We start from the raw sequence: 144,179 nt of genomic DNA, 5'->3' as shown, positions 1-144,179 counted from the left end.
GCGCCCGACCGTCTTGGTGAACCGTCTAGGTCGCGAGAAGCCGCGTCGTCGGTGCACGAAGAAACCGAGTGCCTCGGCCGAAATTCAGGAATTTTGGAGGAGATCGCGCGTCCACGTTGACGTCCACGCTCAATGGAACGCGCGAATAAACGCGTTGATGGTAGCGTTGGACGTTGTTGACGTTGGAAATCAGCAATTGACCTTTCCGGGATGCCCCGAAGATTTCGCACGTCATCAGTATACAAGAATCGACGTTTGTAATCTAATTGGTGGAATAGAGAAGAAATACATCGAAGTGTATCATATGATGAAGAAGGATCTGAATTGAAAACGGGAGAAACGCAATGCTGAAGAGTATTTTAGAATATTAGATACCCGATACACAGATATTAGAATAATCGTTTAAAATTATCCGAGACATATCATGACAGCGGGAGTCAACGTAAATTTCATCCACACGTCATCTCTCGCAAATAGGGTATTTTACAGTGTAGATTTCATTCTGCGCGCTCCATTCAAATGTTTTTATACGGATCCATTAAACGCTGTCTGAGAAAAAGGACTATAAAGTATCACGGGAAGAAAATTGCTGTATGAGAGTATCGGCTGAGGATCAGCAAGAATGTGCAAAGTATAAAAGTTAAGAGGTGAGAGGAGTTGGGTCATCATGTTGATATCTTAAGAACACTCTTCTGACTCTAATGGAGGAATCCGCTCGTGTCGGCTGGGTCATTCCGCGGCGATGCGGCGGATTCCAAGAATAACGGAACGTGAAACTTATTAAGGCGGTGGGCTGCGCCTTGAAGAGTCTCTTCGACATTAGCAGGTTTCGTCCAGGAATCACGATGTGACTGATCGTCACCTGTAAGTGCCCTGCGGCTCGATCGCGTCACCATATCACGTTTGTCGTCTTTTAACGGATGTCCGTGAGAAGCTAATGCAACGACTGCCAGCTGACACTTTAAGGTGCGACATTATTTATTCGGAATTTCTTTAGAAAACTCACAGTGTAATGGACATTGGGCATACGATTCAACGATGGAACTAAGAAAGCAAACGGTCTTCTTATTGATATCTTCGGATAATTTTTACAAGTGTGGTTTGATAGATTGATAAAAATTACTGGTCGTATTTCGAAACTTGTGAGACGCAAGAACCTGAAAGACCGACCCGTTAGGAATCGGCATGAGCAACGGCGAAGGCGTGGTGACGGGCCCAGGTTCCGGTAGTGATCGTTTATGCGAGGACGTCGACATGGCTACTCCGACGTCAGCGTCTTCGAATCTGAAACCGCGAAGTGGTAAAATTAGCTTTAGCGTCGACGCCTTGCTGAGCGGCACGAAGAAGAGTGCCATCAGCAGCGGTACCTTCGCGTCTAGGCGAGAAAACGATGACAGGATGGATGCTGAAAAGAATCTCGAGATGGAGGTGAGGTATCGAGAGCTTCTGATAGAGCAGCAGAGACTTCAGAGCAGAGAATTACTCGCCAGATTGAGTCCTCACGGTCTCGCTAGCTTTGGCAATCATCATCATCATCATCATCATCATCATCATCACTCGAACAGACTCGAGCAAGACCACCCGCCTGCTCGACAGGAGATGCAACTCACGGTGAAGGATTTCTCTAGGACAAGCCACGACAAGTCATCTTCGCCTATCAGGATAGACCAGGAGACGCCAAGAGATCGACTGACGACCAATTCGCCGAGCGAGATCGGCGAAACGGTGCTCCAACGAGAACAAGAGCGTATTCAGGAGGAGGACGAAAGGATCGACAGGATCACCAATCCGAGATCCGTGTCGCCCGCGAGCAGACGAGAGATCCTCGACGATCGTAGCGATTCCGAGGCGAATCGATCCCTGGAAGGAGACCGTACGACGGATCATCTGGATCTCGAGGACCATGAGATAAGGAGCGTCGGCCAGTCCGAGGATTTAAACGTAATGGACTCGGATTGCGAGCTGGAGAGGGACCTGGAGACCAGTCAGGAGAAGGAGGAGAAGTCTAGCCCGGTAGTGCCTCAGCCGATTCATCCAGGAGTGCAAAGGCCGTCGCAGGGCCCGCCGTATCTCGCCGGAGCACCCGGCGCTCCCGGCTGGAACCCTGCGGGATTTCCGCATTCTCTGGCGGGGTTCGCGTGGCTGCCCCCACCCCCGCATCCACACAATCCTCATGGACATCTTTACACGCCGCACGGTGGACCTACCAGCCCGAACGGTAAGACAAACACGAACCATCCCCGTGCTCAAAGCCGACTGTTATATTTTAAAATGTATGAAATTTCACATTAGGTATTAATAAATGAACATAAAATTTATATTCTTCCGTCAGCACATTGATATTTTATGATTTATATCACTAAATACTACATCAAGTAAAAATCTCGTAATAGATATGGATAATGTGCTGAAATTATTGTCTTTCAATTTAATATCGTATATTCAATCTCGTAATAATTGTTAATGGAAGATAATTCCCCGAAGACACGTCGTGTCTCGTATCTCTTGAACAAGAAGTTTATATTTAGACAAGAATAGCCTCGCTGCATTTGTTTTCTAGCTTGCGATTCTGCCGGATACAATGTCGGCAATCAGATGGAAAACGCAAACGCTTAATGCGACCGTTAATGCATAACACGCAGACTCATAACGCTCTGCATTAGTACCGTGGATCACGCGAGTAGGCGGGCATTATCGGTCTTACGTGCCAAAGAATTCGCTCCGCACTCCGGTTTACCTTCATCGCGATTGAAGCTTAAAGCTAAGGCCTTAAAACTACCATCACGATCGACACGATATCTTTGGGCTGACGATTTCTTCTTCGAGCGGAAAGATTTAACGGGCATAACGAGACTAATGATATACCTTAAATGTGATGCAAATTCAAAAGATAAATATTTATAATTCGACGAATACATATCATGTTTAAATTTATCAGCAGCCATTAACTGAAGACATAACATAACATGGATATTCGTGCCAATATCAATTCAGTCCGCAGTTTAAATCGTTGATTAAAATGATTTGTTGCGTTCTTCGACATATAATCCTGTATTCCACAATCTTCAACTATCTTAATCGTATGACCTCAGGATAGGACTTGTACTACTGATTTTGTGCTATTAATTTAAGTGAATGATCGAATGCGCGTGGCAGCTATAATTTCAAAATTATCAGGTTTCCTCGTGAACCAATAAATAATGGAATAAACTTTTTTTCGACGGAAATATTGGAAATGCTAATTTATTATGATTCATTTATAAAATTAAATTTATTAATAGTTTTTAATAGAATTCTTTTGTGATTAGTAATTAATTAATTAAGAAATTTTTGCGTTCCTTTTTTCATACAAAATTGATTTTATCTTACCTTTTTTGCCTTTTTAAATCGAATTTTAATGCTTTTTAATTTGCCTTTTTAACGTTATTCAGTAAAATCTGTGGACATAAAATGATTATGGGTGCAACATTAGCCGTTAGTTTTAAGAATTGTTCGCATCGTTCACTGCGAATGTATTTTGCTTACCCGCGTAATCAAATAAATTTTCCCGTAATTTTCCTCCTACTGAACTTCCGGATAGAGTTACAACTCGACTGTTTTGCAAATCTTCCGAATCTATCCCACATACCGTCAACGCGGAACTCGATTTCATGTTACGGTCTGCGATCGGTTCCCTGAAATGCGTGCGATCGGCACGTCGGGTTTGATCGTCGTATATCTAGGCTATTGGGACACACTATCGGCATTTACAAAGCGACGACTAGCGATTTTCCATCGCCTCTGGTGTGACGGAAGCGACGTGAGTGTCCGCGGCATGTGACGCGAACGAAAAATCGGATAAAACTCGACGTAATTGCCTAATGAGGAAGGAGAAACCCGCGTAAGAGAGAGCAAGCGTGCAGCGCGAGATTCTCGGGACAGGTACAAAAGTGATCAGCCATATAACGATACAGATCTTGTTCCATGACCGGTGGCGGATATATGGATTGTAATTGGCTAATAAATCGAGAAGGAAAGCCGTGGCGGCTCGCAACTCGCGATAATTAGACGTCGCTACTGCTTGGGAACACTTTGCTGATAAATAATTTACGATGACTTAAACGAGAGAATTAGTTGCGATTTATTAATTACCGACCGCGCGCTCCCGCTCGCTCTCTCTTATCTCGCGCGATTAGCAATTACTTGAAGAAAATTCGCTGTAAACAAGATACGAATTGAAAAGATATATACTTTGTTTGACTAAGTAATATCTATATTTAACGCAAAACATGACGAAACGTGTTTCATTTGGAACGTCGGGAGTTTCGCGATCGAAATGGGATTATCGATTGCGACGAGGCAGCGCACGTTATTAATTGCCCATTATTAATTCTTCCACAATTCGTGGTCACCAACATTTGTCTAAGCGAGTGGAAGATTCCTCTAATGGAGAAAGACGATGAAGTGCCAAGACTCGTGTTGCCGTGTGAGCAAAGAACTTTGTGAACATTACTACATCGAGTCCATTCCTAATGGACAATTAAAGTAATACCTCATTAAGGTGTAGCCGACACCTCACGCGCAATGGGCTAATCGTACATCGTAGCCTTTCTCCGAGGTACTCTCCGCCTCGAGTGCCCGAGTACTCGCGAGGCTGCAAAAGGACGAGAGTGCTCCTCTCGTACCTGGCCTCGCTATTCGCGCGCGTCAACTTTTATGCTCGCCGAGAGTCCCGTAATGGTTTTAAAGATTTCTTTCTCGGAAATGGCGTGAGTTCCTCGTTACGCGCGGATATTATTTTGCTCGCAGGAACTTTCGAGATTTGCGACGTTATTTACTGTTAAGGACATTTAACGAAGGGCTCGTCTTTGAACAATGAATCGTGATCGTTTTACGTGATCATCTTTGGAAAACGCTCTCTATCGTGATAGAATTTTTTGCAGTACAATTGTGGATAGTAATTGCACTTTTTTTTTCTCCATATTTGCGCAAACAATAACATCAATTTTGCGACAAGTGGCAACGGGTAATTAGAGACTCTCGGAGAAATTTACGCAAGCAACTAGCATTCCTTATTTCGCAAATACGCATACAATTGAACAATTAACTTAAGTTCGGAAAAGCGAGAATACTAGAACACGCAAGCGCATAAAACTCATATAAACGTAAAAGAGCAAGTTACCCGCTACATGTATTGCCTTATCTTTTAAAGTGGCATAATTGAAAGTAACGCTTATAACACTTGATGTAAAATAAAGCATGAATGGTAACCGGAGAACGAGAGAATATTGGAAAGACACGCGATCCCGCAACTAATGGGAACGCATAAAAGCCGGCTGCGTGCCGACTACATGGACCCCTATATCTCACGAAGTGGCATAACTGAATGAGACACATTTACTTCATTTGTGTCAACCGTAATAAAATCCGGCTCAAAATATAACGCCCGATGTAAAAGTGGTATTGACGGCAAATGAAAGAGGACAACGGGAGAATACAATAGCGAAAATTGATTGAGAACGCGTAAGAGCAACTGCGCGCTTATTTTCCATATCTCATTTCCCACATTGTTTACATTGCCGACGACAGAAAACGTAAAGACGTGAAGAAAGACGCGAGGACGCGATGATCGGCCCGCGCGCCAACCGGCATCGCGAGCAGTTCGACGTGATAGAGTCATAAAGAACTCACGACATCCATAATGCATTCAAGAGACGCCCGGTAAAAACCGCTCTCGTTAAAGTGGCCTGTTAAGTTTGGTGTAGCGCATTCAGCTTCCTGTGTCGCTCGGCGGAGCTTTTTGCGAACGATAACGACAAACCATTCGCCCCCTCGGCCCGCCCCGCGTTCTTCTTACGATTTGTCTTCCTCTTTTTCTTTCCGCTATTGGTGCGCGACACCAATTATACCAGCACTTGGAACGGAAGCCGGAGCAGCTCGGTATGCGTCGCTATTGCAATCGCGATTATCACAGTCACGACATTGTCGCTTTTGCCTCGAGATTATTGTTCACTCGCAGACAACTCGGTTAATTACCACGTCTTTCGTTAGTCCTCGGTATTTTCGACAAGAAGCTCCGACGCTGAATCAACGTTCATTCATTGTACAATCAATCGCATTAAGACACAATTGTGTTTTTATTTCACAAAGAAACTCGAAGCTAATTGCAACTATTTTTTTGTCGCAGTTGGAAATTTCTGCGTAAAAACGTTTTCGGAGATGGAATAAATTTTGAAGATATTGTTCTCCGTGTGTGTGTAAATTAAAGTAAATAACGAGTTAGATCTTACTTGAAAGTTTGTTGGATTTAATGAGAGAAAGAATTACTTACTGTTAAATAAATCAGGTTTATTAAGACGTTCTTTAATCATTTTTTGCAATAAGATAGATGTATCGCTTTCCGAACGGTATCTCTTCAAAATATCATATCTTCTGCACCAAAAAGTGTTTCTGAAAAATTAGACAGTGAAAAGCTTATTAGCTCCTTTCCATCAACCGTTCACCACTGACAGTTATTCCGGGGGGGGAGGGGGGGAAAGCAGAGGGATGCGATACGGTGCTCGTATATACGCCGATAATCCCAGGACCCGTCGCTGGGCGGCGGCTTACGAAAATTATGAATACGGACGTCATTTATAACGCTCGAACGCCGCTGCCCGCACGCATTTATCTGGATTGCGCGCGCAGGAATGAATTAACGACGCCCGCCCCGCGTCCAATGATGTTCTACAAAATATTTCGGACGATTCATCATTCCATGGACGTAATTACCCGCCTCGGTCGTTCCAGCGGTCCGAAGCGACGCCCGTCTGCCGGTTAACGTGTCTCTCTTCAACATCCCCGAAAATTCAGTATCCGTTGATGAAAGCAGCGCCGCGGTCACGTAACGATGCAATTGCCTTCTAAAGCTTTTGCTTCTTGTAAAAATGTTCACGCGAATTGTATACCCAAACACGCCCGTGCACGCAACATTAAAGATCAGATTTTATCCCGTTGTGATCTTATTGTAGAAATTTCGAAATTTACGTCACAGTCTGACACGATATGCGTACGTCATTATAATCTAAATTAGTAATTAAATAACATATTAGTTATGTTAGCTATCCAATCTAATTAACACCACAGCTCTGGTGTTACAACCAAAGAATTAGGCCATCTGATATATTTTTTTATTTGTATTATTTTCTTGTATTATTGATTACCAGCATTATACATTAAAGGATTCTTGAAACAAAGGCTAATTATTCAAAAGATAATAATAAAAATAAGAGATAAATGAAAAAATATATAGGAGCTAATACTTTTGGCCTGTAGGCTGCATTATTATATAATTAAATAATATCTAAATTTGAAATTCATAATTTTAATAGACCATTTGATTATCCGTAAGAAAAAGATTTGTAACACATAGATGATTAATTGTGATCATTTGCGAAAACAGCAAATAGATGTTAATTGTAAAATTCGTTGAAAATAACTCGAAATAGAGTCGAAATGTCCGGACATTGTTAAGTACAAAAATTGTATAGAATCATTAATAATGCACATCAACTACAGCGCCTGACTCTCGTTGCCTTAATTTCCTATCTATTTTACATTTCGAGAGTCCATCATTAATTTATTTATCATAATTTTAATACTCACAGAAATGTACGGTGCAGTCACACACGAAGTATCTCCCTCTATGTTTAATTAAGCTGATTTAACGTCGAACGACGATCCGGGGCAATCTTTTATCGTCGCACGCTTGGCTATACCCGAAAAGTTTATAGTGTGGCAGGCGAACGGATTGTGTACCTATCAGAGCGACAGCGGCGGTTACGGCGACGTAGCCGTTTGCGTGCGTGTTTCAGTGATCGGGTAATTAACAGAAATTAATTAGCAGTCAAGAAGAACATATCGATCGGTTACGTGCGCGGCATGGCTAACTTCGACGAGCGACATGAAATCGCTATATTACCCGTGTGAATGGATGCGACATCGACACGTAACGACAGATTGTCTGGTTATGCGGTGGATCCGCGGCGTCTTTCTTGCGCGTTTCCTCTCGCAATATCTCGAACGCGCGTCCGTATCGCGGTCACTCGCGTTAGGGGACCGTCTCCTCCCCTCTGAAAACAAGCAAACAACGCGTTGCAGCTCGAGTGTTAACTGCATTAATAATCCATTAGCTCGGTGACGCAAGGCGGCAAATTCCTAGCACCGTTATGCCGATGCAAAAAATAAAGTGCCACCGAAAGGCAATAATACGTGCAACTGGTGGAGCGTTTGGTGCAAAAAGAATTGCGCCGCGCATTGCGCCACGACCTACATACGATGTCCTTAAACGTGAAAGAAAGTCGTGGCGGTGGTGGTGCGATTCGCGACTTTTGATTCGTCCGGATAGGTATTTAATTAGCAGAAATTAATTAGCCTCCTGGGAGAACATATTGATCGGTTACGTGCGTGAACCCGGCTCGGGCTTCCCCAGGCGACACGCGAAACGGGGGAACCGCAGGCTGGCGGTGCGCAACGAGAATGGAAGACGTGATACCGGTGTCTCTCGACCGATCCGGTACGACAATCGTCGGCGGCCCGTGCCTTTTTTGTACCCGGTCGAACGTTAATTAGCGCTCGGAATCCACGCGCGCCCCTCCCCGCCGCGTCGCGAAATCGTCATCGCGTCTCGTCGTCCTCGGATGTCGAAAACACTTTTTCACGGTGCACAAAGTCGCGATCGATGTATATATATATAACCCCTATCGCATCTGGCCGACGCGCAGGGGCCGCCTGCTTCCACCCGAGGTATCAATTACTCTTCCTCTCGTACGAGTCGCTTATTTTCAATGCCGCGCGAGATAGTGCGGCGTGTGTTATAGGGAAATAATATGTCTAATTGTAGAATGCGCGCGGCCACCGAGAAGAAGAGTTATTGGCAAGCCCGGCCACCGAGATTTTTTAAGAGATGTCAATACTTCATTTGGTCTCTTGTGCGCCGCTTTTAAAATACGCGGCGTCTCTCACGTCGGATATTAATTATCGCGGTCGAACGTGGAAAAAAAGAAAGAAAGAAAAAGAATAGGAGGACGCGTTTTCGCCGCACGTTATCGCCGCACATATTTTTCACTCGCAGGATACGTTATTCCTCTTGCCCTTTTATTTTTTAAGTGAATTCTAACGAAGTGGTCAGCTTAAAATGGATTTACCGACGAATGACAAGGCGCGCGAACGCCGTCGACATAATTGCGCTACCGTGGAGAGAGAGGTGGCGAAACTTTACGCAGTACCAACTAATTGCGTGCACATGAGCCGATCGTAAACAACGACGGTCGATGATAATCATGCGCACCGGATGCACGAGGCCGGGATGATGGGTCGATAATTAGGCGCCGTTCGTTGAGCATTCGAGCGCTATTTATTTTTTATGATTTAATTTGCGCGGCCTCCCCTCTTCTCTTCCCCGTGCTGGCGAGACCGTAATCGCTTCATCATGCGAAACCTATGAAAACGCGTCTTGCCGAGACGTCGCCGCGTGCTCGTAAATTAACGACTAACGCTGCACGTCCGAGGTTAATTATCATTCGATGAGTGCACGAGGAAGCCGGACTGGCGTTTTAATAGTACGGATACAAATGTCCGCGAGTGTCATTATTAACGTATATCTCCCTCTCTAATGATGCAGATAGCAAAGTGGCGCGGCAGAGTAAATGCCGTTCTAATCCCCGCATCTCGTCTCCTTTTAGAGAGGAATAGCGGTCCGGATTAATTCGAAACGGGAGCGGGCGAGCCACGACGTTAAATAATTTTCTAACAGAAACTTTATGTTTTTCATTGGAAACCGGCTCTCTAAATGAGCTTTTTCTAACGATCTCCTTAATATTGCAGTTTTTTTTTTTTAAATAAATTAGAGCTCACTTTACACGCCAATTTATTTACATTAGAATTATTCACGCGAAAATGTATAGGAAGTTTAATCTTACCGGAACGCATGTTTTCTCTTTGATTTTAGGAGATTTGAGATTGCCAGGACCCGGACCAGGCCCAGTCAGATGTACCCTCAGGAAGCACAAGCCCAACCGGAAGCCAAGAACGCCGTTCACGACGCAACAGCTGTTATCGCTCGAGAAAAAGTTTCGCGAAAAACAGTACCTAACGATTGCCGAAAGAGCAGAATTCTCGTCGTCGCTTCATCTCACGGAAACGCAGGTGAGAGACGCCATACGATTGACATGCGAGCAATCAGCTCTCTTAGAATTGAAAAAAGTTTTGTTTCATACAACGAGCGAAATATATTCAAGGTGCACGCTAAGAAATAGATGAAAAAAATTACGAATTTTATTTAATGCCAATTATAAGAATTCTGCGTAATAAATTAGAACAGATATTTTTTTATGTTTAACGTGAAAACTGTAAATCGTGTAAAAAAGAATAAATATATATATTGGCTTTTAAAGCTGATGTTGAATCGTGGCGTATTTCTCGCAATTAATGAGCATATTAATAAAAATTGTTAGAATCATCTGTTTATATTTATTTTATTAGACTTATATTAAACGACTAACGTTAGTGTGCTTATAAAAGCGGAAGGCACTATTTTCATGCTGCAAATTAATATTTATACATACCTCATACATCTACGCTTGAGTTAACGGTTAATTGCAAAATTATCTTTCACGATTATTATTACTGTGTCATCTGTTCTCTTCTCTACCTGGACTATCGTAATTCTTTGCCACGTATGTAACAGAGTGGGCTATTATCACGTCGGTTAGCGTGCTAAGATACACTTTGCGCATTCGTTACAATGCATCAATCGAAATGAAGCTACGTTGGCATTCATTTGCTTAGATAAGCTACGATTACCCTGCCATCTTCTCGTGTCGTTTAACTCGCCAAACCGTTCCTTCGATCACGCTCTGTTCTTTCTCATTATTCACCTCGGACAAAGAGATATGTCTACAATTCAAATCGTGACACTCGCGCCAAAGCGATATCCATCCCTATGATCACACGAAGTACCTCATCACTTGATTTTATGAAGACAAAAAGAAAGCACGGAGACATTTTTCTTTTAGAACGCATGGATAGTTGTAGGACAATATGGACTTTGAAAATTTTATTAGAACTGTTCTAAAATTTAATCAAATTTTACTAAAATTGTACACAGAAAAAAAATGTAATACAGCCAACAACATATGTGATTGCGGGCTGCCAACTACATAAAATACTCAATACAATAATATTTGCTATTAATGCAAGTACAATGTTGATACTGCAATAGCATATATTATTGTATTGAGTATATTTTTAATTGGCAGCCCGCAATAACATATCTTATTGAATATATTGCATTTTTTTTTCAGTGTAGTAAAATTTTACTAAAATTTTAGTGTTTACTAAAATTCTCTTCGTGCATAAATACGACTTGTATGATTTTTGGATTAATTAAAAAACGCTTATCTCTGGAATCAATTTTAATTTGTATACCAATGAATTAATAATTTTAGTGTTACATTCTGTTTTCATTCTTAGGCTTAATTAAGCTGAAATTTTTTAACTCTCGACGATTTACTTTAAGTGAAGTTCGGTTACGTAAGTTGGACGCGCGAGTTGTCGCGAGTAATTTGAAAGCATCTGTTAAAATTGGAATGTTTTCTAGAACATTTTAACGATATGCCTAAATGTTTTTTAGTACGTCTGAATGCACCGTAATTATTCTATTCATGCATATTGCAAAAAAGGAGGATTCGTTAAAAGCTCCATCGATGCAGAACAATTTCGGAGTCCCTATTATCATCTTCGTGCCGAATATTGCCGCAAATTAGCCATCGATTCAAACCGACAGCTGCGCAAACGACGCGATTTGCGAACGACTGTGCAAATAACAATTAAACGCGATTTAGTGTTGACCCGACACAACTGCGCGTAAACTCGAGCGTTAGGCGTGTCGCTGTCTTATGACGCCGAGAACTTCTCGATACGTCGATAATTTCCTGCTGGAAACTGATGTTTCCCGACGGGGCCGTTTTGTCTAACGACCGCGCTAAATGATTCGTGTGCATTTTACGCAGAAAATCTTCGTCTATTAGTTTCATCATTGTTCTTGGTAACTCCAGCAATGCGCTTATTAGTAGATTATTGCGTAATTTCATTAATCGCAGATTATTAAGCGTTCGCAGTATCTCGTGCGGTCTGTATTGTGCAAAGTGTTATTTGCCAATTGTAAATCTCTAGCTGCTAGTGTTAAACGACACGTCGGCCAATAATGGCACTTATGTAATGTTTGCGGGCGTGTCGCGCAGTATAATGCAACACGACAGTAAAATCTATGATTTCTCACGTTGTTCGGTGCCTCACGAGCCAGTGTTTTCAACGACTTCAATAATGCGGATAAAATATTCATTCTCAAATCGCCGACACTAACTTTTCATGTGGCTGTTTAGCACCTATCTGTAATTTTCATTATGACAATATATCAATGTAACATTGCGTTAATTAATCTCTACTTGTTTGGTTCTTACTGAAATTCTATGTTTACTACCTTTTTTTACTGTAATATTTTTATCATACATTTATCTTTTTTTGTAGCATTAATAATGATAAAGAAAGAAATGATATTTGAAATAATATTATGTTGAAAGAAATAATTTTTGATAAATTAGTTTTGTTTTTGTAAAATAGCATAAGTATTAAACTATTTTTTCTTTTCTTTTGTTTTTTGTCGAAACAAATTGGTCTACGGTGTGAGACGCCATTGATAAAGAATCATTTTGATAATGGACTTATTTGATTTTTGTAAAATATCCTTCATTATTAAAATATATTAAAATATTACTTGTTTTAGAAAGATTTAATAGATGTATGTGCCGCTGATGTTAAATATTATAAAATATTATTTTAAAAAATTCTTAAAATTGTATTGTTACATCTCAGATTAAACATCCATCATCTGAGAGATATTGAGGAATTGAGTGAAGAAGTAATATATGGACAAATTTTGTGTAGTAACAGTTGATTTATTATCGCTCTAATCAGGAACAATAATGTAATGTTTCAGGTGAAGATCTGGTTTCAAAATCGAAGAGCTAAGGCGAAGCGGCTTCAGGAGGCGGAAATAGAGAAGCTAAGACTATCCGCGAGGCCTCTGCTGCACCCCAGCTTCGGATCGGGACTAATGTTCTCCGGGGTGGGTCCGCCTGGTACCCCAGGAGTGCCTCCCTTCATTGCAGCTGCCATGGCTAGGCACACCCATGCTGCGGCGGCGGCGGCCATGTTCATGGGACCGCCTGGGCACCGACCTTAATAATGATATATGCCAAGATATAATATGCGTGTAATTTGAAGTCATTCTTGATGTCATCGTCCGAAGATTCAATCTGCTCACGAACTGGGGATCCGATGATCTATGATTGCCAAAGATTCATGGATACGAAAACGTTTATCTAAGAATCCGAGAGAGAGTCTTCAGAAACTTAACAATCTGAAGAAGCATTATGGAAAACAATCTGAAAATTAGAAAACTAGAGAAAATGAAAATCTGTGGAGTTAATGATTGAAAAGAACTCGAAGATTTAATAGCTAAAGAAGTCGAGAATTTGTAAATTAGAGGTCCAAGAGAGCAAGGATTGGACAGTTTAGAACTCAAAATGTTGAGAACTCTAGAAACTGAAAAATTAAAAGAAGTCTAATTAAATAATTGGTAATAAATTCACAAAATGGACTTTAAGTGATCTTGCTTTTACGCGACGAAGAAAAATTGTTTTGAAAGTTCTAGACCACTCTTATTGATTAGTCCATCTCTCGCTCGACTTTAATTATTTAATCTTCTACTAGTATCGAGAACATTGGGATCCACCACTTAGGATTGGGAATCAAAATTGACTAGGACTGGTTAAATAATGGCGATAATCGCGTATTAATCCGGATGGCTTATCTTCAGAAAGGATAATCTGAATACGTGAAGTCCGAACTGTAAGTTCGGGAAACCTGTAGCTCGAAGAAACATCGTCGCATAATTTTCTCGGGACGATGGAATACGTCTACATCGGCGCCAGGAGGGGGCGTGCGAAGCTTTGATCTCAAGAGAAAGCACAAGTGTACATAGTGTAAATAGTATCGTACGATAACTATGGGTGTACGTATGTATATATACACATGTGTACAGGACGCTTCGATTACCCTGAGAAGAAGGAATCGCGAGGAACGGGCGTACGAGAGTTAGTTTTAACGGATTTGGACCGCACTGGACCTAGCAAAAGTTCGTTCACGGGTGTGTTTTTAATGTGGACCGTACGAGAGAGTGCAGCGACGTGAATGTGCGAGGTACGTTTAAAAACAATTCCGAGTCTGAGAGCATTAAAAGAAAAAGGGTCAACGTCGAAGTCAAATGTAGTAGTTGTTTCCCCGAAGTAATTCCTCACACTGAAGAAAATGAGTCTGTTTTGTTTTACATAAAAAAATCGTTTATTTTGAAGCTTTAGTCGCGAACTTTTAGCTAGATTTTCAAAAGTTGTGTCGAATGAGACATCGGTGACATTTCTGATAGCCGCCACTAACCATTGATTCTTCTTTAGCAAGTACACAATTCGTAGCTCGTCTAATCTCGATATCTTTCAGAGACTCTTGTTGACTTTTTTTTCTATGCAAGAAGATGAGGCAAGTGCGTGTAAATGTATCAGCTTGTGTCGATTGTGAATCGAAGGGGACGCGGAATCGCTCATAGACAGTAAAAGCTAACGTTACGAATGTGGCGTGGTTCTAGACGTACCTATGCGCCTTGTATAAATGTAAGATGATAATTTATCCATGGAAGTATATTATAGCGAAATAAAAGATTTCAGTATTTACATTCTTTTCGTCGATCTTTCAACCCTTTCGGTGAAACATTCACGAACGGATGGACATAGGCAAGCTGTAGAAACAAAAATTTGCTTTATTTTTTAAGTTGTTAAAGTTAATTTTAAAAAATGTACAAAAATAATTTCCACAGTAAGTTGAAAGGGTCGACAAAAGAATCCACGTTGGCCAAACAGCTTTTCGCGGTTAACTAATTTGCAAATAATACAATGACGCAATTGATCGAGCGTAACGTCTCAAATAAGGCATCATATTGAGGCAGGATAAAGGGAGAAAAAAGAAGTGTGCGCGGCGGATTTGCCTCGGCGCGATCGTTTGTATCGCACAGTCATCGACAGGTCGGCTTCATATATGGCAAGTAGTCGATAAGGCGGCCGAAAGTGTCCGCCAGATAATTAGAAATATGTTAATCCGCCGTGGCTGCTAATTGGTTTTTGACTAAATTTTTAATTAAGTCTTAAGCCTGGGCGGCGCGCTGATTTATCGAGGAGAGGGCCCGCGGCTAATTATAAAATATATATAGACGACACGGCACTAACACATATACCTGCCGGCGCGGCAGCTCGTTTGCCGTTATCATATTTGTGCGTTGTGGTCTTCGCCTGTGTGCACCTGTCTCGCTTTACGGTGTGTGGCCATAGGCGCCTGCAGCGCTCGGTGTTCTTTTTTTTTTCGACGACGCGCAACTTTCCAAGAGAGAGAGAGAGAGAGAGAAAGAAAAAGACGCCGTACTCGTTTCCGATAATTGCCATGTCATCTCCATATTTCATGCAATCGCGCCGCGTTCGGGGGCGTCAATGGCTCACGGTGCAAGATTTACCAATATTCCGGGATAACTCGATTTCCCCTTATATAAGTCTAGCCTGTGAAGATTGCCTAATAACATTACATGTTACTAAAAACGATAAACGTTAACGAGCATACGAACGGATAGCCTCTGTCTCCTGCGACGACAGTAATTTCTCGGCAAGGCAAATGAAGGAAATTGGAAAGGTGAATCCTAACGAATACTTCCGTCAGGTCAAGGAATAGAACACGCAACGACGACAACATCTCGGGGATCAATCGTCGCGAGACAGGTGGCAAGGCGCAAAGAGATCCTTTAAGAGCGACGACTCGCCTCGCCGTTAAAGGCTTTACAAACAGGCGCCAGATATTCGCCACCCGTGTAGATCGGAAGCTGTTCGGAGATCCCTCGTTCTCTCCTTCTCCTCCCCGCTTGCCGTTCGCCAAAGCCTCCGCCGGCCGCCTCCGCTTCTCGGGGCGCGCACAGCCTCGATCACAGTCGGCGCTCCCATATAGATAAAATTTATGTACCGCGGCCGGCCGATTCTACGCATACGGCCACATTGAGCGCTGACAATTAATTAAAGAATAATTTCTTGTCTCCGCGATACGCGGAGGAGCGTCGCCAGTTGGCGTCCAATTATGCTCACCGACCGCAGCGGAATACCAAGCAGGTCCGCCGTCGACGACACCGGATGCGCTATACGTACCTCGCCGATCGGCTCACGCTCGTAAGGGGCTCGTCGTCGCGAGCGATCGCGTCGCTAACAATGTGATTCATAAAACGTAAGTAACGCACAAGAGAGGAATAACGTCTGCGTCTTCATTACGCGGAACAACAACGGCTTTCAGTTTCTTTCCCTCACTTTTTCGATCTCTCGGAGCGCATCTCGGTTTCAAGCCGGACGTTAGAGAGTCTTCAGCGTGAAGCAACGTCGGCTTTTTGCGTTCAGCTTCGAATTTTCTTGATTTTTAATCCTTTACGGAGGGACAGCTGATTGTTTCATTTACTACCGAGTCGCAGTTTTATTGAGCTCCCTATTTTATTTTTCGCCATATGTCCCCGAAAACGATATAAGTACAGAAAAACGCATATTAAAAGCAAATAAGACAAGAGATAGACATTGACGATTTTTTTATTTTCAGTAATTTTAATATTTATTTTCTTACTCTAAAATGCATGCAGTCTGTCCTTATTTCCGTTTTAAGGTTGAACGTTCACGATGTGTGTTTTTTAAAAATAAGTTTGTGGCGCTACGGAGTCAAATGCGTCTATCAGAATAATTCGAGAAACAAAACGAGAACGTTGAATGACATGGACCGAAAGGAACAGCAGCGGAGGGGAGAAATATTCACGGTTAACGCGTGCATCGAAAGCAGGTCTCCACTCATTCAGTTTATCCAAATTAATTGGTCGTAAATTAAGCGGCCCGGTCTGACGAGTGGCCGAGCGGTCACGATGAAGAAAATGGGACGATGCCGACTGAAGCTCCGAACGGAACGGCTGAATAAGCGGCTGGTGGAAGGAAGACAAACGAAAGGAAGAACGGAGGGAGAGGCGAATAGGTGCTGAAAAACAAGAGGGATAAAGAAGGAGAGAAAAGAATATGAGATGGACGAAGGATTAAAAAACCAAAAGAGTGAACTAGAAAGGGGGGGACAGTAGCGTATCGACACGCCATTATGTGGCGGCTGGGACTAATTTATACAAGGGAAAGACGAAGACACCACGGAAAGTCAGACGTGCGGTCGACAGAGAGGGAGATGTCGGTGGCATTATTCAAGGGAAGAAGCCTCCATCCTAATTGGAAGGCTGCCACTGTTCAACCGGGTGTACTGGTGCTCGAATTCGTGTCTCCCGCCGAGGATTACGGCGAATCAGAAACGGGAATTATTCCGAGGAATAAAGCAAATAATTATCTCTGTCGCAATTCTGATTTTAAATTCGTATCTCCCGCCAAAGATTACGAACAATCAAACACGAGACTTATTCTAAAAAAAGGTAAATAATTAAATCCCTTTCGTAATTTTAATCGTAGATTCAAAGTGATTGAAATAGAAAAATATATCAAAAATATCTAGACACGTAATATTCTAAGTCTTGTGCTGTTTCTTCAATATTTTCTTCGATGAGATGATTTTGATTGGATGAAGATTTATATAATCCGCTATTTTTTTTAGTTTGATACTAATTTTATACAGAGATTATTTTGATTCGTATTATATTGAAGAGTAATATATGCGCGCCTTGTATACTTTTAAGGATACTGGACCTTGGGAACACGTTTAGATACAATCATAGAATAAGCGAATCGCTCGAAACACCATGAATCGGGCGTATCGGTAGGCGAGAACGCGGATCATGTGCCGTTGCCGTAATTGCCGGCAAGATGAATCGAGACGAAATCCCGTTTCCGACTTCGTAGGAAATTTACGAAGCCGATCGAGCCGGCATCGAAGCATTTACGGCGAGAAAGTTATCCGCTACGGCCGCAAGAAAGTCGCGGTCGATGCAAACGCGTCACGGCAAACTCTTCAAAAGTACCGAGGAGCCGAGTTCCTAATTAGGAACAAGCTTGATGGCCGTTCTTACACGTATTAAGCGATAGAGCGAACACGACAGAGGTGAATAAAATTCATAAGCTATTTTGTTCGTCTCGTCGCATCCAAATTGCCTCCCATAAAAATTTTTTTGCAATAAAAATATCTTATTTGTGAAATTATCTTAATATTTAATTACAAATGTCAACGTAAATTTCGAAAATTTTACTGTGCAGTGGCAAATAAAAATCAGTACATTGAGAGGGAAAAATTGTTAACTTGGTTAAGTTTTTCACTTGAATTTTTTTACACAAGTATTTATATATTTAAGTTGTGCCATATATTTCAAGATTAAATCTACAATTATTTACATAGTGCTTACGTTATGTTTGCATGAACATTTTTCATGTTGACAATACAAGATATATAATATATTTAGAATTAAATAACATAATTTGCAATGAAATAATTAAATTATAAGATTGTCTGGAGTCTGATATTAATAAAATAAAAATATATAATATTTTAAACATTCATAAACACAATTTCCATAATTTCTAATAAAATTTGAGTCTTTCATAGATTTTTTACATAAATGACACATAAAACATAATTTGCATAGCTTCTTACACTGCATAGATTGTTTTTATTTAACGCGTAAACGCTCAATCCTGATAAAGTTAAATATATAAATTTTTGAATTAAAAGAATTTAATTAAGTTGAAAATTTCATCAAGTTAATAATCTTTTTCTCAATGTGTAAAAAACTCTGAGCTATTGAATAACCAAGAAAATTAAAACAAAATATTCAAACTAAGTGAAAAAGAATATTAATACACAATACCGAAAAATAACTTTACAATAATGTTTGATATATATAACTTGTAATTTTATGGCTTTCGACATCCGTTATTACTCAGCAATTTTATCGCCAAGATCGAGCCCGAGCTAGTATCGCGCGGAAATAAGGGGAACACAGTAGCCGTGTTATTTAATCATCGGCACTTTTCCGGGCGCGAAAACCCGCGAGGCGTTTTACACGCAAGGCGATTGTCGGGCGGCATGCCTAGTTTAAGTAGATGTTTCACCGACTCCCGGTATTCCTGGAGCAATTAGCGCGGCGACGTGAGACGCGGGGGAACGTTGGCGGACGGAAATCACTTTAATATCTTTCTACCTCGACGGCCGGCGGCGCGACCGGTTTGTAAATACGATGAAATGACACCGCTTTATGAATTGTCGGCATAAACGCTCGTTTTTTTCCCCCGATTTCGCCGGTGATATCGACGTCGGAGCTGCGCCGATTACCCTAGCGTACACGCAGGCGCGATGAAAAACGAAAAAGCTCGTAATTATTTCCAGCGACTCGTCTGCACCTCGCAACGGAGAAGGCTGCTACTATTAATTGCCAAACGGGACTCGTTCCCTATGAATATAGATGAAGGAAGGCAGCGAGGGAAAGGGAGGGAATCTCTTTCTCGATTTCTCGCCGACGACCGGCGAGGAGGAATCGAGTTATGCCAAACGACATCGTCTTCTGCCTTCGAATTATATTATACTTGCTAAAACATACAATATCATTAAATGCTGATTTAATATGTTTGTACATCGTATTTATCTAGTAGATCTGTTAATACATTTATAAATATTTATATGTTATTGAAGATATGATATTTTGCCGGTAGTTTCAAATTTTTTGGCCTTTCGATCAAAGGCTAATTAATTAAATTCATGAATTAGAAATTTTATTTCAATTTGTCTCTCGGTATTTTTTAATATTCTACTTATGTGTGTATGCTATAAATTTATTGTATTCTCTCGATAATCAGCCTTTAGTTTTAATTGGTTTAAAGACAGTTTTTACTTCATTTTTAAGTTTTTTTTAACATTATCTATTGTTTTTTGCGCGATAAACATAAAATCTTCCTACAATTTCCGCGCAAGGATTATTCGTTTCGGAAGAACAATTAATACAGCGAACTTAAACGGAAATTTCGGAAATGTACGAGTGGCAGATCACGTCCCGGTCGCTGATAAAAAACGACAGCAGAATCCTGGGGCAATTAGTCGATATTTTAATGCGCAAAAAGCTGACCCCTCGTTAGATCGTTTCGCAGCGAAGGACCGAACGCCTCTTCCCAAAGGACCATTGAGAAAAACGGACTCGAACACCGGGACCGATGCGGCACCTTGTTAGCGCAAGGATTCCCGGGTTGACAGCTTGGAGCAAAAATAACACGGACGTTAACCCGTTTCCACTGCTACGAGGTATCGCGCGAATCGACCGGTCGACTTCGATTCTCATCGAGACGCTCCAGTCCGCTGCGAGTTTATCAATGAGACGGAATTCATAAGCAAATTTAATTTTACATATTCGATTTACATTTCTGATGTGTTTTCAGACAAGCCGAAATTAGTCGAATGAAAAAAAAATAATAATTGGAAACACACTAGATATAATACAAATATTGAAAAATTGAAGTTCTAATGACAGAATCGAAATATTTTGTGCGAATTTTACGCAGTAATTGCTCAATTATTTTCTAAAATCAACTTAATTTGAAAGATTAAATAACATAAAGTATTAATCTTTTATGAGCGCACTTATTTTCTTTGGTTTAGTTTTAAAACGATTTAAACCGTATTTAGCCGTATCAATGGGCTGAGTGCACACGTGGGAAGCGCGTGCGCTTATCGGATTCCAATTAAGTATGCAATCCTCTCGGTACAACGACAGTTACGCCTATAGTCCTACCTACTTGGGCGCACGGAAGTGATCGCGGAGAGCAAGAAATAATTAGAGCTTTCGAGCGAGAGCAAAGGGGAAGTACCGGTCCCAGCGGGGACTTCCTTAATTGACCTCTGTTTACATGCACCCCCGTGCTCGCTTACACACGTCGCCTACTGTTTATCCGATCGAGCGCGAGTCGCGAAATGGGAGTGTGAAATTCGCGTTCACGTTGAACACGGCCGACGCGATCGAAACGGTCTATAAATAAATCATCGAAATCGTACAATTTGATCCATAAATGATAAGCATACGTTGAGATTGATATTTCTGATTAATATCTGTTTCAATCTGCAAAGACAAATCATTTCTGACGATACCGATTTGATTTTCTGTCGGAAAAAGTTATACTTACACGTCCTTTGTAACAGATACTACAACTATAATTGCTTATGGACATTTCTTTATTTGTTGTATCTTTATTTGTTGTATGGACATTTCTATCTTTATTTGTTGTATCATCAAGCCTGGTTAGTTAAAAATGTTAATCTTGCTTGTAACAAGCTATAAACTTCGCTGTATCAACTAATCTTATTTTTTGCTTATACTCGTGTTTTTAGCTGTAATATTTGATCTCACAGTTTAGGATTCCATTTTCTGTCGACATTTCGTATTTATTGTCCGAAGAGAGGAGGGGAAGGAAGGGGGATCGAAGGACTACGAAGGAATACGAAGGATCAGGTTTGTACTACAATCCAACCAAGGTTTGTATTATCCAACTCGGTCCTCCGGACGCGGCTGCCCTTCGTTCCCAATTCCGATCCAATTTGATGCACGGTAGCTTCGGAGAGATACCACATAAGGGGGCTACGGGAGTAAATGGTAAATAACTGAGCCGTCCCTACACGGACCGGCCACGGGCGGAGAGAGAGCCTAATTAAACGATGTACAATTTATAACACCAGCCAGAAGGTCTAATGGCTCGCGTTCCTGGAAACCCGTTGATTCCACCCGTAGGACCACACCTAGCCGATCCTGCGGTGAGATTGTCACCGGCTCTAAGGAATGACGACGCCGCGCGCCGCCTCGTTCACGAATCGTGTACATTGCAGCACGCCGTAAACCACCGACATAGCGCGGAAGGATCCGCGTGACGATCGCACGCATCGTCGGAATTAATCGTTCGCCTTAATTATCATCAGGCCCCTTTCCAAATTTCCCGATCGGTAACGATCGTAGTGACCTATTCGTTCGCCCTAAGGTCCGTTCGCTCTTTCAACAATTTTATCTCTATTATAGGAATAAGTTAGATTAACAAGAGGCGCCGACCTTTCCTTTATCTTTACGACAATTCTAAATTATGAGAAGTGTATTAAGTATTTGAATAATTTATTCGTACGTGATGAGATATCTCTGAGATCAAGTAAGGAAATCGAACGGCCGGAGAAGGCGCAGGCGACGTCAATCGACGCTGCAAAGCTCGCGTTTCAGCTTGTCGCGAACGAAGGATATGCGATAATGCATCAATTTATTCTTAATTCGAGGACGAACTCGTGTAATCGTGTAAAATGTCCAGGAATAACGGGGCGAGAGAAAGAGAAAGAAAGAGAGAGGATTCTTTTTTCGTGGACACTGCGGTGAACCAATTTCTCTCTCTCTCTCTTTCTCTCTCTCTCTCTCTTTCTTGGATCGAGACATACTGCCACTATATTATCATCGTGCAACGGAATGCGACCGACGAGATGACGTCCTTTAATTTTATATTATTGACGAGCGTGTCGATTATTTGGGACCGCTTATTGGTCATTCGTAAGCCCATCTAATGATCTGCGTCGGAATGCCAGGTACCGAACGAGTCTTCAAGATGAAAATTAAGAACTCGGCAAAGTGAGGCACAGCTTACGCTGATAAAAATGCCGGCCTTATCTCGATCGGCGAAACCAAAATTAGTAGCTGGCGAGCGCCCGCACTCCATGAAAAGGCAGGTAAACTAAATAAAATGTGAAACTTATACTCACAATTAGAGAGATATCTCTTTACCTCTTCTGACACTGTCCCTTCCATCCCCTTTGCCCTCCCTTGTTTCTGAATGCCAATGAACGCGCACGTCCGTGTGGCGAGCAATAAAATAATCAGATTTAATACGCGTAATTATTTTCCTTATACGAATGCGTAAATTAACTCTCGCATTATTTTTGCAACGTCTCCAGGTTGTTAAAGTAGAATTCGATATAATCGCACTCGTACACCTGCGCGAGATCGAAAATCGCTTCCTCACCAAGCCTTACATGATTATTATGGCAAAAATAATTTATATATAGGAATTATTTATTTAATACTTGTGTTAAAATTTTTTTCTGAACAAATATTATCTTGTATTCAGTCAGCTAATAAATTTTATAAAACGTTTAAATTCTTGATCTAAATTATTTTTTAATTCTCAAATTTGAATTTTAAATTAATATTTAAATATTAACGGTATAAAATTTCTGACGTGCATATTTTTATTTACATTTTTTTATTTCTAATTATATCACAAATAAAACTTTTGAATTATTTATTAAATATTTAACAAACAATTCTCGTTTACTTATAAATTTTAGTATTTGCTTTTCATATTACTATACAAAAGAACGAAAAGTATATAAAAATTTGCTGAATACAGATTGGAAAATAATTTTGATAAATCATCAAAATAATTATGTCGGATTCTCAAAATAATAGCGACAAAATTTTTTGCAGCATTGCTCGTCATTCTAGAGTATCCTTTACAATTATTCAAATAATCCAACATAATTATTTCCAGTCCTGTAGCCAGCTAAATTTTTATTGTAGATGCTTCAGCAAAACCGTTCTTTCCGTGTAGAAAGAAATGGTGATTATTGATTCACATTGCTCGTGTCTGACTGTAATTATTACGCCATTACGTACTGCCGTTATTGAGTCATTACCAGTAACGCATGACGCAAAAGAGAAGCATTCCACTCTTGACGAATTATTTCGTGTAATGTATCACGCGATAGCCGGCGTCGGAATTATTATCACGTCGCGCGGTGAGATAAATTGAGAACTTTGTGGTCCGCGTGGGTTAGCGCCGGCTTTCCTGGTCCTCGCAGGCAAAAATTCCAACCTTATCTCCGCTGATGAAGTCGAAATTAGTAGCCGGCTACCGTACAAGTCCCGCGTGGAATTGGTGGTAGTGATGGCGGAAACGAAGACGGTGTTCCCGAAACTGCTGACGGTGACAAGTGTCGTGATCGTCTCTCCCATAATTCAGTACCTTTTCGGTATTCTCTTCGTAATTTTAGTAACCGCGAAAATATTTGTGTCTTTAAGATCGCAAAACAAGAAGGAAATTTTAGAAATATTGCTAGAAATTGCTAACAGATTTTTTTAGATCGATTTCAACATCCAATAGAAAGAGAGAGAGAGAGAGAGAGAGAGAGAGAAATATAACTAGAATTGTATTGTTGAGCAAAATATTGATGTATTATTAGTTGCGTAAAATAACAAGTAAACGTTCTCCCTTAAAATAGCCGACAGGTAGTTGAAATAAAATTCTGAAGTTTATTGATTTTGAGAATTTAATAGACCAATAAAGTTCTCGCGCGTCGTTGTAATCTCTTAATTAGCGTAAATCTGCCTACGTGCGATTATCCTAATTAGCATAGTGGCGGATCCGTCTAATTTTCGAACGGCGTAATGGCGTTCGCCGGTGAACGGTAGCGCACACCGACGGTGTTAATGTCAGCCGCGGTAATAACAGCGGCGATGGTATTGGTCGCGATTGGCGACAGCGATTGAACGTGGTAGCGATCGTAATGGCGGTAGCGACGTGCCGGTGAACACACGCACGTATGCACGTATGCACACATACGCCTAACGAGGTAACACAGGCCGCCTTGCGCAGCGCGAGCTCCGTTGGACATCCGTAAGTGTTGGATTCTCGGCCGTTGTTAAGTAAATTGGGTCCCAACCGGTTTCTTATTTCGTGGCCACTGTCTTACTCTCCGCGGTCGTACTCGGAGCACACACGGAGCAAGAACCGCTCCTCGCGGAACGGAACGGAACGGCACGGCGCGGCGGCGGCGGCGGCGTCGTCGTCTTCGGCCGATTGCTTGGCTTCCCTTCTTCGGGCTTGCAGCTCGAAAGTCTCAGGGCCGTACACGAGCGTGAATCGCGGAACTCGCTGGCCGGCTTCGAGATAGCCGACGTCGTATTTTTCGTGACGTCCAGTCTGCGAGAAGAGTGGCCGAGATCAATTTGTACACGTGATAACCGTGAGTCGCACAAGTACTTACGCTTAAGCGGTTTTGCCATTCACATCCGTCACGTGTCACAACCTGGAATTTATAAACCCTTGACTTCGAGGTAATTTAATCTCTCGAGGAAGTTTAATTAACAGGAATATGACAAACGCTAATTTTATAAACATTTAATTTTAAGGCATATAATATCGTAATACGTGTAACAAATGATAATCTTGTTAATTATGTATATTTAAAGCTTATTAATCAAACGACGAGTATGTACATTTGAACGGGATATTAGATAATGCACATTAGATAAAATTTTGTGTCGAGTTAGAAATAATATAGGAAAAAAAAAAAAACGTCAAAGAGACCAAACGCCGAGTACCCCAGCATGCAAACTTTTTATATTTCGTGTTCACGTGTAAGCTGCCGCACGCGTAAATTTCTACTGTTTACGCACGCGTGCGTATCTATTTAGAAATGTGCATCACGAGAAGAATTTCTTCTCTTTTTTAGCTCAGGCAAACGAAGGAGGCTTCCACAAGATCTCGGCAGCTGATACAGCCGCTTTTTGTCAATTTATAAGGATTTATACTAGCGGCACGCAGATACGCTTGTTCTTCCCCCGCGCCCTGCGCTCGCCTCCGCAACTTTCACGAAAGGGTGGTCCTCGGACTCGGCCGAGGGTAACGAGCCTTCCTCGAAACGCTATCGGATCAGATCAAACCTTGATAAATAACAACTCACTTGTTAACGAAATCGAATGTAATTATATGTAAATAAGAAAAATTACGAGCAAAATTTATTAGAACTATAAACTCCGATTGTAAGGCGCAGACAAGAATTATTAAATAAATTTATATCGATAGAGGCAAACGTGTTCTTCACAGATAAAACGAGTTGCGTTACGCGCGGCGTTAAATTATTCAGAGGGAAGCATTCGTGCATGATAATTAAACAATTACCTTCATCGACGTGGCCTCTCTTCGCTACGCGTGAATCTCTCGCCGTGACCGCCCCCTTTCGTCCTCTCGCCCTTCTTCCCCGTCCCTACGGTGGTGATTAAAGCTATGAAACGGTCGCGGGAGGATGAGCCGGGACGAAAGTGAGAGGAAGGACCAAAAAGAAGCGGCCGAGGCTCACCCGGCTTGGGTGAGAGGGGCAAGTCCTATCTTAATGATATTGTAGCCGGCGTGCACGCGCGCAGGCTTGCTCTAATTGCGCCACTGGAGCGGCCATGTTACTCGTGCTCGCGAGTGAGACGAGGAAGGCAGACTCTTCCACCTCGACGATTTCGGACGTGTGTCCGTAGACACGTGAACGCGCAAGTCTCTCTCCTTCTCTCTCTCTCTCTCTTTCTCTTTCTCATTTTGCTGGGTCCAAGAGGGAGAGACAAAGAGGACGCGTGTCGGTGATACGACCGTTGTGTCTGGAGGAGATCCAGGAGAGACCGCGCAGGACGAAGAGATCCTCTGGACTGGAGGAGGACCACGATAACGGGCAAGCGAGGGGAACGTTCACGGTGTACTCGTAAATACTCGCTTGCGAGAGAGTCTGCGTGCTCGTCGACGAGGGAAGGTAGACGAGGACGAGCGATCGCGAGCGAAACGTTGTCGCGTCTGAAAAAGGGCAGAGAAAGATAGAGGGTAGGTAGAAGGGAGGGTTGGGTGAGACAGGAGAAAGAGAGAGAAACAAAAAGAGAGACAGAGAAGAGAGAGAGAGAGAGAGAGAGAGAGAGAGAGCGCGCTGAGAGAAGGGGGAGAAGAGTATAGAGAATGGAAGGGTCGGCCGAGGGGGAGGGAGAAGGGGGGAGGACGAACGGTGGATGGGTGGAAGAGAGGGGGCTCGCCATGGTAAAAACCTGGAAATGCAGCATGGCGGTCGGGAATCGGTAGCAATTATTACGAAAGGACGACAGTTGAATGCGAATACTCTCGGCCGAAGAAGAGGGCGACTCGTGGATCTCGTGCCACCTCGTAGACCACGGGTGGCACGAATCGATGCGGCGATTAAGGGGAAATTTCGGCGAGAATTCGTTGAACTTTTTATCATCGTTCGAGTATAATCGCGGAATTTTATGTCTCAACAACAGCCACTTCACCACCTTTTCGAAATGACGTTAACAGTGTGAGAAACGATCGCATAACAAGAAGATGATTGATATTTGTTTTGAACTATTTTCACGTTAGAGCGGACCCACGAAATATGTTCTCGCGACGCGCTAAGTAAAGGTGAGAATATGCGGGTTTTACTGACGAAGGCCTGCTTCGGCAAACTGAACCAAGTTCTCTACGCTAACGTTCGCCCCTCTGTTCTTTCGAACCGTAATTCTCGCTACGGTATATACGGCAGGAAAGACAAGTCAACCACGATTAACTAACGCTAACGGAGTATTCGGCCCGATCGGCTCTTGGTAATTGTTAATAGAGCCGAACGGTGCCACATCGTCGATGCGCATCTCCGTTTTGCAGAACAGCTATCAGCGTTAACTCGTAATGCTGAACGTCGGAACTTTCTCGAAATCCGGTACGACTTGGCCGAGCTTGCAGCTCGCCGAGATAACCGAATTGTTTAGACGTAATGTCTCGTCGACATACTGGCACATTGTCGGATAATTGCGACGTCGAAGACGTTATCATTCATGGCTCGCTGAAATCGACATTACAGTTCAATTAATCGAAAATCACGTGCGCGGATTTTAATTGAATCTTTACGTATGCTCGAATATTCTTGGCAGCTCAAACAAAAACCCCGGATAATACGCAGAAAATAAAGAATATAAATGTTCAAATATAAGAAAACATTTCGTACAATTTAAAAACGGAACAAGGCATTCGCAACATTTGCAGTCAATAAAAAAAAAGGGAGGGGGGGGGGAGTTTCTTCTCACTCTCTTTTCAACTCGGACGTGAGCGCTAAATAACGAACCGAAGGAAAAGGAAGTCCGGAAAATACGAAAGTATTCCGCGGGAGTATTTCGCAACGAGATTTAATTTGGCGGAAACGAGAGTAGAGCGATACTTGTGCGTTTGTGGCGTGTGTCTGAAGCCGCGCGTTGCAATATCTTTTTCTCATTTTTTCATTATAAGTGCGATACGTGCCGCACAATTATTACATTAGCTGCTCGCAAAGCCGAAGTCCGTGTGGGCTTAGCAACGGCTACAACATTGGCGCGCGGAGGTTGCGGCTGCGGGTGTGAGTTAAAATGGGAGGGTTGTTCAGGGCAAACAGCCACTTTGGCGCAGGCGTAACCGCTGCCAGTCAATATTAACCAACGAGTCGGATTCGAGGCGAGCGAAAGCCTCCTTGCAGCAAAACAGAAACTGAATCGACCATGTTTCGAGCATTGTTCGAATAATAACGAAATTACCTCAAAAACGTAAATAATGTTTCTCCAACGGAACGGTAACTGAAAATTCGATAATTATATTAAAGTCCGGTATAACAAATTATTTTATTTGCCTTCATTAAATTATTAAAGTGACGTCATTTTATGTTCTTTATCATTATTGCTTATAAGTTATTATAATATATGTCCAGCGCGAAGCAACAGTCTTATGTAATATTGAAGAATTGTACGAAGCATTGTAAACAAGCTGGTGTCGTCTTCAATATGAATTTGTATATTTTGTAACTCTATTCGTTCTATATTATCAGTCTCAATTGGAATTAGAACTTTATAATCGTCGAATTCCTTTTCCAAGTTAATTCGAATTAAGAGACGATCTGCGCGCGGCGGATTGTTTCCTTGGAGATCGATTTCTTTACCGCCGGCGTTATTCGCGTGCCGCCCCAAATATCGCGTAGGGCCTTGCTTTCTAATTTCCGAAAACCGGCAGGCTGGATGCACAAAACATTTCCCGGCCATTATATCGGCGGCATGTAACCGCGTTCAACGACTACGCCGCCATCCCGCCCAACCCACGCATTAGCCTCGCGCCGCTGACAACTTCTCATTGTCCGCGATTCAGCCTGACGTCGCGGCGACGTGCTCATTGTTAATTAAACTACGCGTCGCCGCGCCATTGCCGCATTCACAGAAGTCCGCCGCTTTCGCCGATAAGTGGCGACGTTGGTGGTGGTGACTTAGACACGCGGCGGCGGTGGCTACACGTACCTCTTCTCCACGGGTTTCCGTAACGCGGCCTTTTCCGACTGGCGGCTGGCGTCGACACGCGCGCGAGCGCCGGAGCCGAAGCCATAGTCCCCCGCGCGGAAAAGTGTCTGCGCGCGATTGTGTTGCGGTCCGCGCGCACGTCTCATCGGCATGTCGTGGCAATAACGCGGCGGTTTAATTACCACGGCGAATTAATACGACGGTCGGTAGGACGGGAGAGAGCCGACGTCGCGCTTTAACGTGAGAGACGACGAGTAAAAAAGAGGTCTGTACGCGTCGAAACGCGTTTGATGCGTTTTCCAATTTTTATCTTACCCCAAAAAAAATTCTCTATTTGTGCAAAAGGTATATTAATGATGTATTTAAAAGAAATAGAAACTTGGGGGTTGAAACTTCTGCTTGAGAATTCCAAGCATTAATTGCATGAAATATTCTTCGGTCACAAAGTGGCTGCTGCCGAGATCGAGCTGCTGGACCATTCACCAATGTTCTGCGTATTGGCGATGGGTTAAACATGCGATCGATACTCGAGTCGTTCCTTCACGTATTACTACGTCAAGGAGGAGAGACAGCAGGAGATAAAGAGAGAGAGAGAGAGAGAGAGAGAGAGAGAGAAGAGATCGCGGTTGCCGCCCTAATTCTCACAAATTCGATATAGCGCGGCGGGTTGCGCGAATGCTCCTTAAGCAGCCCATAAAACGCAGGAAATTACCGAGTAGGAGCGTCACGACGCTCCTCTCGATAACGGCCTTATCGTATATAGGCGCTACCGCCAAGAAGTCGTCAGATTCCACCCTGGCTGCCATAGAGATGGCGAAGCACGAGATACACTATCGCGCGATTTCGCCGTCTCGCGGATACTTTTTGCATTTTCGTATCTAACATGTTTCACCCCCTAAAACGTGCGTCTATGTACCATCGTTTTTATATACTTCTTATTATGTCACTTATAGCGCCAAATGTAGCGTGATGTTATTCCGAGCGATTACGTTACGTAGAGAAATAAAGTTGAGCGTTTGGGAGATAGGACAAATGAAGAAAAGAATTGTTTGCGTTTAGTACGCACGACTTTTACAACTCGACGTTTCATTTCGACGGTAGAAATTAAATAAGTTTTCCTAAAAAGTATACGGCACATAATTCAACATTTATCGAAAATCGACTAGTGTAACGCAATAAAGGGAATAAGATTAATAGTTATTGGTTTTTTACGACCCTGCGATAACGGGGCTACATCGTGGGATAATCGTTATGTTCTCCAATTTATTTAGCAGCCCGAGCGTACCCATTCGACCCCTAGCGTTAGGAGGTACAAGGCATATAATGCTGTATCTTCCAAGTCCACCTCCGATTCATCCCTCCGAGCCGATAACCCGCGATTCGCGGCCGAAGAATTCTCGTGGAAAAGAGAGCAAAGCGCACACGAGAGGAGAAGTACGTATTGCAACACGTACCACGCGCGGTGGTGGATGGTCTCCGCCAGTCTTCCCTCTCGCCCCCTCGTATCCCCCTCGTATTCGCGGACGATAGGAGTGGTAGGTAGTAGCAGCTCTCGGGAGCCCCCAACAATACCCAGGAAATTACATAACTGTTGGAAATATCAACCAATACCAGTGCTCTGGCACTCGCGAGCCGGCGGCGGCAGCGGCGGCGGCGGCGGCGGCGGCGACGATGCCAACCCCTCCGTGCCATTATTATAACTGGGTAGGTGGCGTATTATACGCGGCCGTCGGGGGAACTCAGGCGGGCGAACGAGATAGGACCGTGCCTGGAGAATGAAACGAGAAATTGAGTTGTGCTGAAACGGGGCAAGGGGGTGTCGAGCCACCGCGCATTGGCGGCGCGATGGCTGCGAACGAGCCCACGAAATGAATCAGGGTCTCGCTCGGGAAAACTGGGTTCCACTGGTTTCGTTGTATAACGAATGCATCCCCCTTCTACGTGTGCGTTTTTTAAATAAATTAAGAAACGAAAAATGTACACACATGCGCTATAGATCCTCAACAGTAACGATGCTAACGTCGAGAGGATCAATCGTAGATCAGTAAAAGCAAAAGTGAAGATGCTAGTTTTGACGTGTAATTACTTGCGAATCATAAAACTATAAATTTGTCTTTAGAAATATAAAGTTAAAGCAATACAAAGGACAACAGGAAGTGAAATTATTGCAGCTGATACTTGTATTTTAATTAAATTTAGGACAGAGATTGGAACAATCATTTATAAATAATTTAAGATATGATGTAAATATCGATTATCTTGTTGTCCAGATAACAATTTTTTTACTACGGTTTTGAGCTCTTCAAATCTCGTAGAGTGAAACGTCACTCTAAAAGAGTGAAAATTGAGTTTGTGCAATTTCTCGAGTGTGATTCACAACTCTAATAAGAGTCATAATTCACTTCTATGGAGTGAAAATTAAGTTTATCTTATTTTTTATTCCACAAGATTTAGAGAAAAATCTGCCATTTTCTGTGCCGTCAATTACTGTTCTTACTAAATTGTAGTGGTTTATCTACAAGTTTGTTGTTTTTACTTGCAACTAAATCGATTCTTGAGATCATTACTTGATGACAATTAGTTTTAACGTAGTGAAAATTTTGTAATCGAATCGACTATGTTATTCGATGGCAATTTGAGCTTTGACACGTATTAAATTTCGTAATTGGTTTCTCCCGAGGTTGAATAATTTTTCGCAATTGTTGCTAATTACTTGAACATAAATTAACGTTAAAGCCATCACTCGTTGCGAGAGACGAAGAAAGATACTGCTCCAGTTGCACGTATACCGGTGGCAGCACGTCGACTGCCGAGTAATTCGCAAAAATTAATTACTAACTTGTTCTATGGTGAGAAAGGATCTCTCATACCCACGGGGCGGAGACAAAGGAAAAAGGATCTGTTTCAGAAATCGTCGCACAATGGAACGAGAACGCGAGACTTCTCCGAGGAAACAACAACCGCCGCGACTACGTCACGTCGGTGTCGTCGCGATCGGTATTGGCTTTTCAATGCGTGTCCCTCCTACGCGTGCACGTTCACGCGGAATTTTGCGCGGAAATGAAAAATAGATGGAGATCGTGCTCGTAACAAATTTGTTACGTTTGCGACGTGATATAAGCAGCACAAACGCGAAGCACTTTTTAACGATTGTTTCATTGTCGACGATTTAAGTTTCTGTTAATTGCAATTGAAAAGAAAATTTATAACATTTTTAAATTGTGCGTACACAGCAAAAAACGTTTTGTATTTATGTTGAAAGTGGCTAAATATCTTTGTGTAGAATTTTTAAGATATTTGGCTTAATTTAACATAATATGATTGTGTTATTTGAATATTTTGTGTTAAATTGGTGTTCGATATTTCTTAATCTTAAAATAACACATTTTATGGGTAAATGTACAAATAATATAGTTTTTAATTTAAATTCTAAGAAAAAAGGATAAAATGTCAACATATTATAAATCTTATTTAAGGAATGTGTTTCTACAATTATAGTTTTTGTATTATTTTCTAATATATTCAAAAGTTTGAATTTTAGGACATACAAGAGATATGTTACATTTAATATAAATTCTTCAACTACATAGCGCGAGAGAACACGTTGTTAAAAAATAAAAGTCCTCTTTCAAGGATCTTAGGATGCTGAGAAAGCTTATCTGTTTCTCTAAAACGTCAGCGCTAAACGACGTTGCTCGTCGTTTAGCCACAATCTCCCGCTTCGAGAAACTTAGTATCGGGCAAGATATCATCCGGTAGGGTAGGGTTAAACGTTTCCCCACAGGATGACCAATCACGATCACCCCCGGGGGTGTATCGGTATTTCGGAGCGGGATATATTCCGCATAGGGGCTCATCGCGGAGAGCTACGCGAAAACTACCCAGCCCATATATAAATAAGCGTTTAATGTCGCGCGCTCCTAAATTGAATCTCGCCCAGCCGAGGATCCGCGGGACAAGATCCTTAGGGAGGACCGGGAGCCAGGGAGCCTATAGCAGGGGGCAAAACTACTGTCCGATCCCGAGCGTTTCTTTCGTGACGGCGCTCGTGCCGCCCCCGGACGAATCTTTCCCGACGATTTATGCACCCTCGCATAAACGTTACGCGGCCTGCACCGGCGGCGCGGCGGTGGCGTACCGAGAGTCAAGCGCCACATGGCGATGGACCCCATACGCTCTCTGTTTGCCTATTATGTATGGTTTACCGTGGTTTACCAGGGGAAATCTGGTAGCACGAGAGGGCGCGGTGCCGTGCTGAACGTTCCCCCTGGGACTTATGACCGGTGATTAAGTATGACGTATCGGCGGAAGGATCCGAAGGCAGCGAGAGGGAGGGTGGCACGCGGACTTTTCTCCCTCCTCCCCCCTCCCAGATATCGCGCTTTTCGTGGAAAAACCTCGGCGCTCCATTGTGTTGATGCTCGACGGCGAGATGAATCGGGTCGGCGATATTCCTTATAAGCGGCTGAAATTGTCCGTTCATCCCGGGCGGCTGACTGACACCTAACGAGATCAATTAAGATAAGTCGAATCGTGAGATCGGTTTCTTTTATTAAACAGCCTTGAAATATGACGCGATTGAGATATTATGTATTTTATTTTAAGGAGACGAGCTTTCACAAGTAAAACGTTATTTTAATCGGTACTCCAACGATTTACGCGAGCAATTCTACATTAAAATGTGAACCGATAAAATAATAAAGTGCGCAGGACTATCGTAGGAGGACTAACGGCGGGCGTTCGTATCGGATTCTCTGTCGACGTGCATAAAATGACAGAATAATAAAATTCATAAACTTGACGGAAACATCAGGCAGACGCGTCGTCGTTACCGACGACGAGAAAAGCGCTGGGGAATCGATTGTGAAGTGTTAGAAGCGACGGGCACGTTTCGCTTACGAGGCTTTTGAAAATGAGAATCGATTTCACGGCGAAGCGGAACAAAGTGATATCGTTTATTGGACAAAGAGTCCCGGCTACACGTGGCCGATCACACGCACGAACGGCTCGTCGCCGTGTATTTTTACAGCGGCGGCGCGCTAAAAAATAAAAAAAAAATAAAAAAGGTAAAAAGAGAGAGAGAGAGAGTGAGCGCGTACACACGTCGCGTACAGCGCCGACGTGTAAATGATCGCGAGCTAATGAGAAAAATTCGCGACGACTGGCGGAAATGAGGTACACACTCGGATCGTATTTTTCGATCGGTCTTATTCAGCCGGGAACAATTGCGCGCACGGTAAAACTCGACGTAGCTTTTGCCGCAAAAACGCGAGGGATGACGAAAGCGTGTGCGCGAGGAGGAAAGAGAGAGAGAGAGAGTGAGAGAGACAGAAAACAAATAGTGATTGGAAAAAAGGGGGAGGAGGGAAAGGGGGAGAATGTTCATTCGCGCGAGCGAGAAAGAGTCCGTCGGCTCTTCCGGAAATCGGGCGGCCAACTTCGTCGACGGTTTTATTGGCGACGACGGCGACGGCGGCGGCGGCGGCGGCGGCGGCGGTTGTCACAAAGCGAGACGGGGGCGCGCGTGAAGGGAGAGATGGGCGAGGAAGGGGGAGGAGAAGGTAACGTCGTCGGTCGTCGGTGTGATAAAGTGACCGAATGGAAAAGACGGCGCATAATGCGCTATAGAAAGCCGAATATTGTGCCGCGTTGGCAAAGGGGTAATTCCGCAGTAGGAAGTCTTATTGGAAAAGGGTAGATAAGGGCGCGCCGCGCGCGTCGCGGCTCTCGCGCCCACACAAGGGCGGCTGGGCTCTGTGCATCGGTGTATATGTACGCGCGGTGTGTTGTACGCCGCGCGGGCGTGTGGCGTCGTCGCCGGGAGAGCGGAAATTAAATATGCCTGACTCGATAAGTCAGAGCACCGCGACTGTGCTCCGTATCAACGGGCGGGAGATGAGCTATTGTGCTATTTTCGTGCGGGATCTGTGCACGAGGCCATCCCCCTCCGCCTGTACGCTACGCGGCGTCTCTCCTCCGCGCGTGAAACGCTCCGCGCGTTTCGTTTATTCCCTCGCCTGCTCGCTCGCTCGCTCGCTCGCGGTGGCGGAGGCGGATATCGCCCTGACGCGTCCGGCGAACGCTCGCGCGGACGTGTCCTGCCTACCCTTCGTCCTCGGTTTCATTCTCCTCTTTCTCCTTCTCTCTTTTTTCCGCCCCGTAACGGAGATTGCATCGGGATTGCGTTTTTTTCGTCCAATGCTAATAGATTTTTTTTTTTTTTACGCTGGGATTAATAAACGCGCGCGCGGAACATACGGCGAGATCGATCCCGCGCGTTGACTGCTAGAGAGACTTTTCTTGGAGGGCAATCGCGAAAGAATGTTGTGACGCTCGTCGTAACCTTTAAACGATGTGGACCGGAAGTGTTTATTTTATAATATTTTATCTTAAATGAAAACTACCATCCCGATGTATTATTCTTGCATACCTTGCGAATAAATTCTCGTGAACAAACCATTGCAAATAAATGAAACTCGTGTATAAACAAAATAATTGTGTCAGATTAAAGGCGATGTTAATGGCAATGTACATTGTCGATTGTTTTTTTTTTCACTTTCATCGCGATAGGCGATAGGAGAAAAATTCCAACGCGGCTGCGTGCAGCGGCAGAGAAAAAATTAGTCTAATCAGATAATAAGGCGAACGCGGACGAAATAATTATATTAGATTTATCGAACCGGACGCTAAACGAGCTCCTTAGATAATAGGCTTTTTATGACTTCGCAGCACGAACCCGCGCGCCGCTTGAAAGTTACGATCCTGTAAAGCCCTCTTTACGAGACCATTACCAGGGCTGTTACTCATATTTTTACCCCCCAACGATTCGAGAGACACTTCGACAATAGCACGATAGATGAGCGAATGTGATAACTCCGCTCCGTGAAACAACTTTTTGCCTTCTCTCTGCGACGTGTTTATTCATCGCTCGAGTCTAGTGATTATCAAATGTCTCGCAATGACGTCAGTCGGTTCAGTGAGCGATGTTAGGACTGAGAAATGACTTTGTGTGCTGTGGCAACGATTCGAGTTGTCCCAAACCGCGCGCTTTGTGATTCATGAAATTAACGACTGTTTGACGATGCTAATGGGATTCGTACTTATTATGAATAATGTCAGCGTGCAAATGAAAACTCATACATGTTATGTAATGTGTTTTTTTTTTTTAACGGAACGGAAAGTTTGAAATATTATATAAGCGGGCAACGACGTTCAGGATCATATATAGTATATGTATACTGATGGGAAAAGAAACAAGCGTGGTCCTTTAATAAGAAAGAAACAGAAGGATTCGTTCTACATTATTTTGTCATTAACACAGTTCACTGAAGCTAACTGAAGAGTGCATACAAAATTTTGAGACATCATCGAGAGAAATATAACAGAGAGATTGGTTTTAAAGCGGATTATTGCCCCATCTATTTCATATCTTCCTGTTATTACAACAAATCACATTTCCGTCGCTGGGAAATCGATTCCAAATTCGCCATAGAATTGGTAACTGGGGAATAATTCGATAAACCTGGGGCAACCTCTATAAATTCTCTGCTTTTTACAGTCGCGGCGGATACCACGATAGCGATCACAAATTCGGTCCAGCGCGCAACGGCATGGCACTCGCACCGGTGAGTAGGGAGGAGGAAGACAGAGGCGAGAAGTCGGCGAGGGGGATTGCTCGTGCGGGGACTTTTCCGTCGGGTGAAACACCTGAGGAGGAGGATTTGCGGTACCGCCGAAGCGTCGACAAAAGAAACCGCCGTAAGTCATAGGCGCAGACGGGTGCCGCTTCATTTGTCATCAGGTCTGGGGTACAATTGTTCGCCGGCACCGGCCGCCATCTTGCTAGCCACCCCCTCCGATATCTAATAGACCACCCCGCGCATTCAGCGGCCTCGGTGATAAATTGCGAAATAATCTCGTTCGGGGTGCATTATGTCGGAGGTTTATAGACGGCCAAGGGTGCGCGCGCGCACGACCTGCTCATTCGACTGTGACTTATTCAAGTTTTGTCAAGAATTCGAAATCCACGCATCTTACACTCATACCCTAACGAAGTGAACGCTTTAATCTCTCCATCGTCTAAGATTTCTTAGAAAGAAAGGTATTAAAAAAAACTTGTTGTCTGTGTCCTATTGATATAAAATATTGAAAATTATTTTTAAAAGGGGAGAACAATTTGTTTTTAAAATGCAGTATTTAAAATGTGACAAATCAGAAAATAATTCTGTGTTGAACTAACAAAATAATTATGTAAGACATTCAAATATAATAATATTGCAAAAAGCTTTGATATTTTAGCAACCAGCTCAAACGTGTAATATAATTTTTTAAATATAATTATTTTCAGATTAATATTTTAGCAAAATTTTCTTTTCGTATACTTAACGCAATGTCACGCTATTTCAGAAAGGTTTTTGTGAAAATGCATATGAAAATGTTTCTAATACACTCAAAATTCTTTTATGTCTAATGCACTTAAGAATTCTTCAGCTATCCTCGAAAAATCTTGACAAATTACCGTAAACATGTAAATCCAATTGTTACCAAATAGGTATACTTCAAAATCACTCATGCAAAAATCCACTTCGCTGCACTATTCGATTCACAATTTCAAAGAACCCTTTTGTTACACTTTATTCGGTTTTTCTCTTTTTGAGATTGCAAACTTTTTCTTCCGTGAAAAAAATCGTCTATCAAATCGTCTATATCCGCTGCGTCATGCAAAAATACGTACTACGGTTTCAAGGGTTGAATGAATTTTCTCGGAGTCACTTTCGGCAAAGAGTTCATTAATGTAAACCGCGACAATGAGGTAGCTCGAGGACTTTTATTGTGAACGAAACGGATGTAAATGCGCGCGTACGTAAAAGGTTTCGGAAAATCATTCCGGGATATAAAGATGTTAGTGTCGCTTTGTCCGGAATTTCATGGGACGTGGAATAGTTTATTCAACATTTCGTCGTAAACGTTGTCGCTTTACCTTCGATTTCAAGAGGATCATTTCTATTTTGGAGAATGTTGCTACGCAGAAAATTCATGTCGAACCTTTTACTATCTTAGTAATATACATTTTTTTTATCTAGAAAGAAATGTTAATAAAAAATATATGTTACTTCTTGGTTCTTTAAAGAAAGTTATTTTTGTTACAAACCAACACAGCATGGGTTAAGAGATTTTAGCAAATTGTATTACGTAACAGCAGTTAGCAGTAATGATAGATAAAAATATCGAAATTTTTTATCAAAATCGAAAAATCGAAAAATTGTTACTTTGATAATTGTTAAGTAGAGCGTAGCAAACTGCAATATTTTATAATTTCATAGTATTGGTCTGGCCATCTCAGTTTGTCCGTCCGTTCGTCCATTTGCAAAGTTTTTTAGAAACAGTTGAACTTTTTTAAACTCTGTTTCCGCCAATAGCAGTCATGAATCTTAACTCCAGCGAGGCAAAAATATGAGTCACATTAATTGACTGCAATCGAAGGTAAAGGATCAAGGCCAATAAAATTTACATATAGTAACATAAGGCAAATCAAACATTCTTCTTCCTCATAATTAATAAAAATAATAATAATAATAAACTGTTTTTTGTTGCACTACTTAGTTACATCCGCTGTGAAAAATTTATTATGCAAGCTATCGAAAAAAATTTCTTGTAGGGCATACTCTTTATAATATGTATGTATCTCTCCTTATATGGGCACGATATAATCGTTGTATCGTGGACCGACATCCTGTCGAGTTCAAGTACATGGAATCGTTAACGACGACCTCAAGAAATCAACAAGAGATTTTAATCCTAGATTAGACTGGTTACTGATTTCGACTCACGGCGATGGCCTCTTTACGCCAACCGTGATGGACGTGAACGATCGAACGTATTTCCGGCGATTGTCACGGCGATTATTGAATCAATTAGAATTGTGGCATAATGAAAATAATTGGAATACAATCACTTAACCACAAGTCGAAGGCCAATGCTTGGGCCTGTTTGGGGCAGGCATTGACATTTAGCCTGTGTAATCTAATCATATGAAGCATGAGAAGGCTCGAAACGCAATTGCCGAAACAAAATCGAAGTGTTGTAATAATTTACGTAATTTTAAAGCGGATGTTATTTCTTTATTCATTTATTCATTATGATCGCATGCAAACAACAATGTTTTTTTTTTTCAAAAATTCGACACTACTGCATAAATTCTTAAGGAATGAATAGTAAACTCGTTTGTTGATCATTTAATCTTTATATAAGTTTATACACTAAAGTCATTTAATTAATTAATTAATTATATTTAATTAGAAGAAATACAAAATAAAGTTACAATATTTCAACGAATAAACTTCTTTTACATTCTGGAATAAATTATTTCAACAATTCCGTTTAATTTCCATTTTACGTGAGATGTAACTTCACTTACTGTTCGCGACTTTATAAATAAAAAACAAGATAAAGCGAAAATTAGAAGTTATTCGAGAATTCTTATACGAGCGTCGACTTTTCTGATTGTGGATCGTAGAGCAGCCATGCGATCATCGTACGATCGATTCACGGTGCTTCGACTATTCTTTTCCTCCCTTGAAGAGACATCGAGCGAATAAAAAGAGGGAGGTCTGGACAAGATAGAGGGAGAAAGGGAGAAAGGGGGAGACGGTATCGTCTCGAGTTCGCTCGAAGCGCCGCGAGTAACTGCCAACGGCTCGAGAAACAGGGGGCCAGGTGCAAAGTGACTCCGGTGGAGTTCCTTGAAGAGGAAGAGGGAGCACGAACGATCGGGGAGGTGACGGCGGAAGAGAGACGACAAGATCGGGGAAGGAGGATAAACAGAGTTCTCGCTCTCGTATGTCGGACAGAAGTTTCTTGGAACACAATCGCGTATAATACATATGCAGTAGTCCTGGTGGAGTCCGGTGCCAGGTTTAGTCCTGGCGAATGAGTGTCTCCTCGGCCGAGAGCAGACACCGAGGCTGGACGTCGAATTGTGCAACATGGCCGATACCAGGGAGACGATCGGCGCGTCTCTGCTTTTCGAAAAAATTTTTCACCTGGCGGTTAATTAAGCGAAGATTTATCAGTAGTCAATAGGAAGAAAAAATTATTTATCCTACTTAGTTATAATTTGTATAACTGTTTGTAATTCTTTTCGCGTAGATTAGCGATGATCGAAGAACGAAGCAGAGATGTTCTACTATTATATTGGATTTTACAATTTTATCTTATCTTTCAGTAACGTCATAGAGTTTCGATCTTAAATTTTTTAAAATTAATGTACCCTCTCGTACGCGTGTAAATCGACGCACGTAAATCAGACTGTACTCCCCCTGTTTATTTCGGCGCGAACTGCAGGTACATATAGGAACAACGCGCGCCTACGCGCGGAACAGAGAGCGCCGAAAGCGAGGGGGATTTTAACGAACGTACCCCTCGCCCATCGATCAAATCGCGATAATAATCCCGATCTTGTCGCTCACGCGGCCGGAGAAGAATCGAACGTCGAGCCCGCGTCGGGGGACATCACGACGGCTCTCTGTTCCTGGCTGCGCGATTATCTCCCGACTTATCGGATACAATAATGGCGCGAGGAAAATGTTCCCGGCGCACGATCACGGCCTGTTAAAGGAGCTTTCTGCATCCGCACCCTCCATGGAGGGCCCCATCTACGCTTTGTAAGATAACACCAAATTAAATTAAACGATGCAACGGACCCGCGCTTCAAATCCCTTCTATGACGAAAGTGCAACGTCAGATCCAAGAATATTTCACTTCCACGCGAGTTTATCGCGATATTGTCCGATTGCCGTAGATGAATACGTCGACAGCTCTTGATTACAGAACCACGAGGCAAACGCGAAACGCCGTACTAGATCTTTATGGTAATCAGGACAATTTAATAGAAAGAATTTTGCCTGTGTTTTTTATTAGATAAAAATGTTTCATAGATACAATCCTCTAATTGTAAGTTGATGACTGTTTAAAGATACAACTCCTTTTAAAACATTGTAAAGGCAACATCTTTTTTGTTCGATTTGACGACTCTGGCCTTTTCTCTTAGCAACGGAAATCAGATATTCAATAGTCCATCATTCCTCTATCGATCAGTATATGTGATTCGCTTATTACTAGACGCAGGGGAGTCATTCGAGTCATCCGAAACTGTTTCAGCCTATTAGAGGTGCAACGTTGTGCATCGACGAAGGGGTGAACAGGCTGCAGACACAAGCTGGTTACAAAGAGGAGTTAGCTCGCTCTAGAAATACGGATTTAACTGCCGGTGGCGTTTTATGACCAAGACACAGTGTACCCGGTTGCACATCTGCGACGCTTAAGTTCTCATCGTCCGCGTGTCCCGTGCGGTACCACCGGAGCGGTATGTATACGTATTTACGGCGTGCAAATTATAGTTAAGTCAAGAGCGAGAGGCGGGCCAGCGCCCGACGAGCGTGTGTAAAACCCGCCTCGGAAATACCCGAGGTTCGCGCGACGGAATCTTTCCTTCAAGTATCGAGCGAGAGGGTACCGAGTGAAGAAGAAAGCGCTTTCGCGCTTTTAGCCGCGGGAAGGAACGCGGCGAGGCTACTCGCGCATTGGCGAGAGATAAAGATGAAATGGCAGGCTGTAAACGACAAAGTTAGCTACGAGCTTCGCTCGTTAAGTGAAATATAATGTCCCGCATCGCGGATTTAAAGTACATAAAAATACCTCGAGCGTACTTGCCGCACGTATTACCGCGGTAACCTAAGGATTTGTGTCATAATTCTTTGATCATAATGTATATTGTATTATTATTTCGATTGCAACTTTATAATTATACATGTAATTATAATATGCAATTTATTTTAGATAATCCGTCATTTCTGAACGTACCTTCAAAGTCAACTCGCCCTCTCATTTTTTCGGTTAATCCTGCGGCAGCGTGTGTCCGTTTTGTCCCCGAGTCACACAACGTTAATCGGCATTAATGTGGCCGACCCCCGAAATTTGCGGTGGCGAGAAGATCCCGGGACACGCGGATCCGAGGAGGGTCCAATTAGCCCGGGCCCGGGCTCAACGCGTTCGCATCGACATCTAATTACCGGCCGGGCATTGTGCGCTGGGTGGCGCGTTAATCAACATTTTCGGACGGGGAGGGAGGGGAGGGAGGAAAAAGCGTGAGTGACGTAACGGCGAGAGCTAATAACGCAAATACCGTGCCGGATATATTCCGCGAAAGGTGAAGTAAACCCACCGGTGGCGGTGGCGGCGGCGGCGGCGGCGGCGGCAGCGCGCACCGGCGCGCGGCGGTGCGGCGGTTAATAGGACCACCCGTAGTCGCTGCTCTAATACCGGTACGATTAAATGCAGACAGGATATTAAACCGCGCTCTATACAGGCGCGACCGTAATACATTTTGACAATGCATCGCCGAGGCAATAAAGTAAAATCGTAAACCTCTCTCTCGCCGCCGCCTGAATCCGCGCGCGAGTGTACGGCGGGAAAACAATTTAGAAAGCGCCTCGGCGCTTCTGCCAGCGCGCGCGTGTAGTTTACGACGCTGCTCGCGCGTGGCCGTGAACCGCGACACCTTTTGTGTCACGCCCGTACGTTTCTACCGGCCACGTCGAATACGAAATCGATGTGACTCATCAAAGTTCGACCAAGTAATGTGCGATCGACATTACAGGCGATTCGCTTCGATGATTCACCTCGATGATTAACGTCGATTATTCAATTAGTGGCGCAAATGTTTACATTGATTTTCTTTCTTTCTTTTTTTTAGGAGACGGAAAAATGCTTCGATTTCAAATACGAGAGGCGACGCTGCGGACGCAAACAGGAGTGGCACACTCTGCGCTTTTTTCGTAACAATGTAATTGAGAATTAATATCGAAGTATTATATTTGCGCATCGTAACTCGATATTTCAAGTATTTTTCAACTATTCCGACAATTCCTTCAATCTCGCGTTGAAGAGAGCATTACCGTACATACGCGATGCACGCGCGCGCAACTCGTACATGGTGTATTAATTACGTTTAACTTGTCGCTTAGTCCGGGCGTTTTTCGACAATGGGCGTAAAGTTTGGGACCACTCGTTGGGACGGAACGGCGGTCCCGCTGTCGCTATATCGTCGGGCCTCGCGGCGGCACTGACTGAAATTCGAGCCGGCAGATCTAATGGTGCCAGCGGCAAGTCATCACGTACGGACCCCTTTTCGGGCTCTGCCGTCACGGAAAAAAGCGCGGAATCAAAGTCGCCAGCACGCGAAAGCCGTCACGAAGCGTCGTGTCGTGTTTCGAGCATTAACTAACGCGCGTATCATCGCGATGGCAACATGAGAATTTGCGATCGGCCGTGCTTCTCGTCGCGGCTCTCTCGTGACGTTTCGACGGGTTACGCTGTTTACTCTTCATCGTTCGAATGACGTTTTAATTAGAAATCATAGAAGAAGAGCCTCAAGTGTTTTCTGGCGAGCGTTGCGGTTGAAAAAAAAGTTTAACTCGTCGAATAAACGTACGATGCAGTTTACTGAATTCTACACGGCTCTGATTTTGTTCATTTTCAATCAATTTGTCATTCATTCTTTCTATTTAAGTTAAAGTTGAAAAACAATTTTTGGAATATAATTATAATTTTATAAACTTGAAATAATATAAATGTTTGTTTGAGGTTTTGAGCGTTAATTTATCATTCAATTTTATCTTTAATTTTGTATACTCGAAGAAACAACTTTTAATGAAAAGACACAGACCATGTAAACTTTCTTCGCGCAAGTTCGACTGAATTTCTGCTCAAGTTTCGAACATCCTCTCTTTCTCATCTCTGTAATTTTTGCATCGAGAATCTCGCCGTATCGGCGACCACTTTCGACTGACACTGAAGGAGATGCGTTTTAATTTTGTTTTTTCTTCGAGCGACGGGCGTTTTTTCTGCGAACGCTCGAAGAGCAGAGAGCCCACCGTCTATTTTGGCCCGGGTAAGACGCTAAAGCGCTAAACGGTGCGTGCCGACGAACTCCATGTAGAGATACCTTAAGATACGAGGGACAACCTGACGGGGATGCCCGCGCTCCATTAACCGCGAACCGCAAATCGAAGCGGGTCCGGCCTAATGAAGCCGTCGCGGAGCGAGATTACGAAAAAAAGACGGCCCATCGCCGTACATGTCAAATAAATGTCGTCGTTTCTACGTTTGTAAGGATCGTAACGGTAAATCCGGCCTCTCAACCCTTTGCGCGCCAGCAACTCGAGGAAACGTTTCACAATTAACAATTATTAAAGTAATCCACGATTGGAAGGACCTTGCCGAAGGACTAAATATTTTTGTCGAAAATAAGATACATTTTTTATGACCAAGAAACATATTTCGATACACCGAAGTCTATTATTCTGACAAAAGACATAAAACTACTTGATCTCGAAACTCTACCAAGATTATTTAACGCAAATCTTTTAGTTGATTTTACGTCAACAGGCAGGCAGGCGCAAAAAACTTTTATTTTTCGTTTTTCTGTATTATTATCTTAATTTGTTTCTTCTTTATTTTCACATTTTCTTCATTTTCTTTTTTGTGAATGTTTCGCTTCGTTCAACGCTGATTTGTCGCTCGGGCGACCACTTCGTGTCTTCAGCGTAGCTACACTCCTGGTAGTTCTCCTCCGCCGCCGTCGCCGTTTTAACTCGTGCGCCGGTCTTCGCCGGGATATCGTCTGTAAGATGAGACGCAGCAGAGAAGCGCACCCGATACGGTGGACTAATTGGCCGATAAATCAACCGCCGGCTTACCTTCGCTGCCGCGGCCCCGAGCTCCTGACCTTCTAGACTCATAGGCGGACTATCCGGACGCGCGGTATACGCATGCCGCGAGCCTAATTTCAAATGCGAGTCCAAGCTGCGAGCGAACTGTATCGACCTTCGGCCGACGACGCCGGATACCGATTAAAATCGTTTTGATTTGAATTTTATTAGACAAGTTAGCGACGCTTTGTTTCGCAAATTGTTATTCTTCAGTAATAATTATTTGTTGCGTAAACAGTATATTTATGTCTAGTAATACATAAAAGAAATATATATCGGATTGTGCGTTTGCAGAACATTATTACTTGATATCTACGAACTCAGCAAGGCAGACGAGATGAGGTATATAATTATTAATATAGATTAACGATTAGCCTCAGTCATAAAAACAGAATATGTTGTATAATTTTAAGAGGTAAAAAGAGTTACGTTTAATCAAGCTAAATTAGATTACATAAGGACAAGTAATCAAAGACAAAAAGAATCGTGCCGCTGCAACATGGAAGCCGCAGTGAAGCGCAGTAGCTCGTCTACTCGCAAGCGAAACATCAGCATATCGCGCTCGAGTCGAGTCCGACTTCGGTCACGTAGCTCCCGCCGGTAGCTCCGGTAGCTCCGGTAATTTGTGTCCGCAAGCGGCGGCGCGTCGCGCCGATGCGATATCTTTCGTGCGAAAGCAGCGAGAATGTGAGAAAGCGCGGAGTGTCGCGCGGCGGAACAGGTTCCTCGGTTTCCGGGAGCAGATCGGCGGCGGCAGCCGGGGGCAGATCGGCAGCGGCAGCCGGTGGTGGCGTCAGGCGCAGGGGAGCGCAGCTTCAATCGCGCGCACGCACCACCGCCACCACCACCATCACCACCACCACCACCACCACCACCACCACCACCACCACCACCACCATCATCATCAACCACCACCTCTACTACCATTACTTCGCCGCCACTACCACCATCGCGCCATCACCACGTATGCGCGCTAATCACATCGAGCGAACTTGTCGGAATTAATTGGTCCCACCAATTAACGCGCGCTCTCTCGGGCCGCTGCAGTTGCCGGTGCGCTGGTGCGAGCGACGGGTGGGGAAGGGCGCAGAATCGAGGGAGTCACCCCGGTACTCCTGCCGCCACCTGTATCCCGTCGTCTTCGTAAATCGCGGAAGACATAAGACTCCACAGCTAAATCCCAATTAATTGAAATCCGCGAGAATCCGTCCGGTAGCGATTAGGCGCAGATTAGGAGACGCTCTGGATAATTAATAAGCATTGTGTCGCGCTCGTTCTTTCTTTATTTTTCCTACGGAGGGATTCATTTTTTATGTCAACGTAGAATAATGGGAAAATAATACCAATTAAAAATAATTCTAAACGCATTTATTAAACCGATTTACCACTTATTATTCCATGCATTGAAATTTCCTTCAACTTTTTGATTACAATTTATTTTATAGTCTTTTTCTCTTCGAATTTATGTGAAATATTTTTTTCACAAGTCAAATTTAAATAAAAATTAAAATTAGAATTTGAAAAAGTTTACATGTTTTGTATAACTATATCTACATAAAGTTGCTATAATACCTAGTTATATAAGATTTATAAAGAAGACTAATGCTATATAGAATAGCATTAGTCTATTTATTTTACTAATAAATAATATACACTTGTGCATATAATTTTATTATGTTAAAATTTTCTATTGTGTGGGTAATGCGTTTTTCTATTTTGTTGACGTTCTCTGGATAATGTTAGCGAATTATCAATTGCTTTAGAAGAAAACTGACTTATCGATACTGCAACAACGTATCGCATGATGTTAAGTATTATTATATACCGCAATTTATTCGAGAAGACTACACCAGACTACACCAGATGGACATATCGTATATATGTCAACAATCTGGTGTATATTTTATATGAAAATATTTTCATATAAATATCCTCTCGAAATCATACGGGCATACGTTCACGCACTTATTACGAAGATTATTTATCATAAATTACACAAAGCGAGACGCACGCGTTTAAAAACTAACGTAGTTCGCATTCAACGTTTATCGCTATATCTTTCTATTTGAAATTCATCAAATTTCACTTTGACTTTTTCTTGATACGAATTCGATTTCGCGTGCCATCTTCTGGCAAGAACTTTTTCACTTGAGAGAAGCGACGGAAAATTTTTCCCGTAAAGCCTTCGCATTGCAACGAGAAGATTGCATTCGCTCCGTCTCGAGGATCTAAATACATCCGAGAGGAGAAAGGGAGAAATCCCGGAACCCGCGACTGGTGGCGCGCGACCGTTCGAATCTCGCGCCGGCGACGCGGGCGACGTCGCGCGCATGCGCGAGCTGCGCGCCGCGCTCGGCCCACGGCACCGCTCCGGCGCCGCAATGTCGGCCGTCTTGCGTACCGTGGCAGGAACGTCGCTCGCCTTTTTCCGCGATTTCCTAAGTGAAACGCGCGTCGCGCGCGCCCGCCCCGTCGTCCAGTGCCCCGTGCTATGAGCGCGTGATCCGCGTGTCACCGACGAGGCCACCGTTTCCCGCAGCACGCAGCACGCGCCGCTCCCGAAAGATGGGTGAGTAGTAGAAAAGATATATTCCGCGAACGCGAGATCGGCCCGAACGCCGGCTGGCCGCCCGCTCCGGTCTCGCGCCTTCCCTTCCTTCTCTCCCCCTCTGCACTCTGTGGTTCTTCGACTTCTTCGTCTTTTCCCTCGCGTCGTCGGACTCCATGATCCGCTGGCAAGAAGCGCCACGGGTGAGAAAGAGAGAGAGAGAGATGGAGATAGAAGGAATGCGGCGTCCATCCGATCGTTTGCTCGCTGACGGTACATAGAAGGCGGAATACGCCCCTGCGCCGCGCGCGGTTTCCGTCCGATTTCCATGCTTCGGTCCCTCTCGGCGATTCCGTGAGAGTGGCGAATGTTTTCCGAAAGGCTCGTACCGCGAACTCACTCGGTGGTCTATAAATAGGTGAATCCGTCGGTTTGACGTTTTCTAGGGCGAGAGAGCTTCTCCCCCTCCCCCTCCTTTCCTCCCTTCCTCCCTTCCTCCGCCTACTCTGCGCGTATGTACGCGCCATGCGTAAGCGGGAGTCCCCCCTCGCTCCTTGTGTCGTCCCTTTCCTTCCCCTTCCCGTTCCTCCCGTGCGTGGGTTCGCTCTTTCTCTCTGCCTTCGATTCCCCCTTTTTTTCTTCTTCGTTTTGCATATCGCATTTTACTCGCGCGACGCGCTCGTTCGAAGAATTTCGCGTCGTTCGATCCCGATCGATTCTCTCCCCCTTTTTTTTTCTTTCCTAGCGCGTTTCTCACCCCCTTTCCCGATTCTGAGATCGCGAGCGCGAGGAGAACGATCCTTTTCTTACTCCTCTGCTTCCTCTGCTTCATTCACGTTGCATTCCCGGCGATCAGGTTTCCGTGAAAATTCTGACTGACCTTACTCGATTAACTTGCTCGGTCTTTCTTTCTTCCCGCGACTGCCACTTCTATTTTTATTTCTAGAATACTTTCCGTTTTTAGCATCATAAAGTTAGGTTTTCTGTCTGGCTGAAACCATTTAAATATAATCCAGATCCTATTTTTAAACGATAACGTTTACTGAAACAATACGTACATTGAGACGAACGTAGACGGACAGCGCGACGAGAAGAACACGATTCACGCAGTTCAGCGTATCCGATAATTAAACATTTTATATTCATTATTAATGAAATAAACAAGTTTATTTAATCATGTGCCGCATTTGTATAAGCTGTAGTAACTGAAATATCAAAGTGGTAGTGTCATTAATCGTTTAATCGGTATCTCAAAAATACGTTTACGTTTGATTGAGCTATAACAATCGAAATATCGAGATTATCATGCAACAGTTAATTGGAACGTCAAAAACGAATTATGCGAGCGAGCTGAATGACGTAAACCATCACTCGGACCTTCTTCGGCTCCGTGTGTCTTCGTTTCGATCCGGTCGTCCAGCTTTGTGCGCTATAAATAAGGCCTATAACGCATGCTACGAGTTCCATAGAAATGCAACCGACTGCAACGCCTTGTCCCTTCGACAATTCGTGAATGCCGGCACGTGTCGAGATTACTCGAAGAATAGCCGCCGCTAATGGCACCGTCGACACTTTCGCCTTGAAACCGCAGTTAATTTACTACCGCTCAGAATCTCGAAATATCCCGACCATTTCCTCACCAGTGTCGATACATCGCTATTATTAAGTTGCACACAAAAGTAATGGTTTCCATTTATCTGCGCACAGAAAATTATCAGTTCTTACTGCCGCGAAAAGCGATTACTCACAATCAGTTCACTTGTTTTCTTCTAATAACTAACTTATCTGCAACTTTTCTTGATAATAGTCTCAAAACCTATACTTACCACAAATTAAGAAAACTCATTATTGTACTTGAAGAAAGTGTTTAAACTCTTTCGTAGAATATTATAAAAACAAGATAACAAGTAATGTCAAATTTTTATTTTAACTTAATATTCTTGATTTGCGGATATGTAAATTAATAGATTATTAGAAATAAATTAATTTAATTCAAGTACATATTTTTCTGTATGTGTGTGTGCACGTAGAAGTTTATTTTAACTAAATAATGAAATTACTTAAAGTAAGTGTGGATGAATCTGTTTTAATCTATTATCAAAAAAATATTCTTTGTAAAGATAACTGTTACTTGAAAGAAGAAAACTAAAAGTACTTTTCTCAGTAGTTGAGAACATTTTTCTGTGAGACGAGATATCGATTGAGGAATTGTAAGAGAAAAAACGTCGGTTTTCTCGTCTATTATCTTTCCTTTAAATGTACCATAAACCTTCCATTTCTTAATTGTATTCTCGAAGGAGTTTTTTTTTTGACATTTAAATATCGCGACACGCTGCGATTCATCCTATGCGAATGAAATGATTCCGCGTAGGCCCTCGCTCGTGCGATCGCGCGAATTGTTCGCGAACGCAATTGAAGCAAGACCGGTTGTCTACGGAGAAGACGGCGACCCCGACGAGACGCCAGCGGGCTCGTAATTCGCTCGCTGCAATTGTGCATCCCCCGCCCACCCACGCGACCGATGCACCGCGCGTGGCTGGTGGCACCGCAGACAACGCGAATGTCTCGTTCCGTCTCGTTGTCTCTTCTACTTCGCACAAGACGTATTCGAAATTTCGCAATGATCAAATGGTCTAATTGTAAGGATCTGTCATTCGATTCATCAGATTTTGTAGAATATAATAATAATCTACAAATTTGCTGCACGTGTTTAAACATCAAGAGAATATGTTTCGAAGTCATGCTTGTTGGTCAAATTTATTTTTTGATAACGAATTTATAAAGTTTCTGTTTCTCGATAGAACAGTGATTCTTACGTATTTTTGGCTACAAAAAGTATATAAAGTTTTATCATAGAGTTTGGGAAATTAATATTCTATTCTTTATTTTTGAAAAAATTCCAATTTATTATATTTTTTATTTTATAGAGAATAAAGTTTTATCTTTTATATATCAAGCACTTTTTTTCATGATAACTTTTTATAAAGCTGTAATGTTAAATTGTAATGAAATATTGCTAATAAATTTTATTATTTTAATATCACTTTAAATTATACATATAACTAATATAAAGGAGCTTCATACCATTATATTTATTTTTATATCTAAAAGATTTTTAAAATTTTGCATAGCTACTCATTATATGTATTACAAATTTGTGTTGTTGCATAAAAATTCAAAGTGGAGTGATTTCTAAAATTTGAAGGCCGTATTTTTCGATGTGAAGGCCTTATAGTACTTTAAGAAACAGCCGTTATTTGTTGAGGAAAAGTTAATTAAAATCTGTTCGATGTAATCAGCGATCACTAAAGATCATTCGTTCCCAATAATCACTTTCATGGTACATAGCAATTTGGCCATTATTCGTGTCTTCGACGGTCGTTCGTTGATCATATTACGACAGTATATGGATCGTAACCCCGATCTCGCAATGTATACCTTAGGCGACGACTTTACACGTGAGGCCGCCATTTCACGCACGATGAGGCGTTTACATAATAGATCAGTTAACGACGGGGCGCGTAAACTCGGAGCAACGATCGACGCGCGATATTGATCCTTTTCTCGGTTTCCATTGACACGTTTACGGACACGAGGGTCCCCTCGGAGATGCCGTTAATGTCAGGCGCGTTTCGCACAAAACTGCAAACGCCGCTGATCGATACCTATCCCCTAAACTGCACGATAGACACTGCACATTTTGAGGGAGAATTCCCCTCGGTGAAGACCCTTAATTGGCTTGGGCGGAAACGTCCGATTTCGACGCAAAAGCCATCTAACTCTCGTAGCAAGTTTCTCGTGAATTACGATTCTATTTTTGGAGATTTGTGTGATCGGAATTTTTCTACAAATATTTTAACTAATATACAATTATACGCAATACAATTTTGATTGATGCTTGTTTCTTTGAATCGAAATTTCTTCTGAAACTTTTTCGTCTTTTTTTTTTTTGAGAAATTTATTTGATGTTTGAAAAATTATGATCAGATTGTCATCAGAATTGTCTAGTTTTGGAATCTCGAAGGAAAAATTAAATTATCTAGTTGGAAAGGCATTCGTTTCCGGTACACGTCTTCGATCGATATTTCAGGCGCTTATCGGTGCATGTGATGCACCGTACATTGACTTACGCCGTTCTTTAACTCACGGAAATGTAATGCGACTCCGAAGTTGCACAATAGTTGCTGTATAATGCTTATTGATTATCGAGATAAAATTACAAATAGCAATATCTTGTTCTTCTAGTCGATTCAAGAAGAATGAAGAAAATATCCTTGAATATTGCGTATCGTAATTTTGTTCTTGTATCGAAGAAACTTCCGTTAGAATCTTTCGTTTGTTTCGCTACAAGAATTTTTTGCATAACCGATTTACGATATTTATTATAATAATTTAAAAAACTAGGCAATGTTTTTCTCTCTCTCTCATTAAATTGAAGCGCGACATTGCATTTCTTACTCCAGCATTAATCATATAATCCTATTACTTGTGAATCTAGTTTAAGCTGATGGAATTGGGGCGCCGCGTGTGTATATGATGATAAAATTATGACAGACGCTGGACACTTTCCCAGCTAACTGGATTAAAACCTTATGTAATAATTTCATTTACAAATTATCATTAAATATAATCTCCAGTAAAGAGAGGAAGGGGGGACATTAAAAGGTATAATAAAATAAAAATACTTCAAAACTTTGATTTTATCTGGAATTTTGAATACAATTCCTTAGAAAGCACTCTCAGGGAATTTTTTTTACAAACTTTTCATAGGCCGGTATTGATAGTCAATTCTTATATTTAAGATTATCTTAGGTACAGTCTTAAGATGTCATCAACCAATCGCAGAGCCGTATTAGCATCTTAAGACATTACTTGAGACGATCTCAAAATAAGATTCGACTATGAATACCGACCATAAACACGTCCCGTTATATAACAGATTTCCGAAGACAAAGAGACGGAGAAAAAAAATTGCGGCAAAAGATACAAAGTGCCGAGCGAGAAGAGGTGCAAAGTCGCCTCGCGGGATTAGGCTTTCAGGGCGGAGTCGACCGTGAAAGTGAGCATTATCTGCGTCGACTGTACCGGTTGACAATCGGGACTCGACGAGGCATGAGTCTCCTCTTCACGACTGGACTGGCGGTCGGCTGGTCCGGCAGTCGACGATCGGCAGCCGCGGTGATCGTATTGGCACGTGCATCGCGATTGTGTCACGTCAACAGTTTTCTCGCCATACCTACATTTCGGAGTGGGCGCTTCGTCATTCGACTCAGTCCTCGGCGAACGGTCGATTAATCGTCTAAAAATTCCCACGTGCATACCGAACAATAGAACCCGAGTCGTTTTTGCACCTCTCGTGAAAAATTAGCCGCGCTATTATCGACTATCGCTCTTGACAAACAACGTAATCGCCTTCGGCGAATTTGATATCTCTATGCAACGTTACATGACGTACAGTTTGTAACGATACATATAGAGTGTCACAAAGAAATCTTAAACCGAACCGTTGAAAGACTTTTGGACAAAGTCTGTTAAGACGCAGATATTGATCCATGACGGATTTCCAGTTTGAGCGATCTCACGGAAAATCGAACTGGGCATAAATCGACACGAGCGGCTCGTTCGAGTAGAAGCTCGACCTAAGTCGTTATCTTATCTCGACATCGCAAAAGAAATAAGCGGGAGGAAGAGGTGCGTATGCCGGCGCGGCTCGTGTCCCTGAAAGTTACGCAACGCAGGCGGCAGGTACGATGAAGTCGAAGATGAGCGAGAGCTTGATAGCAAGTGAAAGCAGGGCGGGAGTCAAGAAAGACGACGCCGACCAGCACAAGCAAAAACCGTTGAAAAAAGGTAAGGGTCTTGGGATGCTTGGGATGCGATCCGTCGGGGACCGACAAGTCGCTTCCGTCTCCATTCGCTCCGTTCGTTTTGCGGTCGTTGCTTTTTTACTTTCCGTTCATTTCTGCAGATCTATACGTAATCGCCGATGACAATGCTAAATAAAAAGCGCAGCTGGCTTCCAATCTGGCGAGTCTCGTTTTTTCTTTGGCCGTTGTTTTTAGAGATCTCGGTAGAGTAACGGGGGATTTAGATGGAGCACAGCGGTGAGCACAATGGCCCCCTTAACCGTCTCTTGAATTCCCGACACAATATCGTTATCTTTTAATTTGGTAATCGTTTCCCCATTACCACTATCTCATTGTACCTGTTTGCATAATGGCGATAGATATCGAATAGGAAAAATTGGGTGAAACCCGCACCGGAGCCGATAGTGCCGAATGAAGCGTACATCGAGATATTTATTGTATCAATATTCATTAATCTTCGAAATCCATTAGCACTATTATCGTCCCGGTGAACGCATTAACTTCCAACAAACTGTTAATTAAATGTGAAATAATTACGACTATCCAGGTGGAGAAAGAGAGAGAAAGGGATCTTGCTTTTTGTTTCGCGATTCGCGAAATTGGAGCCACGCCCCCTCCCTCCGGGGGGGGAGAGGGGGGGAGACGAAATCGTCCGACTCGATGAGAGAAACCCGATGCGATAATGCAGAGATCGGGTCCGCCACTGGTATTTTACGACGATTATCCGTCCGTCTTATCAACCTGCCTCACGACTGGTTTAACGTATCGCGGCGACACGACTCGACGCTTAAATTACACACGACGCGCGGGAGCAGGCATCCCCGCGCGGTATTCAGAAGATTCAGAAGGCGATATTTGCATATTACGACGGCCGCCTCTCTCTCGGCCACGAATATCTCCCCGTCACGATTTTCGTCGTTCGTGACGGGACAAATCCGAGGAAACGTGACGCGGCGCCGCGCCGCCCGCCCGGGGACATTTTTAACCACCCGAAGGATGCTCCCGACGAGGAAAATGCATTCCACGGCGCGATGGAAACGCCAATCGGACGCGGTGTCGCTGACATTCCGTTTTCTCGATTTTGGCTCTCCTGCTCCGTTAAGATTCTATGATTGCAAACGCGTTGGTTTGCATCAAATTTAAATCCAAATTTAACATCTTACGACTTACGTTGAGCTTACAGTAGAAAAAGAAACCGCGAGAGAATTCGTAATCGATTGGGCTAAAGATTATCTTTGACATACCGTCCCGGTGAGAAATGTTTAAAAGCGCCAAGTACTCATTTCTCGCTGATACAACGCTGTTGACGTACATGGTTGCAGTTGAGCAAGCGACGGTAAAACATTGGCTCGCGAGGAATTTTTTACATCACGCACAGGATGCAGTAATCGCTCTTGTTCGCACTATCGACTACAATGGCGCGCATCGCGAATGTAGTATACGAGCGTTTTGTAATTCATTTACCTCCGCACTTGTCGTGGGATACTAATTGCCGGCTTCATGTATTATTAAGTAGCCGTCGGTCAATCGTCATACAATAAACACGCGCCGAAATATGTATTTCTGCACGCGTTGCATCAATCGCTCTCTCTGTGAGCTATCCGCAGTAACAATTGTACGTCATGCGCAGCCTTGAACTGTACGAAACGATTGGGCAGAAACTGTAGAGTACTTATACGATGTAAGAAACTTCTTTATTTTTACATTTCGTACGCTGCAACATATCGCAATGCTCCATAAAATTCTAACTGAATACGATTATTTTTATCGCCAAGTATCGTTGAATTACTCTGCATATCTCTGATATTGTAAAATTATACCGTACATACTTAAAATTATTACATGCGGTCACTTTTTGTGCCAAATAAATTGGTTTGCGCATGAAGTATTATTGAATTAGCGCACGTCTTGTAAAAGCTAGAATAATATCAAGGAAATAAGTGACCACGATAAAGTAAAGGTAGCTACAAAAACCACAGCTATCGCGTTGTTACCATTAACAGCTTGATAATTCAGCAGTATATACATTTTTATCTTTAACGCTTTTTATTCTTGGAAGAATGGTATGCGTTAATTGAAAAATGACGGTTATTATCTAGAAATTTGATATAACATTTGTATAAAGAGAAGCGATTGTTCAGCACGCATATCTATGAATTATCAATTTCTGATCGCAATCTTGTGCGTTACATTAGTTTGTTATCGCGGGATAATTGAAGTGCAACATTTTAACACTTTTTCATTAGAGCGAGTTTAGGCACGTATGATAATTACATTTTTAATTCTTCGTTCGCGAATGATTGTCCGTTCAAACAAAGCCGACATTCAAAGATGACAGACGATATTATAATTCTTTTTGTAAAAATTAAATGATTACATTGATTGGAAAAATTACATTATTAAAAAATTTTTATTTTTTTGCGAACTTTTAAAAGTATGAACGAAAATCTAGAGCGATTTTGGTAGAAAGGTGGATGGTAAAAATTTATTTACTCTTACTTTCTGAATTTTTAAAAATACAGGAAAGACAATGGCAAAGCAATAATACAAACAAAAACCTAACGGTTTTAGTAGGAAAAAGAATGCTTAATAATTTCTATCTGCTGACATAGCAGTTCTGCAGATGTTCTTCTGTTGAATGCATGTTCGTGCGAATTTCAGCGAAATCCAACACGTGTTCTGTTCTTCCGTTATATCACGCCATACGAACATTATTGTTGAGTTATATAATAATATAAAGTTACATATACCTATTGTAAGCATAGCTTGAACAGAATTCGATTTTGTTCTTTCGAGTTATCGTTAATGTTTGCTTCGTCGAGATAACGAAATCCTTGTTAGTTTCAAAATACAATAGTCATGTTGCTTAACGACGTCTGCGAGTAAAAATTCTCGAACGATTTTTTGTTGTTTCATATTTTGTTAAAATTTGACGATGAAAATAATGTACATCTAGCCCTAAGGCCCGTTTGTACAAACGTAGCTTTACTTTAAACTTTGTTCAGTTTACTTTCTATATTTTTTTAATCCTTTGCGAACTGGAAGAAAGATGGAAAGTAAATTGAACCGAGTGCAAAGTTAAGCCGCATTGATGCAAACGAGTATAAAGCCTTCGACACATGATATGATTTTTCATGCTAGCACGCATGCAAGGCGTTTTACGATTGGGTTACGATTGGTAATATAATTATTCGAGCCAATCAGGACACGTAATAAGATGGCCCGAAGGCTTAAATCTTGTTTCGTAACTTATTATTTAAAAGTACCACATTTTCGAGTACAAATTATTTCTTGGAGATGCAATTATAGACGCCTAGATATTTTCCGCGTGATTCATTACTAATTTTCTTCGTGTTGTCAGAGTTCCAAATTTTCTTTCGTATGAATTAACTTGGCCTAATATATATTTTAAGAACTCACAGAACGATATAACGAAATACGCTGCAGATTATCTCTACTTCAAGAATACAGTACAAAATTTTTTAATCAGAAAAAAAAGAAAGAAAAATGTTGCGATATAAATAACAATAATTAAATGAGCAATAATAATCTGATTATATTTCTCTTAATAAGAAGATTTCGCCTCTGCATTTTTTTTAAAATTAATTAACGTAGTATTTTATATCCATTTTACGGTTTAGTAAATAGGAGAAAGATACTCAGAAAGACACGAGAAAGTGACATAACGTTGTAATTTTTAACAGTGAAAGTTTTCTTGATTTATATAAACTGAAAGCTACATACGTTGACTGATCGCTCAGAGAAAAATGCAAGGTGATTAGATACGATCGGCAGATAATCATTGCACGGTTGATTAGGATTCGATTTTATGACCCAGAGTGCAACGAGAGAGAGAGAGAGAGAGAGACCAGGGCAGCCCAGGGTCGCAGCGTTTGACCCCACTTTGTCACATCCTATTTAGACCACTTATGAATCATATTAACATACCACGTTGCCGCACGACTATCTATGTAGAGTGGTAGCGATAAGTGACGGGACCTTATTCTTCAATTAATTTCGATTTTGTTGATTTTTTTCTTGACGGATATCGTAATCCTCCGAGAACTCTCTCGACGGGATGTATCGCGGATGGTAGAAGTTTTGCCAGATGATGGTCTTTTCGCGTAACGCAGAAGAATGTAGTTGTTTGTCAGGTGATAGCTCGTACCACAAAAAACTGGTTGCTCTGTGACACGCCCGGATGACGCGGCGTCTTTTTAACGCGAGAGTAATCTCAATATTGAATTACTAATTAGCAACGTGGTCAAGGCACACATACGCTATGACTCAGAGTTTATGCTTCGTGTCAAACATATAATTCGCAAATTGTACCGCCGCAATTGTCTGACTATTTCGCATAAGAATCTGTACATTCACGCTTCAATCCGATTGTAATTATTTCGAAGCTTCAAATAGAAATAATAAGAGAACGTGGTTCAAGCATTTGGAAAATCGGGAAAAGTTTCTATTAATTCCCCTCTGTCTTCTCATTAAATGACTCGATTGGCCGATATGACTTTATTATCGTTTTTTTCGAGCCGCACGTGACATCGACACACTGTTATCGCGCAATGCGGTCCGTTGACGTGTTTCGCATGCGAATCGCGAGGACGATAAATTCCGTTATCGCTCGCTCGCGTCCGAGTTGGGCCTATCGAGCGAGCTATTCATTTTCTTTTTTTCTGGCAACAGATTTTTCGCCCCAGTTAAAGCGTGCCGTAAATTAAACGACATGCGACGTGCAGACAAGGGTGTGTCACTTCATGGACGATTGGCCCCGTTCGATTAAGCGTTCGCGTCGTGAGTTTCGATTTTATTCGAGCCCTTCCTGTGTTGCAGCGAGAAGCAGAGAAAGCAGCGACAACGGCACGCATTGTTCTAAGTCGGAAATGTTAAGTCAAACGCGTACGATATGTTTGAGGAATATTTTCGAGGAATTATCTTTCGCTACACCTTGTTCATTTATCCACCGCTAAGATCATTATTTCTTGCTGCTAATATGGACATTGTTAGATTCGGAAGTATCGTTCCTGAAATTGACAACATCCAGATATCACGACACGAAGCGGATGCATTTAATTTGATCTGTCTACGTGTAACGAGGATTCTCTGCTCGCACTCGTCGACTTTAACTCGACGATCCGATGACGTCATATGTATGAAGAGAACTGTGATGTCATCCCATATTTTTAAGAGACACGTGCGAGATCCGGCCTTTACCTCCTCCCGGCTTTGTGATTTTATGCACGTTTTTTCATCTTTCTCAGCCGCTGTTTATAAATATCCACGGCACACCGACATTTACTTTCGTTTTATTGAATTCACACGGAATTCTCACGAAGTAAAACTGCCGGAGAGATCACATTTCTGCACATGATTTATGCTAGATATATAACTTGACGTATATGAAACAAACGTGTCAGGAGAGTTTAAGTGTAACAAAAATATTGAGACTCTTGAAAATCTAGAGAATTATTTGTTAAATTGTTAATCGCAATTATTCAGAAATTACATTTTCTATTAAGACATCTAACTGATATTAAACAGTGTTTATCAAGGCAATTCGAAGCTGAATTGTTCAATAGATTTTTTTATCAATTACTTGTCTCAACGAGGAAATAGTTGTCCCTCAATTTCTCCACAGATAAAAATCGACCGCGCCGGCATCCGCCGCGGAATTCACGGATGTCGGATAATTAGTTCGTCGCACTCTCTACATTTGTGGAATGAAAAATTCCGTTTCGCGCCAACGGGATCGAATAGAAACGCAGCGAACGTACATACATGTAGCTTCCCGTGTAGTTTTTCCTCTTCTGTACACAATCATTAGATCTTTGCGCGGAACAACTCTGGATTCGGTGCAGCGTGCGCAAACGGAGATAGATTATTAGTTCAGCCTCTCTAAATATTGACTGCGCCACGAGGAACGTACACCATCCCTCCGACATTTCATACGATAATTCCGGCCACGCGCGTAATGGCACTACAGATATATCATAACTTATCGTAGGACGCGTTCAAAACAACCGATAACTCAATAAAGGCACCACATTCATCGCGCCTTCTCATAGTTCGAGTCATCGATCCGAATGACCGAACAGAATGAGCACTTGTTCCAGCGTGAGTTTTCATTCGTCCGTTTAACTCGTCGGGAATCACGATCGCGGTTTTTTTTCCTTCTATTTTAATTACTATCTGACATACTCTTGTGAACTTCCTCGATGTACACGTGGGATGACGGAAGTGAGAGCGCTCAACTCGCCACATACAACAATTTGTGTAATAAGGACGATCGTGCAATTCACGTCTCTTGATGGAATAAACTACACTGTTAAATTGTGTTGAATTATATGCAATTTTCAAGTTATTTTCAATCATTTTTATAACGGTCGCCGTTGCTTCCAGTTAATGTGTTATTAATTTGAGTAAAACAATGGAGTTAAAAAATTCAAGAGAAATCATACATTATATTTGACTCAAACTTAATTTATTATTTACTAAGTGCCATATGTTCATAGAGACGTTGCTTACTTTAAAATTAAGCAACGTTTTTATTAAGTAAAAAAGATATGCCAAGTACACGAATACGTGCATTCAAAAATGAATATGAGATTAACACAATCAGTTAAGTATATTTAAAAAAAAAGACTTAAAGAAATCTAACAAAGCTTTCATTTTTTCTGCATTTCCAAGACTATATTATTGATATTGATAAGTTTATGTACAAGAATGCAATTAATGTGATTCGGGCACACCAAGTTTTGATAAAAATTAGCGTAACAATATATAATATAATGAGGAAGACGTGTTAAATGCAAACGCGAAGTACTAATTAAGTTCTATCCAAAATCCGACTCTAATGAATAATGCATCTATGTTATTCGTATGTACATGTATATTTGTGTCAAAATACATCATACTCATGTTTCGGGCGACGTGTTCGTTCCGATTGATCGCGATATTAATTCGCGACACGTACAAATCGAGCACATTGTGTTACAAATGTAATCCACGGATAATGGCAAACGTGAACATGAATATATAAAAAGAATTGCTTTAGATTACTATATAAAAAAAGAAAAAAGTGCGATAAATCTTTTTTACAATATTATTCGAAAGAAATATATGCGGAATATTGTAAGAAAAAATTTTGTACATTTAAAATTTCAAAATTAATTTTTATAAATTTTTATTTAATAATATGTATAAAAAGATTATATAAAATAACCATTATATAAATAAATATTAAATATGTATATATATATTACATAAATATTAAATATAAAAATATGTATCTATAATATTAAATAACAACTAATAAGTGACAGTATGATTAAGCTTTGAACGGTTCTCATAAAAAAAGTATGATCTCGACATTTTTTGATTAGAATTTTCACTTTTATTTTAAAATGATTTCGCAAGAATTTGTCATTAACAGTCATTAACAGTTAACGTGCAGTCTAAGATAAATAAACTGTCTTTAATCTGTTATATAGTTTTTATACGGTTAGAAGAGATCTCTTAGATTCGAACATCGATTCTTTGAGAATAGGATTTTTCTGTTAACTTATTCTATTAAGCCAAACCGTTTCAATAGAGAACGATATTAGAATGCGTGGTCCGATCTTCTTTTTAAAGGCGAGTAGTGTTCCCTTTCAGCTGGCGACAGGTGTGTTACGTAACTGTTGAAAGTTAACGTACGTTTCGAGAACCGATGACCACGCGAGTGGGAGATGCGAGTCGCCATTGTTGGTGTAAACGCACTCAAAGAAATCTCAAATGATCGGGCACGCACGGGCAAACAGGTGCATGACTCATACGATGTCTTCTTCCCGTTATTTTTAGCTTGTGCCTCTCGTACACTTACGGAGAAAAGTTTACATCATTAACAATTGTTTTATTTAACACGTTGTCTGCCCGACGAATTTTTGTCTTATCATGCAGGACAGAATTATTCATATATCATAAAATAATAATAAAATTTCTGTAATATGATTAGAAATTAAATTGTACCTTATTATATATGTTAAATATTTTTGCATATATCTAATTATTTTATTATTAAAAAATTTATATTATTATTAAATGTGTTTGTTTTTTACAAGTAAAAAATTTAATAATATCAAATAACACCTATTTAATTTGAGAAACATTTCGATTATCACTTCATAATATATAAACAATAAAGATATGAATAAGAAATAAGATGTTATTTAGTTATCTCTCTGAAAAGATGTATTATGTAAATAATGTTTCTAAAGATCTAAATTCTTGTCAGTTTGAATTTTTGAAACAATTATTCTAATTAAAAGTTTACAAATATTAAAAAATATCTTTTTAAATATACAAATATTACATTTACTTTAAAACTATTTGCCCTAAAATAACAGCTTTTATGGTTGATTGTTCGCGAATTATGATAATGTCCACATCTATTCTTGGATATTAGAGACTGGAAATTAATGATCCATAAAGGAGCACTTCTTAAATGACGAATGTTATCTTGTTTTAGGTAAAACGTTTTGTCAGTCTTGTAAGAAGAAATGCAGTGGAGAGGTACTGCGGGTACAGGACAAATATTTTCACATAGGATGCTTTAAGTGTGCCCAGTGCAACGCCAGTTTGGCACAGGGTGGTTTCTTCGCACGTGAGGGATCTTACTACTGCACCAAGGTGAGTCATTATTTTACTCGACATTTCAGACATTTTTTGAAATGTAATAAAATATAAAAAAAAGTTTTTTGTCAGAATTGCAGCGGAAAATTCAATGAGTTTGTTATTCTTTTTGTCAGGATTATCGGGAGCGCTGGGGTACGCGATGTGCTGGTTGCGGAGAGTACGTGGAGGGTGATGTGGTGACAGCTGGCGAGAAGCACGCTTTTCATCCAAATTGTTTCCATTGCCAAAGATGCCGGCAACCATTGCTGGGACAGGGAACAAAAGTGTCCCTCGTTCAAGGTATACATGATGAAACAATTTACTTTTATATATTGAGGGGTAAATTGAGGCAGTATCCGATCTGTATCTTTGTTTAACGCATGTATTGTTTTTTGGCATAACACGGCGTTTCTTACACGAAATGAGAACACTGAACTGAATGACGCGTAGAAGATTCAAATAGTCAACAGTTTCTGCTAATTGTGAATTACGATGTGTACCGAGTTATTACGTAACCGATGTGTCTCTCTTTAGTGCAGCTTTTACAATTAGCGTGACAGTCAATCTGTTAAAGCAAATTGCCACTCGGTTGTATCGTTACTCTACCGTTATGAGGCCGCGCGTCTACTACGTACGTCCTTGTAACAATTACGCGGCCAAAGGTAAAAATCCGACATGACGCATCCGACATGCATCACTTTATCGTGCACTATAACGGTGCATGTCACCCATTCTCAAGAAATTAAGGCCGATTAAACGTTACGAATAAATTATGCTGGATTTCACATTGAGTCCTTCATCAAAATATCGTTAAGAAAACGAAAGTGAATTCCATTTATCATTATTTAATTTGGAAAATGTTATTTAATTGAAAGAGAAAATATTAAACTAAACTCTACTTTTATTAACTCGAATATTTAAAATATAGATGATTCAGAAAAATGTTTTGTTTTTTCAAATCATTACATTCATTATTGTATATACCACTACATATTTTAATTATTGATATGAAGCAGTAACTTATCGAATATTTTGTAATGCAGTCAATCAACAATCCAGTCAATAATAGAACGATCTGGAATTACTTTCTCTCAAGCGAAAGGATTGTAGTTATAAATGAAATTGGATGACAAATTTCGTTATAGAAGAGACAATTGTTATTCAGCGCAAAGGTTAATGATGATAGGGATCCGTTGTCTGATCTCATTGATCTTTACTAACTATATATTGTTCGTAGGTCAGGCGTTATGTCACCGATGCGTTGGTATCCCGGTTCGTGAAGCTTCCACGCCGCTCGGCAATAGCGCCAGTACCAAAGGTGGCGGACACACTGACCCTGGTGCTTGCGCCGGTTGTGGAAACCAATTGAGGGAAGGTCAGGCATTGGTCGCGCTCGATCGTCAATGGCACGTCTGGTGCTTCAAGTGTCACAGCTGCGATACCGTTCTCCACGGAGAATACATGGGAAAGTAAGTCTCGCGTTGATCTATGCAAATTTACATTTTAATTGATTATCTATAAATTATTACATTACTTAACTTTTTACGAGTCATAGGATTAAAACAGTTTAAGAATTAAGTTTCTAGTGGGATAAATATGTCTCCAGAAAAAAGATAACAAATGTACTTTAATGACAATCTTTATTTTACTTTTTAATAAATGTACTTTTAGAATTTTTTTATTTGTTTTAAAACTCAAATCAGTGTAAAAATTGATAAAAAGAATATGATTAAAATGTGTGAAATGTTGAATTTTTCTTTTTGACAGAGATGGCGTGCCTTACTGCGAGAAGGATTACCAGAAGCAGTTTGGAGTAAAGTGCGCCTATTGTCAACGTTATATTAGCGGTAAGGTCTTGCAGGCCGGCGATAATCATCATTTCCATCCGACCTGCGCTCGTTGTACGAAATGTGGCGATCCATTTGGCGACGGGGAGGAAATGTACCTTCAGGGTGCCGCCATATGGCACCCACGCTGCGGTCCAGGACCTACCGGACCTAATGGTATCGTGAATGGACATGGGGATGCTCACACTCCGCAACATCGAGAATCGGAGCGAATTTCCAGCAGTGCTTCGGAGATGCAGGTAAGTCTGGTTGTGCAGTGCGATCGGTGATTTGCTGTCTAGACATGTTTAGTCTGTACATTTGTGCATATTATAACTGATTTAAACTACTGCTAAAGCTTTTTTTCTTAATTTAACTACATAAACTTTGACGAAGTCGTTGGATCTTAATATGTTTAATTGTTTAGATCTTATACGATTATTAATTATCAAATTAACATATGTAAAAAGCATTAATTTTTTTGCCTATTTTATTTTATGTTATACTTTTGTTATACTTGACTCGCTTATCGCGAGTAAAAAATTGCTGTATACACAGCGTTTGTATTTTGTATAATTTATAACAATTATTGTGATTCACGTAATATTAACGTAGCGTAATAATAAAAGCAAGCCTTCCATTTTACAACTAATGCAAAGCATAACTTACACGTTATTTAACAGATTATTTGATATGCAGTATTGCCTACAACATTCAGCCATTTCTAGGCAGGTATATTCATTATAATGATAGAAATTATACGAATTGTAATTGAATAGTATGTTCTTTGGTATATACGACGGAAAAACATTATATCGTCGAAGCGACACTCACATATCTCAAACGGTGAATGGAAATAGCATCGCATTCCGGAGCGTTCTAAAATCGTAATACATCGTGAGTGTCTAATTTTGATTCCTTTTTGATTCAGAAAATATAGAACAAACTATATTTTTTAAATACATCTTTTCTTAATTATTTACTTAACATCTTTTGTTATAAAAAACTTTATTGAAGAATCACAGTAAACTGATTATATATCAATTTTCAAATGAGAGAGTCGAGAGTTCGACATCGTATGATTCAATAGTTAGCATAATGTTATGTCTATATATGTTGTTGATAATCATAGTATTTGTTTTATATAAGAAAATAAAGAAATGCATGCTGTTTATGTTTAGCACTCGCATCCGAGTTACTCAGTTGCTTAGTTGCATTATATATTAAATGGTATGCATAATTGAATTTACCATCTATTTTATAAGGAAAGCGAAGTGTTTTGCGTATGTTAAATATTTTTCTGAAAGTTTATTTTATGATTTCTTTCTTATTATAATACGATGAGACTCTATATTAAAAAAGATTACTTTATATTTTTAGTCTAGCAAACTCTTCTACGAAACACTTTGTCATTTGATATTTATTCTTGTATGTCATGTGTTAGTATTCTGTATAGTGGAAATATAGAGCAGAACACACTTTGAATCTAAGAGAAAATTATGTTGTTAGCTTTGTGTATAGCTTGATTTTGCCTCCAAGATCAGTTGGCTTATCACTTTATCACTTTCTTGTCTCACGCACGCCTCGATGTATAGGAAACAAGCGAAACATCAAACATTATATTATCATATTTGATTTTGATTAAGTTTTTATTATCGCTTTTCTTAATCATTGTTTACTTTTTTCGCACGGTCATTATGTATAGTTTTCATTGCGGTCACGCACGCCAAGTCTGAACGGATCGTTGTGCAGCCCTTACAGCAGCCTCAGTCGCAAGGTATGCCATATGTCACTTAGCACAGCACTCTCTCTCGACAAGTATTTCTGGTATCACTTTTGGTATCACTTACCTCTTCTCAGCGACGCGTGCTTTCGCTCTGTCAAATACTTACGATTCTATTTCAATTTTATCGATCTGTTAGATAAAAAATAAAATTATTGAAACATTATTCGAGTTATATTTATTAGTGAGTAAAAGATATTTTAGTGTTTATTAACAAAACAAAATGATTTTTAAAATTTCAAAAATCTGTATTATTGATCATTTTAATGCGTTTAATCACTTTAATCTATTGTTAAGATGATAAGTGTAGTGTACGTAAGCGAAGAAAAAAATTTTATTTATTATAAAAAATTTTATTTATGTAAAATATTATTAAAAAAAAAGTTTTTTGACAGAGTTGCTCGCTTTGTATTTTTTTCTTTTATACAAAAGTGCGTCAACAATTCGAGTATAAACATAAGAAGAAGGAATTTTAATTCCTTATTTGCAAAAAAAGAGAAAGAAAAAGAAAAAAACAATTACAAAATCAAATTATCTTAGGAAATATTTCTCTATTTCTCCCGCACTTTGTATAATTGAATAACAAATCAAATATATAAATATATGCTATACCGCAACATGATAAAACATATTGATTGCCTTAGTATTATCCCGCGCGAACTGGAAGTCCCGGCCTGATCCTGCGAGAATACGGACGACCGGTGGAAGATGTATCTAGGATTTATACTTACTCGTACTTGACTGAAACGCCCAGTCAAGGATATCTGAGACGTCCGATTCAGCCGTACGATAAACCTCCCACTAGCCCGCATTTCCATAGACCTAGCTGTAAGTTTTCTGTGTGTGTGTGTGTGTGTGTGTGTGTGTGTATTCAATTTAATTAAATATTAATAAGAATTATGTAATTAGACATTAATAAAGTTATATAATCAACTGTAAATACTATAATACTATAATTATGTAGTCAAGTATAATCATTGCTTTAAATATTTTGAGCATTAGAAGCAGAAATTTCGATTTTTTTAGTTTTTAAATTAAATTTATGAAACATTAAAATTTTAAATGAAACATTTAAAACATTTTTTGCTTTAATTCTATATCGTTCTATATTTAATGATCAATGTAGAACTGTTCTCCAGAGTTAATTTATTAATCCCTCTATGAGAACGCATTTGTTTCTTTGCACAGCATCTCGTTCGATAAGAAGTAGCGGTGGACGCAGCAGTAGATCAGGAATGAGAGCTTTGGTTGACGCGTTGAGCGACACCAGACCGAAATCGCCGGCAAGTCAAGTGGACAACGATGAACCGATAGAATTAGCGCATTATCCAGATGCTATGAAACCACCCCCGGGAGCCCAACCGCCAATCGAGAGAGATGATTTCCCCGCTCCGCCGTATCCTTACACTGATCCTGAAAGACGTAGGCGATGGTCTGACACTTACAAGGTAAGTGTCAGATATTTTATTGCTTTTAATTTTTGAAATTATATAACATTACTTTTCCCTTTAATCTTTTAATAATGCTAATTGCCAGTGATATTATATTGTTAATTAACGTGCCTCGCAATGCCTACTTCTAATTCAGGGAGTACCTACATCTGATGACGAGGATGATGTGGATAATAAAACATATATCAAAGAGGCGGAGCAGAAATTAAAAAAAGAGCAAGATGAATTAAGCAAGATCGACACGGGGATAGCTAAGGTATTCCTGCAAGATCGTGAAAAAGATCGAGAGAATTTGAGACACAGAGCTGCGAATGTTGATCCTAGAAATGCCTCGAGGACACCATCTGCTGCCAGAGAACCAACGTATCGATTGCGCTACGAGAGTCCTGTCGGTGCATGTAAGTTTATTTTATACTTTTAGTGTATTTTTGATGTATATAAAGATAATAACTTGACGAATTAATTCAATATCTTGAAGAGAAGGATACATCGTCTTTATATAAAAGATAATCTAAAAAATGTTTTATACAGCGCCTTCACGAAATATTGATCATGCACGACCTTGGGAGGATGACGATGGTTTCAGCTACAGATCCAGCGGGCCTAGTTACAACGGTAAGTTTTCGCCCGCCACGCAACGCTCGTAATTGTGTCATTAACATAAGTAACGATCATCTCATACATGTCCACACGTTCGCACATGACACTAACATACCACTCTCTACTGTTTAAAGTAACATTGATTAGATAATACTGTAAGTCTCGATAGTGGGGTTTCCCAGGGCGGGAGGTCGAAAATGGTCCCATTTTATCACTAAAAAAAGTTTGCTTTGCGGAGCACGACCGACTCTGCCAATGCAAACTATAAACTAAATGATGTGGGAGGGTTTCACGCTAATTAACAAATGATGATAACAGTATGTAATGCTCGAGAGCAGGACTTTATTTTAAGTGGTGTGTAGCACCAAAAAACCATACATACTGGACGCCCAATTAATATAACAGGTGATGTATTTTACCTATGCATGTTATCGTCCCTTACCTCGATGTGCTTGCCTTATCATTTTTTTTTCATCGAACTACGAACGGCGTATCAACCGATACTTCGAAATATCGAGCAATTAAATATATATCGCTATTGCAAATTTTAGCTCTGGAAATCGTTTCTCGAGGTAATTAATTTCTGTTTTATATCTTGCATGGTACTTGGGACCACGAAATTTATCATACACGACACATTATTGTTCCAATGCACATTACTGTCATTTTTGCGACACATTGTATCTTTAGAATTTAAACTGAACTTTAAGTTGATTAAAAAAAAATATCAATTTATCATTATTTTTTATTTTTTTGCTGTGTGCTTCAGACGTGAATCGCTATCGTAACCATTCTATATAAATTTAAGCAAAGTTTAACATTTACTCGAAATTATTACAAGATATATAAATGTTTATTATATATCTTTTATTTATATTTGCAATATTTTTTTACATTAGAAGAACTATATTTTATTATTTTTAATATTCTGCTTTTTGTCTTGTTAAGAATAATAAATTCAATATCTACTAGCTAAGCTCTGATTTGATTTTGATAATTAGCATTTGAATTATTAATGAATAAGTTTAATATTAAAATGCTTTTTTAAGATGAGTTTATAGGCATTTTTAAAAATCTTATTTACAATATTGGAAGATAATTCGGTAATATAATTATTTTATTTTATTACGCATGATAATTATTTCTTTTCTGCATTGCACATCTTGCTTTCTGACAGATATTCAAAACTTTGCTTCACGGTATCTTCCAATGTTGGGTTCAATTTACCAGTTAATTTTTAGAACGCTAATATGAAACGTTTTTTAATTAATCCAATTTTATGTAGTATTAAAATATGGTACAATTAAGAAACAAAACACGATGTTACAGATACCAATCAAAGATTGCTATTATTGTTATAAAGAATGTATGTCGCTGATTAATTACATTATGTTTAACAAAAGTAGTCTTTTTGAATGTTCTTTTGAATTATTTTTGTGAAAATTACGAAGAAATTTATTTTTAATAAATAATTCCATTAATAATTCTAAATTAGCGTTCTAAATTTAATGAAATCTACGGCAATCTACATTAGTCACACGATGCTACTACCTGTCGTCTACTATTGTCTCTATTTGTGTTTTTGTGTTTGTGTTGTGTTTGCGTGGGCGGCAGTTGGGAGGTCATCGGCGCGCTCCCCGGCTCCCAGAAACTATCCACCCCTTGGTACTCAGCGCGCCTGCACTCTTCCAAACGCCACTAGGCACTATCATTCGGTGAGTCCGAAAACTTTCCAATTCGCCCGCCGTTGGTCCCAAGTCAAACCAAGTCCACTTCTAAGTTTTATCCATTTATTTTTAAGCTTCCCAACTTATTAGTTCATTTTTTTTACTTATTAGTTCATTTTTTTATTTTGAAAAAATTTAGTATTATAATACCACTTGATTATTTTTATGCAATTAAGGATTGTAAATTGCACGTGTAAATTAAGCATGTAAAATGTATATTTTTCCATGAAGAAATAAAAATTCATATTTTTTTATTTATAAATACTTTTATCTTATATTGAGTTTTTTTATAACATAAGAGTAGTTTATCTGCATCATTTATTGTAAAATATACGATAACATAATATATAAATGTTTTGTTTTTGAAGAACCAAATTTATATTTCTGCGTTTTCAGTAAGAAAGGAAAGCTTTTGACTTGTCATCACGGCGGGTGCGCTTACGAGAAGAGAATCTATCACTTACACGCAGGTGCTGGCTTTTTATGTATCTGTTTTTTTAATCGCGAATTGCCTCGCACACTCTACTTGAGAGTGAACGCTTTGTGCACTCGAAACTGTCGGATATCTTTAAGCGCCATTTACCGATGGGGTGCGATAATATGATTAAAATTGTTATTATCACAGATATCCTTTGTTACACGCGATGAAATTAAAAATAATTCTGTATAATATGTTTAGCGACGCTATTGATGCGTCTTTTTTAATTTGTTCTCTCAAATATTTACTAAAGATATACTTTATTTGTTATTTTTGTTTGTTAGTTTTGTAAGAGATATTTGTGTATATAAAATATAAGAATAGATAAATTAAGCAATCTATAGTAGAATTATGTCGCATGTATATCAACGGATATCTGTTCTTTTTCGTTGATTTGGATTTATGAAGAACATTGTAAAACGCAAAGCACCAAGTACATCATTGTTGAGGCGCAAAGATAGGGGAAAATCCCTTGACAGTTGGTTGATCTTGGGTTGGGACACACGAGGGAGTGACATGGCTTCGGATAGTGTTAAACGGTTAAACGGGTATAAAGAATCTGGCAAGCGAACGTTGGGCATTCGTATGGGAGATTGAGTGAATTGAAATCCACCGCTGAAACTAATCAGTAATATCTGTCAATTGACTGATTTGCAAACCAGTTGTGAGCTCCCTTCGGCACATCCCGAAGCCGGGATACGGTCTGGCACCGCGAAGTCACACCTTCTCGTCGACCGGCGGTTCCGTGTCTGCTCTCCCTGTAAGTCTTGCACCGCAAGTCACAGTCTGCGATGCGACGTGCACCGCGCTGATAGTGCAATAATACGTATATAGAAGAGAGTATACATAGAGTCAACTCCGTGGCGGTCGAGCGGAACACGCCTCTCTAAGATAACGCTTTTCTGTCGTCTAGGGCGACTATTCGTTCAGCGGGATGGGCGACAAGACGCACAGCACTGATTTCTCGTCTGGCAAATCGGACAGTGAGTAAAACGACAAGGGCCGACCGACGCCGGTCCCCACTGCACGTTGGCCCATTCACCAATTTACGCTTCCCAAGCTTGACGCGCTCGCAAATTAAATAGATGCAACGTGAATCAAACCAGAATTTCTAATTGTTTCGAACTAAGATTACATTAACAGCGCTGATTTAAGGCGTTTTAGTACGCAAAACATAATTTTCTGCCAAAAAGAATTTTGTAGTTTTGATATGAACTCAGTTTTCTGTTAATAGAAATTTCACTGTGTTGTTTTTTCAATTTCTTGTTTTTTAACTTGAAATTAATATTTTGATAGTTTGTTAAAAATTGTAATTAATTATAATTTAATTTACAAAGATTTATATAATTATCAATTATTTGGCTTAGAAATTATAGTTTTTATAACGAGGTTTCTATAAGCATTTATGTTTTGGAAAGGATGCATGACTTCCAGAATTTCAAACTTACGCATATTATCTCATCACGCATAATTTATGGTGGAATTGCTGGCGATTTTTACGAGCGCGTCGTGCTGCTACTTTATCGTTTTTTTATACATTACTTCGTTTTGTCTTGTTCTTGCATGCTTTACTAACCACCCCATACGAGCTATCGCACTGTGAAACATTGTACGTCGTACGTTGGCCTGTTGTACATCGTCATATAACATTGTTTATTTAAAAAAACTATCATAGTAACACTTATTTGATCATGAACTACGAGATGTATAATCATAGATTATTAATGGTGTGCTTAAACATTAATTTTTTTCAGATAAATAATTGCGCTAAATTAATAAGAAAGCGATAAAATAAATTATATTGATTCTGGAAATATCAAAGAAAGTGTCAGAAGTGGAGATGCTGATATTTATTAATATGTTTTGCATTTGATTAGAAATTAGAATTACAATATTATATTCAAACTCCTCGAATAAAAAGAAATGTACATAACGTAATTATTAAAATCGTTGTTGACACATTCTTACAGATCTTAACCAATTCTTTTATAAATTTGAAACTGCAGTAGATTTGTTGAATTATGAAACAATCGTGTCTTCAACATTATTCAGCCTACTTGTAATTAAATAATTAAATAAATACACTTTTGTGATGCTCTGCGCATTTTTTCACGCATAAATTGTGAAAGGTATAGGCGAGTAATGAGAAGGAAACACGATTGATGAAAAACAGATTGTAGTTAGCATAGGAAATGGTTTGTGCAACATGGTTTGACATGGTTTTTTTTTACATTTTTCCCTAATTTTAGTATCAACAGGCAGCATCACGGATGTGGATCGACGGGCATTGGTATGTACCACAGCCCCATACTACTCTCGGCGAATTAGCATGGTTTGTAGCTTGTTTTTGCATCTGTTTCACAATAGAACTCCGTTAATTAGAACAATTTTAGTTATGCACTTAAAATATTTCTTTTTCTATTAATTTCAAAATTATTTTTATCTTGTGAATTGTACTAAAAGTTTTTGAAGCATTGTTAATTTTATGAGTTATTATAATTATCTATTAAATAATTATTTATTTTGATTTGTTGAAACAATTTTTTTTCTAGAATTTTAAGGGTGTAAAGATTTATGTTTTTAAAAGTTATATGGTGCTCATTTTGATTATTCTAATAAATGGAGCTTTTGCAAATGTAATTTTATTTAACATTTTAGCACGTCTCTATAATCGCAGATGTGTTGCATTAAATGCACACATACGTCTAGAGAAACAAAACAGTACAGTTCGTATGTTTGAAAAATTTACGTATGCATATGCATATTATTTAAACGTATTGTATGATTATATATAATTTGTTATTCGTTCTTATCACGCTGTAAAATATTGTGTATATAATGTTATATATGATTATGCATGCATGCTGTACATTTTGCTATTATTTTAAGTTCTGCATTTTTTATCATCTGTTCTTTTAATTTGCTCTATGTTGCATATTCGATGTATCATAAAAGTTTCTATACTTTTTTTATCAAGTTAATTAATCAAGTTATTTCTATCCAATTTGCACTATTTAGCTTTATGATCAGTTGTGTCACTTTATCTATTTTGCGTTTTAATGTAATATAATTTATATTGCGAGAAAGTTTTGAGAAATAGAGATAATTGAAGATTTTTCTATATAACTTTGAGTAAGATGTTTAATCATTTATCAAATAATATAAGGAATTAATATTATATCAATATTTTAATGCGTTATAACAAAATAATATTTTATGAAAATGGATTGGTCAATATTATATTATACATATTATTATTAATAGTACATTTATTTAATATTTAAATATTTTACGTGTTAAAACTAAAATGTATGTATATTTTTTAATAGACAAATATTTTCTTCATACAATACAAAATTATTTTTTAATTGTAAAATATGCATGTATAGCATATATATTATTTGCACTTGAAAGATTATTCGCATTTCAAAAAAATTATGGCTGTAGCATTGTTTATGGAAATAAAAAATTGTATATATTGCGTAAATTTTGAAAAGAAATTAAAGTGTTTGCACGTAGGATGATTGCTTTAATTTATCTTGATTAAATCAGTGTACTCCAAATACTTAAGAATAATTAAGAAATGAAAATATTTGAAACTTTAATTTATATTTTGGGGAAGAGGGAGGATTAATTTATATTGAAGCGGTCTATTGAGTCATACGAATTCGTACGTGTATATAAGAGAAATTTGTTATTTAATTATATTATTTTATTAATATGCAGCGCGAGAATATAACAATTTTGTATGAAAAGAAATGTGTTTACCATTTAAGGCGTGGACACGAAATATTCTTAGGGGATGCATGACAACATCAGTTGAAATTTGAAAAGATTTTGGTTGCATTTTATGAGTTATTGCTAAAATTTATTTACAATCGGGTTATTTTTTTTGTAAAAAATTCATCTAACGATTATTTCCTCATTCAAATTCAGTTTGCTTTTTTGAGAATTCAGAGAATGCAAATGCAACCCCTCACATGTTTCTCGCATCGTCCATGTCATTGTCGTACTATTCGCGTTTGATTACTACTGTTGCTCATGATTTTGTATGATTGTGGTGCAGAATGATGGTGGGATTCTTCCATCGTCCACCACGTATACGGGTGGCCTAGGTTCGGTTGTTGGGAGCCATGGAGGTCATCACGTAAGGAGATCTTTGCCGGACATGGGAGCCGCACCAACCGAACCGCCCAAGTTGTATCCCTACCATTTACTCGTTATTACCAACTACAGGCTGCCAGCTGATGTGGATCGTTGCAATCTCGAGGTGAGTGTTAGCTGCGAGTGTGAAACATTTATTATTATATTAATAATTACAACATTATTATACAGAGTTATTTTCATATTGTCATATAATAATTTCTTAGCATTAAGAATATTTTGTTGTCTCTTTTCGTTGTTATTTATTAAGCCTTATTGGTATAGTCATATGATAATTACAATAACGTAAAAATAATTTAAATTTCTTTCTTTCTCAGCGACACCTCTCCGACGCAGAATTCGAAGCTGTTTTACAATGCTCTCGAGCGGAATTCTATAGACTGCCACAGTGGCGTCGCAATGAAATCAAAAGACGTGCCCGTCTCTTTTAATTCATGCCACACATATTTTGCTTACATCGCGTCGTGTCGCGATTGCGTTACTGCGGTACGGACCGTACATTCCTACTTTGTGGGTAGATGCATCGCGGGGAAAAAATGTGTTCGACAACTATTGCGATTATCTGCCGTGTGCTCGCAAAAATAAAAGTCCTTTAGACTATAGGGGCGCACGCAAAGCAGACGCATATGCACACAAACACACAATATAATGATGCGGAAGCACTGCCATTTGTCGTCAATTTTTTTCTCGCAACAATGAATCCACAGGCAGCTTTATCTATGATCCAATCTGTTTAGCGACGTAGTCGTTTTTCGAGTTCCAATTATTTGGAACTTTACAAGTGACTCGATTTCACTCATACACGTTGACAAATACGCAATGACGGCTGATATTAACGTATAAGGGAGAAAATAATCAAATAGAAAAGATTGCGATTAAAACTCTTAATACAATTTGCTATTGTAAATAAGAAGTTAATCGAGAAGTCGAAGAAGTGAAGGAGCAGTTAGGAAGTTTTAAAGTACATAACCGCGTATTCGCTAAATCGCATACATATTAACATTGTGGAAGATTATGATGCAAGGAAAAAACGCTATTATGTAGGATTTATCATTATTAATTTTTAAACTACTATTAATATTATTAATATTATTATATTTTACTATGTGCAACATGAAAAGTTAAGAGTAGGTGAGCCCAGCTTGCTGAATGGTGCGATTGCACTAATTAATCGGACGATTTGCGTGGGATTTATCACTTTTTAACTTACTCTCTACGACAAGGATTATTTTATAAAATAGCTTATGTGCAAATACGATGTCATTATGTGAAAAGATATCAATTTATCTTTATCCTTTTGATTATCCTTGACGTATTGAACTAAAGAAACGCTCTGCGGTGCGGATTGCGATAGACTTCTATAATCACTCGAGATCGCTCTACATTAGAGTATAAATAAGAAAATCAGGACCAAATTTATAGCCGTGGTGGATTTAGCAATAATATAATATATTTTATCACATTTTAACTAATTATTTACACATTTATTATTACATTAAAATTATAGAAATTTTTGCAATATTTTGGAAGTGGTATAAAACAAATTTTGTAAATTTTTTAATTTATCAAACCATATTCATCTATTTAGAAGTAACAATTTCAGAATTTTCTAAAGAAAGGCGCTTAAGGCTTTCGAACGGAACATTTTTTAAATTTATATTTTTTTAAGAAAAAAATATGTATTTTGTACGAAGTGCATAAATTATTTATCGTGTATCTTATTATATTTGAAAAATTGTTTTATGCTATTCTTAGAATATAATGTGATAATTTCATCAATAAGTATTGCTAATTAAAATTTTAATTTTATGGATACCGCAACATTTATCCTCCACCCTTAAATTAGGTCCTGCACAGAAGTAAAAAGTTTCGAAGTAATAGTTAGCTGATATCGGGCGTATATGCGTCTGTTGAATAGAGCCGATTTATGCAAATGCGAAAAAAGTTGAATTTTCATATATAGATGAGAAATACACGACGTATTAACATTTCGACTGTTACGCCGTACGATTATTATAGATCTAGATGAGTTTACTACATATTCGGATATGCATGCGTGCAATAAGATTGACACGCTTCGTTCGAACGAAGTCGAACTGAACTACTTTATTACCAACGCGACGTTTTATCAAATCAGCTACGTTTTATTATCCACACATTTCGTCCTCCCCTCCTCCTTTCTTTCAGTCATGTGCCTAACAAATAAATATCGTGGGACATTTCATGCGAGGAAGAGAGGAATTGTTAGTCTTATAAAGCGTTCTACACCCTTTGAATAAAGACCATTCTATAATAGCGTAAATGTGGTTGTAAGTATTGTTGTAAAGTATTGTAAAGCACAGTTGTATGTATATCCATTTCTATTAATGTTAATTTTTATTCTTAGTTTTCTTATTCTTAAAACTAGAAAACAAAAAGAAAGGTAAACCGAGATTAAAGCTACTTTTATTGGTTTTCTTGTCACAATGTGAGTAATGTCACGAACCTTGGTTCGAATCTATATCACTATAAAACTCACGATCTTTTACAATATCATGGCATATACATATATGGGACAATGAGATTCGAAATTCGGGAACCAATTGCACTACTCTACTGAATTGTCATGCGTTGTCCTCCAGGTAATCTGTATTGATAGAAATAAATATACAACTGCACTTTACAATCACTCGTCACTATTTTTATGTTATAATAGAATCTGAGGGATCTAAGACTTACAGTTCCTATTGAAACAACACATCCTGGACCCTTTTGATGCCACGATTCTTTTATAATGATCTTTCGAGCGTCTTTAAAATCTTTGTGTTGCCTTGGATAACAGTTTCACGGAGAAAATTTAACATGCTCCATGATCGCTAACACAATCGATTATTTTGTTATTTCGATGTGTTATTTGAGATTAACGCCACTGTAACATTTTTTTCTTTTTTTCTTACAGATATATTTTACTCGCGTAAAACTCATTTGTGTATAATTCCTTTTTGTTTTGTCCTTATCATAACTAAATTTTACGTCGGATTCTATTGCTTTTGTATACGACGCTCTTGATCATGGCGCAACGTTATTGTTCCCACTGTGCAATGCGAACCAATGTATGTTTCTGTTGTATAGAGCACATTGCTTCCGCTAGTCCCTAAAGTTAAATAAATGCAAAACATACGAAAAAACTTACGACGTTATTACCTTTGTAGCATTAATTAGCAAATAACTTATATCCCACAATTTTTTTGTAAATCTGGAAAAAGTCCTTTCATTTCTTGTTTACTCATGGATGTTTATTGGTGTCGTTTTCCGAGAAAAGTAATTCGTCAAAATGGCTGAAAGACTGATGTTTAAAGAAACCATTGCAAAATATCAAACTGGAATGTTTTTAACTCGTTGCAGCATGCTGTAGAAAATTTATACGTTAAATCAGGGATAGAAGAACAGGGTGCAAGATTAATGCGAAATTACTTTCTCACGAAGGATCACGAAACCTTCCAGTATACTGGAAAGCGGCTCATATTGGTCCGATACTAATTCCGCCTTTTCGTTCGCGCACAGTAAGACTGGTGTAGTTTGTACATGACCACCGACAATGGATTTCGGATTACCTGCTTTCCCTACAATGTCCACGCTTTGACCGACTCTCACCGACACTGGTAGGTTCTGTAAAGAATTTTTTTTTAATGCTTAATATATTTATATATTTTTTATAAAAATAAATTATAATTAAAATATCTAAACTAAAAAAAAATTATACCTAAAATATCTATATACATTTTATATATATAATTGTAAAAATAATTTTACATATATAATTATTAGAACGAATTATATAAGATCTTATAGTTAATTTTTAATTTTGCGCACCTTAAGATTTTCATCTACGGTAACTAACCATCTTGGCTCCATTGCAATCGCCAAGCAGTATATTAAATAATGAGACTGAGATAATATAAGATTTCTGCAATCTAAACACGCAACGAGGACAACCATCAAACCAGCCAGAGCAGTGTAGTCTAAAACTTTCGAAGCGTATCGTAAAGGCGATAAAGACAAAGTACCCTGAAGAAGAAAATTTAATACATAAAAATACAATCGAAAAAATCAATAAGCTTTTCTTCTGTATAAAAAAAGCTGAACTGATTTGTCAGAGCAATTGTTTCTTTATTAATATCTTATTATTTATTTATTTACTGCACAGAAAAATAATTAGTATCAAATTAAAACTAATATTCTATTTATTGTGTCTTATACAAGCAAGATTATATATAAAATCTTTAAATATATTTGATAATGTTAAATTTCAGCAAAATATATTTTTAACAAAGACAATCTGTTTAAATCGAAAGACTAATGAAAAAAAGTTCTCGAACAGAATTGAACCTAATTTTTATGTAAGCATATTATTTGTTTAAGATTAAATTTTTTAAAGAACCATTTTTGCTTATATATGAGACAATGATCATTAAATTTTATATATTAGTTTTAATTTAGTGATCTTAATCTGTTTCTATTTAAACGTTTAATATGATAGCCGAACTTATCACCCTGACTTTATTTAGATCTTTACCTTGCCCAGGTGCACCAAACCCTGAGAAATGCGCACGAGGAACAGATGAGATGGATTTTTCGCGTGATAAGCTGCCAGTTGTCTCAACATCGTCGCTAATCGTGCATTATTGGTTCCAGCACCTACTAACCCGAGAGCGAAGATCGCATTCAGAGCGACATCGGCATCTTGGTCGTGGCTGTACTTATTCAATACGTCCAAGATTGCTGGGTCGGCATTTGACAGAGAGGATAATGCCAATGCGAGGGGCATAGCGCGTCGCGCTGGTGTTGGACCGTATCTTCCGACCTACATTTGTTAAACATCGTAATCATAGCGAGAATTATACAAGAACCGTTCTCACTATAGTTAAAGTCAACTATACTTTTAACTGACTCTTCCTTTTCGGTTCTATTACAAAAAGAAACAGACAGAATTAAATCGCAGTTGTATGAATGAACTATAGGAACTCATAAATGTTAATTAAGATGAATTGGTATTTAAATGTTTCTTTGTCTCCTCCCTCCAGTCTTAGATAAAAGCGTCCCCATAAATATTCATTGTGATTCATTGAGAAGTCATGCGAAGATTTATTTTCTCACCTGACCAAAGATTCTTGAGTTTTCTTTTCCCTCCCCGAGTCCAACTACACCTACTCCAAGGGATGCTATAGCTTGCGCAGTTCCAATATCCCTGAAATTAATAGGTCATTGATTAGCATTTTGGTCATAAATTAATTAGGTGGCATAAATTAATTAAATGTGCAGAAATATATTCAACAAAAAAATTAATTTTTTTCTTTAAACTACATTTAAAAATTTACGTTATTTATTTATTTTTATGTTCTATAGTACATTTATTATTTATTATAATATTATGTTCTATTTATAATATTATTTATTATAATAGCTTATTTAACATTATATACATATATACATATATACACATATGTATATTATATATCTCTTTACTTTTATTACTTAACACTTACTTCACAGATTCCTCAGATTGGCTGTCGTTTTTTTTATTCTTTTCTAACTTTTGTAATCTTGTTTGGTCACAGCAACTTGGTATCGGAGTACTCTGAGGTGTCGTTTTTATGCTTGTTATTTCTTCGATTACTTCCGAGCAAATCCTTAATAATTCTTGTACTATTAATACGTCGCCGGTTCCTGCGTACGCACAAATCTAACAGATTTGTTTTTATCAGATTCGATTACATGAACTTTTATGAAATACTTTTTGAGAAAGTTATGCAGTTTTAACAGAGACTTTTGCAGTTTTACTTGTAACATAGTTTGTGAAGCAAAGTTGTACGGTTCTGGCAAAGCTTCGAGTGCCGCGGATGGCGTTTCTATGGCATCCCGGGTTCCCATATAAATCATTCCCAAGGCTAATGATAGAAATCTGTATGAAAAAAAAAATATATATTCCTGTATATACACTCACGCATATAATATTGTAGATAACAATTACTTTTTATATTATCTATAAATATAACATAATTATATTATGCGGCACCTAGAATGCGTGATAACGAGTTCCTTCATAGATAATCCCAATAATTTCAACAGGATAGCTGAAGATACATCGGAGTCCCCTGAACCAACATTCACAAGGCCCAAGGAGATGGCAATCAGCGACAACACTTGAATATTATCTTAAAAATTTATAGTGATATGGCATTTAATTATTTTTTGTCTTTTGTTTAGCAAAGAATTTTAATTTAAAAATAAAAAATTATATAAATTTAAAATAAATATGACAAAAAATAAATTATATAATTTAAGATATTTAAATTATCTTAAATTTTTTTAGATTTAATTTTTATCATCGAAAAAAGAGTTAATTGCTTACTTTATTTATGAGTGAAATATTTGAAATAAGAAGATTAAGATTATATACACCAAATATAATATTATTATAATATACATGTCTTTAACAATTCTTACTTTGTTCATCGGCTAAAGCTCCTGAAAGAAGTTCAGTGACGTCTTTTCTTCTGGAACCGGCATAAGCCAGAGCTAATCCCATGATGGCTCCTATGCGAAGGATCTGGCTGCTCGACTTAACGTATTCACTGAGAAGCGCCAAAGCCGGGTCACATTCATTACGAATTCCGCAATTCACCAGTCCGATCGCTAGCAAGGCGCCAGATTTCACGTAGTCTTCGTTCGTGTAAAGATACCTAAATAAAAATACCTAAGTGGTGAACAGAGCCATCAATAAGCAAAATTAAAAAGGTAAATTAATCACAGGTCTTTCTCAGTTCTATAGTAATAATTTATTATTATCTTATTATATCTTTTTTCCCAAGTAATATTTTTAACTCGCGTTTTCTTATTTGAAATGTATACGAACTTGTCAATAGGAATTAATCCGCCGTCGACGTCCCACATGTGTATCAGGCCTAGAGAAGCGGTTGCTGACAACATTCCGTGTTCCTGAAACACCGCATGTTTTTATTTTATAGTGATTTCATCATGACAATATTCGGTGCTCCATTGATAAATAATTCTGTTTAACTAATCAGAAGATATATTTAATATTCAGATATATATCTCAATTTTTTATCTTATAAAGTGATGAATAATAGTTTAATTTCATATTATACAAAATATAAAAGCTAAATATATAATTATTTGATATTATAATTTGAAACAGTTAATTAAGATAATCTTCGCAAATTATGGGAGGAAGAATTAAACCTTATTTTTATACACCCAACAGTCCGACGTGTTTGCCATTAGCTTGTCTTGGCCGAAACCCGCATGCATGAAACCGGAAACGAAGCTCGCCGCTAAATTCGCCCTAGCCGAATCGTGCTCTATTTGTTTAAATCCACCTAGGAGCCAGCTTTTGTAAATATCTTCCGGGAGTTTTGGCTCAAGTATGTCAAGTTCTCTAGCAAGAATTTGAAAGTGGGTATTCACGTGGCCATTGCTGAGAATCGCTTCGATATCTTTGGCGTCGTCTCCATGATACTCCGTTCTCAGAGGTTGATCCTATTTGAAAAATAGGACAATATTTTATTGTAAATTTATTTTGCAAAGTTGTATAAATTTCTTCTAATCTTCGAAATAAAAAAGTTGGCTCTACAATTGTGCGATTTTATTTCTTTTTTACTTGACTCTGTTCGTTTTAATATCTTGCAAAAAGCAATTAAAAGATGCAGTCGTTATTAGATTAAAAGAAAGAATCTGATATCTTTGTAAATTATATGACTGTGTACTATTTAATTTATTTGGATTATATTTACATATTCTTGTAAAATTAGTTAGGTTGTAAATTTCAGAATACTCTTAACATTGACTTGTACGCGTTGCTTTGCTTCTCTATTGTGAAAATGCTATGCAGATATTATGCAAGGAATTACTTGCAGACGGGCGAGGATAAAGGCCAGTTGACTTCTCGTCAAAGAGTCGGGGCAAGCGGTGAAGCACTTGAAAACAAGTTCCGAATTTGCAAGTTGCAGCGCTACCAAAATTGCTCTTGTATACTCGTTAAACTTCAGATATTGCTCCGTTGCAAATTCTAATATCTGTCTTCTTTCCATATCCTCGCTGAAAAACACGTACGTACAATTTAACAGTAATAAATCAACGATGCAAACACACAAAGTGGATTACATCGTTTATTGAAAGTGTAACACAGAATTTTCCAAACTTTTTATGTAGATTGTAACCCATTTTTTTAAGCGGTAAACATTTGCGACCAATGTAGCTTTAAGAGATATAAGAAAGGAGGAGAGCAGAAGTAATTTTATTATTTTTCACTTTATTGTTTTACTTTATTCTTTCTACTTTTTAATTTTTTTATTAAATATATTTATAAATTTATAATATTTACACATAATAATTTTACAAATCTATTTCTCAAATTTGTGCGTGTGTGTGTTTTTAATTACAGCAAATATCGTCTAGTTGTATTACCTGTAGGCTGCGCAGCTAATTAAATAGTGACACACTCGTGCAAAGTTTGTAGGCTCCAAATATTCTTCGAGAAAATTCAGCTCATCAATCTCCAAGCACAAATCGCACGCTTGTATTTCCGCATTGTGTCTCATATCAAATGCAAGGATGCTTTTGATTAACGGCGTAAGGCGCTTTCTAATACGAGAAATTATACTATTATTTAAAGTAAATTATTTTACGTTGTTTTTATTCTTTCTTGATGAAGAATAGTATTCTTCTTCACACGATAACATTTTATTGATGACTATTTAAGTATTGTAAGATATTTTGAATAAGAATCAAAGATAAATAGTAGACTAATCTTATATTAAAATAAGTATTTTTTAAGTGTTCACATCATTTTGTTTATACTCTGCATATGACTGATTATTAGGAACAAATAAACTGAAATGTTATCTAAGTTTGCGACAAAATATTATAAAATGTTTATGTTTATTATAAAATCATGTTATTATAAAACGTTTATATTTATTAATGTCATTGATTTTTTAAATTAATAATTTATATTTTACTTAATTTCAAGCTCTTCCTTAATCGGCGCATTCGTCCATTCATCAACGATCTCTGTCTCGAGTTGTCTCACGTATTCGTGGCCCCATTCTCCAGGATTATCCACAGCTCCTTTAATACAAAAATCCAGACAGTCTCTGGATCCCGGAGTAGCTCCAGCGAGAGCGAGTACACTTAACATTTCTGCAAAGCGTATTTTTGCCTCTTCCCTCTTGAGTCCTCCATATATGCCCCGCAAAGTCGGATAAAAGTTTCTCAAGTATTTGAGAGGTTTTGGAACGGAAGTCATCGAAGTTGTGGACGTACGTATCAGCATTCTCAGGTGATTTAACGACAGTAACATAGCTGTCTCATCTTTACCCTGATGGCAAATTTACATGCAGCATAAGCAATCCAATTTTCCTTTGAGAAAGATAAGTTCTTTAAATTATCAGAAGATAAAAAATAAATTCTTAAGCCATTTTTCAATGATTTGGTTTTTTTGAGTATAGAAGGCATGGAATTACCAAAATTTATTTACTTTTAATACGTCGACTGCTTGTAGCAATTCTTCCTGTAATCTCTTATCTTCTTCATTCTTTATATCGAAAAATGAAGTAAAATGTTGGTACATAATAATAAACATTGATTGACATTTAAGTTAATTTATATTTTTTTAAATTGACGTTTTAATAGATTTTGCAATTTTGTAGTTCATGTTTATATGCCATACCATATCACTTTCTTTATCTTGATTGCGTTTATTCATCGTATTTAAAAAGTATTCTTGTTACTATATATTTTGTTACGATTCAATAACGTTGAACGTACGTTGAACGATTCAAAGCTTTAATTAATATGTTGTCAAATAAATTTTTCTACCCGTCATATGCAGCGAACAGCTTTTGTTTTGTTATTTTCCGGAAACCAATAACATATGTGGCAACGATTATTTATTTAAAGCTTGTATTCATAGTTGCATTTCTGCTCAAGGATAAATCTAGTTTCGAGACGTAATATGATCCAATAAATGGATTCTGAAAATTACTTCTTTATTTATGACATATTTGTTGTAATAATTGCGACACGAATAAAAAATTAAGATGTTTGAACCACAAATCTGCTCGTAACTTATATATAAATATAAAATGAGTTATAATTATTATTTATAGAAATCTGATCTTGGGGTCGATTCTAAAATGAAGAAAACAAAATATTTTTCAAACAAATGTTTATTGTAATAAAATTAATTTTTATTCTTTATTGATATTTTACAGAGTATATTAACACCCATAAAAAATAATTGTCAGTGAAATTGATTTGGAAAAATGGAAGGAAAGAAAATTAATTAATAAGTTGCAATTTTATGACAAACAATCAATGATAAATTTCCTTTCCTTCTATTTTTCTAATATGACTATGTAAATTATAAATTATTTATTAAAATCTTATTTGTTGATTAACATGCAATCTGCAACGTGTATTTACCAATAGAATCACTTTCATATAATTACAATTTTATAATTTTGTTTACTAAAATAAATTTTGCAGCAATATTACAAAAATAGATGTGGAATTATTTTTTATAAAATATTTTGTTTCAATTTTTAATAATATATTTAAGTAATATTAAATTAAAATATTTGTTATATTTTTTTATAAGTTATTGTATTAATAAAACAAAATGTATATCACATTTAAATGTAGTACTTACTACTTAATTAAAATATAATAATATAAAAATAAGAAACACAAATAATATTTAAAAAATAATATATACAATATTACTAATAAATAATATAATTTAGAAAATTAACCTGAATCACAACTAATAGCACAGTGTTCGAATTTTATTTCTAAACCACTTTTGTTTAATTATCATATAATGGTTTATGTTATATAAAAATAAAATTATATAAAATAATATAATAATTATGTTTTATAAATAATTAAATATACCAACGACGCCTTTACTGTCAATATTTAATTAACAATATTGTCTAATATTAAAAATAATAATATTGTCTTGTACTTCTTTTTTGCACCTTTTTGACATCTTTAACGCATTTATTAATAATATTAACAATTTCCAATTTCATCAATTGTCAATATAAAATTTTTTTTAGACATTGGTATCTTTAGCGTCGTCATTAATTATTTTTTTATGCAAATATATAAAATGACTAGTTTTTCATCCGTGAACGAGGAATACATTGCAAAATTAATTTTTTTGTGTCAAAATAGTATTATAAATCCGAGCGAATTTATGAATGTGCATGACGTTTATTATATATAAACAAACAATTGCAATTATGCCATGTTAGGTTTTATGTAAGAATATTTGAAAGACAATTAAATATTTATAGTTTATGTAGAAAAAGTTATTCCTGCATGCAGTAAAATTCTAAGTAAACACTTCTTTTTCATGTACTCCTCCACTTCTTCGTTTCTCTGCATAAAATGTCTTATTCAAAAATAGTGTTTCGCATTCACAAGATTTTATCGTGTATTCTGCTTTGCAAAAATCTCGGATTGGATCGTGGCCAATACTTTTCAGTACGATATTGAAAATAGAACCATGAAATTTTGTATGCCTCTGAATCCGATAACAATTAGCAGAAAGAGTGAATCTTTTTTAATGCGAAGGTTTGTATTTATTTGAATGTTTCTTATTGCGATTGAATGCAAAGAATTCAGACGATATTCAGAAGATATTTAATTGAATATTATCTTTTGAATAACTTCTGAATTCTTCTGAATTCTGCTTTTTGACAGAATGTCAAATTTTTTAATACTTTTCAATCTGACGTTTTATACAGGGCCTGTTCTCGACATCTGTAGTCAAAGTCACTCCACTAAGTTCGTCCTGAATTTGCTGAAGAGTCTTGCCTTTTGTTTCGGGCAGGATGAATATCGTGAAAAAGATACTGAGAAAACAAAATACTCCGCACGTCCAAAACATCACGTATTTGCCGAACGCTTCGTCAATGTTGGTAGAAAACTTGGTGATAAGGAAGCCCAGGAACCAACAGAAGGAAACTGTTATAGCAGAAGCCTTAGTCTTGACGTTCGAAGCGAACAATTCGCCCATCATTGCCCATACAACCGGGCCCCAGCCTAAACAGTACGTGGCGATGAAGATGACGAGCGCGACTACCGGCAACCAGGATATCTGCTCTATTGTGTCATCTGCATGCTGTGCGTCTTTCAAGTAGAAGTATAAACCCAGAGCACACTGCAAACAAATGTTCGGTTACATGACAAGCACGTAAAAGTTCTGAAGTAAAAGGCACAGATTGAAAACATTTTGTTTTTATGTTAAAATTAGTCTTTGTTAACGTTTTTGTATTAAGTTTTTATACAATAATTTAATATAATAATTTAATGTAATTGTGCCAATTTAATATCCAATATTTTTGTAGGAGGGAGTTGGCGAATGCGTATTTAAATTATTTTTTATATAGCTTAGATATATATACATATATATATAAAGTTTTAATGTTATTAGTAATTATTTTTGTAAAAGTACATAAGTCAACACATATCAAAGTCAAAGAAGAATTTGATTTCTCATTATTAAATTAAGTTATATTCCAAAATCAAATTAAACTACTTTTTAAAAAACTTTTAAAAATTTTTTGTAATAGATAGATAGTTTATTAATTTTAGATTAAATTTAAAAATAGAGACTTACTAAACTGATTGTCTCGCCGATGCCGGAGAAAATGAGAAGTATTCTTCTACCTGACCAGTCAACAATTACAGATGTTACCGCTGATGCTAATACATGCACAATTGCGATGATAATCGACGCTTGTTCACTAGGAACATTACCTCCAGCAGCTAAAAAGATACTGTGCATATACATTAGTACTAGGGCAATACCACTCAACTGCTGAAAGAAAATTAAAGCACATGCGTAGGTCAGCGCCTTTAAGTTCGCCTTTACTTTGAACAGAATTGAGATGCTAACTTGATTCTTATAAGCCTCGTCGAGTGTCATCTGAAAAATTGAAAGTCACACATATTAAACGAGATTAACTAAACTATAAAAAAAAAATTGTAAGAAATTGCCCAGAATATTGAAAAAATGAAACAATAAAATAATAAAAAGAGCAAGTTGATCACTAGAAGACAAAGTTTTAATTAACAATAAATATTTGCTGTCCACTTACAACTTATAAATTTCTAATTTCTCAATATTTTTAACGTTAATTATTTTTGTAATTATATTATATTTTGCGTCTGTTTCAACACTGATGCAGAGCTTCTTGTTTAATAGCCATACGATTGAAAGGCACCTGGCGGTTTCGCGAGATTCTGCATTGTAGGAAGAAATGTTTTTGCTGGTCATAATTTTCCCTTGACCATTATCGTTTAGGATTAAGGAATAGTCCTTATCTCGTTTAACGCAATCTGACTGGCAATATATATTCGGAGATGCACTTGGCAATGATTGAGTACCTAACAATGCAGGTAGCATTAGCGATTGTCTTATTCCTCGAGCGATTTGTCGAGAAATCAACGAAACCATAAACGTTCGCGAATGAAATTAGCAATTTTTATTGAAACAATTTATACCGACAGTATGTTTTCTTGATAGATTGTCAGGAAAAAACATTTTTTAATAAAAATCTTAAAAATTAAGTTTCTTATAAAGTTGAATTTTGGCGATTTGTAAATTTCTTAACAAAGAATTAATCAAAAGTCAACTAATCTTCGATTGTTGAATACAAAAATTTTAAGATTCTGGGATCTTTTTTAGAGATATAATTTTATAAGGGGAAATTGCTAACTTACTTGTATTTCGTCGAGTTCTTTCTGGACAGCCGCTTCAGATTTGCTTCGAAGCTTTACTAGAGATGCAATCGCCTCGTCTCTGTGACCCTTGCTGAGAAGAAAGTATGGAGACTCTGGCATTGTCATGAAGCAGATGAAGAAAACTATCGGCACAATGCCGCAGAGAATCCAAAAGACCGTGTAGCTAACATACGGTCCAATAGCATAAGAATATAACATACCAATTGTGATATAAAGCTGAAGAAAAGAACCTAACATTCCTCTGATAGAAGTCTGAAAAAATGTAACAATAATAATGTAAGTTTATTATTACATAATAAACAATTCAATAATTTTTAAACATTAAAAAACGATACAAGAATAATAATAAAGTAATTTTATTTATTCCAATTATAAATCTTGAGAAGTAAAATAAATTTTTTTTTAATTTAGAAAATTTACCCAAAAAATGTTATGTTATAAATAAAATAACTTAATAAATAAATAATTAGTATAAAAATTATATATATTAAATTAAAGTAAAGGAAGGTTACCACAATACTGTAACATATTTTGTTTTTAAATTATATTTTTAAAAAAGCTAAAAATAAAGTTTAAAAAATAAAACTTAGGACTTGTTTTATTTTAGAAAACATGTAGCAGTTTTTATAATATTGTTTTGTTTAATTATTAATGTTTTTTGTAATATAACTAAAATGAGTGTGGGCCTTAGAATACAGTTTAAAAGATATTGGTATTAGCAACTCTCCTTTGTTAATTAATTATTTATTAAACGAAAAATAGAAAAAAAACGGAAAAATTCTGTGTATAAATTTGATTATATCATTCTTATAAGCAAAATAAACTTACCTCAGCAATTTCACCACAATACATCGGAAGTATTGTAAATGAGATACTTTGAGCCATTCCAAATATAAATCGTGCGACATAAAGCTGAATAATGTTACTTGCAGTGCCGACAAGTATCCACCCAATTAAAAACGGCACTGCACAAAATAGCAAGGTTCTTTTACGGCCAAATCTGTAGAAATTTGAAAAAAAATATTTTGCGTCTTTAGCTTAGTTACAAAATATTTGAATCTGATCGGGTTTTATTTCTTCTCAAAGATTCTCAACAAGCTGTCATTACTTGTCGTCATTTTAACAATCCAAAAGGTCAAATAATCGAAAAACTTGAAGTCTATTATTATTTTAACTTTAACATCAAAATGACAAATATGATTAGTTTGCCCATCTGGTTAACTCTATTCTCTAATTGTCAATTTGTAGTCTTGAAAAGTAAAACGTATTATTAAATTGCTTGAAAAACTTGTAAGATTAAACAGATAATTTGTACACTACTTTTCTCCGAGATATCCTGCTATGAAACTGCCAGGAATAGCACCGATGGCCAATAGAGATCCTATCCAAGAACTCTGCTCGCTGGTGATCGGCGACCCGAAAGGTCCATAACCATCACCCTTCTCCAAGTTAGCAACGACCGGACTCGTCCATCCTCCCGTGGAACCAACCGCGAATGCAGATAAACCAGCTGTGGTTGTACAAAATTCCAAGATGTAAAATAAAAAATTTCACGATACATTTTAAAACTGTACTCAGAGATAAGATAATTTTAAACATATTAAGATAATATAAGTGCTAAAGATTAAAATAATTGCATATTTCAGGAAACGTGGTGAGAGTTCAATGCCTGTGCTTCCGGAGCAATGATTGGTGCACGTTTAAAGTTTAAAAAATATAGATGTAAACTGCAGCGGACAAAAAATGTCCAGACTGGACAAACTTTCTAACTCACAAGATTTTGATAAAAAAATATTATCGATTTTATTCCATTGCATATTTGCAAAATTGAGCAATAAATTTTTATTTTATAAAGTTCGTATGATAAGGAACATTTATACGTATTTCATGTTGTGAGTTTATACTTATAATCAGTATACCAATATACCAGTTATATCAATATACAATTAGTAAGTATAATCAGAATATCATCTAACAATATTCTATTATTTCTTTTATTAAACGTGACATTTCAATTTATGCTTTGTATCAGGTAGAAGAGACGAATTTACATTTGTATACTCGGAAAAATTCTTCGTGTTTACAAATAGCACATTATTATTTGACGATATTTTTGTATTAATACAAAATGTGATCACGAATAATAAGAGAAAGATAACGCGATGCCTCGATACAAGGATAAATTGAAATACGCGTTTGTCAATTAAATTATGATTTTGTTACAAGGTTTATACAAAAAAATAGATGAAGCGATTGTTTTAACGATATGCGCCGCGGAAATATTGCATTTACGTAATTCTTCAATCCGAACTAAATTACCTTTTTTAAAAAAAAGTAAAAAAAAGGCGCCAAGTGTATGTATTTATGTGTGTAAAAATTATTTTCTGCAATAGGCTGACAATTGCAGAAAATATCGAATTTTTACAATACACAGAGTGTTGCAGAAAATATCGAATTTTTACAATACACAGAGCATTGTAAAAATTATTTTCTGCAATAGGCTGACAATTGCAGAAAATATCGATTTTTTACAATACACAGAGCATTGTAAAAATTATTTTCTGCAATAGGCTGACAATTGCAGAAAATATCGAATTTTTACAATACACAGAGTGTTGCAGAAAATATCGAATTTTTACAATACACAGAGCATTGTAAAAATTATTTTCTGCAATAGGCTGACAATTGCAGAAAATATCGAATTTTTACAATACACAGAGCATTGTAAAAATTATTTTCTGCAATAGGCTGACAATTGCAGAAAATATCGAATTTTTACAATACACAGAGCATTGTAAAAATTATTTTCTGCAATAGGCTGACAATTGCAGAAAATATCGAATTTTTACAATACACAGAGCATTGTAAAAGTTATTTTCTGCAATAGGCGGACAATTGCAGAAAATATCGAATTTTTACAATACACAGAGTGTTGTAAAAAATAATTAATGCAATAGACTGACAATTGCAGAAAATATCGAATTTTTACAATACACAGAGCATTGTAAAAATTATTTTCTGCAGCATTTTTATGGAAAGAGATATTCTTGGTGGAGCTTGACAACAACAAATCTGTCACATGAAAAGCAACAAGTTTCTATTTTATCCAGTTTTATTAGCGTTCCTTGTTATTGGAAATTATTAAAAAATATTAAAATTACAAACGTAATAATTAGTATAAACGCGATTATAAAGCATTTACATTTCTTGTGGCATACGGCTTGTGGGATCTAGACGATCATTAACATTATATGCAAAAGCACACAGAATTGTAAAAAAAACAACTGTATTGTATTACTTTTACTTACCTTACAGTAAGGTAAGTAAAAGTTGTGTTTATAATAATGTCGTGTTTATAATAATGAATTAAATTACGATCATATTAATTAATGTCGGATGGCTAAAATATTTACTTGCAAGCAAAAACATTAGAACATGAATCATATTTATTGAGAAAATTATAACTGTTTTCAAATGATTTAACGTGGGATTGTTCAATTATATTTTAACACAATCCGGATAACACTTATATCTAAAAAACATTTTAAAGTTATAAAACAATGTTCAAAGGTGTCATAAATTCAGATACAAAATGTGTTAAAGATATTATAAAAATGTTTTTCTGACAGTAAATTCTTTTTAAGTCTTAAGAATTTTAAACGTTTTATAAGACGTATTCTCTGAAAAATGCACAGTCAATTTATGCGCATTTTAGGATCTCTAAGGCCTCACTCTAATGTTCCTTTTTGCAAGTAAAATACGAAGAAAATGGGATCTTTTGCAGAGATATATAATAATCTTAAATGAGGGTTATCACTACATTTCCTGTTAGCTTCTTCTTGCACAATAGTATGCAATTGTCGAGTTATTAGTTTTGATTGACTAGTTGAGATTAGTAAATTATTCTATCTGACTGCACTTCACATATAGTGATAGCGATTATCATGGCGCAATAAATTCATGCCAAATGTTAACGCAAATATATAGATCTATATACAGATACACGCGCAAAGATATCGCTTTGCAGTGTAAAGCATGATTACACTACGAGGTAACGTGAAGAGGGGATAGTTTGGCACGTGATGTTTGATTTTCGATTATAAAAATCATTGATAATTGTTCTTTTGCAACCATATCATCGATTATGGTATACAGTTATGACCATGCAATTATCGAATGATTTGACGTTTCTCTTATCGTTTTTAATTAAATTAATTGTTAAATGCGATAATATTTATCTTGTAATTTTAGATTACGTTACAAATCTATATATAGTTGTAGTGTACTTGTATATATAGATACAAATATAAAAATAATTTTGTTGAACTGTCAATCTGCTTGTCTCACGAATGTCATGAAGTTCCTTACTATTCATCATGTTCGGGCATTTTACACATATATATGTATTTTATTATATTGATAGTAATGATAATAATAATAATAAACTGATGATTCTCACACGAAGCCTTATCTATGTTGACGATCCAACAAAATTATTTTCAGATTTATATCTAGCTAAATTTTTAGAAACTTTAGCAAAATTATTTTTTCCGTATAATTTTAAGATTTAGATTAAGATTTAGTGCAATATAAACAAGAATTAAGAATAAAAATATAGAAAACTGAGATTATAGTAGGTTGTAAAATTAAAAGTTATTAGAGTTGTAAAGTTAGAATTGTAAATAAATAATATAGAAATTTAGGTTTTATAATTAATAATCTATCTTTTTTACATAGAAATAGAAATAAAAATATCATTTATCAAACAATTAAAGCTGTTTTTTTGAACTTTGAAATAATTACATTTGACGCGTGGAAAGATAATAGGAAAATAATGAAAATACGTGACATTTTTACATAAATTAAGTTAATATATTAGTAAAAAAAGTCCACTAACTTATACTTATCTCATTTAGCAAATAGATAATTTGAAATAATTAAAAAAATGCTTTTAATTTTTATAATTAATAAAGTTGAATTGTTTTGAACAAAAGAAATAGACTCTAAGAAACTCAAAGCTCGTTAAAAAATATCTTTTTATAAATTAATTTGATTCTACTCCTTTTCTTCTAGGATTTAATCCTTTATTGATGGATGAGGACTAACCTGTCGCGGCGGCCAGAAACTGTACGTGCTTGGAACCTGCTTTTGTCATGTTTATTAAGTAACAATTACCAACGGTGCGCAATAATGTCTTGCCGTGTATATTTAAATCTATCAATCCCTGGCCGAAGGTGCATCACACATCACCGAAACCAAACTCACTAACCTAAGACTATGGATATAGTCTTTATAAGAATGCCCTTCTACCTCTTCGTTGTCAGGAGTGGGGATCATTTTCTCTCTGTCTCACTTTCTCGTTCGGCTTTCTCTGATCTGTCACTACATTTCTCTTCTACTTCTTTCTCTTATCATTTATCGCGTAAAATCATAATCTCGATGGTACGGATATGACGACCGATGCGGTAATATCAAGCAAAATACTTTTCTATCCCGTGTTTGGTTTTGCGGTACTGATTAATGTATACGTATTTCTGTATCAATCCCACCTATCTTATGTTGTGAAACATGTCATGTCGGTCAGTATTTGTTGAGAATATTGTTTCGGTTTTCTCGCCTTTTTTCTTCTGATTAATCTTAAAAATATAGTAATTTTAATTAAAATTAGTAAAATTAATAATTTTGAGGTAAATTAAAAGAAAATAAATTTTTTGTTGTATCTTGTTTTTTATAAAAATTACAACAAATAGAATCACTCCATTAATTGCTGGACAGTTATTTAGTGACAATTTAAGAAAATTATTAAAATAATAAGATTTTAAAATAATAAATTGCAAATTAATTAATATTTTTCTGATCTAATTTTTATAGATTTTAAAAAATATCACTTTTTATTTTATTAATGATTTTATTGACTAGTGGTATACACATACAATACACAGTAATTCTATATACATTATTTTATTAATTATTATATACATATAATTAATTTATAATTGCAGATAATAATTATATATATAAAAATAGATTATTATGCGTTAAAGTATATATAACAAAGCTAGAAATATTTGAGGCAGCAGATATATTGTCTTTAAAAAAATTGTCATTTTTTAATTTGATATGCCATTCATCAAAATTTGTTTTAGTGCATAAGAAAGGTAAAAAGAATATTATATATAAATATTGTTAATTATTTATTAATATATTACAGCGCTTTTTACACTTTGTAAAAGATTATTTTAATATACATCTAGTCAACATATCTAACACTATAAATTGTTTACAAAATTTTTATTAGTTGAACAACACGTGCAACCAGTATGAATTTGTTAATTTTTATAAAATTAAAATTTTTCATATCGTGAATTAGTCAATATAAATTTTGGAAGCGAAAACAGATACAATTACTTTTATAAAATTTTATATTAAAATTTTTAATAGTGTACATTAAAATATCGTCTAATCTCTTCAAAATGTCGCAAAATCGGATCATGTTTAGCGTACATACACTGTTCGTCAGAATAATCGGACATGAACGTTTCCTCTTTACCTCTTTATTCCCTTCTTGACATCTGTAATCTCAGTCATTCCACTAAGTTCATCCTGGATTTGTTGAAGTGTCTTGCCTTTCGTTTCGGGCAGAAAGAACACCGTGAAAAGGATACTGAGAAAGCAGAATACTCCAAATGTCCAAAATATTGTGTACTTGCCAAACGCTTCGTCAATGTTGCTAGAAAATTTGACGGTGATAAAACTTAACGACCAGAGGAGAGAAATCGATATAGCGGAAGCCTTAGCCTTGACGTTCGAGGCGAACATTTCGCCTATCATCGCCCATGTAACCGGCCCCCAACCTATGCAATACATGGCGACGAAGATGATGAGCGCGACTAACGGTAACCAGGATATTTGCTCTACTATGTCGTCTGCATGTTGCACGTCCTTCAAATAGAAGTACAAACCCAGGGTACACTGCAAATAAATGTCTAATCATACGACAAGCACGTAATAAAAGTTTATTGAATTAAATTACATCTCAAAGTTAAAACCAACTATTTCTATTTTTTTGACTTTTTATTAACTTTAGTATTTTTTTGTAACGGGTAAGTTGATTAATTCGCAATTAAATTTAAAAATTAAAAAAACTCACCAAGCTAATTGTTTCGCCGATGCCAGAGAAAATTAGGAGAGTTCTTCTACCTGACCAATCGATAATTACGGGTGTCATCGCTGACGCTAACAGGCGCACAATTGCGATAATAATCGGTGCTTGTTTACTAGAGATACTACCCCCGGCAGCTTCGAAAATACTTTGATTATACAATAGAATTATGTTGATACCAGTAAACTGCTGGAAGGTAACTAAGGTACACGTGTAGATCAACGCCTTAAAGTTCGCTTTCACTTTGAACAGGACTGAGATACTAATTTGATTCTTGTAATTCTCGTCGAGTATGACCTGAAAAATTGGAAACGATACTTATTAAGCAACATTTATGTTTAACTAATAATAAATTATCAAAAATTTGCCCAGAATATTATAAAACAATGGTATATAATAAAAAGTATAAGTCACCACTAAAAGATAAAGTTAACAATAAATATTTTCTCCATTTCCAACTTGTAAACTTTCAGTTTCTTAATATTTTTAATTATTCTTCCAATTAGATTGTATTTTGTGGCTGTTTTAACATTGAAGCTAGGTCTTTTTTCCGTTTAACATGACAAATACCTGGCAATTTTTGCTAGAGCTTTTATTGTAAAAAAAAATGTTTTTCGAAAGCATGTCAATCCTTTGTGACTGTTCCTCATTATCATTTAGAATCAAAGAAATAATCTTTACCGCGATCGTGCTTGTTTAATGCGCCTTTTAATAAATAATATACATTTGAACACAAGGGCATCCGCAAGATTTTTTCAATAGGGTATTCATGAAGTATTTCTTCTTGCTCTCTCTGCGAATGTCCTTGCCATCGCCGATCGCGTATGTTATCATTTTCCAGAGGAAGACAAAAACCCTTAATTACCTTCCTACGGACGTATGTTCGAACATACACTTAGCAATGATCAAGTATGCGCTCGTAGCGGTGCACTTAGTATTAATGATTTCTTTGTCTCTTGAACCATTTGCCAGAAAATCAACAAAGAGATATATGTTTGCGAATAAAATTAGCAATTTTTATTAAAACATTTTATACAGACAGTATATTTTTCTGACAAATCTGTTTGAAGAAAAATTCTTTTTTCTTTATGAAAAAACTCGAGTTTGATTACCTCGACAGTTTGTAAATTTCTTAACAAAGAATTAACAAGAAGTTAATTAATTTTCGATTCGAGTATTGATCTTAAGAATCTTAAAATTTTGGAGTTTGTATTAAAGCATGTGAGAGAAAATTGTTGGCCTACTTGTATTTCATCGGCTTCCCCCTGGGCAACTGCTTTGGATTTGCCTCGGAGCTTTGCTAGAGAAGCGACTGCCTCATCTCTGCGCCCATTGCTGAGAAGGTAGTATGGAGACTCGGGCATCATCATGAAGCAAACGAAGAAAATCACTGGCAGGATGCCACAGACAATACAAAAAATTGTGTAGCTGACAAACGGTCCAATAGCGTAAGCATATAGCCCACCAATTGCATTAGAGGGCTCAATAAAAGAGCCTAAAGTTCCTCTGATAGAAGTCTGAAAAGATGTAAGAATAGTTATATGTAAATTTGCTACTATATAATAAACAATTTAATAATCTTGAAATATTACTTAACGAAACAAAGATAATAAAATTGGAATTTACTCCAATCATACATCTTGATGGATAGGTAAACCTTCAGAAAATTTTTAGTAAAAAAGATATTATAAATAACATCTTAAAATGGAAAAATATAAATAAACAAATGGTATAATAATTATATACGTATTAAATTCAAGTATAAAAAGCTTGCCAATATTATAGTGCACCAATTTGTTTTTGTTTATATTTCTTAAAATAAAAACTAAAAGTAAAATTTTGAAAACATTAAAACTAAAATGTATCTTCTATTAGATAGTATATATTGGGTTTTATAATATTGTTTTGTTTAGTAATAGTAATTAACGTTTTTTGTAATAAAACTGAAATAAACTATCTAAAAAATTGGACCTTAATCTCTCCAGAACTGGAAACTTAACATTTTCCGTAGTTCAACATACTGACAAGGATAAAAATGTTCTAGCTTTAAAACTAAAAACTCGTCCGTAGAAGAGGCGGTCCTTTAAAGATTGTAAGTAATAGTATTGATAGTATTGATAGTAATAATAGAATTTAGATTTCTTTCCAAAGTAGAAGAATTAATTATGAAGTAAGAGATAATTTATCAATAATTGACAATTACTGATTAATCTTTTAATTATTGATTAATTTTTAATTAATAATTGATGATCTTTTAATTCTGAAATGTGAAGAATATGTTTTTCAAAGATTTTTTTACATTAAAAAAGCCATGATTGTATAAACTGGTTTTTTGCTTTTTTCACAGATTTCTTTATTAGTATTAATATATAATAAAACAGATTTCTTTATTAGTATTAATATATAATAGTAATATCAATATAATAATGTTTGGTTTTTAAGAAATAAAAAAGTTTGATTTTAAACGACTTATGTCGAAGTTTCGGACTTTCATCTATTAAGTAATTAATTATTTCTTAAACAAAAAACAAAACGAAAAGTTAAAAAATTTTGTATAAATAATTGTACATCTTTTACATGTAAAATAAATTTACCTCAGCAATTTCGCCACAGTACATGGGGTAGATCATAAATGGGATAGACTTAGCCAATCCAAGTATAAACCGCGCGGCATAAAGCTGATCAACGTGATTTGCAGTGGCAAGAAGTATCCATCCAATTGAAAACGGCACTGTACAAAACAGCAACGTTCTTTTACGGCCCCATCTGTAGAAATTCGATGGAAAAAGTCAGTTTTGTACTTAAATTGGTTATCAAATATTTAAATCTAATCGTGTTTTATTTCTTTGTGAAGATTTTAAGATACTCCTATAAAAATGTAATAAACAATATTAAATTGGTAAGTAATTATTACTTATTTTGAGTATTAAAAGTATTAACAGAAAAACTTTTCATACTAAAAATAAGTATTACTGACAAATTTAATACTGACTAATATTAAATTTTTATAAGAGCAGCAAGCTGTCGTTCTCATTATTTTTATAGCCCAAAAGATCGAAAGATTTAAATTTTATTATAATTTTAACTTTTACGTTAAAATGACAAATAACGCTATCTTGTTTACCTGATTAATTTGTTTCTCTAATTGTCAACTGATTTTAAGAAATAGTGTAGATACTTAAATCTTTGCATTCCAAAACTTGTACGTGTAATTAAACGACTAATTTTGTATGCCACCTGTCTCCGAGGTATCCTGCTATGAAGCTACCAGGAATAGAAGCAAGGGATACCAGAGATGCTATCCAAGAACTCTGATCGCTGCTAATTGGTGATCCCAAAGGTCCGTCACCGTTCATTAATTTAGGAAGAACCGGACTCGTCCATGTCATCATGGCACCAGCCGCAAATACAGATAAACTGGCTGTATAAAATTTTAGAAGTGTACAAATGGAAAGTACTTCATCTTAAAATTTATATTTAAAATAATAAATTTTAGACACAATAACAGATTGTAAATGCTGAAGTCTGAAAATTGAACACATATGTACAGAACGGATTTGTTACAAATAAAAGTAAAATAAAAAGTAAATATTTTGTTATTATAATAATGTGCATTATGGAATCTTAATCACATAATTTCCCAATAAACGGTACAGATCGTCGATCGTACGCTTCCAATTTACAATAATGTGACGTAAGAGCCGCGCGTGGACATGACATAGACGAGAATACAATCTCGCTTTAGTAAGCATAAGTGTCATAACGTAAAGCTATAATGTAAAATGTAAAACAATTCGGACATCACTCGCATCTAAAAGACGTTTTAAAACTATGTGTAAAGATATCATAAATGAAGATATAAAATATCTTACATATATTATAAAGATTTCTTATAAAAATATAACACTGGACAATATTAAATTGGCCTCCCGGGAAGAAATGTTTTATATAAAAACATATATAAATATATATAAAATATGTCCATATATGTTTATACTAGTTTCCTTTCTTTTGTAAAATTTGTTTGATATAAAAAAATAGTAGTTATATGAAAAGACAAAAATTACTTTAAAAAATAATTTTTGTATTGCTTTTTTTAAAAAAGCTAAGTATGAAAAATTGTTCATATATAATCATATACATTCCGGAACATATATAATTATATATGGACAATTTTTTATATGTGGTTTTTTTAAAAGAAGTAATGCGAAAATTAATTTTTAATTAGTTTCTGTCTTTTTAATATGACTATAATTTTTTTCATATTAAACAGTAATTTTACAAAAGAAAAGAAATTAGTGTAAACATATATAGACATATATATATATATATATATATATATATATATATATATACACGTTTTTATATGAAACATTTTTTCTCAGACTATAATTAACCATTATTTTAAGTGTACTATTGTTAATACTTTTAATACTAAAAATGAGTAATAATAACTGGCCAATTTAATACTATACAGTTACATTTTTATAAGGGTTAAACACGTTTGACACGAGAAGATAACGAACTAAGACGTATTAAATTTGTACCAAATATTTGCGAATATGTAGATCCAAATAGATATGTATGCGAAATGATCGTTCTGTAATACGAAATATGCAAATACGCTACAAAGTGAAGAGAAACAAACAATTTAGCACGTGATGTCTAACTTTGATCGTGATAAATTATTGATAATCATTTTTTTGTAATCACATCATAATTTACTGATAAAACCATCTAGTTGCTAAATGATTTAACATAAAGCTGATCGTGACATTACATAATGCTTCTCTTTTATCGATTGTAATTGATAAGAAGAATATCAAATCTTTCGACAACTGTACATAAGCATGATTTGTGTTTGTGTTTGTGTTTGTGTGTCTTTGAGCGTATAAGTTTAAAAATAATTTTGTTGAACATCAAGTTGACATTGTTTTAAGAATATTATAATGTTTTAGCACTTCTAAATAATTATTTTGATTATTTAACAAAATTATTTTTTGATTTGTACTATCTAACTAAATTTTTAGATAGTCAAAAAAAGAATTAAAAAGTGCTTTTAATTTTAATAATTATTAAAGCTAAATTTTTTTTAAATGCTTATTTGAAAAGTGGATTTTAAGACGTAAACTCTCAAGAAAAAAAAATTGATAATGGATTAATTTAGATTTCTCTCTTTTTCCGCTAGGATTTAATTCTTTATTGATGGGGACTTACATGTCGCAGCGGCCAGGAACTGTATGTGTTTGGAACCCGTTTCCGTCATGTCTTCGAAGCAGCGATTGCTAACGGTGCTCAACCCGGGTGATATCCGGATATATTCAAGTATACGGATTTCGTAGCTAGGAATGTATCATCAACTTCAAAGAGAAATTGATTGGTGCACACTATAACATAGTCTTTATAAGAATGTCCCTCTATCTTCTTGTTGGGGCATTCGACTCACAAGTGAGAGTCGTTTTCTCTTTCTTTCTAGATCTGTAATCAGTTAAGACGTTCTTTTCCTATTTTTTTTTCTTATCATTTATCTCGCAAAACTCAATATTGATTGCCAAACTGATGCGACGATGCCAAGGAAATATTTTTTTTGTTCTGCGTTCGGTTTCGCGATGTTCTCCATACTAATTTACAGTGTATGCTTCGTATTTCTGGTGTCAGTCTCATCAATAAAAAAAAAGTATGTACCAGACGTTTAAAATTAGTACCATTTAATTAAAATAATTTTAAAGACAATAATATGTATGTACAATATTACTTTTATATTCTATAAATTTATAAATAATATATTACTTATAAATAATATAACTTAGAAAACTTATCTAAATTAACTAATAATACACTTCGGGTTCTATTTCTTAAAATAATTGTGTTTGTTTAATTATTATACACTAATTATTTATATCGTATTATATAAAAATTATGTTTTATAAATGATTAAATATATAAAATTTTGTTATGGTGAATATTTATTAAAAATAACTATGTTATAGCTTGTTTTCACTTTTGCGCCATATAAATTTTTTAAATTATTGCCAGTTTTAATGATTTCAATAATTATTGACATGAAATTTTCCATTTAACAATGATATTTTTGACGTCGTTGTTAATTATTACATTCTGTATACAGATGTTACAAAATGACTAGTTTCTTATCCATGATATAGAAATACGCTGCAAACTCATTTTTTATATTTTATGCTACGTTTTCTACAGTCAGTATATGTAATATTAAAGATTTTTCATAAAATACAAGTAGAAGAATCATATTGGTATCTTATTGCATTTCCTTCACTGACCAAGCAAAAACTTACTTGTCAAAAAAAACCATTTACTTGCACGTTATAAATTTCTCTACACTCGAGAAAGTTTATAAACAATGATATGCACCAAAATATTATTAATAAGCGTATTTGTGCATAAAATGACTTCTATTATACATATATATTATAATTGTATTCCGTGCCATATTAAATTTTATGTAAAGACGTTTGGAAGACAATAAAGTATTTTTGGTTACGTATAGAATATAAAGAAGTTATTTCAAATATCAAAAAAAAATAGTGTACCTCCTCTTTACCCTCTCTTAAATTGTTAATTTAGACGTTCATTTATTGTATAATTTAATATTCGTTTTTCTTTTTAATTAAAATCTCTTTGATTCAATATTAGTAGGGAGACTGATGATCCACAACCTTAAAAATGCTTTTTTCTTATGTTAACTATATCTCTAAATTTGGCAGTAAAACAATAGGTACATATATTAGCTTCATTTTTACTTATATTAATTATTCATTATTGTAAAATATTAAGTCACTTCATATGCCATAAAAAAATTTGCACGTTATTTCTTTTTATAAATATAAATAATTATTTAAAAGTCTAACGAAATTATCAGGTGGTTAGCGTACACCGTTTGTTAGGATCAGACGTGAGTGCTTTCTCCTCACTTCTTTGTTCCGTTTTTGACATACATGTTATCCAAGTCACGCCACTAAGTTCATTCTGGATTTGCTGAAGAGACTTGCCTTTCGTTTCGGGCAAAAAGGATACCGTGAAAAGAATACTGAGGAAGCAGAATCCTCCAAACGTCCAAAATATTGTGTACTTGCCAAACGCTTCGTTAATGTTACTAGAAAATTTGACTATGAGAAAGCCTAACGACCAGAAGAGGAAATTCGATATAGCGGAAGCCTTAGCTTTGACATTCGAGGCGAACATTTCGCTTATCATCGCCCATGGAACTGGTCCCCAACCTATGCAGTACGTAGCGACGAAGGTGGTGAGCGCGACCACCGGCAACCAGGAAATCTGCTCTACTGTGTCATTTGCATGCTGTACGTCCTTCAGGTAGAAGTACAAACCCAGGGCACACTGCAAATAAATGTCTAATCATACAAGCACGTAATAAAAGTTTATTAAATTAAATTACATCTCAAAGTTAGAACTAACTATTTCTTTTTTTTTTTCACTTTTTATTAACTTTAGTATTTTTTTTGTAACGGGTAAGTTAATTAATTCGCGATTAAATTTACAAATTAGGAAAACTCACCAAGCTGATTGTTTCGCCGATACCGGAGAAAATTAGGAGAATTCGTCTACCTGACCAATCGATAATTACGGGTGTCATCGCTGACGCTAGCACGCGCACAGTTGCGAGAATAATCGGTGCCTGTTTACTGGGCACACTACCCCCGGCAGCTTCAAAAATGCTTTGAGTATACATTAAAACCATATCTATACCGGTCAACTGTTGAAAGGTAAGTAAGGTACACGTGTAGATCAACGCCTTAAAGTTCGCTTTCACTTTGAACAGGACTGAGATACTAACTTGATTCTTGTAATTCTCATCGAGTATAACCTGAAAAATCGGAAAAGATACTTGTTAAGCAACGTTTATATTTAAGTTACAAATTATCAAAAATTTTTTCAGAATATTATGAAACAATGGTATGTAATAATAAGTATAAATTACCACTGAAACATAAAGTTAACAATAAATATTTGCCCCACTTCCAACTTGTAAACTTTCAGTTCCTTAACTTTTTTTATGTTAATTATTCTTGCAAATGCATGTATTTTGTTGCTGTTTTGACACTGAAGCAAGGCCTTTTCCTGTCTAACATGTAGTTATATGACTGAAATACAATTTATACTAGATTCTTCATTGTAAAAAGAAATGTTTTTCGAAAGCATGTTAGTCCTTTGTTACTGTTCCTTATTATCATTTAGAATCAATGAAATGATCTTTAATGCGATCGGGCTTGTTTAACGCACTGTAATAGACAATACATTTGAACACAAGGACTTGCGCATGATTTGTTTAAGGGGGTATTCATGAAGTATTCATGCTGTCCCTGCGAATACTTTTGCCATCGCAGATAGAGTAAGTTATCATTTTCCAGAGGAGGCCAAATAACTTCATTGCCTTTCCTATAGACATCTATGTTCGAATATACACTTAGAATTGATCGAGTATGTGGCTGTGGCAGTGCACTTAGTATTAATGTAATAATATTATAAATAATAAGTGTTAATGAAGTATTAATATAAATAAATTTTCTTGTCTTTCAAGCAATTTATCAAAAACTCAACGAAGAGATATACAAATTAGCAAGAATCGCTTATTGTCGCCAGTAATAAAATCTAAAGATGTAGTCGACTAACTGGCTAAATTCTTTTATTATTATTTTATTAAGTTAAAAGATTACAACTATAAATTTATCCAGTCAGTCGACTACATTTTGACTTTCTTTGAAGAAATATTTGTTTGCAAATAAAATTAGAAATTTGGAGAATTAATGAGAAATAATTAATGAAAAGTAAATTGATATGCAGTTCGATTGTTCATGTTAAGAATCTTAGAATTCTGGAATTTTTTTAGAGCGGGTGATTTTATGAGAAAAAATTGTTGGCCTACTTGTATTTCATCGGCTTCCTTCTGAACAATCGCTTTGGATTTGCCTCGGAGTTTCGCTAGAGAAGCGACTGCTTTATTTCTGCGACCGTTTCTGAGAAGGAAGTATGGAGACTCGGGCATTATCATGAAGCAAACAAAAAAAATAACTGGCAGAATGCCACAGACAATGCAAAAAATCGTGTAGCTGACAAACGGTCCAATAGCAAAAGCATATAGCCCTCCAAGTGCGTTAGAGGCCTCCATAAAAGAGCCTAATGTTCCTCTGATAGAAGTCTGAAAAATGTAACGATAGTTATATGTAAGTTTGTTATTATATAACAAACAATTTAATAGTTTTAAAATATTACTTAACAAAACAAAGATAATAAAATTGCTATTTACACCAATCATACATACTGACAGATAAGAAAATTTTCTAAAAAATTTGCAAAGAGAATTTGCTATAAGTAAAATCTTAAAACTTAGAAGAATAAATAAATAATCAAATAGTATAACAATTATATACGGATTAAATTTATGTATAAAAAGATTGACAATATTATTGTACACCATTTTATTTTTTGAATTATATTTCTTAAAATAAAAACTAAGAGTTACATTTTAAAAACATAAAAACTAAAATGTATCTTCTATCAGATGATATATATTGGGTTTTATAATATTGTTTTGTTTAGTAAAGGTAATTAATGTTTTTTGTAATAAAACTGAAATAAACTATTTGAAAAATTTGACCTTAACCTCTCCAGGATCGGAAACTTATTATTAAGCGTTAGAGCAATGTTATCTTTACTGTAGTTCAACTCACTAACAAAAACAAAAATGTTCTAGCTCTAAGAAAATTGTCCAAAAAGGGCCGGTCCTTTAAAGGTCATAAGTAATATAATATAATTAAATGCATTAATAGAATTTATATTTGTTTCCAAAGTAGAATTATTAATTATAAATAAACTTTTAATTAATAATTGATTATTAATTTTAAATCTTAATCTTTTAATTTTAAATTGCGAAGAATTTATTTTTCTAAGATTTTACATTAAAAAAGTTATAATTGTAGAAATTGAGTTTTTGCTTTTTTTAATATTCTCCGCAAATCATATTTTTTTATCAGTATTAATATATAATAGTAATATCAATATAATAATGTTTAGTTTTTAAAAAATAAAAAAGTTTGTTTTTAAGCGACCTATGTCGGAGTGTCGGACTTTTATCTATTGAGTAATTAATTATTTCTTAAACAAAAAACAAAACACGAAAAAGTTAAAAACTCTGTATAAATAATTGTACTTCTTTTACACGTAAAATGAATCTACCTCAGCAATTTCACCACAATACATGGGAAAGATCACGAATGAAACAGATTTAGTCAATCCATGTATAAATCGCGCGACATAAAGTTGTTCAACGTGATTTGCAGTGGCAAGAAGTATCCATCCAATTAAAAACGGCACTGTACAAAATAGCAACGTTCTTTTACGGCCCCATCTGTAGAAATTCGATGGAAAAAGTCAGTTTTGTATTTAATTTGGTTTCCAAAATATTTACATCTGCTAGTGTTTTATGTCTTCGCAAAAATTTCCATATATTGCAAGCTGTCGTTACTTATCATTATTTTGACAGTCCAATAGATCGAAAGATATAAAGTCTATTATAATTTTAACTTTAACGTTAAAATGACAAATAACGCTAGTTTGTTTACGTGGTTAATTTTTTTTTACTTCTGAACTGATTTTAAGAAATAGGGCAGATAGTTAAATCTTTGTACTTCGATACTTGTAATTAAACGACTAATTTTGTCTGCGCACCTGTCTGCGAGGTACCCTGCTATGAAGCTGCCAGGAATAGCACCGACGGCCAATAGAGATCCTATCCAAGAACTCTGCTCGCTACTAATTGGTGAACCCAATGGTCCGTTCCCGATCATTAAGTTAGGAAGAACAGGACTCGTCCATACTGTCATGGCACCAACAGCGAATAAAGATAAACTGCCTGTACAAAATTTTAAAAGTGTAGAAATGGATAATACTATGATGCATGTTAAAATTTATATTTAAAATAATAAATCTTAGACGTAATAACAGATTGTAAATGCTGGAATCTTAGAATTAAATACACATGTTCAGAACAAAATTGGTCACAAATAAGAGTAAAATAAAAATATTGTATTATTATAAGTAGGGACCCGGTTCCATTCGGTTCTTGTGTTTTTTTCTTTTTTTTTGGTGCAATGACTTTATGGGAACAATTCAAATCAGTTTTTGTTTCCTCTACACTCTAAAATTATTTAAATTATTATTAAATATTTCTAAATAATATTAATTACCTATTATTATTTATTAAGAAATAAAAAATTAAAATCTAGAACTAGAACTGAAAAAAAACCGTAATTTAAACGGTTTTTAGTTTTTTTTATTTGTCAAGAAATTAGAACCACTGAAATCCTTGTTAATCTTGTTAAAATCTTGTTTACCTGTTACACTAAACCGGTACAGTTTTCAAATATTTTATTAAACCGTAACTAAAACCGAACCATAATTTGATTTCGGTCCGGGTCCCTGAATTTATAACAATATGCTGTGGAACCTTAATTACGTAATTTCCCAATAAACTTTACAGTTCATACAGATCGTTGATTGCACGCTTGGAATTTACAATAATGCGTCGTAAGAGCCGCACGCGGACATGACGTAGAAGAGAATACAATCTTGTTAATATTGTCATAACAGTACAGTTATAATTTAAAATAGTCCGGACATTGCGCGCGTGTCTAAAAAATGTTTTAAAACAATAACGTCATAAAGGAAAATATAAAACATTTTACACATTTTACAAAGATTTCTTATAAAAATAAAATACTGGGCAATATTAATTTGGCCAATATTAATTAATACTTATTTTAAATACACTATTGTTAATACTTGTAATACCAAAAATAAGTAATAATTACTGATCAATTTAATACTGTCTAGTATTACATTTTATAAGGATTGGACGCGTCTGACACGAAGGGATAACAATTATTGTGACGTAGTAAATTCATGCTAAATATTCGCGAACATATGGATCCAGATAGATATGTATGTGGTGTAATCGTTTTGCAATATATATTATGCGAATACGCTACAAGTTAAAGAGAAACAGACAATTTAGCACGTGATGTCTGATCACGATAAATTATTGATAATCAATTCTTTTGTAATCATTTACTGATTAAATCATCTAGTTGCTGAATGATTCGGTATTTCTTCTATCGACTTTAATCGATAAGAGAAATATCAAATCAGTCAGCATCTGTATATAAGCATGATTTGGGTGTATGTATAAGTCTAAAAGTAATTTTGTTGAACTGTTATGTTGACATTGTTTCAAGATTGTCATAAAGTTCCAGCACTGTTCGAGTATCCTACATAATTATTTTAATAATCCAACAAAATTATTTTCTGGTTTGTACTGTTTGATTAAATTTTTAGATACATCGGAGAAATTTTTTTTTCTTCAGAATAATTTTAATATTTTGATTAAGATTTAATGTAAGAAAAATAAAGAAGAAATGAGAATTAAAATGTAGAGGAATAAATTTGTAACAAGTAATAAAATCAGAAGCTATTCTGAGCCGCAACTCAAAAATTGTAAATAAACAATATATGGATTTTATAATTAATAAATTTCTCTATACAGGAATGAAAATAAAAATATCAAAGAATTAAAATTGCTTTTTCAAAACTTACAGTATTTAACGAGAGCAAAGGTAATCGCAAAATAATGGATATAATATAACAGTTTTATATAAACGATTAAGTTGATATATTTGTAAAAAAAATTGAATTATTAACTTAATCCATCTCATTTTTTAAATAATTTAAAAAATGTTTTAATTTTAATAATATTATCGCTAAATTGTTTTGAAAAAGTGCATATTAAAAAAATGGATTTTAAGACCCAAACTCATAAGAAAAAAATTCGATAATGGATTAATTTGGATTTCTCTCTTTTTCTTCCAGGATTTAATTCTTTTTTGATGGGAACTTACATGTCGCAGCGGCCAGGAACTGCACGTGCTTGGAACCCGTCATGTCTTCAAAGCAGCAATGACTGACGGTGCTCAACCCGAGTGACGTCCGAGTATATTTAAGTCTCCAGATTGTTTAGCCAGAAATGTATCACACAACTCCGAAGAGAAATTTATTGGTGCACACTATAACATAGTCTTTATAAAAATGCTTCTCTATCTTCTCGTTAACACAAGTGGAAGTCATTTTCTTTCTGTCCCGTTCGGGTTTCTGTAATGAGTTACTACGTCTTTTCCCTATTCTTTTCTCTTATCATTTATCTCGCAAAACGCGATAGTGATTGCTGATCATGGCATGCGACGATGCCACGGAAATATCTTTTTGTTCTGCGTTCGGTTTCGCGACGTTCTTCATATTAATTTACGATGTATGATTCGTATTTCTGATGTCAATTAAAAAAAATATGTATCAGACGTCTAAAAATAGTACCATTTAATTAAAATATTTTAAAAATCGCAATATGTACAATATTACTTATAAATAATATAATTTAAAAAATTCATCTGAATTAATACAGTTCGGGTTCTATTTCTTATAATTTTGTTTGTTTAATTATTATACATATTTATATTTATATCGTATGCAAATTATATAAAAATTATGTTTCCTAAATAATTAAATATATGAAATTTTATTATCATTAGTATTTATTAGAAATAATTATGTTGTAGTTCTTTTTTATTGCGCCATATAAATTCCGTAATTTTAATGATTTCAATGATTATTGATATAAAATTTTCAATTTGACAATGATATTTTCGGCGTTGTTGTTAATTATTACATTCTCTATAGAAACGGTACAAAATGATTAGTCTCTTATCTGTGAACGAGAAATACGTTACAACATTAATGATTTTTCATACTCTACGCTACGTCTCCTACAATCGGCATACGTAATATTAGAAACTTGCGATGTAGTACAAGTAAAAGAATCATATTAATGTTTCATCGCATTTCCTTCACCGATCAAACAGGAACTTGCTTGCCAAAAAAGAATGTTTACTTGCACAATATAAATTTCTTTACGCTCGAGAAACACAGTTTATAGACAATGATATATACAAAAACATCATTAACGTGCGTATTTGTGCATAAAATGACTTCTACTATACACATATATTATATTTGTGCTATGTGTCATATTAAATTTTATATAAGACGTTTGGAAGACAATAAACTATTTTTGGTTGCGTTTGTAGAAAATAAAGTTATTTTAAATATCAAAGTACAAATAGTCTACTTCCTTTTCACCTTTTTTTACATTTTTTGTTTGGAGGTTCGTTTATTGTATAATTTTATATCCGTTTTTCTTTTTAATTAAAACTTTCTTTGATTCAACATAAGAAGACTGATGGTCTGCAAGGTTAAAGAAGTTTTTTCTTATATTAAATACATCTCTAAATTTTTCAGTAAAACAATAGCTACATATATTACGTTCACTTCTGATATTCTACTTGATTATTCTTTGTTGTAAAATATTAAGTCTCTTGATATGTCATAAGAGTAGAAAATTTGCACGTTATTTCTTTTTATAAATATACTAGCTATGCCCTGCCACGCGTTGCTGTGGCTCTCTATTCTTATGCTACGTTTTTTTCAAATTTTCTTTGCTTTTGTTGTTTAACTTTTAAGAGCCTTGCTTTACTGTTGCTCTTTTTATTTTATTTTTGAATAAGCATTTATCTATCTTTAATAAATCTAATATTCATTTATTCACGTACTTCTAACTTTTTTTTCTAAAAGCTGCTATGGATTTAGAAATTTATTCAAAAAACTGTTTTAAATAAGTTCCTTTTTTTCAATAAAATAACAGCCATCTTTATTTTTCTTATTATCTTAATTTAAACACAATAGAAACATTCTTCGCTTCTCCTGGTCTCTCCCGTTTCTTCCCATCTCTCCTGGTCTCTGCTCGTCTCTCCCGGTCTCTTCCGGTCTCTAGCCGTCTTTCCCCGTCTCTCCCCGTCTCTCGCCGTCTCTCCCCGTCACTCCCGGTCTCTCCCCGTCTCTCCCCGTCTCTCTCGGTCTTTCCTAATCTCTCCCCGTCTCAATGTGTCAAAATTTCAATAATATTAATGAAAAACTATTTTTTACATTTAAATTATGGCCATCATTTTTAAAACACACGGTATTTCCAAAATCAGACCCCATAAGAACACTCCCGGTTACGAATGCAACATTGTGTCAAAATTTCAAAGCTATCGGTGAAAAACTTACGGAGATCTTAGATGAGGAACAAACATTTTACATTTTTATTTATATAGATAATTTCTTCAAAGTCTAACGAATTTATTAGATTGTCAGCGTACACCGTTTGTCAGATACAATCGGACGTGAGTGCTTTCTCCTCACTTCTTTGTTCCGTTCTCGACATCTGTAATCCAAGTCACACCACTAAGTTCGTCCTGGATTTGCTGAAGAGATTTGCCTTTCGTTTCAGGCAAAAAGAACACCGTGAAAAGAATACTGAGAAAGCAGAATCCTCCAAACGTCCAAAATATTGTGTACTTGCCAAACGCTTCGTCAATATTACTAGAAAATTTGACTATGAGAAAGCATAACGACCAGAGGAGGGAATTTGATATAGCGGAAGCCTTAGCCTTAACGTTCGAGGCGAATATTTCGCTTATTATCGCCCATGTAACTGGCCCACAACCTATGCAGTACGTAGCGATGAAGATGGTGAGCGCGACCACCGGCAACCAGGCTATCTGGTCTACTATGTCGTCTGCATGCTGTACGTCCTTCAGGTAGAAGTACAAACCCAAGGCACACTGCAAATAAATGTCTAATCATACGACAAGCACGTAATAAATGTTTATTGAATTAAATTACATCTCAAAGTTAGAACCAACTATTTCATTTTATTTTCACTTTTTACTAACTTTAGCATTTTTTTGTAACGAGTAAGTTAATTCGCGATTAAATTTAAAAATTAGGAAAACTCACCAAGCTGATTGTTTCGCCGATGCCAGAGAAAATTAGGAGAATTCTTCTACCTGACCAATCGATAATTACGGGTGTCACAGCTGACGCTAACACGCGCACAGTTGCGATAATAATCGGTGCCTGTTTACTGGGAACACTACCTCCGGCAGCTTCAAAAATGCTGTGAGTATACATTAAAATCATGTCGATACCAGTCAACTGTTGAAAGGTAAGTAATGTACACGTGTAGATCAACGCCTTAAAGTTCGCTTTCACTTTGAACAGGACTGAGATACTAACTTGATTCTTGTAATTCTCATCAAGTATGACCTGAAAAATCGGAAAAGATACTTGTTAAGCAACGTTTATATTTAAGTTATAAATTATCAAAAATTTTCTCAGAATATTATGAAACAAAGGTATGTAATAATAAGTATAAATTATCACTAAAACCTAAAGTTCACAATAAATATTTTCTTCATTGCTAACTTGTAAATTTTCAGTTCTTTAATATTTTTTAAGTTAATTATTTTTGCAATTGCATGTATTTTGTGGCTGTTTTAACATTGAAGCAAAGCCTTCTTCTGTCTAACATGTAGCTATATGACTGAAATACAATTTATGCTAGATTCTTCATTGTAAAAAGAAATGTTTTTCGAAAGCATATTAGTTCTTTGTGACTTTGTGACTAATGTTCCTTATTATCATTTAGAATCAATCAAATGATCTTTATTGCGATCGTGTTTGTTTAACGCACTTTAATGGACAATACATTTGAACACAAGGACATGCGCAGAAATTTTTAAAGGGGGTATATATAAAGTATTCATTCTTGCTTTCCCTGCGAATACCCTTGCCATCGTAGATCGCGTAAGTTATCATTTTCCAGAAAAGGACAAGTACCCTTAGTTGCCTTTCCTATGGACATTTATGTTCAAATATTCACTTAGCAGTGATCAAGCATGTGGTCGTGGCAACGCACTTAGTATTAATGATTTTCTTGTCTCACAAGCAATTTGCCAAAAAATTAACAAAGAAATATACAAATTAGCAGGAATCGTCTGCTTTATTGTCGCCAGTAATTAAATTCAAAGGAGAACAAATATGTAGTCGACTGCCTGGCTAAATCCTTTTATTAAGTTAAAAGATTACAGATGTAATCTTTAACTTAATAAAAGAATTTAGCCAATTAATCGACTACATATTTGATTTTCTTTGAAAAAATATACGTTTGCAAATGAAATTAGCAATTTAGAAAATTAATAATTAATAAAAAATAAATTGATATGTTTAATTGTTTATCTTAAGAATCTTAAAATTCTGCAATTTTTCAGAGCGTGTGATTTTATGAGAAAAAAATTATTGGCCTACTTGTATTTCATCGGCTTCCTTCTGAACAATCGCTTTGGATTTGCCTCGGAGCTTTGTTAGAGAAGCGACTGCATCATCTCTGCGACCGTTTCTGAGAAGGAAGTATGGAGACTCGGGCATTAGCATGAAGCAAACGAAAAAAATCACTGGCAGGATGCCACAGACAATGCAAAAAATTGTGTAGCTGACAAACGGTCCAATAGCAAAGGCATATAGCCCTCCAAGTGCGTTAAAGGTCTCCATTAAAGAGCCTAATGTTCCTCTGATAGAAGTCTGAAAAGATGTAACGATAATTATATGTACGTTTGTTATTATACAATAAACAACTAAATAGTTTTAAAATATTACTTAACAAAACAAAGATAATAAAATTGCTATTTATTCCAATCATACATATTGACAGATAAGATAATTCTTTAAAAAATTTGGAAAAAAGATTGCTATAAGTAAAATCTGAAAACTGAGAAGAATAAATAAATAAACAAATAGTATAACAATTATATACGCATTAAATTTATATATAAAAAGATTGACAATATTGTACACTATTTTATTTTTTGAATTATATTTCTTAAAATAAAAACTAAAAGTTACATTTTAAAAATATAAAAACTAAAATGTTTCTCTTATTAAATAGTATATATTGGGTTTTATAATATTGTTTCGTTTAATAATAGTAATTAACGTTTTTTATAATAAAACTGAAATATACTATCTAACACATTGGACTTTAACCTCTCCAGGATCGGAAGCTTATTATTAAGTGCTAGATCAATGTCATCTTTTTCGTAGTTCAACTCACTAACAAGAACAAAAATGTTCTAGCTCAAAGAAAGTGATCCAAAAAAGGCCAGTCCTTTAAAGGTCATAAGTAATATAATAGAATTGACCGAATTAATAGAATTTAGATTTTTTTCCAAAGTAGAAGGATTAACTATAAAGTTAGAAATAAATTACCAATATTTGTCAATTGCTGATTAAACTTTTAATTAATAATGGATTATTAATCTTTTAATTTTAAATTGTGAAATATTTATATTTCTAAAATTTTAAATTTAAAAAGTTATGATTGTATAAACTGGGTTTTGCCTTTTTAGTCTCCGCAGCTCATATTTTTTTATTAGTATTAATATATAACATAATATCAATATAATAACGTTTAGTTTTTAAGAAATAAAGAAATTTGCTTTTAAGCGACTTATGTCAGAGTGTTGGACTTTGATCTATTTAGCAATTAATCATTTTTTTAACAAAAAATAAAACACAAAAGAGTTAAAAACTTTGTATAAATAAATATACTTGTTTTACACGTAAAATAAATCTACCTCAGCAATTTCGCCACAATACATGGGAAAGGTCACGAATGGGATAGATTTAGTCAATCCAAGTATAAACCGCGCGACATAAAGTTGTTCAACGTGATTTGCAGTGGCAAGAAGTATCCATCCAATTGAAAACGGCACTATACACAACAGCAACGCTCTTTTACGGCCCCATCTGTAGAAATTCGATGGAAAGTCAGTTTCGTATTTAATTTGATTTCCAAAATATTTACATCTGCTAGTGTTTTATATCTTCGCAAAAATTTCCAGATATTGCAAGCTGTCGTTACTTATCTTCATTTTGACAGTCCAATAGATCGAAAGATATAAAGTCTATTATAATTTTAACTTTAACGTTAAAATGACAAATAACGTTAGTTTGTTTACGTGGTTAATTTTTTTTTACTTCTAAACTGATTTTAAGAAACAGGTCAGATAGTTAAATCTTTGTACTTCGATACTTGTAATTAAGCGACTAATTTTGTCTGCGCACCTGTCTGCGAGGTATCCTGCTATGAAGCTGCCAGGAATAGAACCAAAGGATTCCAGAGATGCTATCCATGAACTCTGATCGCTGCTAATTGGTGACCCCAATGGTCCATCACCTTTCATTAAGTTAGGAAGAACCGGACTCGTCCATACCGTCATAGCACCAACCGCGAATAAAGATAAACTGCCTGTACGAAATTTCAGAAGTGTACAAATGGATAATACTATAATGCATGTTAAAATTTATATTTAAAATAATAAATCTTAAACGTAATAACAGATTGTAAATGCTGGAATCTAAAAATTGAATACACATGTTCAGAACAAAATTTGTCACAAATAAGAGTAAAATAAAAATATTGTATTATTATAATCAGGGACCCGGTTCCATTCGGTTCTTGTTTTTTTCTCTTTTTTTTGGTGCAATAACTTTATGGGAGCAATTCAAGTCAGGTTTTATTTCCTCTACATTCTAAAATTGTTTAAATTATTATTAAATATTATTAAATAATATTAATAACTATTATCATTTATTAAAAAATAAGAAATTAAAATAAAGAACTAGAACCAAAAAAATCGTAATTTAAACGGTTTTTAGTTTTCTTTATTTGTCAAAAAATTAGAACCCGTTACACTAAAATCCTTTTTAATCTTTTTAAAATCCTGTTACCTGTTACACTGAACCCGTACAGTTTTCAAATATTTTATTAAACCGTAACTAAAACCGAACCATAATTTGATTTCGGTCCGGGTCCCTGATTATAACAATGCGCTATGGAATCTCAATTACGTAATTTTTCAATAAACTTTACAGTTCGTACAGATCGTCGATCGCACGCTTGGAATTTACAATAATGCGTCGTAAGAGCTGCACGCGGACATGACGTAGACGAGAATACAATCTTGTTAATATTGTCATAATAATACAGTTATAATTTAAAATAATGCGGACATTGCGCGCGTGTTTAAAAAATGTTTTAAAACAATAACGTCATAAAGGAAAATATAAAACATTTTACACATTTTATAAAGATTTCTTATAATAAAAATATAATACAGGGCAATATTAAATTGGCCAGTAATTAATACTTATTTTAAATACGCTATTGTTAGTACTTTTAATACTAAAAATGAGTAATAAATAATTACTGATCAATTTAATACTGTCTAGTATTACATTTTATAAGGATTGGACGCGTATGACACGGAGAGATATCAATCATTGTGACGTAGTCAAAATCAAATATTATTTAGCACGAATTTTCTACGTCACAATTATTGCGCGAACATATAAATCCAGATAGATATGTGTGCGATCTAATCGTTTTGCAATATATATTATGTGAATACAAGTTAAAGAGAAACAGACAATTTAGCACGTGATGTCTGATTACGATAAATTATTGATAATCAATTTTTTTGTAATTATTTACTGATTAAATTATCTAGTTGCTGAATGATGTGGCATTTCTTCTATCGACTTTAATTGATAAGAGAAATATCAAATTAGTAAACTGTATGTAAGCATGATTTGTGTGTGTGTGTGTGTGTGTGTATAAGTCTAATAGTAATTTTGTTGAATTATTAGGTTGACATCATTTCAAGATTGTCATAAAATTCAAGCACTGCTCGTGTATCCTACATAATTATTTTAATAATCCAACAAAATTGTTTTCTGATTTGTACTGTTTGATTAAATTATTAGATACATCGGAGAAATCTTTTTTCTTCAGAGTAATTTTAATATTTCGATTAAGATTTAATGTAAAAAAATTAAAGAAGAAATGAGAATTAAAATGTAGAGAAATGAAATTGTACCAGGTAATAAAATCAAAAGCTATTCTAAGCCGCAACTTAAAAATTGTAAATAAACAATATATGGATTTTATAATTAATAACTTACCCTGTACAGGAATGAAAATAAAAATATCAAAGAATTGAAATTGCTTTTTTAAAACTTGCAGTACTTAACGAGAGCGAAGGTAATCACAAAATAATGGATATAATATAATTAACAGTTTTATATAAACGATATTAATTTGATATATTTGTAAAAAATTTGAATCATCAACTTAACCCATTTTATTTTTTTAATAATTTAAAAAATGTTTTAATTTTAATAATATTAAAGCTAAATTGTTTTGAAAAAGTGCATATTTAAAAAATGGATTTTAAGACCCAAACTTATAAGAAAAAAAAATCGATAATGGATTAATTTGGATTGCTCTCTTTCTCTTCTAGGATTTAATTCTTTATTGATGGGGACTTACATGTCACAGCGGCCAGGAACTGCACGTGCTTGGAACCTGTTTCCGCCATGTTTTCGAAGCAGCGATGGCTGACTGTGCTCAACCCGAGTGACGTCCGGGTATATTCTAGTCTCCAGATCGTTTAGCCAGAAATGTATCACACAACTTCGAAGAGAAATTTATTGGTGCACATTATAACATAGTCTTTATAAAAATGCTTCTCTATTTTTTCGTTGACACAAGTGGACGTCATTTTCTTTCTTCCCCGTTTGAGTTTCTGTAATCAGTTACTACGTCTTTTCCCTATTCTTTTCTCTTATCATTTATCTCGCAAAACGCGATAGTGATTGCCGATCTGGGCATGCGACGATGCCACGGAAATATCTTTTTGTTCTGCGTTCGGTTTCGCGACGTTTTTCATATTAATTTACGATGTATGATTCGTATTTCTGATGTCAACCTCATCAATTAAAAAAAAAATGTACCAGACTAAAAATAGTATCACTTAATTAAAATATTTTAAAAACAGTAATATGTACAATATTACTTATAAATAATATAACTTAAAAAATTTATCTAAATTAATACAGTTCAGGTTCTATTCTTTATAATTTTGTTTGTTTAATTATTATATATATTCATATTTATATCGTTTGCAAATTATATAAAAATTATGTTTTATAAATGATTAAATATATAAAATTTTATTATCGTTAATATTTATTAAAAATAATTATGTTGTAGCTTCTTTCTATTGCGTCATATAAATTCCGTAATTTTAATGATTTCAATGATTATTGACATAAAATTTTATATTTGACAATGATATTTTCGGCGTTGTTGTTAATTATCATATTCTCTATATAGACGGTACAAAATGACTAATCTCTTATCCGTGAACGAGAAATACGTTGCAACATTAATCATTTTTCATACTTTACGCTACGTTTCCTACATTCGGCATACATAATATTAGAAACTTGCGATGAAGTACAAGTAGAAAAATCATATTAGTGTTTCATTGTATTTCCTTCACCGACCAAACAGGAACTTGCTTGCCAAAAGGAACGTTTATTCGCACGTTATAAGTTACTCTACGCTCGAGAAACAAAGTTTATGGACAATAATATGTATCAAAATATCATTAACGAGTGTATTTGTGCATAAAATGGCTTCTACTATACACATATATTATAAGTGTGCTATGTACCATATTAAATTTTATATAAGACGTTTGGAAGACAATAAAGTATTTTTGGTTGCGTATAAAAAATAAAAAAGTTATTTTAAATATCAAAGTAGAAATAGTCCACTTCCTTTTAACTTCTTTTTTAATTGTTTGTTCGGAGGTTCGTTTATTGTATAATTTTATATCCGTTTCTCTCTTTAATTAAAACTTTCTTTGATCCAACATTAATAAACTGATGGTCTACAAGATTAAAGAAGCTTTTTTCTTATATTAAATACATATCTAAATTTTTCAGTAAAACAATAGATACATATATTACGTTTATTTCTGATATTCTACTTGATTGTCCTTTGTAAAATATTAAGTCTTCTGATATATCATAAAGATAGAAAATTTGCATGTTATTTCTTTTTATAAATATATAATTTCTTCAAAGTCTAACGAATTTATCATATGGTCAGCGTACACCGTTTGTCAGATACAATCGGACGTGAGTGCTTTCTGCTCACTTTTTTGTTCCGTTCTCGACATCTGTTATCCAAGTCACATCACTAAGTTCGTTCTGGATTTGCTGAAGAGATTTGCCTTTTGTTTCGGGCAGAAAGAACACCGTGAAAAGTATACTAAGAAAACAGAATCCTCCAAATGTCCAAAATATTATGTACTTGCCAAACGCTTCGTCAATGTTGGTAGAAAACTTGGTGATAATGAAGGCCAGGAACCAAAGGAGGGAAGTTGATATAGCGGAAGCTTTAGCCTTAATGTTCGAGGCGAACATTTCGCTCATCATTGCCCATGGAACTGCCCCCCACCCTATGCAGTACGTAGCGATGAAGGTGGTGAGCGCGACTACCGGCAACCAGGAAATCTGCTCTACTGTGTCATCTGCATGCTGTACGTCCTTCAGGTAGAAGTATAAACCCAGGGCACACTGCAAATAAATGTCTAATCATACAAACAATGTAATAAAAGTTTATTAAATTAAATTAGATCTCAAAATTAGAATAAATTTTATTTTATTTTCATTTTTTACTAACTTTATTATATTTTTTGTAACAAATAAGTTGATTATGTTGCGATTAAATTTAAAAATTAAAACAACTCACCAAACTAATTGTCCCGCCGATGCCGGAGAAAATTAAGAGAATTCTTCTACCTGACCAATCGATAATTACGGGTGTCACAGCTGACGCTAACACGCGCACAGTTGCGATAATAATCGGCGCTTGTTTACTAGGAATACTACCGCCGGCAGCTTCGAAAATACTTTGATTATAAATTAGAATCATACTGACACCGGTCAACTGCTGGAAGGTAACTAAGGTACATGTGTAGATCAACGCCTTAAAGTTCGCTTTCACTTTGAAGAGGACTGAGATGCTAACTTTATTCTTGTAATTTTTGTCAAGTACAACCTAAAAAATCGGAAACAATACTTATTAAGCAACATTTATATTTAAGTAGTAATGAAAATATACGTTTGCGAATAAAATTAACAATTTTTATTAAAACATTTTATGATAGTCCATTTTTCTATCAAATTTGTTGCAAGAAAAATTCTTTTTTCTTTATAGAAAACTCGGTTTGGATTATCTCGACACTTGGTTAATTTCTTCAAAGAGTTAATAAGAAGTCAATTGATATTCGATTCGATTGTTGATCTTAAGAATCTTAAAATTGTGGAATTTTTTTAGAGCGTGTGATTTTTATGAGAAAAATTGTTGCCTTGTTACTTGTATTTCATCGGCCTCCTTCTGGGCAATAGCTTTGGATTTGCCTCGGAGCTTCGCTAGAGAAGCAACTGCCTCATCTCTGCGACCCTTGCGGAGAAGAAAATATGGAGACTCGGGCATTATCATGAAGCAAACAAAGAAAATCACTGGCAGAATGCCACAGACAATAGAAAAGATTGTGTAGCTGACAAACGGTCCAATAGCAAAGGCATATAGTCCACCAAGTGTGTTAAAAAATTGAACAAAAGAGCCTAACGTTCCTCTGATAGAAGTCTGAAACGATGCAACGATAGTTTATGAAAGTTATATGTAAATTTGTTATTATATAATAAACAATTTAATAATTCTAAAATGTTACTTAACAAAACAAAGATACTAATGAAATTGTAATTTTATTTATTTCGATCATACATTTTGAAAAAGAGAAATCTTTGGAAAATTTTGTAAAAAGGATGTTATAAATAACATACCTTAAGACTGAAAAAAATAAATAAATAAACAAATAGTATACAAATTATACGCATTAAATTAAAGTATTAATAAATTGCCAATATTATAGTACACCATTTTGTTTTTCAATTATTTCTTAAAATAAAAGCTAAAAATAAAATTTTGAAAGTATTAAATTTAGAATATGTTTTCTATCAAATGGTACATATTATTGGGTTTTATAATTGTTTTGTTTAGTAATAATTAATAACATAGTTATTAAAACACGAAGAAGTTAAAAAACTCTGTATAAATAATTTTACTTTTTTTTACACATAAAATAAATCTACCTCAGCAATTTCACCACAATACATGGGAAAGATCGCGAATGGGATAGACTTAGCCAATCCAAATATAAATCGTGCAACATATAGTTGCTCAACGTGATTTGCAGTGGCAAGAAGTATCCATCCAATTGAAAATGGCACTATACAAAATAGCAACGCTCTTTTACGGCCCCATCTATAGAAATTCGAGGAAAAAAGTCAGTTTCGTACTTATCGGTTATCAAATATTTAAATCTGATCGTGTTTTATTTCTTTGTGAAGATTTTAAGATACTCCTATAAAAATGTAATAAACAATATTAAATTGACCAGTAATCATTACTTATTTTAAGTATTAACGTTAGCTTGTTTACATGATTTTTTTTTTTTCTAATTGTCAACTGATCTTATAAATAGGGTACATATAGTTAAATCTCTGTATGCCAAAACTTGTATATCTGTAATTAAACAATTAATTTATACACTACCTGTCTCCGAGATAACCTGCTATGAAGCTACTAGGAATAGAAGCGAGGGATACCAGAGACGCTATCCAAGAACTCTGATCGCTGCTAATTGGTGATTCTAAAGGTCCATCACCTTTCATTAACTTAGGAAGAACCGGACTTGTCCATGCAACCATAGCACCAGACGCGAATATAGATAAACAGCCTGTACGAAATTTTTAGAAGTGTACAAATAAAAAATACCACGATATATATTAAAATTTGTATTTAAAATAATAAATTTTAAACGTAATAACAGATTGTAAATGCTGAAGTCTGGAAAATGAATACACATGTACAGAACGGAATTTGTCACAAATATGAGTAAAATGGGAAAGTGAATTTTGTAACAATGCGCTACGAAATCTCAGTTACGTAATTTTTCAATGAATGCTACAGTTGTACCGTCGATCGCACCCTTCCAACTTACAATAACTCCTAAGAGCTGCACGCGGACATGATGTAGACGAGAATACAATCTCTGCAGTATTGTCATAATAGTAAAGCTATAATCTAAAATAATACGGACAATGCGCACGTGTCTAAAATGTTTTAAAACAATAACGTCATAAATGAAAATATAAAACATCTTACACATTTTATAGAGATTTCTTATAAAAATAAAATACTGGGCAATATTAAATTGGCCAGTAATTAATACTTATTTTAAATACGCTATTGTTAGTACTTTTAATACCAAAAATGAGTAATAATTACTGATCAATTTAATATTGTCTAGTATTACATTTTATAAGGATTGGACGCGTGTCACACAAAGAGATAACAATTATTGTGACGTAGTAAATTCGTGCTAAATATTCGCAAACATATGGATCCAGATAGATATGTGTGCGATGTAATCGTTTGGCAATATATATTATGCAAATACAAGTTAAAGAGAAACAAACAATTTAGCACGTGATGTCTGATCACGATAAATTATTGATAATCAATTCTTTTGTAATTATTTACTGATTAAATCATCTAGTTGCTGAATGATGTGGCATTTCTTCTATCGACTTTAATTGATAAGAGGAATATCAAATCAGTCAACTGTATGTAAGCATGATTTGTGTGTGTGTATAAGTCTAAAAGTAATTTTATTGAACTACTATGTTGACATTGTTTCAAGATTGTCATAAAGTTCCAGCATTGCTCGAGTATCCTACAGACCTACATAATTATTTTAATAATCCAACAAAATTGTTTTCTGGTTCGTACTGTTTGATTAAATTTTTAGATACATCGGCGAAATCTTTTTTCTTCAGAGTAATTGTAATATTTCGATTAAGATTTAATGTAAGAAAAATGAAGAAAAAATGAGAATTAAAATGTAGAGGAATAAAATTGTAACAGGTAATAAAATCGAAAGCTATTCTAAGCCACAACTTAAAAATTGTAAATAAACAATATATGGATTTTATAATTAATAACTTACCCTGTACAGAAATGGAAATAAAAATATCAAAGAATTAAAATTGCCTTTTCAAAACTTGCAGTACTTAACGAGAGCGAAGGTAATCGCAAAATGATGGATATAATATAATTAACAGTTTTATATAAACGATTAATTTGATATATTTGTAAAAAAAATTGAATCATCAACTTAATCCATCTCATTTTTTTAATAATTTTAAAAATAGTTTTAATTTTAATTATATTAAAGCTAAATTGTTTTGAAAAAGTGCATATTTCAAAAATGGATTTTAAGATCCAAATTCATAAGAAAAAAAATTCGATAATGGATTAATTTGGATTTCTCTCTTTCTCTTTTAGAATTTAATTCTTTATTGATAGGGACTTACCTGTCGCAGCGGCCAAAAACTGCATGCGATTGGAACCCGTTTCCGTCATGTCTTTGAAGCAGCGATGGCTGACTGTGCTCAACCCGAGTGACGTCCGAGTATATTTAAGTCTCCAGATTTTTTAGCCAGAAATGTATCACAACTCCGAAGAGAAATTTATTGATGCACACTATGACATAGTCTTTATAGAAATGCCTCTCTATCTTCTCGTTGATACAAGTGGAAGTCTTTTTCTTTCTTTCCCGTTCGAGTTTCTGTAATCAGTTACTACGTCTTTTCCCTATTCTTTTCTCTTATCATTTATCTCGCAAAACGCGATAGTGATTGTCGATTTTGGCATGCAACGATGCAACAGAAATATCTCTTTGTTCTGCGTTCGGTTTCGCATCGTTCTTCATATTAATTTACAACGCACGCGGACGTGATGTAGACAAGAATACAATCTCGCTGCAGTATTGTCATGATAATAAAGCTATAATTTAAAATAATTCGGACACTGCGCACATGTTTAAAAAATGTTTTCAAACAATAACGTCATAAATGAAAATATGAAACATCTTACACATTTTATAAGAATTTCTTTTAAAAATATAATATGGACAATATTAAATTGGTCAGTAATTAATACTTATTTTAAATATGCTATTGTTAGTACTTTTAATACTAAAAATGAGTAATAATTACTAATCAATTTAATACTGTCCAGTATTACATTTTTATAAGGATTGAACACATTTGACACGAGGAGATAACGATTATCGTGACGTAATAAATTCGTGCAAATATTTACGAATATATAAATCTAGATAGATATGTGTGCGAAGTTATCGCTTTGTAATATATAACACGCGAGTATGCCACAATGTTAAGAGAAATAGACAGTTATCACGTAATGTCTGATTTTTTATTACGAAAAATGATTGATAACCATTCTTTTGTAATTACGTCGTTCACTGATTAAATCATCTATTTGCTGAATAATTTGACATTTCTTTTATTAATTTTAATTGATAAGAGAAATATCAAATCTTTCGGCAACTGTAAGCATGATTTGTGTGTGCGTGCGCGCGCGTGTGTGTGCGTGTGTGTGTGTGTGTAAGTCTAAAAAAAATCTTTTGAACTATCATGTTGACATTGTTTCAAGATTGTCACAGGCCGATATTCATAGTCGAATCTTATTTCAAGATCGTCATACAGTTTTGTGATTGGTTGATGACATCTTAAGATACTACGCTTAAGATCGATTTTAAATATAAGATCTGACTATCGGTTATAAAGTTCTAACACTGTTCAAGTGTCCGACATTATTATATTAATAATCCAACGCAATTATTTTCTGATTTGTACTGTTTAATTAAATTTTTAGATACATCGGAGAAATCTTTTTTCAGTGTAATTTTAATATTTAGATTAAGATTTAATGCGAAAACTAAAAATAGAAATATAGAAGAATAAGATTGTAACACGTAATAAAATCAAAAGCTATTCTAAGCCGCAATTCAAGAATTGTAAATAAACAATATATGAATTTTTAAATTAATAACTTTCCCTGTACAGGAATAAAAATAAAAATATTTAAGAATTAAAATTGCTCTTTCAAAACTTGTAATACCTAACGAGTGGGAAAATAATAGCAAAATAATAAAGATAATATGTGACAATTTTATATAAACAATTATATTGATATATTTGCGAAAAAAAAAATAAATCATTAACTTATCCCATTTTATTAATTTAAAATGTTCTTTTAATTTTTTTATTATTCAAGATAAATTGTTTTGAAAAAATACAATTTTGAGAAGTGGATGCTGAGACCCAAACTCTTACGAAAAAAATTTTGATAATGGATTAATTTAATTTCTCTTTTTCTTCTCTAGGATTTAATTCTTTATTGATGGGGACTTACATGTCGCTGCGGTCAGGAACTGCACGTGCTTGGAACTTGTTTCCGTCATGTCTTCGAAGCAATGATGGCTGACGCAATCCAGATAACGTCCGGATATGTCAAGTCTACGAATTCTCTAACCAGAGATGTATCACACAATGCCGAAGAGAAATTTATTGATGCAGGATATAAACATAGTCTTTATAAGAATACCCCTCTATTTCCTCGTTGACACAAGTGGGAATCATTTTCTCTGTCTCGTTCGACTTTCTCTGATCAGTTATTACGTGTTTCTTCCATTCCTTTCTCTTATCATTTATCTCGTAAAACGCGATCTTGATCTCGCGGATCGAAATGTAACGGCTGATGTGGTGATGTCAGAAAAATACTTTTTCGTTCTGCGTTCGATTTCGCGACGTTCTCCATATTGATTTATACGTAATGTATTTCGTATATGTAATGATTCGTATTTCTGGTGTCAATCTCATCAATCTCATATTTTAAAATATGTCTTGTCAACCGGTATGTGTTAAAAACAATTTCTTGCTTTATTATTTTCTTTTTTTTTTATTAATCTCTAAAAAATAATTGTTAATAAAGTTAATGATTTAGAAAAATCAAAAGAAAAAAAATTTTTTATCATATCTTGTTTATCATAAAATTGCAATAAGTAATAAATAAGTTGTTTAAGGAAAATATTAAGATAATAAAACTTTAAAATAATAAATTACAAATTAAATGATCCTTTTTAGATCTAATTTGTATATAGATTTTTAAAAATGTATTTTTTTTTTATTGATACAATAGTCAAATATTTCTTATTTTAAAATATGAATAGTTTATAATATAATAAGTTATAATAATAATTAATAATTATATATAATAATATTTTAAAAAATAAAATCTGTTATTTTCGAATTTGATTTGCCATTTACAAAAATCCGTTTTAGTGCAGGAGGAAAAAAAATCTTATAGACGTTATCATTCCTTATTTATTAATACAACAGGGCACTTTTTCTACACATTATAAAAGATTATTTTAATACACATTTAGTCAATATATCTATATGTACACTGTAAATTGTTTATAAAAATTTTATTTGTTAATCAACATGTACAATCAGCGCGTTTTTTGATAAAAGTGCGTTTTTAATTAAAAAAATTTTATATAATTACAATTTCCAATATCTCTTTCTCATAACTTTGTTTGCCAAAATAAATTTTAGAAGCAGTATTATAAAAATAGATAAAAGTATTTTTATAAAATTTTATAAAAAATACAATTTTTAATAGTATATAGATATTATTAAATTACAAATTTGTGTAAATTACAAACATGTTATCTCTATTTATAAGTTATTAAGAAGAAAAATGTGTATTAAATGTTTAAAAATAGTACCACTTAATTGAAATAATATTAATAATATGTACAATATCATTTATAAATAATATAACTTAGAAAATTTATCTAAAGTAACTAATAATACAGTTCGGGTTCTATTTCTTAAAATAATTTTGTTCGTTTAATTATTATACATATAAAAATTTATATCGTATGCAAATTATATAAAAATCATGTTTTGTAAATGATTAAATATATGACATTTCGTTATTGTCAATATTTATTAAAAATAACTATGCAATGTTGTAACTCTTTTTCTTCGCTCCATATAAATTCCTTAATTTAGTGGCAATTTTAATGATTTTAATGATCGTCGACATGAAATTTTCTTTTAGATAATGATATTTTCGGCGTCGTTGTTAATTATTACATTCTCTATACAGACGTTATAAAATGACTAGTCTCTCATCCGTGAACGAGAAATACGCTGCAAAATTAACCACTTTTCATACCTTACACTACGTCTCTTACAATCAGCATACGTAATACTAGAGACTTTCGATAAAATACAAGTAGAAGAATTATATTGCTGTTCCATCACATTTCCTTCACCCACCAAACAGGAACTTGCTTGCCAAAAGCAACGTTTACTGACACGTTATAAATTTCTTTACGCTCGAGAAATAAAGTTTATGGACAATGATATGTATCAAAATATTATTAACGAGCGTATTTGTGCATAATGACTTCTACTATACATATATAAACACACATTATAATTGTGCTCTATGTTATAATTTTATGTAAAAACGTTTGGAAAAATATAAAATATTTTTGGTTGCGTATAGAAAATAAAAAAGTTATTTTGAATGTCAAAGTAAAAATAGTGTACCTCCTTTTCACCCTTTTTTAAATTGTTTGTTCGGAGGTTTGTTTATTGCATAATTTTGTATCCGTTTTTCTTTTTAATTAAAACTTTCCTTGTTTCAATATTAGTAAGAAGACTGATGGTCCACAAGCTTAAAGATGCTTTTTTCTTATATTATCTATATCTCTAAATTTGGCAGTAGAACAATAGGCATATGTATATTATCCCTATTTTTTGGTACTCTACTTGATTATCCGTCGTTGTAAAATATTAAATCTCTAGATATGTCATAAAGATATAAAATTTTCCCGCCATTTGTTTTTATAAATACATGATCTCTTCAAAGTGTCACGAATTTATTGTGTGTTCAGCGTACACCATCAGGATTATCGGATGTGTGTGTTCCCTCCTCACTTCTTTATTCCGTTCTCGGCATCGGTAGTCGAAGTCACCCTGTTAAGTTCGTTCTGGATTTGCTGAAGAGACTTGCCTTTCGTTTCGGGCAGGATGAGCACCGTGAAAATAATACTGAGGACGCAGAATCCTCCGTATATCCAAAACATCGTGTACTTGCCGAATGCGACGTCGAGGTCGTTAGAAAATTTGAGTACGATAAAGGCCAGGAACCAGCAGACGCAAACCGTTATACCGGAAGCCTTAGCCTTGACATTCGAGGCAAACATCTCGCCCATTACTGCCCATGGAAGTGGGCCCCATCCCACGCAATACGTGGAGATGAAGATGACGAGCGCGACCACCGGCAACCAGGATATCTGCTGTACCGTGTCGTCTGCATGCTGTGCGTCCTTCAGATAGAAGTATAAGCCAAGGGCAAACTACAAAATTAAAATTTTAAGTATTAAAAACACCGCTGTTTATACTTTTAATATACAAAATAAATAGTAATTACTAGCCAATTTATTACATATTAAGTTTTTATAAGGATATATAATATTAATTTCCCAAAGTATCTAAGCTATCTTCCAAATGGTAATAAAAAAAAAACTTCATAAATGCAAGAATTATAATTTTTTAAACTTGTTTTAGTCTTTGGTGTGAATTATCATACACGCGTCAGCCTTCTGTTACAAATTATGTAATCGTACACACACGATCAAGTGGAAGTCCTCGCGCTTCGTGTGCATTGAATTGTATCTGATGCATTCCATCAAAACGCGTAATGATGATTCGTTATGTATAATGATGCTCGGCCTTCCTCGGACATCATATAATTCCCGAGATCATTACGTTCCCCAGACTTTATCAAGCGCAAAGATTTTACACATTGCGTTTATTTTATCCAGTGTACAGAGAGAATCATGCAAAATTTGAATAACGATATTAAGTCTCAGCTCGATCATCATAATTAAATCACAAAAATTATTTTTTCAAAGGCGAAATGATACAAGAAATCATTATTAAATATCATTATTTGCGGAAATTAGCAAGCGTAATTTATGCATGTTGATTGAAGAATATTTAATGATCTGCATATAATAATCTATAAATATAATAAAATGAATTAAAGCATGATAATTCACACTAGTCATCTACAAATTATTATCAATTAAATATTTACAACATGTAAATATTAATACACTATTAGTACACTACAGAATTTTGCTCCTTTCTAACTTATCTCATTTCACGTCATGTAATCGCGATAATTACAAAAAGAAACTTTTATTTAAAAAATTAAATTTAAATTAAAGAAGCTGATAAAAATGACAAGTTTGCTTAATAATATTAATTGTTACCTGATGCGAATTGTGCTTATAGATTAAATACGATTCAAGAGATAATTGCTTTTCTTGAAATAAAATTTTTAAAAAAGTTTAATGGAGTTTCTAACAAAATTTCTTTTAACGATCCTAATCTAAATTCCTTGAAATTCCTTTGAAATTTTAATTACCAGCAATGCATGTCCATTTTAACAAACTACTCGGGTTTCGTTCTACCGCAAGACGAAATTACAACTCGTTCCATAAAACAAGAACCAAACTTTACGCGAAACCACGTTGCGTCTATCGCTTCATGAATAAGCTAATTTCAAACACACTTTTCATGCAAATTTCTGAATCGATCAACTGTTTATGAAGAAAGTAATAGGAGAAGCTTGTAAAAGCTTCAATGCAAGCTATATTAAATAAGACGCGCGCTTAATACTATTAATTCTCAATAAACTTTTATGTTTTATTTTTAAACTAGCAATACGTGTATATTGTGTATAATTAATAATAACCTATCGGTTGCAATATTTTATGAATAACATCAGTTACTTAGAAATATAAGAAAAGATAGAACAAGAATATATGTATAATTTATCAGAGAGAAATATCGAATGCATACTGCTTAAATTCTTTTTTATTATACATCTATTTTCTATTTTCAATTTATATTTATTTGCACGCAAATAAACATTTGAAACATTGTAGGCTAATCTTTTAAGTATCTACTATTACAAAGTTTAATTTTTTACATAACAAATTAATTTATTATAAGTTTTTTACAATATGCTGCAAAAGAATTTTCGACAACCGGTCGCCAAAATTGTATTCTAAATTGCATTGTCCGCGAAAATTCATAATTTAAGATTAAGAGATTAAATATAAAAATAAGGAACTCACCAAACTGACTGTTTCACCAATGCCGGAGAAAATGAGGAGCAATCTTCTGCCTGACCTGTCGACAATTACGGGTGTCACCGCTGACGCTAATACCTGTACAGCTCCGACAATAATCGGCGCTTGTTCTGTTGGGACTAGACCTCCGGCATCTTTAAAGATATCTTGCATATAGGATAATACCAAATTGATACCGGTGAATTGCTGGAAGGCAACTAAGGCACATGTGTAAATCAACGCCTTGAAGTTCGCCTTGTCTTTGAACAAAATTGAGATGGTAACTTGATTTTTGTACGCCTCGTCAAGTATTGCCTGAAAAATTGAAAACCGAACTTATTAAAAGTAAGATTTATTAAACAGTAATAAAAATTAAAGTAAAAGTAAAAATTTTTCACCGCTTTTGGGCCGCCAGGACGGTCAGTTTAAGTAATAAAAACGTACATTTTGTTCAATGAAAACGAGCTGAAAATGATCTATATGAGGTGTAAAAGCGGTGAAATATTTATGTAAGGATTGCTTAGAATATTTTTAACCAATACATGAATTATGCCGCATGATAAAACGAGTTGCCATAAAGAGACAAAAGTTTTAGTTAATACAAAGTAAGTTTGTTATCACTTACATTGTAAATTTTCAGTTTCTTAATATTTTTCAATGTTAATTATTTATGAATAGAACATTTGGCAGTTCTCTAGAGAAACGCTACATTGTACAAGGAAGGAATGCTATTTGCAAGCCAATCATAAACGTCCCTCGTGACTGTGCGACATTGTCATTTAGGATCAAGGAACGGCCTTAGCCGCGAATTCATTTGTCTAACGCGACCTGACTGGCAATACACACTCGGACATGCGCTTAGCAATGATTGAATACGTAACGTAACAATGCAGGTACGTAACATTAGTGATTATCTTGTCACTCGGGTGATTCGCTGAAATCAATGAAGCCATAAACGCTTGCGAATGGAATTATAACTTTTTATCGACAGCATATTTTTCTGACAGTTTTTCGATTAAATTCGTTTAAGTTTTAAAATTGAGTATTATGACTGTGAATTTCTTAATAAAGAAATAATAGTGAATTTCTTATTATGACAAATTAATAATATAAATAGAGATTCAAATTAATTGTTAATTTTTAAGAATCTTAAGATTCAGGGATTTTTTATAGCATATAATTTTATTAGATTTTATTTAAAAATTGCTGACTTACTTGTATTTCGTCGGCTTCCTTTTGGACAGCCGTTTCGGATTTGCTCCGAAGCTTCGCCAAAGAAGTGATCGCCTCATCTCTGCGACCCTTGCCGAGAAGGAAGTATGGAGATTCAGGCATTATCATGAAGCAGACGAAAAAAATTATTGGCAGGATGCCACAAAGAATCCAAAAGACCGTGTAGCTGACAAATGGTCCAATGGCATAACTATATAGGAAACCAATCGTGATAAAGAGTTGAAGAAAAGAACCCAACGTTCCCCTGATAGAAGTCTGAAAGGATGTAACGATACATTACATATACTCGTTATTATATATATGTAATAAACAATACTTTTAACAAATAATTATTTTTTAATATTATTTGCCAATTAAAGATAGAGTAATGAAATATTGATTTTATTGATTCCAATTGTAGAATCTGGGAAGCATAAGATAAATCTTTGGAAAACCAACAAAACAGATTTTATAAACAAAATGACTAAAAGAATAAATAAATTAATATAAAATATATAAAATTGTATATTAAATTAGTATATTAAATAAAAAGAAGACCGCCAACTATACAAACAACAATATTTCTTTAGATTCTTGTTTTTAAAGAATTTATTTCAAGCACGTTTTATATAAAGAAAGTTGTAATCATAATGTATTACTAAAAGTTTTTACTTCTTTAAATATTAAAGCAAATTATGTTTTTATCATTATTAATAAGTACAAAGTTTAGTTTTTAAAAAATAAAAGAGTATTATTTTAAGGCGTTTATATCGGTATTAAGAACTTTCCTCTACAAATTAATCATTATTTTTAAAAGGAAAATTAAAAAATGCAAAAATCTTTGCGTATAAATGATTGTACCTTTGTAAACGTATGCACAATAAACTTACTTCAGCAATTTCACCACAATACATAGGAAGAACTGTAAATGGAAAAGCAAGAGCCACTCCAAATACGAGTCGGGCAACATAAAGTTGAGCAATATGACTTGCAGTAGCAATAAGTATCCATCCAATTAAGAACACTGCCGTACAAGATAACAACGTTCGTTTACGACCCCATCTATGAAAATTTGAGAAAAAAGTCAGTTTCTCTTTATCTTTAATTTGGTCAAATATTTAAAACTGATATGTGTTTTATCTCTTCACGAAAATTTCCAGATAGCAAGCTGTCGTTACTTGTCATTTGAACAATCAAATAGAAAAAAGAATAAAAAGATTTAAGATTAATTTGATTTAAATTTTGATGTCAAATGACGACAAATAATGTTAATTTGCTGTCTGGTTGTATCTTTTATTTAATTGTCAACTTGATCTTGAGAAATACAGCGCATTGTTAAAATGCTAAATTGTGAAACTTATATGCGTCTAATTAAATAGTTAATTTGTACATTACTTTTCACCAAGGTATCCTGCTATGAAACTGCCAGGAATAGCACCAAGGGCCATCAGAGCTGCTATCCAAGTACCTTCATTTTCATTGATTGGCAATTCTAAAGGTCCGTTACCGTTCTTCAAGAGAGGAAGAACCGGACTCGTCCATCCCATCATGGCACCAGTCGCGACAACAGACAAACTGCCTGTAAATGTACAAAATTCCAGGAGGTAATAAAAAATATTATAAACAGCTATAAAAGTTTACAGAAATATTTACATGACATTTTTGTGCACTTAATTAAGTTATTTTTTTAGATGTTTAACAAGATGGCGTTATAATTAAACATGTTGCGTTGGTAATCTACGATTTTCATATCGAAAGACAATATCTTCTGATTGCTATTTTATCGGTTAAGTAAGACTTGATAAAATATTCAAATAAAAATGTGATTTTATATCAAAATGTAGATAAACACGTGGCGATAAATTATGTTGTATCTTCTGTATGTATATATCCAATATGTTTTTACATTTAATAAATACTTCTTAAAGAGTTATTATCTTAAGATTTTTAATTATATAAAGAATTATATAAGAATAGATAATATAATACAAAAATATAACTGTTAGCTTGTTACTATAGTAAAATTTTAATTTATGTTTTGTATCATGAATGAAAAGAAGGACGGCACAATGTTTTGATGCACAAAAATAAACTAAATTATGTGCTGAATTGTCAATTAAACTGTTATTTCCTTACAAATAACTTTTACAAAAAAAAAACCATAAATTGGTTATTACAATAATGTGGGACACAGAATTATCGCATTTAAGTAATTTTGCAATACATTATAAGTATAGTATCGCCGATTACACGCATCAAATTGACAGTAACGTGTCATACGAACCGCACGCGCATGCGTGTCATAACGTAACATTAAAGTTATTATCGCGTTAACAGCGCGACATACAGAACTGCACTTCATGTTCCTGTGGGGAAAGAGATATCCTCGGTGGCTTTGATAACAATGAACCAGTCACACAGAATGCAGCAAACTCTATTTTATTGAATTTCATTCACGTTGCTCTTATCCACTACTATAAATTGTTCTGGCATACTACAAAACGCAATATTTAATGAAAACGCAATTAGTCAAGTGTTATTTGAAATTTTTTGCGGCATATCCAGATAATTATTGTTAACAATATGTTCAAGATTATAAAAAAATTAAAATATAGAAAGGAAAACAACCAAATCGTATTATCGCAAGCAAAACTTGTGTTGACAATAATAAATTCATCAAGCTAAAGTCATATCGGTGCCAAATTGTTAAATACTGAGATATTTATTTGGAAGCAAAACATGGTCTTTCAGAACGTAAGTTATTTTCATTGAGAATAAAAATTGTATCTTTAAGCAAATTTGGCATGGAACTTTCCAATTATATATCATAAATCGGGCCATAAAATATCTTAAAAATGTTATAAAAATCTTTTTAACTTCATAAAAACCAATAATTTTGAAATAACCTTTAAACGTATAAAACGTATCAATATTGTTTAAGCAATTAGTTTGTTTGGTTCTCAACTTTTCTTTTTGAAATATAAACACAAGACGAGTAAAATTTTTGCTCTCATAAGTTCCTTAATCATTGCCTTGAGGCTATCACCTCTGAACTTCCTCTTGATTTCTTTTCGCACAATGAATTAAAATGGTAATATTTCCTAAATGGAATTTTTTAATTATATTTTGAAACAAACAATACCCGAGTTTAAAACAATATTCAAAGATGACATAAACAGAGATATTAGATATCTTTCTGATAATTATATATATATATATGTTGAGAATTCTAAAATGTCATTTAGATGTTCTATAAAACGTATCAGTGTTATCTAAAGCAGTGCATTAATTTACTTGTTAATTTATTCTAGAGTCAACAACCTTTTTTGATATCTTATTAAATTATGAGGCAAATGGAATTTCTTTTAGTCATGAATTCTAATCATCGTCATTCCGTGGCTATCACCACTGCGTTTCCTCTTGGTTTCTTCCTGCGATGATATATGATTGTCGAGTTACTAATTTTTCTAAGTTTAGTAAATTATTCTATCATTGACCGCGTTTGACATGAGGTGATAGCGATTATCGTAACGCCATAAATCTGTGCCAAGTATTATCACCAATATACAGATGTAGATAGATATGCGCACGAAGTTATCACTTTGCAATGTAAAATACAAGTACGCCTCAAAGTAAATGTGAAGAGGGATAGGTCATTTAACACGTGGTGTCTGATTTTCAATCATAAAAAATCGTTGATAATCATTTTTTGTACATTTTTTATCCATCGATTACACCATGCACTTGCCGAATGATTTGACATTCCTCTTCAATCATTTTTAACAAATTATGATAAGATTAATCTCATACTTTCAGATTATTACATTATTAATCCATATAGTTAAATTTTTGTAGTGGAATTTTTTGCTTAATCAGCTTAATTATCTTAATTAATGACAGGCATAATGCAAGAAGTGATAAATGAATGTAAAGAAGTTGTTAACTGCAATTAATCCAAGAATAGAATTTAAGAATAGAATTAACAATAATTTAATTAATTCTAATTTTAGTTATGCAATCAGATTTTTTAAGTATTAAGATTTTATTCAGTTTAATTCAATTTAGTTTACTTTAAATGTTATTTGAAAAGTGTACATTTAAATTTAAAGTTAAATGAGATTAACACGGAAAGAGCGTTTTTGTTCACATGCCTAAAAATTTAACTAGATATAAATCTAAAAATAATTTTCTATCTTACATAATATTATTTTAATAGTTTAACAAAATTATTTTTAAACTTGTATTAAAGCTAAATTTTTAGGTACTTAGTAAAACTATTTTTATCTAATTTTAAAATTAAGATTTAAATTAAGATTTACTGCATTGTAAAGAAAAGAACAGATCAACGACATAGATCAAGTAATGGAAAGAAATGAGACTAGCAATGTAAAATCGAAAGCCACTCTAAACCGTAAGGCAAGAATTATACATAAATAATAAAAATTTATGGATTTTATAATCTTATCTTTTTAGAAACAGAAATATAAATACCATACAGATAAATAAATACAGATAAATTGCGTTTTTGTTTGAATTACATGTAACATTTTGCAATATTATTTTAACAAGTAATTAAAATTCATTTTAGTGATCAACTGTGAAATTAATACAATTATGCGTATTATGTATTATATATTTAATATATTGATCGTATTTTAAATATAATGAAATTAATATTAAATATGTAACATTCTGTCTTGACATATTTTTAGCGAGTCGCACTTTAAATAGAGAGTTTTAATTTAATTTTTTAAAATTATTTTTATGGCTAAATTAAAAATTGAATATTTTAAAACAAGTCGACATAATCTGGCGAGACTCCCAAAATAAAAATGCCGATATCGAAGGCGTGCCGCTGAAAACGCAAGAGGATCGATGCACCTTTGCCCCAGAACGAGATATCGCAGTCGATGTCAATGCTGCAAGTAGTCAAAGTCACAGTGCGAAGCGCGATGTTGACCCATTGACAGACGTGATTCTTAAACTTCTAAATTTTATTTGTCGACTCGATTAAAACTGCATTCGCACCTGTGAAATTGTATTCGTACGGGCCATAGTACGTTTTTTGTCATACATCGATGATTTGTCTTTTTATTTACGCGCGGCGTTTACATCCACGACACAGCGCATGCCGGATTATCGAGAGAGAATACATGAAATAGGCGACAAAATGGTCTAAACAACGATAAAAATCGATAAACGACGAATAGCACAGTTAAATCTGTTTACGAACATGCATTGTAAATTGTAGAGTAAAAATCAAGCGTCGAGTAAATGCTAACATATCGTGATGTATGAAGAAAATACATATAAAGAAATGCTGTATTTTAAAAGCACTTATATATATATATATATATATATATATATATATATATATATATATATATATATTAGCCTTAAGTGGCGCTCAAGACAATCAATTTATGTAGAATTTAATTTATTAACTCTCTTAAAAATGTATAATTAAAAAGTCAAGTTTAAAGTGATTCTTATCAATTATCTATTATATTCTTTCTTGAGATATAATAATAATAATAATAATATTATTATTATTATTACTATTATTATCATATATAGCGTCAAAGTACTATATTTATACTATATATGCACATATACATTGTATACAAGCTATTATGATTTAAAAGAGCGCGATGGAATAATATTGGAAAGTAATCAATCACGCCGTCAATCGAGAAAAATGCGACTATAAAAACGCTTTTATCATTGCGATAAGATAATTTAGATTATAACTAACAGGAAATATAATCACTTTTAAATGCAACAAAAAAGCGAAAACCGCCTCTTCCGATCGTAGAATAATATCGTGAATGAATCGCCTAATAAATTATGATAATAAAAGGCACGTGACCAAACCCGATTACGTTTTAAAAGATTAGTGCGTGATTGCAGTTTGATAGCGGAAATAATTTAGGCATCATCGCGTATATTTTTATGCGCAATTGTAAATGCGCAATTGCCATCGTCATTTACGTTGCAAAATTGTTCGCATTGACGTTACACCACGATCAATCGACAAACATTGACGTCCGTGTCGGACGAAACATTGAACTATATCAGGCATACGCGTGGAAAATTGTAAAACAAATTAAAAATGAGAACAACGCGATAGGATAACATAATCGATAGTTAATAACAAACGCGCGAGCACATGCGGGAGGCGTTTCCAGACGGATAACACGATATTTGGAAAAATTCCGACTGAGAATATAATAAAAATATCATGACACTGATACATTTATCGCGTGGCTGTCGATACCGTGAAACAGTAGAGCTGCAATTTTTACGTACGTGAATTCAAACAATGATAAAGATAACAATAATCAGATAAACAACTTGCCGTAAAAAATTTGAAATAAACCGCAATAGTCTTCCGAAATATATGGAAAAACACGCGAGTCATTTTCAGCAATGTTGTTTTTTAAGATATACAGAGTTGTTTCAACTTCTTGGTAAACTTACCTACCAGGTAAGCATGTATCTATCTTCATTTCTTTTCTTAAATAAATAAAGACAAACATATATTTACCCGATAGGTAAGTTTACCAAGAAGTTGGAACAGTCGACTCTCAAACGTGATTCTTTATACGTGCATTAAAAAAAAAAGAGTTTGGTAATAATAATTAAGTCTAGGTGATAGTTATTAAATTTTTTAACAACTAAAATAGTTTTGATTAAATATTTAGGTAATACAATTAAATATGTATTAATATTTAATGATTGTTTGATAACCGTTTAGTAACCAATTGATTATTATTATTATTATTATTATTATTATTATTATTATTATTACATTTGATTATTATTATTATATAATTACTAAATATTATTAAACATTTAGTTATATTAATCAAACATTTAATTAAAACTATTTTATCAAAACTTAATTATTATTTCTTTTTTCTCAGTGTAAGAATTTTTTATGAATAGCAAATGTCTTAATCATTTAAATGAAAATCTGCTCTTTAAATTATTAGCGATATAAATTAAGAGATTTTAATTACCAGTTGCATAGGCAAGATAAGAAAATTTTATTTTCCAGCTAATTCCTGTTAATTTTGAATATGTCGCAGATTGTATCTTATTTAGGGAATGTTGCTTTGTGGTTTAACAAATAAGTTTAAGACAATTAGACTTGTGAGAGTAATGAGATTAATGTGAATGACAACAATTATGCATTTTGCTGTATTTCTTACAGCATTGCTGAGATTAATTTTCCGCGCTAGATAAGCTTTTACTTTAAAACTTTGACTTATAACAAAATGAATTAATTTAAAATGTTTAAAAGCAAAAACTGACAAATGTATGGACGAGTTTTATAATCACTAATTGATTAACCGTATAACGCAGCTTTTATGAAGTAAAATTGCATTTATGCATAATGCTATTGATTAATCAATGAATTAAAAGACTCGTTGTGTTTCTGACGTGCAAAATCAATTAAGGATATTCCAATAAATATTCGAGCGATTTTTTCAAGCAAGCGATGTGCAATACATTAGGCATCAGATCGTGCGCTTGATAGATTGTAATATAATATCGCAATTCTAATATACTTAACACACATTCTAGAAAAATGTATTACGTGCACGTGGCCATTAAGTACTCCGGCCTCTCGATCGTCGCGGAAGCTTTGAGGACACTTCACGGGGACAAGGATGTTACAAATACGTCCGGCCGTCATTTCACTACATATTTATACCAAATAACATATATATAAAATTAAATCTCTCCATCCGGTTTATTTTTCAATAAGTAACTGGTTAAGGCCGTTTGTAATATAATTCTTAGAACTAGAAGAAAGATAGAAAGCGAGTTAATATACGGTTAAAATACGGTCGGTGCAAGCAGACCTAAGACGTGGGGATCTCCCTGTTTTTCCGTTCAAGGATTCTCGCTCTCGCTACTCGCGTGATTTCTCGCGCGAATTGACATTGCAGAGCTAATCAGAGCTGATCCGAATTTTTATATGCGAGCGTGTCGTATCGTCACGCGCAGAAATTTAAATAATTCCGCGTGATTCTTCTGGAGCGCGTGATTCAATTACGAGAGAAGCAAGTGCGAGTTTTTACTTAATAATACAGCGTAGGAGCGTGAGTTCTTTTTTTTTTGTTGGCTTTAATTTTAATAAGGAATATACATCCTTAGAGAGAATCGAACGCTGATTTCCATCGAGAATCGGGTTACTCTCAACCCGACTGGTAATCATCACTGAACAATCGAAGGGCTCGCCGTTGGCTGGTCTCATTAAGAATTTGATTGACTTGAGACGCGAGTGTAAATCATTATCCAACTCGGGATTCTCACTTCGAGGTCTCGTTCGACCGTCTCGTTGGTATCGCCTGCACCGGTAATGAGGAAGTAGTTTAAACCGATTGCGATCTTTGTCGGTTAAGATTGAATTCGGTCGAGCGCCGGATGTGAATCGTTTAATATTCCCGTCATCCGAGTACGCGAAGGACTCGCCGATGGACATGAATTGTGGCACAGAGCCCAACATTCGTATCTCGCGTGAGCTTCCCTCTCGAATGAGTTTTTGATGCTAATACCTTAAGCTCGAGCTAATCTTATAGTTCAATCGAGCGAATGATTATCCTTCTTTCTCGCCGCGTAATGGCAATGCACGGATTTAATAGCGAATTGAGTCACGTGTTTATCTTCTTGCTAAACTGCGAATCTTCAAAGATAAGAGTTAGGAAAAACATCGTAATAATTTTAAAGACATTGTAACGTAATATCTTTTAAATATCTTGACGGTAAGTTTTTATTTTTTTTATTTAAAAATGATTAAAAAACAAAGAATAAAGCTTACTTATTAAATTCTCATAAAATTGTAAACTTGATGTTATTAAATTTATTAAATTTATTAAATCCATCACACCTAATATAAATAAATGCTAAAATAAATAAACGATGTTTTCTTTCATTATTTGATATGGTTATCGTGTTTATTGTTAATTTAAAAAATAAAAATTAAATAACTAATAAAAATACAATAAAGGGATTCTTGAATATGCATTACGAGAATATTTAACTGCACGTATTTATCTGGGAATAATCATTTTGCTACATTATCGTTATGTTATTACTTCGTTTATTTTCATAGTTTCAAAAAATAATATTTTTAGATTGTTATTCCGTTACATAAATAACAATCAGAGTTAAGATTGAATTCTGTTTTGCTATTGTTTATTATATATGTTTATCTCTTCATTTCATTTCAATAAATTTACTGCAATTTAAAAAAAAGCAAAATATTATTAAAAGAATTATTATTAAATTATTAAAAGGACTAATAGAATAAAAAGTTAAATTGAAAAAGGCAGAATACACGCGAGAATAATGTCGATTCTGGCGATATCGATGATCGCGTCAGACATGTGCAAGATACGGACTCAGCGTTCTCCCCACGTGATGAGAGCCGTTGGGACGCGTATCATGCCTCTTCATTTTCTTCAATTAATGTCACTCGCATATCAAAAGAATAAGTGCATCGTTAAAAAGCAAATCGTGATCTATTGCCCTATTATCCAATCTGGTCATTTTAAACTCTCTACACTCTAGTGCGCCGATGTATGTACAATGTAATCCAATCCCTCTTTTAAAAGCGAATTAAAAAGAAATAATACTGCGTAAAAAGATTAAATAGAATTTAACATTGCACTCTAAATGTATTTCAATGGCTTTGATGGTTTCTCTCGGGTTTCGCAAATACAGAACATGCGATATAATGACTGAACCGACATGAAAAACGTTCCTCCAAGCATCGGGTCGATCGATCCGCTTGTGTGTAACGCGAGAGCAATTATTCGTCCTAGCAGTCATAAATTCATCACATCGGTACATCGTTAACGGATAAAAAATTTTCCGCATTGTTAATTCAAGAAGCACTACAGTCAATTAATTATAAAAGTTAAACACTGTATTGTTTATGTGTACACCCGTACTCGGGTATCAATTTTGTTAAATTAATTTTTTAGATTATCACTATTATCAGCACGACGAAACGGAGTAGCTATAGCTTTGACGTATGGAAAGATAACAGCAAAATAATAATAATTTGACGCTTTCATATAAAAGATCAAACTATACTCTTAAGAAAAATTAATCTATCCATTGCATTTAATAAATAATTTAAAAAGTGCACTTCTAATTTTCATAATCATCGAAGTTGAATTATTTTGGAAAAATACACGTTTGAAAAATAAATAAATTTTAAGAAATCCAAAATTCCCAAGAGAAACACTTTTAATATTAAATTAATTTGATTCCCTTTTCCCTCTGTAGGACTCTTTATTGATTGATGAGAACTTACCCGCCGCGGCGGCCAGGAACTGGACGTACTTGGAACCCTTCTCCGTCATGTCGTCAGGACAGCAATGGCCGACGGTGCGCAACGACGTCCTGCCGCGTATATTTAACTCCACGGACTCTCTGGCCGGGGGTGTACCATACACCGCTGAAGGGGAACTCACTGGTACAGGGCTGTAGGCATAGTCTTTATAAGTGCGCCCCTCTTTTTCCTCGTTGTCGCGAGTGGGGGTCATTTTCTCTCGATCTCTCTTTCTCGCTCGGCTTCCTCTGATCTGTCACTGCGTCTCTCTCCCACTCTTTTCTTTTGTCGCTCCTCTCGTAAAGCGCGATCTTGATCGCGGGTCGATCGCGGTCGCAGCAACGTTGCGGGATGCGACGGCCGATGTCTCGAGACCTAGACCCTGAAACGAAGCGCCGTGGTCAAGGTCGCGCGGCGTCGCCGCGGAGGGTGATCTCCAAGGAGTTCTCTTATCGAAAATACCTTTGGCCTTTGACATCGAATTATAGATGAACAAGAAGACGGATGAGAATTTACTTCCAAATTTTACTTGGAATTTCATTAAAATGCTAAATTTAATGTACTCTGTGATTTTAATAATTAAAATATTTATGGAGAGAGAGAGAGAAAAGAGTTCTACTAATTTTTATTATATCTAATAGATAAAATAGTAATTTTAATGCATTTTACATCTTTATTCATAATATTTTTTTGTTAACAAGAACTTACAAAATTAAATTTCACTTTATAATAAATAAGGCAATGTAATGCAGAATAACACATTAAAGTTAATAGTTTTATTTCTATTTTAAAGAAGAAGAAGATGATGAGAACTTGTCCGTATAATTAAATCTAATTTGAATGCATTTCTACAGAGAGTTTCTGTAGAAAAAAGCTGCACATATTACGTGATAAATGTACTCATTTATTTTGCGTCTGCATCCAAATAAATGAAGACATTTATCTAAAGAAGTAATTTGTCCCCGGAGATATCTTTCACGTTTAAAATGATTTTAATATCACGTCTTCAAACTTTACGAGAATCGCTTTAAAAAAATGTTAAGTTAGTTTTAACGTGAGTAAACCGTGCCAGTGGAATTTACCCTCATGGGGTATCACCCCAATTCAAAGATGAGTTTCCCGTCGGTGCTCTCCCTAATACGAGCCGAGAGAAAATCGATAACGTGCTGTACCAAACGCGTAGTAATAACACTAATGTAAGTGAGTGAGAGACGCGATCAATTAAACCATGAAGTGAAATCAATCGCGATGACGGAACGCCTTTCGATTCCGCGTTTAGTTTCGCGTTATTTCTCCGTACTAATTAATGTATCCGTATTTCAGATGTCAATCTTGTCAATCTCATGCAAACACGTCGTGTCGACCGGTATATTCGAGAGCAGTTTCTATCCTTTTCTTTTCTTCTCCCTTTTGTCCGACGAAATGGCAGAGATGAAACGTAATATATTTTTACCCGTTGATTAAATCACGCGGAACAAAGTAATTCGAAGACATTATTCTACGGCTAACTCAGTCCACTTTCGTCTACGGAAAAAAACCAATAAAATCCAGAAGAAAGAAGATTTACCTGTAACGTTGACTCGTAACCGACACGCTTATGCGTGCCGTGTGTTGATTGCGAGTAGATGATGACTTGTCGCGGGTACAAACGATCACGCTTTGCTTATAAAACTCGTAAAGAAAATACAGAAGTAACAACAAAAATCTCATTTAATTTTAAGCACACTCGTAAATCACTTTTGAGAGTTTTATTTTTAAATACAATTATGCGCTCACAAAATATGAATTCTCTAGAATGGGAGATAACAATTGCCGCTTCAAACGGTAAATAACTTGTAAATATACGTTTACGATGTTGTTCGTTTACCTCTAAAATAAAATAAAAACAATTCTTATTGCTACACGATTACCAACAAACATCAGTATAATGCGACTCAGAAGATGGATGAAATGAAACATATAAATTAAACAAAATATATCTAAATTTGATTTTTTTCATTAATATTTTTTATTGACTTAAAAAGAAACATTAGTTTATCTTTTTTCTTAAAAAAATTTATTAAAAGATATTAATTTTTTTTTCTTTCTTTGATATTAGCTTATATTAAAAAAAAATATTTTTTTGTTAAGTAACTGTATTAACGTGCACTCTTGTTTTAACAAAATTATATTTTATGTAATAAAAAAGCTCAGTTCAGTTCATAAAGTTAATTACACAACAATTGAATAAAAGTATTTTGATCAATATAAAATCTCAAGGTGTCAATGTGTATACATTTATCCTAATAAAAAGACTCGATACTGTTGGTGCATTTTACTGTCGGTTATTCCTTCTGTAACTAATTGTCAATTAAAACACAAAAGGATTGACACGAATAGAATAGTTATTATATCATCGCAATGAAAAATTCCTCGTTCTTTACACTCGTTTGATCGTTTCCGCGAAATCAATGAATCGATATTCGGTCTCTCCGTCGCAAATTTCCGCGTACGTGAGAAGAAAAAGAATTTGCATATCAGTGAAATATAATTACGACATATTGTTTATCGACGATAGCCGCAACAGCTTTACACGCGATTTGAAAAAATGATAGGTCTGCTCCTAGCAGGATATGTGTGCTGGGGGAGGGGAAGAAGATAAAGTACGTACTTACCGATGTCGCACACGCACTGCTGTTAAAATGATCTTTTTGCCAAGTGAGAACTGTGTTATAAGCCACCGATTAATTTCTTACGTAATGAATTGCGATAATTTATCAGGAATTGTATTGCACGCGTATCGATGCCGCGTTGATCGTTCTATATCTTTGTCAGCTCGTCGGTAGCTCTTGATAACGATAAACGCACTTAATCTATATATCGGCGCTTTAAACGAGTAATTACCCTTAAATTACTCATAAAATATTGATCCACTGACGTTAACGGATTTTACGGAACATCAAACATTGTAACACGTGATTTATTGCATCCGTGTTTGTCCAATGATTGATCAGAGTTTTCTAGATGAGCAAAGTGTTGTCGCAATCGTACAAAGAATCCTTTTACTTTCCTTCACTTTTACGATGGAGTTTGCGTCTCTGCAAATATAGAGGAGATCCTGTTACGCATCTTAATTCGTTTCTTTTAAGTTTCCTTAGAGTTTTTAAAATCTTCTACACGATAAGAAATTTTTAATGCGGTCGCAACATTAATATCAACTAATAAAAAGGCAATTAAAGTTGTGAAAATTAGAAAATGGGGGTGTTTTACGAACTTCTGAGACCCAATGTAGAGATCGAATAAAAGGCAAGTAGTTTGATACCGATATACAAAACCGGATGCGCCGTCTGGTGCGACGTTTAAAACTCGATTAGACCAGTAATTATCGTTCCAGAGAAGCAAAACAAGGAAGCAATTTATTGTCGTTACGTTCGCGACAGAAATATTCTCAACATATTTTTAATAAGCGTGCGCGACTAATTGCTCCAAGTCGATTTACA

The 144,179-nt window shown here is 35.4% G+C and overlaps 8 protein-coding genes, 3 long non-coding RNA genes and 1 pseudogene across 27 annotated transcripts in view; 5 read left to right on the top strand and 7 right to left on the bottom strand.

Moving 5' to 3' along the window:
• Positions 1-14,805, top strand: part of LOC105834886 — a 15,031-nt gene extending 226 nt beyond the window's left edge. Inside the window, exons 1-3 of the mRNA XM_012677715.3 lie at positions 1-2,218; positions 9,968-10,164; positions 13,016-14,805. The exon at positions 1-2,218 is cut by the window's left edge and continues 226 nt beyond it. Of these exons, the coding sequence (XP_012533169.1) occupies positions 1,186-2,218; positions 9,968-10,164; positions 13,016-13,261 (1,476 nt within the window). The 5' untranslated portion in view covers positions 1-1,185 and the 3' untranslated portion in view covers positions 13,262-14,805. The remainder of the gene's footprint in view (positions 2,219-9,967; positions 10,165-13,015) is intronic.
• Positions 14,806-34,769: 19,964 nt separating this feature from the next.
• Positions 34,770-45,849, top strand: LOC118645008. The gene is made up of 3 exons (XR_004962768.1): positions 34,770-36,997; positions 41,399-41,603; positions 42,993-45,849. It is a non-coding gene; the product is annotated as an uncharacterized LOC118645008 (long non-coding RNA).
• A 1,529-nt stretch (positions 45,850-47,378) lies between these two features.
• Positions 47,379-77,278, top strand: LOC105829589 (actin-binding LIM protein 2). 14 transcript variants are annotated; one of them, XM_012668613.3, is made up of 15 exons: positions 47,379-47,578; positions 61,937-62,097; positions 62,217-62,382; positions 63,320-63,551; positions 63,850-64,168; positions 65,614-65,685; positions 66,336-66,519; positions 66,880-67,139; positions 67,279-67,540; positions 67,674-67,757; positions 69,357-69,457; positions 70,861-70,930; positions 72,197-72,279; positions 74,014-74,217; positions 74,429-77,278. In XM_012668613.3, the coding sequence occupies exons 1-15, from the start codon at positions 47,575-47,577 to the stop codon at positions 74,540-74,542; spliced, it is 2,316 nt and encodes a 771-aa protein (XP_012524067.1). In that variant the 5' UTR covers positions 47,379-47,574; the 3' UTR covers positions 74,543-77,278. The 14 variants fall into 14 exon arrangements, with proteins under 14 accessions (XP_012524067.1, XP_036141077.1, XP_012524087.1 ...); XM_012668581.3 differs by lacking the exon at positions 47,379-47,578 and adding an exon at positions 52,767-53,407; XM_012668589.3 differs by lacking the exons at positions 47,379-47,578; positions 69,357-69,457 and adding exons at positions 52,768-53,407; positions 70,610-70,707.
• On the bottom strand, positions 77,028-84,200 carry LOC105829576 (26S proteasome non-ATPase regulatory subunit 2). Its single transcript, XM_028189115.2, has 15 exons — positions 83,642-84,200; positions 83,132-83,476; positions 82,578-82,754; positions 82,022-82,208; positions 81,354-81,650; positions 81,007-81,089; positions 80,598-80,833; positions 80,167-80,305; positions 79,932-80,052; positions 79,637-79,833; positions 79,248-79,338; positions 78,667-78,954; positions 77,964-78,158; positions 77,565-77,759; positions 77,028-77,499 (listed from the first exon to the last, which is right to left on the bottom strand). Exons 1-15 carry the CDS (start codon positions 83,752-83,754, stop codon positions 77,482-77,484), a joined length of 2,682 nt encoding a protein of 893 aa, XP_028044916.1. The 5' UTR covers positions 83,755-84,200; the 3' UTR covers positions 77,028-77,481.
• A 154-nt stretch (positions 84,201-84,354) lies between these two features.
• On the bottom strand, positions 84,355-93,266 carry LOC105829582 (facilitated trehalose transporter Tret1-2 homolog). Its single transcript, XM_012668568.3, is given in 7 exon segments — positions 84,355-86,343; positions 86,803-87,111; positions 87,909-88,181; positions 88,758-88,929; positions 89,250-89,439; positions 93,036-93,149; positions 93,152-93,266. Coding segments are annotated over 7 exon segments (1,620 nt in total). The 3' UTR covers positions 84,355-85,896.
• An 857-nt stretch (positions 93,267-94,123) lies between these two features.
• On the bottom strand, positions 94,124-101,419 carry LOC118645185 (facilitated trehalose transporter Tret1-like). The gene is made up of 7 exons (XM_036285802.1): positions 101,403-101,419; positions 100,309-100,433; positions 98,329-98,512; positions 97,686-97,857; positions 96,336-96,608; positions 95,080-95,388; positions 94,124-94,901 (listed from the first exon to the last, which is right to left on the bottom strand). Exons 1-7 carry the CDS (start codon positions 101,417-101,419, stop codon positions 94,476-94,478), a joined length of 1,506 nt encoding a protein of 501 aa, XP_036141695.1. The 3' UTR covers positions 94,124-94,475.
• On the bottom strand, positions 101,035-109,714 carry LOC105829701 (facilitated trehalose transporter Tret1). Its single transcript, XM_036285684.1, has 6 exons — positions 108,036-109,714; positions 105,811-105,994; positions 105,319-105,490; positions 104,009-104,281; positions 102,641-102,949; positions 101,035-102,462 (listed from the first exon to the last, which is right to left on the bottom strand). Exons 1-6 carry the CDS (start codon positions 108,076-108,078, stop codon positions 101,983-101,985), a joined length of 1,461 nt encoding a protein of 486 aa, XP_036141577.1. The 5' UTR covers positions 108,079-109,714; the 3' UTR covers positions 101,035-101,982.
• Positions 106,068-109,269, top strand: LOC118645156. Its single transcript, XR_004962954.1, has 2 exons — positions 106,068-107,448; positions 108,007-109,269. It is a non-coding gene; the product is annotated as an uncharacterized LOC118645156 (long non-coding RNA).
• Positions 109,715-110,304: 590 nt separating the features above from the next.
• LOC105832003 (facilitated trehalose transporter Tret1) lies at positions 110,305-116,637 on the bottom strand. 2 transcript variants are annotated; one of them, XM_036285686.1, is made up of 7 exons: positions 116,456-116,637; positions 114,190-114,373; positions 113,700-113,871; positions 112,375-112,647; positions 111,304-111,333; positions 111,025-111,222; positions 110,305-110,849 (listed from the first exon to the last, which is right to left on the bottom strand). In XM_036285686.1, exons 1-7 carry the CDS (start codon positions 116,502-116,504, stop codon positions 110,424-110,426), a joined length of 1,332 nt encoding a protein of 443 aa, XP_036141579.1. In that variant the 5' UTR covers positions 116,505-116,637; the 3' UTR covers positions 110,305-110,423. The 2 variants fall into 2 exon arrangements, with proteins under 2 accessions (XP_036141579.1, XP_036141578.1); XM_036285685.1 differs by having other exon boundaries at positions 111,025-111,333.
• On the top strand, positions 115,972-116,472 carry LOC105832005. Its single transcript, XR_001138692.3, has 3 exons — positions 115,972-116,006; positions 116,098-116,167; positions 116,427-116,472. It is a non-coding gene; the product is annotated as an uncharacterized LOC105832005 (long non-coding RNA).
• Positions 116,638-117,776: 1,139 nt separating the features above from the next.
• Positions 117,777-124,874, bottom strand: LOC105829703 (annotated as a pseudogene).
• A 513-nt stretch (positions 124,875-125,387) lies between these two features.
• On the bottom strand, positions 125,388-143,374 carry LOC105831093 (facilitated trehalose transporter Tret1-2 homolog). 3 transcript variants are annotated; one of them, XM_012670981.3, is made up of 7 exons: positions 143,355-143,374; positions 140,683-141,082; positions 131,745-131,928; positions 131,240-131,411; positions 130,353-130,625; positions 129,144-129,452; positions 126,927-127,352 (listed from the first exon to the last, which is right to left on the bottom strand). In XM_012670981.3, exons 2-7 carry the CDS (start codon positions 140,912-140,914, stop codon positions 126,927-126,929), a joined length of 1,596 nt encoding a protein of 531 aa, XP_012526435.2. In that variant the 5' UTR covers positions 140,915-141,082; positions 143,355-143,374. The 3 variants fall into 3 exon arrangements, with proteins under 3 accessions (XP_028048650.2, XP_012526435.2, XP_012526436.2); XM_012670982.3 differs by lacking the exon at positions 143,355-143,374 and adding an exon at positions 142,268-142,553; XM_028192849.2 differs by lacking the exon at positions 143,355-143,374 and having other exon boundaries at positions 125,388-127,352; positions 140,683-140,914.
• Positions 143,375-144,179: the final 805 nt, after the last annotated feature.

This window comes from Monomorium pharaonis, chromosome 4, assembly GCF_013373865.1.
Source record: "Monomorium pharaonis isolate MP-MQ-018 chromosome 4, ASM1337386v2, whole genome shotgun sequence".
Classification (NCBI taxonomy): Eukaryota; Metazoa; Arthropoda; class Insecta; order Hymenoptera; family Formicidae; genus Monomorium; species Monomorium pharaonis.
Note: the sequence above shows the minus strand (reverse complement) of the source record. Positions and strands in the feature narration are given on the sequence as shown.

What these genes read in the sequence shown, in the direction of transcription:
- LOC105829589 (XM_012668581.3), top strand. Translation starts at nt 53,308, where the DNA reads ATGAAGTCGAAGATGAGCGAGAGCTTGATAGCAAGTGAAAGCAGGGCG. An exon ending in GATCTTACTACTGCACCAAG is followed by an intron (nt 62,098 to 62,216) that starts GTGAGTCATTAT and finishes TCTTTTTGTCAG; the next exon opens with GATTATCGGGAGCGCTGGGG. An exon ending in CACGGAGAATACATGGGAAA is followed by an intron (nt 63,552 to 63,849) that starts GTAAGTCTCGCG and finishes TCTTTTTGACAG; the next exon opens with AGATGGCGTGCCTTACTGCG.
- LOC105829576 (XM_028189115.2), bottom strand. Translation starts at nt 83,754, where the DNA reads ATGTTTATTATTATGTACCAACATTTTACTTCATTTTTCGATATAAAG. An exon ending in CTTCACAAACTATGTTACAA is followed by an intron (nt 79,834 to 79,931) that starts GTAAAACTGCAA and finishes CAAATCTGTTAG; the next exon opens with ATTTGTGCGTACGCAGGAAC. An exon ending in CAATCTGAGGAATCTGTGAA is followed by an intron (nt 79,339 to 79,636) that starts GTAAGTGTTAAG and finishes TATTAATTTCAG; the next exon opens with GGATATTGGAACTGCGCAAG.
- LOC105831093 (XM_012670981.3), bottom strand. Translation starts at nt 140,914, where the DNA reads ATGACCCCCACTCGCGACAACGAGGAAAAAGAGGGGCGCACTTATAAA. An exon ending in GTTCCTGGCCGCCGCGGCGG is followed by an intron (nt 131,929 to 140,682) that starts GTAAGTTCTCAT and finishes GTACATTTACAG; the next exon opens with GCAGTTTGTCTGTTGTCGCG. An exon ending in ATTGTGGTGAAATTGCTGAA is followed by an intron (nt 130,626 to 131,239) that starts GTAAGTTTATTG and finishes ACATCCTTTCAG; the next exon opens with ACTTCTATCAGGGGAACGTT.
- LOC118645185 (XM_036285802.1), bottom strand. An exon ending in GCAGGATACCTCGGAGACAG is followed by an intron (nt 97,858 to 98,328) that starts GTGGCATACAAA and finishes GAATTTCTACAG; the next exon opens with ATGGGGCCGTAAAAGAACGT. An exon ending in ACTGTGGCGAAATTGCTGAG is followed by an intron (nt 96,609 to 97,685) that starts GTAAATTTATTT and finishes ACATCTTTTCAG; the next exon opens with ACTTCTATCAGAGGAACTTT.
- LOC105829701 (XM_036285684.1), bottom strand. Translation starts at nt 108,078, where the DNA reads ATGACGGGTTCCAAGCACGTGCAGTTCCTGGCCGCTGCGACAT. An exon ending in GCAGGGTACCTCGCAGACAG is followed by an intron (nt 105,491 to 105,810) that starts GTGCGCAGACAA and finishes GAATTTCTACAG; the next exon opens with ATGGGGCCGTAAAAGAACGT. An exon ending in ATTGTGGTGAAATTGCTGAG is followed by an intron (nt 104,282 to 105,318) that starts GTAGATTCATTT and finishes TACATTTTTCAG; the next exon opens with ACTTCTATCAGAGGAACATT.
- LOC105832003 (XM_036285685.1), bottom strand. Translation starts at nt 116,504, where the DNA reads ATGGCGGAAACAGGTTCCAAGCACGTGCAGTTCCTGGCCGCTGTGACA. An exon ending in ATTGTGGCGAAATTGCTGAG is followed by an intron (nt 112,648 to 113,699) that starts GTAGATTTATTT and finishes ACATCTTTTCAG; the next exon opens with ACTTCTATCAGAGGAACATT. An exon ending in AGGAAGCCGATGAAATACAA is followed by an intron (nt 111,334 to 112,374) that starts GTAGGCCAATAA and finishes CCGATTTTTCAG; the next exon opens with GTCATACTTGATGAGAATTA.